The sequence below is a fragment of the Coloeus monedula genome (genome assembly GCF_965178545.1).
Source record: "Coloeus monedula genome assembly, chromosome: 9".
NCBI lineage: Eukaryota > Metazoa > Chordata > Aves > Passeriformes > Corvidae > Coloeus > Coloeus monedula.
The window spans coordinates 12,994,829-13,136,447 of record NC_138789.1 but is presented as its reverse complement, the minus strand read 5'-3'; the positions used below and the strand labels follow the sequence as shown (position 1 = coordinate 13,136,447).

Sequence of the window (141,619 nt, the reverse complement as noted above, 5' to 3'; positions counted from 1 at the left end):
TTAAATTATGTAGTGCCACACTTGAATGTTTAGACTTTGAACATGGGGTGTAAAATCTGGTATTAAACACCTGAGAATACTATTGGGAAATGTTTCCTTTCTTTCTTGGAAACAGTTTACCATCAATGTCAATACTACAAGTGAACTATAAAGAAAATACAATTTTTCTTCACAGACAGTCCTGGAGGAATGGACTTCAGTCCTGTCTTTCAGGTTTTTTTTTTTTAATTTCTGTACTGGCTATAGTTTATTCTTAACCCATAGGAAGCATGCAGTAGTAATTTAGTATTTTTAAATTGTTTAGAAGTTCCAGAGGACTTTGCAGAGGTCTTTTGTTATGTCCTTCAGGAAACAAATATTTTGAAAAACGTTAAGAGTACTCTGAGGCATTTAACTAGATTTCTTGACCATCCCTTGGAAGTGAGAGTAGGGAAAGCAGTCAAAGGAGAGCATGCTAGTCATGGTTATATCTACAGTTTGGGAGAGCAAGGATTACATCTTCGTTCTTGAGTAGCCAAGGAGCTGAGCTAGATCTGCCAGTGCAACAGTGAGGAACTCTGTTTAAAGACTTCTCTAGTTCTAAGGTGTAATGTAGCAGACGTGGCTGTAAATGGACTGCTGGCATGTAACCTGAAAATTTAAACTGCCATTAAATTATAATATTTGGGTCTCTTATTCCACTTTTCTGCAAGTGCATATAAGTACTTTATTTTAATTTTTTTTTCTTCAAAATACATGAATGCAAAGAAAGTACAGCTTTCTGAGCTTGCTTTTTTTCCTGTCCTGGAGAAAAGCAGATCTTTTTCAAAATGGCAACTACTTAAAAGAAGTTACTATGAACTGTACTGTCTTTTTGTTCCACAGATGAGAAGGCATTCCTGCTTTGTTTTTTTGTTCTGTGGAATATTTTTGCCTGGAATCCTTGGTTTTCCACAGACAAATACCTCAATTGATTGCGATTCCCTGTTACCAAACTATGAAGCTGAACCTCAGACATCTGCACCACCATATATTATTGCTGTATCTTTTGATAACTTTGAGCCAGGAAATGAAGTCCAAGGTAAACAATCTGAATGACATAAAATCTTTGTTCGTGTCTTCCAGAATTACCTATCTTCATAAAAATTCCTCCATTTTCCTCTCAGTCTAAATAATTTATTTTTTAACTTCAATCTTGTTCTTGTATATCTGAGATATTATTATTTTTTCTGTTTTATATCTGTATGTACATACTTGTATAACTGAAAATGCATTCTTTCTTTTTTCTTCATTTAATAAATATATATTAACTTTATGATGTAATTTTTGTGACAAAATTAAAATTAAGTGGGACAGCTGGCCAAACTGGACTAATAATTAGTTGCTCTTTAACTTTGTATTTGAGTATTTGAATCAGGCCTCTGCAATACAAAGGGATCCTACTCATTACTTCTTCACATGGTGTCATCTTACAGGAAAATAAAAATTCAAGACGCAGTATGAGACAACTCAAGAGTGAGACATTTTGAGTCATCCTTCTAAGAGCTGCATCCCAGATTTTATCAAATTGCAGGAGGTGGAGCTGTTGTGGCTAAACCACCTTTTTATTTTCCTAATCCCAAATTGCTCTCTGGATGGCACACCTTAACAGCCTTGTTTCTCCACACTATGATGCCATCTCATGGTGCTGTCACACTTCAAGTAACTTGTGAATGCTTCTTTTCCTAGCCATTCATGCTAGAAGAAGAGTGGAAGTGGAAGAGAGTTGTGACCTGTCACATGTCTATTGTTGGATCTCAGTAGCTGAAAAAGAGCATTATTCACTAAGTAGTTACTCCCTGGCTGGGATTCTGTTTTACTTTAACCTAGTAGCATGGATGTACTTCCACAGAGAGTTATGTATAGGGAGAAGAATGGAGAAGCCTTTGAGTCCTGCTGCTGCTGCCATTCTTGGGAAAACATGTGTGAAGAGCTCCTTCAAAGATGGGAGGGCTCTTTAAATATGGATACCTACTTTTAAAATACTACTGACAGAAAAATGATGGATGGATTTAAGTATATGCAGACTGTTCAGCAAGTTAAATGAGATTTATCATGACAAAAATATTGAATCCCAGATGCTACTAACCTTGCCTTTTATGTCCCTTTTTTCCCCTAACCGTGCCTACTTTTAGCACTACTTTTCTCATGCTCCCAATTGTAAGCACCCCATACATGGTCTCAGGGAGCTCAGGTCCCCTTCCACTGAGTATATTGCAGCTTCACTGTGACATGCCGCGTGCTGACTCCTACAACTCATCCCTGCTGCATTTAGTCCTGCATTCAAGGGCTCCATGTCATTGCTTCTGTGACACCTGGGGAAAATTAGTGAATTAGGACTGAAAGTTGATGACATTTGGAAGGCTAATTATGCAGGTGTTTGGAAATGCTAAATTATCGAGGTATGATTGGTCTTTGCCTTCACTTTTGTGTCATTCCCAGTTCATCTACACTTGTTTTTAATGTTGACACATGCCTCTGTGCATAAAAAATTATTCTGATTTTGTTTGCCAAAGTCCCTAATAATGGAATTAGCAAAGAAAAGTTATAATAGATCATAACAAATTTGGTTATGCCTTTTCGAAATTTAATGTCAGTTTTGATACACACAAAGCATGAAACTGCTCTCTTCCATATTTTTCTCAGCTCCTTCAGTAACAAAATTTGAGTAATATTGAGCAGCTTATATTAAGTTTTCATATTTAATGTAGAACATGGAAGCCAAACTGTAGTTTCTCTCTTTGCAGTTACAATACATTAAAAACAAAAGTTTCTGCATTTCAGCCTTACATGAAAGCTAATCTTTTCTTTTAAAACAGAGGTAGAAGGAAATGCAATTCTCTTTCTCCTATAGCAATTTTGACTTTGTAGGCCTAGCTAGACAGAAAATAAATAACCTTTTGGTCAGCAGGGCCACTGCTTATTTAGAGCAGAATTCCTTTTAAAATTGTTAGTAAATCATAAATTTCATGTTACTTTACACAGAAGTGCCTTTCTAAATTTTTTCCTTTACCTTTATTGGTTTTCTCCTTATAATTAAGAAATGCATTTTTAATGATTTTTAGAATTGTACAAGGTTTAAAGGAATTACTGCACATGCAGTCTTCTGCCTTGGAGTGAAGCAAATTACATGGTAAACATTCAGGCAGTTTTAGCTGTATATGAAACTTAAATTTCTCAAAATATCTCTTTTCACAGTAACTCTAGAAGCACTTGGAGATGCTGGGTTTAAAGGATTTAATCTACAAGCTCGAGAAATAGATGGAGATGTTCCTGTTGGTACTTTTAAAATTACAGATCCAAACACGAAAGGCTTGGAATGTCACAACATGACGGTATGTGTGCAGTCTTTGGAATATTTACTGACGTTTGGGTTTCTTTTAAATAATAGAAGTAGGGATCATTCTTTATACAGCAAAGCTATTTCATCAGTAGAGTTTAAAAAACTGGGCTTTCTCAAGAACTACATATATCCTCTATATGTGATATGAACCTAATGTAGAAATTCCCTAGCTCTTTTTAGAACTACATCAGTGTTTCCTGTTGTAGTAGAGAAAGTTCCTGTAATAATACAGGTAAAAGTCACTTTTGCATCTTATATAATTATATGTATTCCTTTTTAATTGCAGAATTCAGCAGTAAGTCATGCCAACTCAGATGTGAAACAGAAAGTTACAACAACATGGATTGCTCCACAGGATGCTAGAGAGCTTCAATTTATGTAAATAGTTGTTTTTCAAATTTTTTTTGCCTTGAAATTTTAATTCTGTGTTGAGATGGACCTGTGTTGCTATTTCTGATATTCTAGTCTTGCCATCATCATGGGTTTTTTCATAGTTCACCATAATTTCCCACTGTGTTCATTAAGTAATATGATTTCCATTTCAAGATAAAAAGACAAACACTGTCCTACAGATCTTAATATATCTAAATATTTCAATTAAGCACAATACTATTAATGGATCTTTGAGTAACCAGTTTTTACACTTTGACTTCTTTAATTAAAACAGCAACAATATGAATGTAACTTGTTCCCTGAAAAGATGAAGTTCAGGCTCTATTCAGTTCAGGCTCTATTCAGTTATATCTTTTTTTTTTATTTTGAACAGTGGCAAAATAGTAATTTGATGTAAATTCTTCTAATATAAATTTTAAAATAAATGTATGACCCATGAACTAAATTTTGGAAACAGGAGAAGACTTATTTAGCCTGCTTTTAATGCTACTTTTTTTGCAGATCTGAAGCTTGTAAAAATTCCACCTACTCTAACAAATGCATGCTTGAAGTATATTGGAAAATATCTAAATATTTGATATCTTGTATTGTTTGAAGTGCATATTTATGGTAGGGGCATCTTTGCCTTGCTTCATTAAATCTTGAAAAATACAAAGAATAGGCAAAAGAATAGGAAACCACAATTGCTTCTACTCGTTAATGCCATGAGAATCAGCTCACCATCATAGATAAAGATTGTCAGTGTGTGTGACAATTCTTATGGACATTTGAGCTGAGACTCCTCACTGGAGTCAGTGCTTCTTCAAAGAGTGCCCACACCTCTTCTGCTTGTTCTCAGCATCTGTTTTAGTTATCTTCAAAATTATGTTGGATAATGATATGTCACTATAAGGAAAAGTATTCTGTGCAACTTGTACTGTATACACTTAAAACCAAAACAGAGTAGATATTCTTGGCTGGGGGCAAAGGGGGAGGAGAGTTTATTAGTATTTTATATTAAAATACTGTTATAGAAAAATAATTATTATTTTGTTTTCTTTCTAGTGCAACTGTGGTTCAAAATCTAGAGAATTTTTGGGTTGGAATTCAAAGCAAAACTCTCACACCTATACGTTCTGTGTCAGTTAATGCGACAGGAAAAAGTAAAAGGAAGGTATGTTTTGAGTCTGTTTGAATGATACTTTAATTACTGTATTAATTTCTATCTTTGGCTTGATATAAGACATATATTTGTTGTCATTTATTCATTAACTAAGATGGCCAAGGTCATTAGATGTTTTCAATAATTGTAATTTAACTGCCTAATCCACTTACTAAAATGATGAAGAAATAAATATGATTTTCCTCCCACAGAAATGAGGACAGTAATAATCTAGTCATCAAAACAATCCATAACTTAAAGCAAAAAAAAAAAAGCAAATTGTTTATAAGGAGAACTGTACTGTACTTCTGATGAACAGTGCTGTTCTCAGCTGCTGCCCTAAGCTCTGGGAACTGTAACTGTGTAGCATACTCTTGAAAGGAGTTGGTAAAATTTTTTCTGCTAAGAATTATGCTTATATGAAACATATTAAACATGATTGGCAGCTTAAGTAAAGAAATTCTCCTCAAATCTATTGTATTGGTCTGTAGCAGCACTGATTTATGTGAACTTGTGATCTAATCAAGAATGAACACCTGCCTTTAATCTCTCACTTCACCAGCTGTATTTCCTGTTTCCTATAATAAGCTGCCCTTTTTTTTTTTTGCAGTAAATAATTTGGAAATGCTTCCTCTTTTTTTTTTTTTTCCCACAGCTTATGATAGAATTAGAATGTAACAAGGTAAGAGCAATTTTTCTTTGATTTCCCAGTTTTCAGTTACCTCACTTTTAGAATTCTCGTCCTACTGTTTCACGCTTGTAGCATGAGGATTATATTATACCATTCAAATTACTGTCCTAGCAATATCACATTTATGCTTTCATTTTTCTATTCAGTTTTGAAGGTACTTTTATTTTGAATTAGTTAACATTAGTTCTCAGATGAGATTGTTAAAATGTGTAATGTGTTGTCAGCAGTGAAACACTTGATTTCTTTGCTGGGACCATCAATGTGAATTCAGTTGATTTCCTGTTTAAAGTAATATTTTTACACCAGTCAATAAACAGTAACTGGAACCTGTACTTTCTTGCAGCGTGGAGGGACTTACTCAACAGGCCGATGCATCATGGTAAATATTCTTTCTCCAAAGATATTGACATGCTGTTAACTGCCCAGGATCTCAAGGCCTAGTCAAAAGTTGCTTCTAGAAATGTCTTTATACCCTTCGTCACTCAATTTAATTTTTTGTTAGTTTATCTTTGTTGACTAAAAATCCAAAACTGTCTAAAGGGTTGTCACACTTGCTACCATTCCCTTCTGTAGATTCTCTCTAGCTAATCTGATGTAGCTTTGTAATAGAAGTTTTCTTTTTTCTGTTTTCTCTTTTTATTCTTACTGTTTTCTTGCTGTTCAAGGTCACTTATTTCAACAGCTCTGAAACCTTGCCTTTTGCAAATCATGATCTAGATATAAAATATAGTTATTTGATTTTTTTCCTCTGAAAACTATCACTTGCAGCTCAGTGAAGAAGCCTCTTTTCCTTCTTTGCTTTTTTACAGCAAATATGCTAATTATTGCATACTCATATCAGTAAAATCTTTCATCTACTTTTTAATGATTGTGATGGTGTAGGTCTCCTCCTCAATGATGTATATCAAGTGTATGAGGTCAGATAAAAAAGGATACAAGCAGCAGAATTATGTTATTTATAACAGCTGGATTGGCACAGTTTTGATTATTTGTCTTGAAAGATCTCTGAAATAATTTTAACAGTATCAGTTTGGTGGAATGAAGTAATAGAAAACTACTTTGTGTGTTCTTTCTCTTCCCACCAAGTAGAACTTTCTTTCCTGAAAATCACTTATATAAAAGTAATTTTTCAGCAAAGTAATAAATACCAATTTGGTTTCTTTACAGGTTGGACCTTCCAGTTCCTCCCAGAACAGCTATTCAGGCAGTCAGGTATGAGCTCTAAATTCCAGCATTTGTATGTTTTCCTTCAGTAACCTTGAATGACTAAAATTCTGTAACTACAGAGTAGTGAGGTGATTTAGTACAGTACGGAAATATCTTCTCTGCTAGTTAACCCAGAAAGGCAGTTATTCATCCAGTAAACAGTATGTTTGTACCTGGGCTAAGTTCAACTACCTCCACTCTGCTGAACTCAACAGCTTGTTCCAATTTAATGTCTATATTGCTTTTAACACCATATTATATATGCAGTTGAAAATTTGGGGATATCACTGTTTAGTTAGCCTTTTAAAACTTCTGGGGTATGTATGTCTGCATTCTCACCACTTTTGCTTCATTAATCACAGCAATGTATACTTGGTTTTTAGTTGATTATGTTCACTACCATTATATGCCTATTTTCTCTTTAACTCTTAAATACTTTCTGGTATGTCTCCAGTTTCTTGAACTGAGCTTCTCAAGGATATATTTCTTACTAATTACTAGTTATATTTATTGGTGAATTATCTGGTAATATTCAATTTATTCAATATTTACTACTTGTAACTGGAATTACCAGATACTAAGAAATACAAATTATTTTGATATATATGCTAAAAACTAGTTTTCTTCCCTTTTTTTCATATATAATACATATTCTTTTCTAAGAGTTGAGTTTCTCATCTTGTCATATAGCTACTTAAAGTTATTAATTTTTTATAAAATATGATCCATTCAGTAAAATTTTGAAAGGTTTCATGACCAGTAACAAAGTTGATGAAAGTTATATGAAGTAAAGATCATTATTAATGTGTCATACTAAATTAGAGTTATTACAGGCCATGACAGTGAACTGGTAACCTCTTTACTTGCTTATCCCTTGCTTGCACATACACATTGCCAGCTGCACAGTTTTTCATGCCATAAACAGCATGACATTGGGTTTTTTCTGTCTTCCCCATCTGAGCTTTTTATATAGAGATAATTGAATTCTGTTTTTATTTCAGGGTGGAGTAGTCTACACAATAAGCAAGAGTGGATGTGTCCCTGTAAGCACTACTTTTACGTTTTCTTTTTTGTCCCCAGCATAACTCTATTTATAGTAACTCCTAGCCTTCAATGGTATTATTTAATAAATGTTCATGTGGGAGTCTCTGTTCCAAATAGAAAATAATGATGAGAAATAACTGGTTTATTTTTTGTCTTAGGGAGGTGCTGCTGGTGCATATGGCCAACAAGCCTGCAGAGATGTAAGCTGGTTATAGATGTTTTTACTGATTGTCTCCTACTCTGCTTCTTAACTCATCTCCTTACTGCAAATTGCACTTGATTCTCTTCTATAGAGCTATTGAAGTCTTCCTAAATATATTCAGGAAAATAGTGTTGGCTTAAGGTATTGTTCTGAGATTAAAACCCAAAATTAAAAGATGCTACCTTGTCAGTTCCTCAAAGCCTAATAATTTATATTTAAGGGTGTATATGTACACATAGGTATACATAAAATCACCTATTATAAACTCTTAATTTGTTACCCTACTAAAATGTCATAATTCTCATTGTGTAATGTTTTTTATCAGTTAAAATAATTGTCTTTGGATTTTGCATATTGAGCAATATTATTTGGGAATTTTTAAAACATTTGCATATTAAGTCTTTGATTAGTAGACAATTTTTTATTGTCAATCTCATTTATTCCATTTGTACTTGAAAACAGGTTAATAATTAGCAAAGTATTGTATAAATAAATATTTGATTTATGTTTTTATTTCAGAGTGCATCCTTATCCGGCAGTGGTCTTACTTATGGCCAGGTAACTGTGTTTTCCAACATGTTTTAGCTCCCTAAGGTATTCAAAAGCTAAGCCTTTGTGCCCAAATTTACCAAACAATAATTAAATTTGTGGAAGGGGATAAAGGCAAACTCTCTTCAAATGTTTTAGTAGTGATCATATCTGGAAATAATTTCAGCAGATGAGTTGAATATTTGGTGTATGTTGCTATATCCATTTTTTTAGAAGTTACTTCTCTTTTTGCCATACATTTACCTAAGCAACAAATGGATTCTGTATTTTTTACAGTCTGTCCCTTCAAGCAGTTCAGATTCCAGTAAGAAGGTAAGCACTCCTTTTCAAAGGGAAAAGAATTCTTACAGTTATAACTTGGCCTGACTCCTGTTATTTCAGTCAAGACTTTTCAAGGTTTTAACCCAGATTGATTAATATGATTTGATTTGGTTTGGTTCTTAGAGATGGGCAGAGCTTCTAATGAGAAAATATTAACACCTAAGCAGAAGATACAGTTACTGCATTTGGCTTATTTTTTTTTTAATTAACTCAATATCAAGGGGCTTTTTAGCATAACACTGAATAAAGACAGAATAAATTGATCTTCTAGTTTGGGGTGGGAAGTTGAAGATCAAAAAGGGCACACAGTACAGGCCAGGGGATATGGTACAAGACATGAAATCCTGCTTCTGCCTCTACAGCTGAGGCATTGTGTAGTTTGGGGCAAATCTTTCATCTTCCTATACTCTTGTGTAAACCATGTGTATATATATATTTATGTGTGTGTGTGTATATATAATTCTTTTCTTGGTAATGTGAATGAATTTTTTTAATAAAAATAATATTTTATAAAAGGGATCTTCCATAGCATTATTATCAGAGTTTGTAAATTTACAGATTTCAGTATTCTTCACTTTTCTAACATATTTAACAATTTAATCTCTGTGGTGAGTAAAGAGATTTTTCTGGTTTCTCTATAGGTCGTGGTTGTTGCCAACAGCAACCCTTTTCCACCTGTGGTAAGCAGTTTTTTCTCTACAATACACATTTTCTCTACAAATAATTTTGACTCAAAAAGGCTTTCAAATATCTACATTTTTAATTTTTCAGAAATATCCCTGGAGAAAATTCTTTGGCAGGCAGGATTTACCCTATGTGTATAGTTATCTTCAGGGAAGGCCTGTTGTAAGATAGGTACAAATCTCATGGTCCTGTGGTTGCTGTTAGTTCTTGCAGAGATAATGGATTAGCTGTAGACACCAGGTCTCTCAAAGTATGCAAACTCTGTGTTCCTGAATAGTTTTGATTTTCTGTTTCTACTGCAATTTTCTTTTGAAAATTCACTTCGATTCTGATTTTTAAATGATTACATTCTACTCTGCTTACTTGGAACTAAAAGTAAGTTTAGCCTTCAGGTGCTTAAAGTGAGTTTTTATAATGTAATATTTTATAGATGTTTAATTTCTAATAGAACATGTTGTTCTAACATGAATAAAGGTTAAGATGCATTTGCTCTATGCCATCCTTTTTATATCATTCTTTCACATTCCACTGTGTATTGCATCTGAAATATAAGGGCCCTTTTTCCCTTCCTCTGCTGCAATATTCTGTTTGGGCAAGCCCTTGTACAAAATAATTAAATATATTTCTGTTTCATTTGCAGCGTCACACCTTCCCTCAGGTACGCTTACTTTTTTCTTGTGATTCCTATAGTATTATTATAGTTGTTATGGGATCAAACCAGTTGTCTCAGGATGGTGTGTGCCACTCTTCTACATTTGTCCCTCATGCCCCAGAATTCAGCAAACAAATGACTGGAAGAGGAAATGGATTTGTATGTGTTGATGTATGTCCAGTGGGAGTGAGACAGGTTGGAGGGATGATGATGTCTTAGCTTCCTTCCCACATTTGGAAAAGCCAAGCTGACTGGTAGTGCAGAAAGGTGGTGCACATAACCTGTGCTCTGCTGCTCTCCACAGAAGATTTAAGAGTAGAAAATTACTTAGACTGCCTCCCCAGACTTTCAGAGTTGAGAATAACCTAGTTGAATGCTGGGTGTTAAGAACTGATGCACAATACGTAACACATATGACCTTTCCCTTTATTCTCACAAACTAAATTGCTCAACTTAGTATTTTCTGTTTAAGTGCATTACTTTTAAACAAGACAATTAAATTATGTTTCTTTGTTTCTGGATTTTTTTTCAGAGTTTGGGAAGCTCTGCTACAAGAATCATAGTACAGGTAGACATTTTTTCGCCATTATACTTGAGTTTTAAATGAAGCTTTGTCTTAATAAACTAATAATTTGTCTCTTAGGGAACATTTGTGGATATGTGGATAGCTTAGAGATATCTTAGATGTCCACGAACTACAGTGGTGGAGTAGGGCATTTCTGTAATTACAGCAAAGGGGATATCTTAGTTGGTTGCTGATTAAAGACCATTGCAGCTGTTTTTGACACTTAAAAAATCTGAAAACCTCTGTGTGCAAATTCCATAGTGCTTTCAAAATTGGCAAAAGTTGACCATCTTGGTCTGCTCAGGAAGGAGGATGGAATTCTAGAACTAAAGCTTGAATGTTAGTCAATATCAAATTAAATATAAATCACAACCTGCACAGTTCCATCTTCATTTAAAGTGTTTGTTTTTTTAATGGAAACACCCAGTTCAGAATTACGTTTTTAAAATCCTACTGTTAATGCTTAGGTGAACTGTATTTGTAATGTTGCTTCTTGATAACCAGGCACTTGGAAAGTTGATTACAATCCAATCTCATTAAGAGCATGCTCATAAAGTATTATGAATATCATCAGGCATATTTTTCTGGGTTCTTTGCAATTTAGCACGTTTAGCATGTATCCCATTCTTAATGGCTAGCCAGTCCACTAGATGCTAGTCCATTAGACTACAACAACAAATTCTCACTTTCATCAAAAGATCAGTAGCAGGTTACCCCAGCTGAAATTAGTCTTTTGGAAATCATCACTTTCAAAATACATAGCATTATTTTCTTCCCTGGCTAGTGATGAATGCTGGCAAAGAAAGGAATCAGATTTCCTCGTTATTTAATTTATGACTTTAAATGTACAGTGTTTTAGTTGCACAGGTTAACTGTTTTCATTGTGTAGATATAAAAATCATTTTATTCCTCTCATAATCCACATACTTCGTGGGAATCAAAATATTTTCTGCAGTGACTTTCCTTAGATTAAATTGTAACTGTGGCTTTTTCAATTTTTGTTTTGTCAAAGACTTTGTCAACAGTTTGTTGTACTTATTCATGAAAAAATATCGGTCATAATATGAAGACAAAGTTTAAAGGCAATGAGTTTAAAGGCAATATGTGTAGTACATTTGAAGGGCAGAATTATTTTAACTCACTTCAAATACCACAATATTACACCAAGATGTATTATACAATTAATTTTCATTAAGAAAATGGTAAGAAGAGATATATATATACTTTTAACACTTTATTTCTGTAGCATCTTTATATACATCTTATAGCACATGGAGATGGCATAAAGTATGAAAAGGTGTAATGAACTCTTTGTGGCTTTCAAACTGTCTAGTAGATAAAGGGACAGAGCTGCTCCTTGAAATGGCTTAGTGCATAAGCAATTTCTCTTAAAATTAAGTAACCTGTTGTTGTTGTTGTTCCTGTGTAGAGTGGACAAAAACAGCAAACCAGCAGTAGTACTTATGTTCAGGTAAGTGAACTTAAAAAGTATTATAAACATTCCTGTAGACTTCACTAAAACAGGGCCATCACAACTTAGAAATAATTTTCTCCATTAAAAAATGGAATTCATAGGTGCAGGTATTTCTATTTCCTTGGCTTTTGTTCATAAAAATACCATCTGATGTTGGTGTTCAACTGTTTTTGTTTGTGATGCTCACAAAAGTATTTCTGTGTGTGATGGGTTGACATGAAATGAGTGTATTCCACTCAGAGCATAAAGGTCATGGCCCTGAGAGGAAGTGATTCTAGGCTCACACTGCACCATCAGCCCCAGACTGATAGATTCAGATCCCTTGCATATTAGACCTCGAATTCCAAAAGTTGTAAAGGGTAGTTGCTTAGCCATATCAAGAATGATGAAAAATCATAATTGTGGAACTATGTGCAATGTCTTCCAGGATTGCTTAAAGCTACTTGTGTGAAAAACAGTGTGTGAATTTAACAAATACTCAAATAATGGTGTCATAGATTATTGCAAACTAAAACTTGAGGATATTCATAGTATGAACTCAAGTATGAAGTGTGAAGCCAGTCTCTAAGTGTTTCTCCTCTTGGGGGTTGGGGTTAGGAAGGATGCAAAAGTCTGTCAATATTCTCTATAGCACTACATGCAACCAGAAAAATGTTTCAAAAGGGTAGGTATGACTTTTAGGGATCAAGGCCACAGGAAGCCCACTGCTCTATATCACAAATATTCAATACGCACAAGGTTGGCATTCATGGCTTCTGATGAGAATAGGACAATGTATTGCAGAGATGTTAGCATACTGCTCTGTCTACTTTGTGCTTTTAGGGAATCCCACATGCAGCTGTTACTTCCATAAACATCATGCTCTTTTAAAAAGCCTCCTTGTCAAGGTGGTAATTATTTTCTCTTTATTTAAAGGGTTCCCAAGGCAGCCAGTCCTATAGTCAGGTGAGACTTTTTGCTGAAATGTATTCAGCTTTTCTGCAGGAGCTTGTAAATGGACTTCAGGGCATGGGCCATTTTTTACCTTCTTGATGTTTCCTAGTAGTCCTTGATTTTGGTTTGTACCACTGAAATACCATGTGAGGGAAGAAAATAACATAGTGCAGAGGAACTTTAGGTGGAAATGGACTTTTCTGCTGCAGCTGTGCTAAGATGGTACAGCTTTGTTTACAAATTACTTCTTGCCTTTCTTACAGGGCTACAGACCTCAAAGTGGCAGTTCCTACAGCCAGGTACGCATCAGTAATTTAGCATTTGAGAATATTTTAGCTGTATTTTAGTCATACAGCATTTGAGAAATGGAGCACTGTGGCACTGTAGAGGCACTGGGCAATCCCTCAGATTTTGAACTTTAATGGACATTTTCTCTGAAACTGTCTATTCTCACACTCAACATTTATGCACGTGCTACTTACTGATCTGGAATGCCAGTGTGTGAAATCATCACACGCAGCATCCTCATGAGTGCCAGGAGATGTCTGGCTCTTCATACTGCCCTGTGTGGCTTTAGGGTGTAGGTGCTGGCTGTTGCTAATGCAGGCTGGCTCCCTTACTGAAAGGGAAGTAACCAAATGGTGTCCTTGTCTTAGGGTGGACCAGGTTTTTCGGGCAGCAGCAGTTCCTATGGCCAGGTAAGCAAACTGGCTGTTCTGCAGAAAGTTCTTTACTGATCTTTCTGTGGCTAACATGACTGGCACACTTTGGAAGTGATGTTTCCCTTGGCATTCTGTGTCTCAATTTGGGCTGTGGCTCCTGCTAAGAATAGGACAACATGCTGCACAGAGGCACAGCTGTTAGCATTCTGCTCTGTGTCTTTTGGCACAGGAAGAATGTTTCAGGGAATCCCACATGCAGCTGTTAGTTCCATAAACATTATGCTCTGTAAAGAAGCCTCCTTGTCAAGGTGGTAATTATTTTCTCTTTATTTAAAGGGCTCCCAAGGCAGCCAGTCCTATGGCCAGGTGAGACTTCGTTGCTGAAATGTGTTGAGCCTTTCTGTTGGAGCCTGTCTTGTAAATGGGCTTTGGGGCATGGGTGGGCTTTTTTCCTTCTTGGTGCTTCTGAGTGGTCCTTGATTTGGTTTGTACCACTAAAACACCATGAGGGAAAAAATAACATAGTAGAGAGGAACCCTTAATGGAAATGTGCTTTTCTCTCTGGCATTCTGTGATTCTGTTTCAGCTGTGCTAGGACTGCACTTACACAGCTCTGTTTACAAGTGACTCCTTGCCTTTCTTACAGGGCTACCAGCCTCAAGGTGGCAGCTCCTATGGACAGGTAAATGTCGGTTGGAATAGAACATTTGAGAAAGTGTAGGTCATTGTCCTGAAAAGTTAGCAGATTTTAAAATAATTTTTTTCAATTCACACTGAATTCTTAACCAATATATCTCTGACTCCATTTCAAATGTTTTGTTGTGAACATGACCATTGTGTTTTTCGTGGATGGATACAGGAATCCTAGATTTTGGCTGCTGTCTTACCTTTTCCATGGGTTTGGAACTTTATAAATTTATGGTAGAAATAGTCTATTTGATGCTGTTCCCATTCCAGTTGATGGTATAATACAAATTTATAGTCAGTTCTTGCTGCCTCCTTTGCTCTCAGCAGAGGAGTAGTGTTGAGGAATAAGGAACATTGGGTCAGGTTCTCAGCTGAATGAAGATTTGGTGTGGCAGCCTGCAACTGATGAATTTTTACCTCCCTTCACAGTTTTTATGTAAATTGAAGCAGCCCTAACATAGCTATGAATTTTGTCAAGATCTCTATGTCAGATAGCAAAGATAGACATGATACTTCAAATACTTTTTGGTAATCCCTATCTTCATAAGTCTCCCAGGCAGCTGTGGCACAGGTCTGCATGTACATGAAACAACTGCACTTTTTGGAGATTATATTGAAGGCAGATTGCAACAGCAAATTATAACCACAGTAACTTTATATTACTGAGAAATTTTTTTAAGTATAGTCATCCTTGGCTAATTCATTTGACCTGCTACTTTGAGTTGCATTGTTTTGTTTCCATTTTATGAACCTATATTTTTTTCTAAGATTCTTTCCTAATTTTTAAAAATTATTTTTCACCCTAATTTTCCCTCAGAGGAAGGCAATTATGCAATTGGGGCCAATGGAAAATACAAATATATGAAATCAATATTCACCTAGTATTCAGCATTAGCCATCTAAGCCCAGTGTCTGAAAAATAAAGGAAAAACAAACATAGTAAGAAATGTTGTGTCCCCTCCTGGAAAACCCTCATAGGATTAGAGTACTGTCTGAGACAGATGTAAAACTACTCTATGATTGTCATTCAATAAACAGTGTGATCACCTATTCCTCCAGAATAGAAAATATCAAAATAACTCTAGTTTAGCCATAGAGTCTGTACATTCTCTGTCTTATTCTGCTTTCTTACCCCACAAAGAGACGTTAGAAAGTCATCTGCTTCACAAATACAGTAACTGTGTATCAATTATTAATTTCATACAGGGCTACCAGCCTCAAGGTGGCAGTTCCTACAGCCAGGTAAGCATCAGTCAGTCATCAGTCAGAATATAGCATTTCAGAAATGGCACTGTAGAGGCACTGGGCAATCCCTCAGATTTTGAACTTTAATGGACATTTTCTCTGAAACTGTCTATTCTCACACTCAACATTTATGCACGTGCTACTTACTGATCTGGAATGCCAGTGTGTGAAATCATCACACGCAGCATCCTCATGAGTGCCAGGAGATGTCTGGCTCTTCATACTGCCCTGTGTGGCTTTAGGGTGTAGGTGCTGGCTGTTGCTAATGCAGGCTGGCTCCCTTACTGAAAGGGAAGTAACCAAATGGTGTCCTTGTCTTAGGGTGGACCAGGTTTTTCGGGCAGCAGCAGTTCCTATGGCCAGGTAAGCAAACTGGCTGTTCTGCAGAAAGTTCTTTACTGACCTTTCTGTGGCTGACATGACTGGCACACTTTGGAAGTGATGTTTCCCTTGGCATTCTGTGTCTCAATTTGGGCTGTGGCTTCTGCTAAGAATAGGACAACATGCTGCACAGAGGCACAGCTGTTAGCATTCTGCTCTGTGTCTTTTGGCACAGGAAGAATGTTTCAGGGAATCCCACATGCAGCTGTTAGTTCCATAAACATTATGCTCTGTAAAGAAGCCTCCTTGTCAAGGTGGTAATTATTTTCTCTTTATTTAAAGGGCTCCCAAGGCAGCCAGTCCTATGGCCAGGTGAGACTTCGTTGCTGAAATGTGTTGAGCCTTTCTGTTGGAGCCTGTCTTGTAAATGGGCTTTGGGGCATGGGTGGGCTTTTTTCCTTCTTGGTGCTTCTGAGTGGTCCTTGATTTGGTTTGTACCACTAAAACACCATGAGGGAAAAAATAACATAGTAGAGAGGAACCCTTAATGGAAATGTGCTTTTCTCTCTGGCATTCTGTGATTCTGTTTCAGCTGTGCTAGGACTGCACTTACACAGCTCTGTTTACAAGTGACTCCTTGCCTTTCTTACAGGGCTACCAGCCTCAAGGTGGCAGCTCCTATGGACAGGTAAGCATCAGTCAGTCACTGGTCATTATACAGCATGTATGTGGTGTTCCCATATATGTATTGAAAATTCTGTTGTTTCTTACTTGAAATAATACAGTAAGTACTCTTTAGAATTAAGTCTCATGAACTTTTTTCATATGGCTCTGGCAATAGGCTCACTGAAGCAGCACTTTCCCCTGTAGAAAGGAGTGCATGCAGGTTTCAGCTTTCTGATGCACTTCAGTATTCAACATACTCAGTACTTTACCAGATAATTCACAGTAGGATGTAGTTGGTCTTCTACCTTGGAAGCAACTTGGCAGTTAAAGCCCTTGAAAATTTATATCTGTGTTTGAAATGGAGAATAGGAATATTTGGATCATGAGCTGCTTTTTTTCTTTCCCAAGCAGGGTGGATCTGCTTCTTATGGTGGCAGCAGTGGTTGTGGACAAGTAAGACTTTTGTCTCCAAACTATTTGAAAACTATACCCAGCTTTCTTTGCAATAGTAGCATGTTTTTAATAATTTATAGTGTTTGTTAGTTTGAAATCTGTTGCTTTCATTGTTACATGGACTTACCTAGCACAGAGGTCAAGAAAGGCTGATATTGTTGGCCCTTATAACCAATATGAAGTGGCTGCTCCCATTTAGAATTACGCATGGAAGACAAACAAGTGATTAATCTGTCTACTTAATAAGTATATAAAATCTTTGCTTGGGAATATTTGGATGTTACTCCATTTATTTTCTATAGAAAATGATAGGAATAGAGAGTGGCTCAAATGGAATAAGAATTAAATCAGTAGTTTTCATCCCGGTTCTATTTCAGCTTGTGTATGTCTGCAATGGTGTAAAGACATTGTCTTTGATTATGAGATCCCAGGTGAAAGGATCATGGGTGAGGCCAATATAAACCTATGTTTAAATAAATATATTGAGGAAAGCAACCAGAATGAAAGATAAGTATAAATACAGACATTTTTAGCAGTACTTAGCAGAAATATTAGGATTGATAGAAGTTAGGCATGAATGAAAATGCATGTGAAAGCATCATAAGGAGCATTACAACAAGGACACAGTTACCAGCAATGACACTGATAAACACTGAATAACGGATTATTTCCACCAAGCTGTGTCATGGGTTGACTTATCAAGAGAAGACCTGTGCTGTAATAATGGGAGGGTGACAGCCAAGGCAGAACTCTTTCTGTGTACTGTTCCTCATCCTGTCATCACAAGATATACCCAAAACGGGTAAATGAATGGCTCTGAGCAGAAGCCTTGCCTAAAATGCATGGTGGGTGAATCTAGCAAGAGATTGATGGTCACATTTAGATAGATGGTTGCCCAACAGTAACAGTTGCTTCCAAAAAATCCCACCAACAGTTCATCTTTGCCAATCAACAGGAACTAGGATGGTACAGAGACATCAATTACCAACCTACCTCTTTCATTGTGGCTCACAAGTAGTCCTTTGATCATCTGTGTGCATGTGTCTTGATTCTTGTATGGAAGTATGAGAGTTGCAGAGGGTAAAGCCACACACTTAAAGGGTTAAATAAAATTTAACTCACCCTCTGTAAAGTTATATGTTGAGTTTTGTTACATTAATTCACACATAAGAAATTTTAAGGAAACTAATTACTTTGCAAGAAAAATGGCATTTACTTTTTTGTTTGTTTGGTTTTTGACAGGGTGTTTCATATGATAGCAATCCCTGCCACCAGGTAAATGGTCTTTCTCCTCTTATTTTAAGATGCATCCACAATTAGTTTCGACACTAATTCAATTAGTCCCAAATTCAGATTCATATTGCACAAATCCATGTAATCTTACAAATTTTGAGATTAGAACTGACTATCTTCCTATACACAGAAGTATCACAGGGGCTTTGGAGTCTTTCTTGCCCCATTTTTCCTAGTGTTATGTCTGTGAAACATCTAAATCACTAGGACATTAAGGCCAGATTCTGGAAAGAAGAAGTCTGCTGCACAGTTCCTTAACTGGCATGACTTAAATCAGGGCTGGAACTCGCCAGTCTCTCTTTTCCTATCAAAAGCCAAAAAATATTTTAGGACTGCCACTTGAGGTTCCTGAAACAAACTGGTTTAACAATTCACTGTTTTTGCAGTGAATTATAGACGGCTACATGTGTATTTGTTACAAATTCAAGTGTTGGAGCTCTACAGACCACTATTTTAAAAGATGTCAACTATGTTTAAAGAAGTCATCCTTGTGATGTTAAAAATTAGGAAGAAAGCAGCAATAGATGATTTCTTTCTTGTTCACAACATTTCTTTTGATTCTTACTGAGTTTTCACTAGAAACAGAAAAATTGGATAGATTCATTGTTTCAATAAATACTGTGTTTTAGCAATATAAATATATACTATATTTATAAATGTGCAAACAACTTAGATGTTGCTTCAATATATAGTTATTATGTGGTACAGTATATACAATGCATTGTATGTAACTTGGAACTTGATAGAATTATATATTAAATAGGTATATATTTTATAATAGCTCTTAATATTTTTAAGAGGACTTATTTCTTTTGAAGAAAGAAGAAAATGCTTAAATTTTGTTCTAAAATCTTCTAGAACATTGAAAGATAATACTTCTCATTTCATTTTTGACTGTTTTGAATGAAGCCTCAGTCCCATTTTAGCAAATGGAAAATTTCCCACTCACTTCAATTGTTCAGGATTTCACTGTTCTTATTATGCACTTTTGGCTTGAATACTTCTACATTTCTTCTGATTTCACTGGAGGGAGTTACATTCCTCTTCTAAAGAGGGCACACTGAAACATACTGAGTGCTTTATTTAAAACCTTCTCCTTGAGGCCACTGTATCTCACAGGTCACAGCTTTCTAAGTAATAATGCTACCAGGGGAATCTGTATAAATTCACTCAATTTATATAAATTACGTTTTCTACAGGAGAAAAAAAGATACATTCTCTAGAGAGTGTTCCAAATGGAACTCATCTGTGCAGTAGACATTACTTAAATGTTTGAGGTTCCTTGATTTATGTCTCATCTAGTATTTACCATTGCATTACTGGCAGTGTGTGCTCATTATGTTAGAAATTATATCTATATTGCATATCTGCCTCTGCTTCTTACTCTTCCTAAGCAAGTATACCAAAAATATTCCATGGCCAAACAGTGAGTGTCTAAAGCATTTTTTGTCTGATTTACAGGGTGGATCACAGGGCGGTCAGGTACGTAACTCTTTATTATCCATTGGTAAAAACTTTTAAAGCAATTCTAATCCACAGTACAGTTTTCTTGCTCATGGGGATATAGAATCTTGCAGAGTCTCTCCGTGTCCAGTTTGTAACTCATTTTCTGCAGGCACACTTTTTATCAGCCCTGAAATTCCACTTATATAAAAGTGGAAGTTACATAGAACTTCCATAGAACTCAGCAACATAGGATAGCTGTATGCACTCAGATGAAATTCAGCTCTCCAGCATTATAACTGTTGCTGTTTTGTTTTCACAGGGTGGTTCATACTCCTCACAAAACTATGGTGGTAGCCAAGTAAGTATTGCCTCCCACTGAGGTTTTATGATGGTTTTAACTTCTGTGATGGCTGATTGCATTATGGTAATGTAAATTCTAATTATTTTGTTGGTGTTTTTTCTTAGCAGAGTGGATCATCATACTCCCAAAGTTACAGTGACAATCAGGTAGGTAGACCTTGATTTTGTCCTGGTAAGAACTTTTATAATATTTGATAATTTGTCCAGATATCTTGAAAATTGTATTTTTTCAAAGGAATCCTAGTCAATTGTTTATTCCAGCTTTACAGCCTCTGAGCCAAATCACAGTTTCTTCTGAAGTAGAGTTTATATTTGTTTGTTTTATAGGATGGATCCTACTCACAAAACTATGGTGGTGGCCAAGTAAGTAATACTCTATTTCACTACTTGCACATCAGTTCATATAAACTTTAGCCTCTGCTCAAAATCAGGTTTTCTATATCCTAATTTTCTCCAATTTTCATTGCGTTTTTTGTTTGTTTTAAAGGGTGGATCATCTTCAGACACCTATTATGAGAATCAGGTAAGTAGTTCTTTCTCCTGGTTACGTATTATTCGTAGTCCCTGCATCATTTTTCTCAAAGATGTAATAAAACATAATAGTTTCTGTGCTTTTCTTGGTTTGGATTTGTTTTGTTGTTTTTTATTTCTTTACTGAAGATTGGAACATTCTCTGTCAGCCACTATGGCAGCTATGTATTTGGCTCCTGTTTGCCTTATAAAGATCGCAATTTAATTTAACTCAGCTTCTCTTTTGCATGAGCGTCTCTTCTGTCTTGTAGAGGACAACATGAAAGTGTATGTTTAGCAATTCATACTTTTGAGGAAATAACTGGTATCTGATGTCCTTCTAGGACTCACAAGACTTCTCAGATGATAGTAATCCCAATGCCTGTGATGATGTGAGTATGCTGTCTCTAATATATTTTCATCTCAATATTTTTCACGTAGATGAGAAAATGTTGCTCTGCTAGATGCAGTCTTTGGAGCAGAATGATCCAGAAAGAATGCTGAGTTTCCACACTAATAGCTGTTTCAGCAACTGCCTCTTCTCTTGCTGCAAATTGTCATACATATGTTTACGGATACACTTAGTGCTTTTAAATGCATTTAACATGATGAAATGAAATATGAATAAAAATACTTCAATGCCTTTCCTGTAACAGATGATTTTCCCCAAAGTCTAAGGTACATTTTGCATTAATTAAAGAAAAAAAACCAAACCTGAAAGAAAATCTTTAGGTATATACAATGAATGCAAGATATTACAGATGTTACACTGCTTTTCATGTTACATTTCTACCAATCTAAGGTTGTTATTAAAATGTTTTTCAGACTAGAATGGTAGAATTTCAAACTAATTTAGACAAGGCTGTGGAGAATGGCAGCAATAAGTGATTTTTGTTATGTCTGTATGCAGTATCGGAAACAATTTTCTGTAAGCTTACTTTATTTAAATAATTCTCAAAAAAGGAAATAATGTATTCTTTTCCAGAATGACACTACCTACAGTGCCAATAATCAGGTAAGTACTTTGTTTGTTTTGTATTATTCGAATGATTAAAGATAGTGTTAGTAACTGAACACTTCTATATTAGACCTGTTGACCTTTAGTATATAATTGCTTTATAATACCCTTCAAAAAGTTAATTATTTCTCTGTATTCAAGGCTGCTGCACAATTATTAAAATGGCACAATACTTCTAAGAATATATACTAATACATTCGATTCATAATATATCCACTTTAACGGGACAGTTATTTGGGAATTAATCACCCATGTACATGAGGCATGTAGCCATCTCAAGCTTTGCTCACTCGTTCAGATTTAAAGCCACTTACATGCTGCTGTTTTAAAGCAACATTTGTTCCCAGTATTACCCAGTATTATTATCTGTGTCAAGACTTTCCATCTGTCCTACAAGCAGAAATGGTGAATTAACATGGATAGGTTGTCACCAAGCAAATATACTGTTGTGTAAATAAATTACTTTTTCTCCTACTTGTTTCTGTTCATAGAGAAGCTTTCCCATCTGTCACAACCTCCTTTTGTTTTACTGCCATCTAGAGTAACCTTCTGTCATCAACTACTTGCCTTTTCAGTTCTCAGCCATTCACTGTTTTCCCTATTTTTCCTCTGCAGTACTTAAGTACTGCACCAAATGTATTCTAGAAAGTACGGAGGCCTTCTGAAAACATCTTTTGTTTTGGCTTGTATTTACCTTGAATGCATTGCACTATGTTCAATTCTAAATGTTCTGAAAAAAGACATCCTTCATCAGCAAGCCCTGTTTAGGAGCATTGTCACTTCCTCCTTTGCTCATGAAAGATGTTAGTATTCCCTTGGTTATCTCTCTATCCAGTCCGTATTGCTGGACTGCTTTGTAAAAGAGTTTGCTTCTAAACTTTCTCACAAAGAAGGATGGGGAATGCTAAAAAAACCCCAACAAAACAACAAGAGAGAATCCTTTTACAGATTGTTCTCTAAACTACAGTGGTTCAGCTGAGAGAGACACCCCTAAGCAGGAACTTCTGTTGAAAGGGATAAAGTGAAAACAGACAAAGAATATGCTTTTTAAGGCTCTTACTGCTAATACAATGAAATATCTGGACATTTTCCTTTTCCAAACATCACCTTGACAAGTAGTAGATTTTTGTTAAAGTATTTCATGTAGATGACTACACCCATAAAGTAATAACAGGCTTGTGGCTTCTTTACAGCGTTCTGGTTGTGCAAAGAAGAAAGTTCTTGTTGCCCGAGTAAGTATCATTTTTTTTCTTGTAGGATTGTAGGCCTGCTTGTAGGATTTTGGTCCAACCTATACCTAATCTGTCTTAATTATACCTAATTTTTCCCTAATTGAGTTTTCACTAGTTGATATTCTCCTAAATAAGGGGAAAGTAAAATAAAATTACTTGGGTATTTGCTCTTTGGGTGAATTTCTTTAAAGAAAGTATATATATGAAAAAAAAGACATGAAAATCATGCTTTGAAGTATAGGACAGCTCAAATTCTTGTTCTTCATTAAGCACATACAGAGTTGGTCCAAGCTAAAGTTAAAATTAAATGAGTATCATACAAACAAAGGACAGCTAAGATTTTAGTTGAAGAAAGATGGAATAATAATGTTTGCTAATTTATTGTGCTCAGCAGCTGTGTAGGAGATACAGATATGTGTATTATATAGTTGCAAGTCAGACTCAGTAGTAGCCTATAAAAATTATGTGCAAATAGCCTTTTATTTTATAATAATGCATTCCTACTCAATGTACACAATAATGAGTCTGCACCTGTTATAAACAAATAATATGGAATGAAAAAAAGATCTGATCATAGAGTTTTCATCTCCTAATAGTAAAAGTTATTGTTTTTTACAGGACACATCACATGTTTTAAGCAGAAGAGCCTATGATATACAGGTAAACCATTCTTGTCACTTCTTCTGAACTTCTGCTGGTAGTGGTAACCTTGCAGCTCCTTGTGTATTACCTACAAAAAAGAAGAAGGATCCAGCGTCTACAAAAGAGAATTAATTCTGTTTAGGGTTAGGTTGTTCTTTCCTAATAGAACTATGTATTTTATTTTATTACCCTTACAGATAAATGTGTCATTTTTTTGTTTCTTCACAGAATGCATCTTCTCCTTCAAATAGCAGCCAGTCTGACATCCAGGTAATAACATAGTGTCAACTGAATGATATCAAGGAGCTTTCTGATAAATTACATTTCATTTTGAAAATTAGGTTCCAGTAATTTTTCTGTGCTGCAGGATACCATTTTGATTTGACAACATTTTCCCTATAAAGTTATAATTTTGCACAGTTGTAAATAGTGATATTGGGCCCAGAATACACAGTTTCTTCTGTTCCTTCACCCCACCAAGCAGGTAAGAATTGCAGGTGTTTCTTTATGTAACATTTTGTAAAATTCATTTGAAAAATACAAACTATACCGTTTCAGATTCTTTTTTTAGAAATATTCATGCTCTAGTGATGGTAATGGCCATACATATAATTGTTTTATTTAGCATTTGGTAAGAAGGCATATGTTGGGGATTACGTATTTCTGTTACAAAAGTACATCCAGCTTTCATATTCTGTAGGATTATGTACTGCTGAAGCAGTGTATATATTAGAGAATTATGAGAAATTTAACTGATCCAGAGTGGGACCTTGTTCTGTTTTTTTAGTATCTTATCTTGTATTGGTACCTATCAGCTTCCCAGGGATCTGAAATCCTGGTACACCCAGCATTATGTAGATTTAACATTAGCATAGTCCTCTGTCTCAGAGAGTTTGACATTTAGTTCAAGGGTACAGATAGATCTCTGAGCTCTGGAAGGTAACTGTTTTCTTAATTAGTTTTCCTAATGCCCATTCCCTGTGATTTGTATCCAGTCATTTAATTATGTTTCCTCCTAATTTATGTTTTCACAGTAATTCAACAGGTTATGCTTGTTGGTGCAGGGAAGTAATAGAGTTTGTGTTAGAGTTTCTCACTACATAGTTTTATACTTTAGATTCTAATAAAATGCTTTAATAAAATAGAATTGTTTTTTTCACAGGGTGGATCATTTATTGCAACCAGTGGATCAAGTAATCAGGTCAGGATTTCTTTTATTTTTAAGTCGTTTTGTTCAGATATCTTCCTGGTAATTAAACTAATTAAATTCAGGAGTCAGTGTTTAAGTAGTTTTATGTAGAAGATTGGTGATGTTATCCATTACTTTGTAAATGAAGTCACCCTATTCACATTAAATTTTTCAGAAGTGGCTCTCTGAAATCACTTTTTAGCACTGTTTCAATATAACGTGTTTTATTGGTGATAGCACAATGGTGATACTCCTGACTACCCTGATACTTCTCTCCTGCTGAGGCATCTGTCATTGAGACATCACACTTAGAGATGCACTATCAGCCTGGCTTCCAAAGCAAACATAAACATACACATCTGTCCTTTCCCCTCATTTGTTCTACGTACAGGAAAGGTCACACCTACTCTGCAGTCTCACAGGCTTTCTTCCCCTAAAAAGTTTTGCATCTGAAATAAGATTTTATTTTAGATTTCCACAAAGCAATATTTGTTTCCTTTTTTTTTTAATTTGTAGGGTGGTTGCATTTGTCCTGATGGAAGCAGTGGTCATAGACAGGTAATTATTTTTCTAAGTTTATACTTCCTTCTATATAATGGAGTATTTTGAATTAATCACCTTGTAAATATGAACATTTGGTTAACTCTAAACATTAATGGTAATTTCCTTAGTATGGGTAGAACTAGACGCAATTAAATGAAAGAATGAGTTCCACTTAACTGCATAATTACCATTTGGCCACTTATTTTCTGTAAGTGTGCTTGGTGATCCAGATGCTCTGTCACTTGACTATTATGACCTAATTATTCATTAGTTTCAAAAAGCAGTCAATATACCTCGTAGTAACCACAGTATTTAGTTGCATCCAGCTTAGTTTCCTTGTCTTTCTCACTGGTACAATAAAATAACTGTGACTAAAAATATCAAAATATGTTGATATTTCAATATGTCAAAATATATTTCAAAATATAATATCTTAAATCAACATTTAAATTGTTCTTTCCCCTAAAGAGAATCGCTGAAATTTCATTTTCAGTTGCACTGGATAACCTTTTCTTTTAGGCAATGCCTCTGTGCCAGGAAAAAGGCCAAGGAATGCGCTTATATGGGCATTATAGGCTAGTTTTACCAGGCTTCTGGCTTTTAAAGTCATCTTGGATTTTAAAGTCACCTGTCTTCTATCAGGATACATATTTCTTAACCTTTTATTGAAGCTGTATTTACATAAACCCATTTGAATGGTGTAGTATTTTTTTAGTTTTCGATTTCGACAAAAAGCATTTTGTGGATTATTCTTTCTATTAAAAAACCCATTCTATTTAAGCAGACTAATTGTATAAAGAAATTACTGCTTTGTGAACTTAACTTCATTAACTTAAAATATAGCAACAGTAATTTTGGTCAGGTACAATACCACCTCTTTCATCTAATTGAGGCTAAGCAGTAATCATGACCTACATGCTTTAAAACATAAACTAGTCTATTAAAATAAATAATACTGAAACTTCATTGAGGAAAAACCTTTTTATTTGTTGCGTGATTGTATAAAAAAAGCCATTTATAAGCAAAAATGTGGAGATCTTTATGCAAGTTTTCATTCTCATAAACATTTTCTTTGCATGATTTAATTGGTGAAAAAAAACCCCTTAGTTTTTAACAACTTGGTTGGGAGAAGAGAGTATATTTAATTGCTATCAACAAAAATTTTCAACATGAAGAAAATAAGATGTCAAAATTGGACACATCAGAAACCAATTCTCAGTGCAAATGTGTCCTCTTTGATACACAAGAGCTTGTTCCAGGTTTGCAATCATATCAGCAGATCAAATTTAGTTTTGATAAACTGTGTAGCAATAGACTTGATCTTTGCCTCCAGCCAACAGTAAAATTCAGTGATCTTTGCAAAGGAATAAACTGAATTTAAAAATGAACTTCATTTTCTCTCCAGGGCCCTCTACACATGGCAGCTACAGTGCTTAGATTAGAATGTAAACAGACTGTCCATGAGAGGTTACATTCTAATAATAATGAAAAAGCAAGCTACAGATAGATGTACATGTACAAATAAACTACTATTTATAAATCTTACATAAAAGAGAGAGTCATCTGCTTCCTAAGGAAGTGGTCACAGCACCAAACCAGACAGGGTTCAAGAAGCATTTTGAAAATACTCTCAGGCACATGGTGTGACTCTTGGGGGCTGGTCCTGTGCAGGGCCAGGAGTTTGACCTGATAATCCTTTTGGGTCCCTTCCAACTCAGATTATTCTGTGATTCTGTGATTCCTTGAAGATTCTTCAGCACAGGAGAAAAATTCTTGCAAAAAGCATTCTTCTAGATTTAAAAGCTGTGAGTTACACAAAAGTCTCTTCAAACCTGAAGAATATTATAAATTAAGAGTCAAAGCTATACATATTTAAACTATCTTGTTTCAAGGGAAAAAATGGTTTTACTCATGTGGATCCCCAAATTCCTCACACTGCAATTGTTCTGCTTTTTCTCCAAGCTTCATTTAAAGGCAAGATCTTAGTCTACAAATAGTCTCAGAGGAAGCAGCCTAACCATAGAATAATACTTTCCCCGTTTTGTATATAAGGGGGAAGTGACAGTAATAGTGAATGTCACGTACTGGTAAATAGTCTTCTCCTTTAAGTGGTAAGCTGAAAAATATGCTCTCCTAAGTACTCTTTACACTTTGGAAGTTCAGTATTCTGGCAATTTTTAAAAAGACCATCAAGGTCATGATCGTTGATAACAACATAGAGTCTGCAAGGTATGACATAGGCTTCTGTAATTAGAAAGAGTAAAATTAAATGTTAGTACTACTTCCAGATGTTTTAACCTGAACAGGAAATAACAGAAGCTGCTAAAGTTTTCCTTATCTCTAACAAAAAGTACCAACCAGCATTCTCTTTTAATGGTTGCTGTAATGTTTTATTTGAAAGAATAGAAATTCCGAATGGACTCATTTATGTAAATGTTTGCAAGAAAATAGCTAGTTTATGTTTTCATTTCAGGGAGCTCCAGGTTCTTCATACAGCACATATTCTGGTAACCAGGTAAACATTCAGTTAAAATGCCCTATTCAGAAGTTCCATCTAAAACCTTCCCTGAAGGAGTAGCCAGATATAAACCAGTAACCCATTCTGTCTTCTGCACAGGGAGGGCCCTTCTTCTATCCTGGAGGATCCTATGGACAGGTAGTTGTTCTTCCTCTCTCACCAGGATAATACAGACTCCCATCCTCCTGGTTCCTTCACCCCCAATATTGTGGGTGCTATGACATAGTGTAATACAGACCCACCCAACTGTTGTCCTCTAGAGCAGAAAACTTAAATTAACCCTGATGTAACCTGGTGGTGAGCAGCTTCACAGGGAACAGTACAGAATGGTCTTTGCAGTTTCTTTGCAGAATTCAAGTTTCAGCAGGCTAAGAAAATTGCTGCCAGATTTCTTTCACTTTAACAATAATGGTCTTGAGTTTTATTTAGGCACCTAAAAATTAGCTTAAAATTGGGAGACAGGCTATAAAGTGAGAACCGGGTATGCAGGTATTTAAACTCTCATCTGCAAGAAAATAACTGGTCTGTGCTTTTCTTTCAGGGTGGCCCAGGTTCGTCCCACAGTTCTTACTCCGGTAATCAGGTAAATTCTGGTCACTGTGCCTGCACAGGAGCAGACTAAGAGTATTTTTTGAGAAAACAATTCAACTACAAACCAGTAAATTTCTATGTTTGCTCTGCAGGGAGGGCCTTCCTTCTATCCTGGTGGATCTTATGGACAGGTAGGTGTTCTTTCTTGTTTGTAGAGATAACAGAGTTCTTTTATCTTCATTTCTATATTCCCCATGTAGTGGCTGTTGTGAAATACAACACCCAAAAGCTGAGTCTATAATAACACCTAAGAATTATATCAGCTGTTTGTACCTTACCACATGAAATCTGTTAGAGAAAAAGACTCACTTATGCTTACAACTTTCATGGAATGATCTTTCATCTAACTAAAAAAAATAGTGATAAAAAGTCCCTTCTTGTTCAACAGTATTGGCCTTGAGTGAGATTCTGATACCTTGGTATTTCCACCACCCGGTTTGCAAGAAAATAGCTAGTTTATGTTTTCATTTCAGGGAGCTCCAGGTTCTTCATACAGCACATATTCTGGTAACCAGGTAAACATTCAGTTAAAATGCCCTATTCAGAAGTTCCATCTAAAACCTTCCCTGAAGGAGTAGCCAGATATAAACCAGTAACCCATTCTGTCTTCTGCACAGGGAGGGCCCTTCTTCTATCCTGGAGGATCCTATGGACAGGTAGTTGTTCTTCCTCTCTCACCAGGATAATACAGACTCCCATCCTCCTGGTTCCTTCACCCCCAATATTGTGGGTGCTATGACATAGTGTAATACAGACCCACCCAACTGTTGTCCTCTAGAGCAGAAAACTTAAATTAACCCTGATGTAACCTGGTGGTGAGCAGCTTCACAGGGAACAGTACAGAATGGTCTTTGCAGTTTCTTTGCAGAATTCAAGTTTCAGCAGGCTAAGAAAATTGCTGCCAGATTTCTTCCACTTTAACAATAATGGTCTTGAGTTTTATTTAGGCACCTAAAAATTAGCTTAAAATTGGGAGACAGGCTATAAAGTGAGAACCGGGTATGCAGGTATTTAAACTCTCATCTGCAAGAAAATAACTGGTCTGTGCTTTTCTTTCAGGGTGGCCCAGGTTCGTCCCACAGTTCTTACTCCGGTAATCAGGTAAATTCTGGTCACTGTGTCTGCACAGGAGCAGACTAAGAGTATTTTTTGAGAAAACAATTCAACTACAAACCAGTAAATTTCTATGTTTGCTCTGCAGGGAGGGCCTTCCTTCTATCCTGGTGGATCTTATGGACAGGTAGGTGTTCTTTCTTGTTTGTAGAGATAACAGAGTTTTTTTATTTTCACTCCTATTGTGTCCTTGAATGATTGAAAACACTTTCTTGGGAGAATCAAATTAATCCGCCTTTTTTATTTTCTGTTCAGGGAGGGTCTTCTGCTTATGATGGCAGCAGTGAATCCTACGGTCAGGTAAATACTCTTTTTTTTCTCTTTGTGTAAATGTTACTGAGGGCCAATACTCTGAGTGAAGTAAATATACAGCTATATCTGTATTTTGGCTCTCACTACATTCTGATGAAAGTGGTCTTTTCTTTGAGGAATAAGTAAATTTGTATATATTTTTAACTAAGTAGCCTGGAAGTTTATAGGGGAGTAAAAGGTGGGATGCATCCAACCTTTACGGCTTATTCTTCTCAACAATGCTAGCTTTGAATTACCTGTAAGATAAAGGTCTCTTCAAAAGTGGGGTTAGAATTTGAGTTAAAAAGTATGTTACATTAGTGTTTTACAGGGACATAACTCTGAGTTGCCTAACCATTCTGATAACTAAGTAAATAATCATATTTTTAAATCTGCCAAAAAGGAGATCCCTACAGTAAGCATCCAAAAAAAAGAGTCTGTTTGCAATATGAAAATAATTTATGTTTTCTGAACAGGGTGGATCTTCCACATACAGTGGTTCTGACGCTTATGGGCAGGTAAATGTTGTCTCCTACATCAAAAGCTTAAGCTTGCTGTATTGGTTCTTATGTGTCCTGGGTTCTATGTTTCAGTTACTTTTAAGTGACCACGACCACAAAAATGCCATTTTAACTTTTGTTTCTCTTTATTTTTGTAGCAACTTAAAATGTTTCCATAATGTAGAGAACATGATGCACTATGTATGCTGTTTTTAACTGTGCCCTGTGACTATTCAATGCTTTAAGTACTTTATTGTTTATGCATTAGCATAACATTTCCTCATTCAAAAGGAAAATATTTTGTACATTTACTTTTACACACCTTACTTAGGCAGAAGCTGTTGAAAGTTTAAAAAATGGGATTTTTGAATATAAGGAATTAAAGCTTTGCAAATTAACTTCATTGGAAAGTTTTTCCTTATAAAAATGCATGTCTGCAAGGAGGGGGCTTTTTCCAGCCTCTTCTGCTTAAGCAACAGATAAAGTTACATATTTTTTCTTTTTTTGCACATTCCCTAGCTTAGGTAAAATTGGAGATTCTAAGCAGTTAGTTAGCTTTATTCTTCTATTTTATATTCTCCACAATTAAGAGCATGTAAGAGTCCTTTTATATAAAAATAAATGGTTTTCATTTTACAGGATTCACTTTCCATGGGAGGCAGTGAAACTGAAGATAGTGTAAGCAGTTCTTCTCAACAATATCAATATCATAATTCTCTACCTTTTAAAGTATCTAGGTGCTTACATGGACCTTTACCTTATCTGGTGTCACATGATAGTGCTATGCATGATAAGGACTTCACAAATTAAAATTGCAGTCACAACAGTTCTGACTTCTAACAATCTAACATTTTTTGAATTGGTTATTAGAAGTAGCAATTACAAAGAAAACTCTTTTTATTTCACAATTTCCATCAAAACTCAATATTAGTATATGACTACTTCCCTCTTTCCATCCCCAATTTGCGCTACACTTACTTTGCTTTGCCAATGCCAGATACGTAAGATTCAAGTTCCTTCATCTATATATTGCATAGGAATGGTCTGTTTTCATATAGTGTGGTGAAAACTGCCTGCTTTTCCTAGGAAGATGCCTTTTCTCCTGACTAAAGTATATTTCCTAATAATTCTGCTGAAGCTGTTTATAAAACTTTACAATTTTAAAGTGTTTTCCAGGGTCCTCGTTAGTAGGAAATTGCTCTGTGCAAATAATTATAAATTCAGCTGTGCACTTTAATCACAAGTATACTGGTTCAATAGCTTCAATGCAGTTTCTATATCAAAATCTTCTTATGGATATTTAAGAAAGCTAAAATATGATACTACAGAGGGCCCAAAAAGCCCTCTGAAAGAAACTAAGATATAACAGTAGATATGCACCATGTCTTGGTCTTAAAAAATCAAGACAGCTTTCCAAATGCTGATGTTTTTCACTGAAACATTCTGGAGGAAATAAAATAGATTGAGATGTGATCTCATTCCTTTATTTCACTATATCAGGATTCAGCTTTCAAAATAAAGAAATGCCATTCTCCAGAAATGAGCAGAGAAAGAACTTGTAGACTGCTTATCCTACAGCCTACATCTTCAACCTTCCCACAAGCAGTACTTTCCTTTGCCTTGCACCCCTGCTTAGAAAGAAAAAGTAGTATTTGCCATGGCAATAACTAGATTCTGATATTTTTTAGGATTCTGCCTTGCCAACTGGTGACGGCCAGAGTGAGCGGGTAAGCCCTCCTTCCTTACGTATTGCCAGGTGCTGGCCCTAGTGCTTGGCAACTGCCAGCACCTAAATTTCATCTTGTGTGGAAACCCTGGGGCAGCTTCCAGTGGGGGACAGAAAGTCCTCAAGCACAGAGGGAATGAGGGTATGGCTAAAGAGTTAAAGTTCTGCTAGAAATCCCAACTGATGCTGAGGTGTGCTCTTGAATCTCAAACTTACATCACAAATGCGATAGCACAATTTGTTCAAGTCCTTGCATTTTTTATATCATTGCTTTACTGCAAAGGGCTTCAATACCATCATTTATCCAGCACTTACTCTAAATGCAACCCTTTGCTTTGTTATGCTGCATGACTTACTTATGAAAGCTTCCTTTTTCCTATTATTTTTACATGGCACATACTGTAATTATTCTAACGACACAGACTGATAAATTATTTTGTTGGAGATATAACTCTTCCAACTCTTGTATCCTAAGGAATATCTTCTACCAAAAGAGCAATTAGTCATGAAGGGGCATGTGCTGTTTTATACAGAAAGACAACAGATTTTTTTTTGTTTTTCTTGAATAATCCATGACAGAAAAATAAGGAATGTGGAGAAGCAAGAAGGAGTGTTTATCTTCCACTCTGATCTTTCCAGTTTTGGGGGTTTGGTTTTTTCATGTAATTTCAATACATTTTTCCAGGATTTTTATTCCCCAGGAGGCAGCCAGTCAGGTGGACATGTAAGCATCTATTTTATTTATTATTTACAGTTCCCTTCCAAAATGGCTGTACTATTTAAAAATTATCCCAATGAGTATATTACACCAAACCATTTATTTCCCAGAATATCATGACATCTGGCATCATGTCTTGTGAAATCAAACTGCAAACTGTTTGAATAAAAAAATTAAAAATTGTGTGTGTACAACAGTCTTGCTCTCCAGAAGCCATTTCAAACAAAAATAAATTGGGTCTTCTTTTTGCAGGGATCATCTTCTCAAAGTGGTAGCTATGCCAGTGGACAGGTAAATACTAAATCTTTATATTTTTGACCTCAAGTACCTGTCATACAAAAGTTTGAGGCCTCATATTGTATTACAGCAATTTTTAATCTGTGAACAAGATTGATTCATTCTTCCTTATATATCTCTATGTAAAAGTCCAAATGCAAGCAGAGTAGTCAAAATACAATTCATGTATTAACTGATGTTTTAACACCAGGAAAAATGAAAGTAATACATATTTGGCATTAATTTATATATTTTAAATATAAGTAAGTGATTTTTATTGTTTTCAGGACTCATCTTCATCTGGAAGCAGCCAGTATGGTGGGCAGGTGGGAATTTTTTTTTCTTTGTTGTTATTGTGAGGCATTTTTGCCCCCAATGTACATATTTCAAGAAAATATTACCAGATTGGTAATACCTAAGTTTCCAGACTACTCTGTGGTTTATTTTATCCTCATTAATCTTTCTATAGATAAAACTGCATTCTCAACCTGATAGATCTTTTGAAACATAGTTAAAAGAGTAAAAGACAATACCTTGTATTTAAATGCACGTGTCAAAGTTTTTAAATGAGAATGTAACATTTATAGGGTTCACCTTCCTCAGGAGGCAGCCAGTATGGTGGACAGGTATGATTTTCTTTTTTCACAGTCTTCAGCTGGGCTAGTGTCAGGCACTCAAATTTATTTCTCTTATCCTTCCTTCACAAGAACTGTTTCCCTTCACCACAGTCCTTTTTGCCCAAAGCCTCAGCAACACATTATTTTCTCTTGCCGTGTCATTTGGACATCCTGCAAGCCAGAGTAGCCAGTAGTAACTGTTTGGCACATGCATCTGAGTTTCTGTAGCTGCTTTGGTGCTAAATAAATTTCATGCATATTGAAAGTGGAAAGTGAGACACTGAATGGTGAACTCCTGGCCATCTCACAGTCAGTTTTATCAAAGTAGAAGTCACCTGTTTTCTGTACCATCTGTAATATGAAACAGTACTGCATGTACTCTAGGTGCTCTGGCCTGTTTAGGAAAAAAAAATTGCTTTCTGTAGTACTACTCAGTATTTTTTACTCATCCTTTTGATGAGTAATGTTTCTAACATCATAAAAATTGTAAGTAAGAAAATTTGAAGACAAAAAAATTAGCAGTATGTTGCCCCTTCAGAACAATAACTGCAGGAATAGTAGCATTGGATGAAATAGACTCAGTTCTAGAAGTTGGGCAGTTAAGAATGTAGTTTTATGGTTTGCATGCCTGGGATGGTAGAAATAATTTGAGTTGTAACTAGAACCCACTTCAGTCCTGTGCCCTTGATATCTTAAATAATTTCTGCATTCTTTACAGGGTGGATGTGATTGTTCTGGGGGAAGTTCTGTAAGTGCTCATTATACATTTTCTTTTACTAAACTATTTAACTGGAAAATTATGTAAGATCCTATTTATTTCCAACTTACTTATTTGAATGTACTCTTAATTTTATATTCATGGTTCCTTTGGTGACTTAGATGTTTCTGATATGGTAGGAGTTTTCTCATTATGCCAAGATTCACTGTTACAGAATTATTGAATCATTTAGGTTGGAAAATGCCTTGAGTCCAACCATTAACTCAGCACTGCCAAGGTCACCACTAAACCATGTCCCTAAGTGCCACATGTACATGTCTTTTAAATACCTCTGGGGGTGGTGACTCAGCCCCTTCCCCAGCAGCCTGTTCAGTGCTTGATAATCCTTTCAGTGAAGAAATTGTTTCTTGAAATCCAATCTAAGCCTCCCTTTGAGCAGCTCAAGGCCTTTTCCTCTTGTTTTATTGCTTGTTACTTGAAAGAGGGACCAACCTCCACCTGGCTACAGCTCCTTTCAGGGAGTTGTAGAGAGCAATAAGGTCCCTCCTGAGCCTCCTTTTGTCCAGGCTAAACAACCCCAGCACCTTCAGCTGCTCCTCACACAGCTTGTACTCCAGACCCTTCACCAGCTCCGTTGCCATTTTTGGACACAATCCCACACCTCAATGTCCTTCTTGTAGTGAGGGGCCCAAAAGCGAACAGAGGATTCAAGGTGGCAGCCTCATCAGTCCCCCCTCAGTATAGGGGGACAATCACTTCCCTACTGCTGCTGGCTGCATTATTTCTTATAAAAGCCAGGAAGCCCCAAAGCTGGCAGTGAGTTGCATTCTCTGAGCAGTGATGTCAGTTACCATACAGTATTTACAGAAATGTGTGCCTCTTCTCAAAAAAAACCCCAAAAGACTGCATTAAATAGCAGAATTGATTGACAAAAGATCTATCATGAAAGGAAGCTAAAATAATACCAAGTCAAATATTTGTATCAAAAATCAATGTTCACCAAATTTAAAACAAAACCAAAAACTGAGTTACTTCTCACTTGTGCTTTTAAGTCCATATGAAATTATTTAAGGACTATGAAACAGGGTAATCCCTGCTTTCTAAGGCAGATCATATGTGGTCAATCAACATGTAGCATGTAAAGGACATTCCTGCACCTTGGGTAATACTATTATATCCTAGGCAATGAGTTATGCGTAGATATAATATGATACTTCATGATTTATGATCTTCTGGGCCAAAAAAAGGGGTTTTTTCTCTCTTGGCAAATTGATAAAAATAAGTGTAAGTGTAATTCATTTCAGGCTGGGATATTCTTCCTTTGAAATGCCATAGAACAGGCATTCTAAGGTTTTGTTTAATTTCTAGTTTATGATCAAAGACAAAGGCTAATTTTCCTTTTCTTTTTTCCTTTCTAGGGTGGATCCTCTTCTTTAGTCAGAAGTGATTCCTCTGCAAATGTAAGCAATGTTCATTAGCTTTTAAGTGTGTCCTCTGTTTGCTTTATCAATTTAGTGGCCAGAGAGGATAAAAAGAGTCAGTGCCTAATAGAAGTCATACACTTGTGAAAATAACCTACTTTAGGTACAATTAAAAATACACACAGGACATTCTTTTTAATTGTAACTAAAAAATACACACATGACATTCATGCAGCGCTCCCAGTTTCTCTTTCCATTTGAAACAGTTTTCATTCAAAGAGAAGCCTTACTATGAAAAATGTTGTCACAAACACAGGTAGATACCAGTATAAATATTTACTTTGGGAGCCAATTCCATTGGCTTCCTTGGAATTATGTAAAAATAGCCCCCAAGAACAATGATTTATGTGATTGTATTCCTCTTAGATCATTTACTGCAAGAAAGTTTAGTATTAGTATTTATGTACTACTATCTTTCGAGAAGTTTTGCTTCAAAATACTTCTTTTAGACCAAAATAACTGGTTGTTTTGGTTTGTTTGGTTTTTTCCTCAGGACTCATCTTCTTCTGGAGGCAGCCAGTACAATAGCCAAGTAAGCACTCATTCCAAAAGGAGAGACAGTTTGCCACTTCTGAAAACAATGGTTATTCATTCAGTCAATTAAGTTCAGTTTTTATATGGGAACTGGGTAAAAAGAGCAAAAGCTCAGGAAATGAAATTCATCACTGGGTTAGATATGGACTAAAAATTACAACAATGGGTTTTTTAGCAAAAACCACCCTTGTTTTGGGAAACTTGCAAAATGAAGCTCACAAAAAAAATACGCATGGGGAAAGAATGAATCAAAACGCATCATTTTTTATTCCTATTTGACCTAATTCCACTATGAAGAAAAACAAATACAATCTCCCCTCTTTAAAGAGACCTCTTATTGTATGAAGTTTCAGTAAATTTTCTTAGTTTGGTTTTCAGAGTCCTGTTAGGTAGCCAATATTTTACTGCTAGCTCTGGCCCAGCATTCAGCTTTCCAAATAAAAAAAAAAGCCACTCTCCAGAAATGAGCAGAGAAAGAACTGGAAAGAATGGCACTTTAACCTTTCCAACATGTCATACAAACAAAGCACTAGGTCTTTGCTGTCCACCCTTGCTAAGGATCTCAGGTATTTTCCCAATTTACCATGCTCAACTTAAATTATAGTTATTAAAGCATTCTGAAAATCCTGCTCACCTGTCTTCACTCTTACCTTGCTCTCATGCTCCTGTTGTCCTGGCAGAATCATGTTTTGCTTTAAGGAAATCCTACTGCAGGTAATTCACTCATCTGGTATTCTTTACAGGATTCATATTCCTCTGGAGCTAGCCAGTATGGAGGACACATAAGCTCTTACTTTTTAATATTTTATATTATATATTTGTTTTATAAATATTTGACTCATATTAAGGACCTCAAGAAATTTGACAGTGGTCTATACTCTGTAATAATATTGTGAACTGAAGAAAGACAAAAGCCACAGAGTTTATTCTGGGATAATTATACACAAACATTCAAATAACAAAATGTAGATGTCTTTGCCACTTCTTTTCAGTAATTAGATATTAAGAAATAACTAGTTATCAATTTTTTTCCAGGAGTCATCTTCTTATGGAGGCAGCCAGTATGGTGGACAAGTAAGCATTAATAGTCCCCATTTTTGTAGTTCATTTATTGTCCACCTGTCTGTCTGTCTTAGCTTTAATTTAATCTAAAATCTTTTCAGTAAATCTTACTCTGTAGTGTTTGGATGCTACTGTGATTAAACAAAACAAGTTCAGATAAAGATCATTATCCAAGACTAAGAAAAAATAGAATGTGAAATATATGGTTGACTCAATTGACTCCTGAAATTTGCAGGACTAGACATCATGCCTCTGAAATATATCAGTACTTAATGAAACTAACCAGAATTTTTAAAGCCTCATTAAATGATTCGATGAGTCTATGAAATAGGTATAAAAAAGTTTCAGTTTCCACTTTTTGTTTATTTTCAGGGTTCACCTTCCTCAGGAGGCAGCCAATATGGTGGACAGGTGAGTATTTTTCCCTTGTATTGTATTTCCTTGCATTCTTCCCTTGCTACTTTATCAAAGAGATTTGGTAGTTCTCTGTGTAAAAGAACATTTTAAGGAGATTGGGGTTTGGTTTGGAGGTTTCTGTCCATTTTTTATCTAATTTGTTGCTTAGTATATAATGGTTATAAATGTATGTGATACCAAGCCACAGAAGAGTTTTTAAGATGGAATTTCTCATGCATCATGGTAAATGCAGATGAGTTTCACCCATTTTGGCACAGTCTGGTTTGGTACACTCACAGTTCTGCAGTGAAAGAAACTGGCTACTCCTTCCTATGGAACATGGTTTAAAGGGGTACTATGACATGGATATAGAGGTCATTTGATTCTTTTTTGCTCAGGGGTCACCTTCTTCAGGAGGCAGCCAGTATGGAGGACAGGTGAGAATCTCTTCCTGTGTAGTTCTTATTCTAACATACAGTTTCTACATCAAAAATCGCTTCTTCTATATTGACTGAAAAAAATATTCTGTGAAAACTCGGTTCATCTGATAATAGATAGGTATCTAAAGGGGTATGATCTGAAGCAATACAAACACTATGGAGATCTGCTGCTTCTGTTGTATTAAATGCAGTTCTGATCTTGTTCGACCCTCCAACCTGCCCTGCTGTTGTCAAGGTTTCTTAGCTCTAAGAGTAAGGAGTGGCTGGAAGCAGATTTATCCCTTCTCTACCTCATTTCCATCAGCAAAATGCAGAATCAGAGTTGGTGTCTGAGAAGCAGTATGGTTTCTAATTGGAAGAGGGGAGAGGGTGAGGAGTGCTAAGAGGAGTTCCATGCCCCTGTGAAGTGAAAGATGAGGGATAGGGTTCCCAGTGCTGCCTAGAGGTATAGCCTCTAGTATGGAGTGACACATAAAGCAATAGGCTGAGTGTTTATCTTCCTGTAATTTGTCATTGTGCAAAAGAGGCAAAAATAGTGTTTCTTTAAAAAGCTCTCTAAGAAGCTTTCTGATTTGAGAAATAATTGGCACCTTTGCTTCAGGATCCATCTTTACCAGGTGGCAGCCATTATGGAGGACAGGTGAGAATTGTTTTTCTGTTTATGAGTTGTTTTTTCCATTGTTCACTGGTTGGGGGGGGAGGTTTGTGAAAAACAGAATATTTTTTGAAGGGGTGTCTTACACCAAAACAGTGTTTAGGCAGAATAGATCTGACTTTCTGCTGTGTCAGCCCACTCACATAAGCAAAACACACAAGGCTGCTGTAAAGTAGGGCAGCAGCACTACTCACACCTGCCTGAAGCTGACTTTGATTCAAACATCATTGTTCTGTTTAAACTGCAGCCACTGTAAAGGCCTGTGGATTTCAGTGTTGTTATAAAGTAAATGTTCATGTCCCTGGGGCACTTAAATCCATGGAAGACAAATGAAAGTGTGTTTTTCTGTGGCAGGTCATAAGTTAAAGAATGTGCAACAAATATAAATGGTTTCTCATTTCTTTAGGGTATAGCTTCTTCAGGAAGCAGCCAGTACAGTGGACAGGTAAAACTTCTACTTTCATGGTATTTGCAGTTTGGGTACACAGTTCATCAGGAAAACAGACCCATATTTTTTGCAAAAAAGGAACATTGTAAGATAGAATGGCTTTAAGCCAGACTGACTGAGGATTGCTGAGTAGGAGTCTGTCTGGTATTTCAGATCATGTTAAGAGCAAATGATACAGGGGTCTGTGGCATGGAAATGTTTCTTCAACGTATCATGGTTTAAGAAAGCCAATTTTTTGTGCAATGTTTAAATGCAAGCAATTTGAAAGACTGACAACGACAGAGAACAAGTGAAAAGGCTACCCAGAAACACAGAAGTAATTAAGTTACTAATCTTTTCCAGGGCTTTTCTTCAGGAGTCAGACAATCTGGTGGACAGGTAAGCTTTTTTCCTCTCTACTGTTCAGTTCTGCTAGTGTCATATACTTACAAATTGCTTTGTGTAACTTTCCTTCACAAGAACTGTTTCCCATCACACATTTCATTCAGATTGAATGTGGAAAGTGAGACACCAAATAGTGAGCCCCTGGCCACCTCTCCCTAAGCTTTATCAGAGTAGAAGTTACCTAATAGGCCTCCACTGGAAGTCATCTAAAGAGCACTGTATGCATTCATAGAATCATAGAGTTTGCTGAATTGGAAGGGATCCATCAGGATCCTGTCCAGCTCCTGGCTCTATGCAGGACACCCAAGAATGACACCATGTGTCTGAGAGCATTGTCCAAATGCTTCTTGAATTCTGACAGGCTTGGTGCTGTGACCACTTCCTTGGCAAAATTCTAGGTGCTCTGATCTCCTCAAGGGAAGAAAAAAAAAATCTGTATTACTATTCAGAATTTTTTACTCACCCTTTTGGTGAGTAGGTTTTTACTGTAAATTTTAAATGAGAAATTAGAAGATTCTATTTAAAAACTTGATCAGTAAGTGCACAGCTAGCCTAAAAGGGCAGCGAAGGGAGAAAGAACCTTTTTAAGTGGAGCTTGATAAGTTTATGAGCAGTGCTTTATAGTCCATTTTCTTACAGTAGCAGAATGTGAGTTGTAACTAATTCAGAGGCCTATTCCAATCATAGATCCAGGAAAGTAAGTTTGGTTGTGTTTTGTACAGGGTGGGTGTGTGTGCCCCGGTGGAGGTTCAGTAAGTATTCTTTGTCTTTATATATTTCTCATAGTATGTACACATACTGGAAAATTCCCAAGGAACTCCATTTCTTGAAGTAATTCTGTCTGTGAAGTTCTGTGTATGATGAAAGCTTTTTCCACATTATGCTAAAATAAGCAATTTTGAATCTGCTAAAGACAAAAATATTAAATGACTTGCAACCATAGTATTGTATTCAAAACTAGCTACTCAGTTTGTAAGACAGGCCTGGGACTTTTTTAAGAATCTGTTTCCCAAATATCTCATAGCAGACCTGTTGGGTTTTGGACTTTGCTGTTATGATAGTTATTAACAGTATGATTAAACTAGTGAAACTTAGATCTAAAATCTTGGCTCCAAATGCTTTCAGAATGGAGCAGAGCAACACATTTGGAAAAGTTAAAGCTATTTCCATTTTTCTGTCTAATTAGTATATTTCCTATTTCTTTGTAAATTCCTGAAAAAAAAACAAAAAACCCCAAACATACAAAATCCCCCCACTGTTTTGCTGAGATCAAGTTAATTTACCTCCAAAGGAGGGTTCAGTTACCTGTTTTTTCAGTACAGTCAAAATTGCTTGGATGACTACTTCTCTTTCTTGGTCTGTGTAATCAAGCAAAATGACATGCCCAAGTAATACAACTCATGGAATACATGCCAATTCTGAGACTCAAAAGTGCTGAAAACAACATATAAATTAGAATTTATATAAATAGAAATTATAATAATAATAATTTATATATACATTATATATACACACATATATATTACTTTACATACAAGTCAAGATGAATCAGAATAGTAATCAGTGTGAATGACTTGATCATTGCCATAGGTCAATATGTTCTCTTGGTTTTCCTCTTGTGATATTGAAGTTAATACAGAGTAAACATTGCTGTTTCTGTTGAATACAGGGCTCTTTCACAGGAACCAATTACCATGGTGGACAGGTAGGCAGTTTGTCTCTAACATTTACACACATTAGTTCCTCAGGAATAAACATGGCTCAGGTGTCATATTTGCCCAGAAGCCATTAAATATTGCGTTCAGTTTAGTCACAGAGATAGGTACAATAATTCCAGGAGTGCATGGAGCTTTTATTCAATCACTCTAGTCATTTCAGTTATATTCTTCTACATACAAGAGCCAAAATTTTACTCTGTAATTATAGAAGCTTTCTTACTTACTATCAGTCTCCTCAGTATGATTTATATGAGGTCCAGGATTTTTTTTTTTTTTTTTTTTTTGCCATTTAAAATTTTTGATGCTATTAAAAAAAGTATTTATCAAAATTTTGCATTCTTTTTACAGGGCTCATATTCTGGAAGCAATCAGTATGGCGGACAGGCAAGCTACTTTTCTTTGTTTTCAAGATCTTTCTACTTGCAATTTATTAAATGAAAAATATCATGCAGTGCAATTACTGACAGTTTTTTAGAGTCGTTTGCCTCTTAATAAATATTTGAAAACAGGGACTGTTGCTCGGTAGCTGAAATGGAGTAGCACAAACAAATTTCCATTTAAAGAAATTCCATAGATCATAATTCTAGTTGTTTTATGTCAGAATGCCTCTTATCTCAAGTGATTATTTTAATTAACCCTTTTTATGTTTACATGAAATACTTGGAAAATTTGAGACAAAATATAGCAGTAGATACTGCTTTAAAAATATAAATTCTGGTGTGTTGCAGGCAATAATACTACTTTCTTCTTCAGCTTCAACTCAAGTCTTCCTGTTAAGCATGTGCCATATGCAGACTGTTTGCCACTGATTCAGAAATGTTACTAGTGCAAATAGCTGACAGATGAAATGGATGACTAATTCATAAGATGGAGCTTATTTTTCATTAGTATTACTGTGTTTGCAATGTCTCACTCTACCATACTAAAACAAATAATTTCTCTTTACTCCACTGGCAAGCATTGGAGTTCAGTATCACTCTATTAAAAAGATCTTATAAAAAAAAATCTTATGTAGAACAGAGAGGATTTTTAACAGCTGCAAATCAATTTTTTTCCCAAATTATCTCTTTGGTAATAATAACAATGTTTTTACAATAATACACGATGCTCTCTGAACATGTCTGACATACCAAAAAATCACAAATAAAGTCGATTATTTTTTTCTCTTTAACAGAGCTATATGTAAGACTCTTGTGATCCATTTATTTATGTAACAGAACAGTCTTAGCAGGTGTTTTGTGCCTGTTTGTCCAGTTTACTACTTTCAGCTGTTGAGGAACTTAGAGGCATTAAGTCAGAAGTCTTTCACTACATCTTTTTAGATTAATATACTTTCCAGATTATTACTGAGATCTCATGTCAAGAGTCCTGTGATGTTCCATTCTGCCCAGAAAAAAAAAATAACTGCTGTTTATTTTCTGTAATTTTTTTAATAGGGATTTTATCCCTCAGGAAGCAGCCAGTATGGTGGGCAGGTGAGTATATTCTCTTTCCATCCCATCACTCCTAACTCTTCCCTAACATACCTTCTCGATCAGGTCAGTTAGTTGATGCTGAAAGATGCACTAATTTGGCCCTTTTAATAAGTTTAAACAGTGGAGGTTATACAGATCGGAGTCGTTTCAGTAAGGTGAATAAAAAATTTGGTTAAAATTACTCTATAGTAGAGTTACTGCTCTGTGTAAAACATTCCTCTGAACATACTGTAGTTGCCAGGCTCTATTTCATAACACTGCTTTCTTGATTCAAATTGCCATTGTTGTGGTGTGTAGTACAGAGTGTAAATTTTAGGTACCTCATTTACTTTTTTCTGTTCAAAGAACACCCAAATAAGCTTGTCCTAAGTACTGCAGAAATTGTCTCAAGACAGTGATAGAAGATCTTTCATTCAGTTAATACAAGTTTGATTGTCTTCTCACAGGGAGGCAGACCTTCTGGAGGCCGACCACATGGTAAACCAGTAAGTACAAACCAATCAAATTTACCTTTCTTTTTTCTTATACGCCCGTTAAAAAACCTATATCTAGTTAGTTATGGACTAGACAGTTTTCTGAGAATTACTTTAATATGCAAAGAGTGTCACATGATTTACTTCTCTGGGATAGTCTCAACAAATGCAAACGCAATATTTATTTTCATACAGTTCATGGCTTTGAGACAGCACTTTACTATGTAGCTGAACTTCTAGTAATCACAGAATGAGACCACTGGATTTTTATTTGTCTATGTCTGTGTGTGTGTGTGTGTGTAAGGAACTTCTGAACAGCTATTTCTATTCAAATTCAAAATAATCATACACTTCGTGCTCAGAGCTCAGTTTTTCATTGATTTTGGATGCATTGGTCTTAAGTGTTTCTGTCTTGCTTTGAAGAAAACACTTCATTTTCAAGGGAAATAATAGTTGCCATTTAACTATGCATATTTTCAACTTCTACCATTTCAGACTACTACTTTTACTATGTAATTTGGACCTTGCTCTTGTCATTCAATGGCAGGAGATACAAATATTTTAGCTTATCTCTTATAGAAAAGAAGATGTACTTTTTATTAAAAAGTGGCTATAAATGTTACATTTTCTAATACATGAATCCTAAAGGTGAGACATTTTCTGTACCTATTTGATGGCATTTCTTAAAGACTTAATGCTTGTAACATTTCCTGTTGGCAATGCCATTCAAGTAAGCAGAGCCACTTCACCAGAATACTGAATAAGATGCTTTCAGAACATCTAATTATTCTGTATCCACTTTTATTTTCAACTACCTTTCTTATTAGAGTTTTCTTTAAGTAGGAGCTGTAGAGTAAAGGACTCTTAACATTTGCCTTTTTTTGTTGGTGGTGCCCTTTTTTTCCCAAATGTAACCATAGACTGATACCAGATGAATTATTGTTTAATTGGATCTTGTTATTTTTTCCATTCCATATATTAAACACAACTACAAAGCAGTTCTTTCCTCTTGGGAATTTTGTATTAAATTGTCAAATACAACATTTGAAAGAATACTCAGAAAGATATTAAATATTTGTATTTCAGATAAGGTTTGGCCTGGGATTTTTGGATGACTGGATACAAAACAGTGTTCATTCTTCTGTGGTCTTTTATTCCAGATAGCAAGAATATTTAAGCACAAATAGACTTAGAGTCAAAACCAGGTATTTTTTTCCAGGGTTCCTCTTCCTCAGGAGGCAGTCATCAAGGAAAGCCAGTAAGGATATTTTTCTTTCAGTATTCTGCAACCAAGTTAGAAATGAGGATATTGGGTTTTAAGATAGGTAACAATAATGAAGGTGAAATTTAAAATTATGTTACAATGGTAAATGTCTGAGAAAAATCACCAATAAAAATTGGTATATTTTGTTCAAACTTGAACCTTAGGATGAGGCAGCATTTATTCCTCCCACAGCACAGTTTTGATATACTCTGTTACTTACTCATAGGAACATGCTTGGGTCATTCTAATAAGAATGATGCATTTAAATATCGGGGCAATTGATTCAGTTTCCAACTCTGTAGTTCAGACAAGACAAATTGCTTTGACCCATTACTCTGAAACTGTTCATACAATAAAAAGGACACAGCTGTGCTTACTTGAGACATGCAATTAAAGTAGGGGGAGAAAGTGCAGTGAAAATGGTAAAATCAAAATCACTACCAGACCCACTAATAACCAGGGCATTTTCAAGCTGCTCTGTGCTCTTTGGACACTGTTCACTGCAGTCTTGTATGACAAAATTAAATAGTTCATAATTATTTCACAGGGTGGCGCTGGCTCAGGAAGCACTTACTCTGGGAAACCGGTAAGAATACTTTCATCACAGCACTTTCATCTTTTTTGCTTAGTAAACAAAGAACCTGGGTGGTGGAAAGAGCAATTTTGGGACGAATTGGTCTAAAGAGAACATTCTGTATTAATATTAGTTCAACTTTCCTCTTAAACAACTTAAAATCATGCTGTGGGTTAAGCTATTAAAATATTGATCATAGGAAAAAAACTGTGTTCAAAACCATTGGCTGGGAACACCTCTATAAATGTATTTGTTTGTTTGTTTTCAGCAATCACCTTACTCAGGCGGCAGTCAAGTGGTAAGAACTTTTCCTCTTCGTAGTTTCTACTGTTTTCTTCCTATACATGTCACAGAACACTGAAATCTGTCACATTTCCTACATATGAATAAATATTTGAGAACACGTGTGCAAAATAATAAATGAAATAGTCTTAACAAAAATGAAGAGAAGTGGGACCACATAGGTGCTTTATACTTTTGACCCTGATTATCACTGAAAGACACCTGTTGATATAAATGTGGCACGTGATCTTTTCACATCAGAAGTGTCTACATAATAGAAGGGGCTAATAGAAAAAGATTTTTCTGAAAATTTCTACGCTTTTATAATAGTGAAAAAGAGAACTAATTAGGAATGGGTTTATCAAATGTCTCTTTTTTTTTTTACAGAGCTCTGCTGGGAAGCACTCCACTCCTCAACTCCTGATGTTATTCAGTGTCTTGAGTGCCTTTGCTCTCTCTGCTGCTGTGTCAAAATGGTCTATATGAACTTCTGAAGGGTTACTTGACATCCTAAACACGGATTATATTCCGTATTATTAGATTACTGAATGTAAGAAAAAAATACCCTTAAGCCAAATTGGCAGATGCTACTTGGCTGTTATGTTGCATGTCTAGCTGGTATGTCATGCCTCTCATTAGTTTACCTCTGGTTTTAGTCATTAGTAGATATCATTAGCTGTGTCAGTGTTTTAGGCATCATTTTAAGAGAGCATATTGTACCCTACCTATATGATTTCTTTTTATCCAATAGTGAATGCAATGAACACCTACCTGAAATGATTGGTGTGACAAATGAATACTTAAAAAATATTTGGTTATTAACCAAAGCAGACAAGGTGTAATAAATTGTTATACATGCAAACTGAGCACCGTGCCTCGTAATCATCGCATAAAACAAGGCTAATGTAAGCATCTAATAAGCAGTTCTCCATGGGACAGAAGAAAAGATGCTGAAGTAGTATCAGAGTATTGGTTTTAGTCTTCTGTAATCAAATGCAAATTCAAAATGGAGATTGTAAAGAAAAAAAACCAAAACAAAAAAGAAAAACAAAAAAAACCCCACCCCCCCAAAAAACCAACAACAACGAAAAAAAAAAACAAAAACCAAACCAAAACAAAAAAATAAAAACCAAACACAAAAAAAAAAAAAAAAAAAAAAAAGCAAAAAACCAAAAAAACTCCACAGAACGGAAATTTTTTTGGGTTAATTAAAGTTTAATTATTAGAAAAGTGAAACAGCTCAGAGCAAAGACACGATGAACTCCATTTAAACCAACTGCACATACCTGGAATTCTGTAGAGAAGCATATGAGGCAAATGTACCCCAGCTTAGGCTGATAAACTAAAATCTGCTGAAAAATAAAGCCTTTTTCTTTAGAAGGAGTAGAAAATTAAATTAATAAAACTCGTAACTTCTTGACTCCTTTTTTCAAGTATTTAGTCTAACGCGTTATACCTCATATATCTGAAAGTTTAATTTCATGAGTGCTGCATACATCTGCAAGCAGGTACATCAGTGTGGTCGCTGAAATACCACAGCCCATTTTTGAGTTCAGGTTTCCAGACCTTGCAGTAAACTCTTTCAGAGCTCTCAGAGCCACCTTCTGTTTGGTGTTAACAAAGCGCATTCACCTAAAGCATACTTCTAATGAATGTCTTACTGAACGTGTGCCTGCTCTTACAGTTACCATTATCAGTAGTGTGCTTTTCTGTCACGGTTTACAATTGTAATTCGTGGGAGAGGTTTCCATTCAAGTTCTGCTACCAACTTCTGCGGGGACAGGATTTCACCCTGTTTTTATGTACAGCACTACCCTTTGCCAACCATCGGTAAATCAACGTGTAATTGAAGCATAAAATTATGCCTATATACGATCTTCAAAATTTGGTGAACAATTTGTTTCTTCGGACAACACAGTAATGTTCTATTGGAGAGGTCCGTACCTTAATTAGAACCAGCCCTGCCATTCTCTAATAAATTGTCATGGGTTTCATACAAAACGCTCGTGTCAGTGGCTGCCGAAGTTGCCCGTTCACGGTTTGGGCGGAAGGCGGCCCGGGCCGCTCTCGGCGCGGAAGGGGTTGCAGGCTCCGGGAGCCGCCCGCGCCCCGCGCCGCTGCCCCTCATGCGGCGGCCCCGCCGAGCCCTGCCCGGGGCCCGGCCCGGGGCCCGCCCGGCCGCTGCCGGCTCTCGCTGCAGCCGCGGCCCTGGGAACGGAGCGGGCGGGGCTCGGCTGCAGCCGGAGCCTTTGCGGGACGGGACCGCGGCTCCCGGAAGCACCGGGAGCCGGAGCGAGCCGAGCAGGGCCGGCGGTGAGGGGCGAGCGGGGCCGCCGGGCGGGCGCGCAGGTGGGAGCAGAGCCCGGCCGGGGCCGCCCCGCGGGGAGCGGTGCGGGGCTGTGCGTGAGGGGGGAGCCTGAGGGAGGCCTGTGGCGGGGGAGACGCTTGGGGCTGGTGGGTGGGGCGGGAAGCGGGTCTGTGGGAGCTGGCTGGGGAGGGGAAAGGGTGGGATTGAAGAATCACCGGGAGAAATGTCTGGAAATGGAGCGGTTTAGGGAAGAGGCAGGAGAAGGTGAAGTTAAAGTTGTTGTGGGGAAGCGGCTGCGTGTGAAGTTGGGAAGGGGCACGGATCTGGCCAGAGCTGTGTCAGTGCTGCTGAGGTTGTGACTCCCTTGCTGGTGCTCTGCTGAGAAGATGCTCACTATGCGTGATGAGGTGCTCATGTAAAGTTCACGGAAATGCTCATTTTACAAGTATTTGCATGGTATCACAATTTTATACCAAGTTTTTGAAATGAGAAACCCTCTAGCAGTACAGTAGTTATGGATTAAGCAGAAACTCAGAGAATATAGAGATTAAAAATGTAATAATGCATATTATGGAATAAACTGAAAGGTAAAAGATAGTTATCAGAAAGCATACCAAGTTGTTTCATTTTATTAAATCCTATATACTATGTTTTAAGCCAGAGTGAGGAAGACTTGGATTCAGATAAAATATTTTAAAGGAATGACTGGGTGGAGAAGACTGACACAGCTTTTGGGAACAGACGGGTGTGTTATGTGGAACATAAAGAACATATGCAACAAACCTTTCTAAAACTGAGTGAGCACCACAGTGGGAAGTGTTATTTTTCATGGTGGCCTCTACACAGGAGGACTGGGATCTAAGACAACCTTTGCTTTTCAGAGAATGTATGTGCAGAATGACAGAGTGGGTCTTAGAATTAACATTAGGTGATGGACTGCTTTTCCTGAAATCTGTGGGATTGCCTCTCTCCATAGGCATTACACTTGACTTAACAGTGTGCACACTGAGTTGAGCTAAAGGCTGCAGGGTGAGTTTGAGGGAGGTGATAGTTGTGGAGAAAGTGATTTATTATAACCTCTCCCTCTGGATACTGTAGTTCATGATTCCCTTGCACATTGTTAGGCATTGTGAGAAGAACTTGTGATTGAAATTCACAGTTCTGGGAGATAAAGATCCATTGGTTTGGGATGTATGATGTTCTGGTTGGTAGGAGTAACGTGTAGCAAAAATACTGGTTTGGGGAAAGACTGGTTCTAGTAAGTATAAATTTGCTTTCTTTAGAGCAATGTATTGTTAGGAGTAACTCTGCCTTTAACAATCCTACAGGCTGCCTACACAGCCTAATTCCTTATTCTGGTTATGCTACTGTTTGCAATAACAAGAAAAAGGCAGAGATCATCTGAGCCAGGTACCTGTGGAATTCAAGTCACACATCCCCTCAAAACAGTTCAGAAGTTGGCAGTGTTAAGGGAGGACAACACATACTTACCTTTGGGACAGGCTTGCTAGACACAGTTATTCCTCCCATATTGTTCTTGATTTGCTTGCTAGCTGGGCTTATTCTTCAGTGGTTACTTCAGTTCATACCATATTCATGCTGCTTGTGCAGGCTCTGTGTTTTTGCTGGAGCTCAGGAGGCTGCACAGCTGGATCACGTCAATGGAGGATGTCTCTAGAGGGGAGGAGAGATTCTTAACATCTGTACTTCTTAGGATCTGGCATGATAATGTCAGACAGTTAAGAATTCAGGATTTTGCCACTGGATTTCTGAACCTTGTCTTATATTTATATCCCTTCAGTGCTGTACAGCTGTCTAATTTTATTTGTAATTAAAGTGCCTACAGGTTGATTTTCACTATAGGATCTACTTTGTGTTACTCTACTCCAAGTAGGCCACCTTGACTGAGGTGTTTGACACACTGTATTGCCTTAAGCACCCGGACTTGGTTTGTAATTCATAAATAGCTTAAGTGTAAGCTGTAGCTGAACCCCAGCTGGACTCAATGTTCAGTCTTTCAGCACCTTAAATCAAGCTCCTTCATTGACTTGATACATCTGCAGGAGCTGCATTCCAGCAGTCCTTTGGTTCGTGGCCTTGCAGTCCTGTGTGCTTGAGGAGGGGTGGTTATTTGAATTAAAACTGAGAACTGAATGGCTCCTTGCTCCCAGAGTCTGAATGTGGCTGCTGGGATCTATCTATACTGTGATCTATACAATGAGTACAGTGTATGTACTGTGTGAAAATGAGAGGCTGTTCAGGAAGCTTGTATCAAATTTCTGCGCTGGCAGGCAGAGTTTGGCTTAATGACTGTTATGTCAACATAAAACTATTGCACTACTGGGCAGAGTTGAAGTCTTCCTCTTATAAGAAATGCTGGTGTTAGCATTTAGCTCAATGAGGGCCTGAATTTCCTGAATGCTGAATATTTATACTTGGTGTGTGATTTGTATAATATTCATCAAACCAAATTTTCATCAGTCAAAAAATATGATGTCTGGATTCTTAGGTTTGGTGTAAAGGATAAAGGTGGTGGGCTTAAAGAACATTTAGCCACAAATTTCACACTTTAAGATTCACAATGCTTTACTCTTCCTGCCTGATACATAGATTAGAATGGTACTTTTTTTTCAACAAATGAAAGAAAGAAACAAACAGAAAACCTTTGGGAGCTCATGAAAACACTCATCCAAGTTCCCTTTCTGCTCAGTTTTCTGTCAACATATAAGAAAACTTTACCTGAGTCCCAAGCAATTTATGACATTCTCTGAAATTAGACTTTAGTTAATAGTTAATATGTAATTGCATTCCCTTTGTTAGACTTGGCAGTGATGGAATTTCCTGGTTGAGTGATATATGGCTGGTGAATCACTGATACAGCCTCCACTATCTTTGGCAGAAGCCAAGGTTTTGGAGCAATCATTGGTTGATCTTTAATGGTTACCATTTAATGTGTAACTGCTCTGTACTTAAGTGCACTTGCCAGTTTTGAAAACCATCTTCATGATTTTAAAATGGCCAAGAGTTGTGGCTTAACCCCAGCTGGCAACTAAGCACCACACAGCCACTTGCTCACTCCCCCCTGGTGGGATGGGAGAGACAATCAGACCGGTAAAAGTGGAAAACTTGTGAGTTGAGACATAGACAGTTTAGTAGGTAAAGCAAAAGCTGCACATGCAAGCAAAGCAAGCCAAAGAATTCTTTTACCACATTCCATGGGCAGGCAGGTATTCAGCCATCTCCAGGAAAGCAGGGCTCCATCACGTGGAACAGTGGACAGGGGAAGACAAACAGCATCACTCTGAGCCTCCCCTCCTTCCTTCTTCTTCTCCCAGCTTTATGTACTGAGCATGACTCTGTATGGTCTGGGGTATCCCTGTGGTCTCCTGGCTGTGCTCCTCCCAGCTTCTTGTGCATTCCCAGCCTCCTCACTGGTGGGGTAGAAAAGGCAGAAAAGAGTAAGTCCTGCTCAGCAATAATGAAAACATCCCTGTGCTATCGACACTTTTCAGCACAAATCCCAAACACAGCTCCCTATCAGCTACTGTGAAGAAAATGAACTCTACCCCAGCCAAAACCAGTACATGAGATATGGTTATGCCTAGGGAGCAAGATGACGTTGCAGGAGCAAGGTCCACCAGTGATCTTCTGCGTTCTACTTGATATCTTTGTCTTTAAAATATTACTTGAATGCAGTTATATTTTTAATTCATTTCACCAGTTAAGATTTTTTTTATGTAAATGGAGAAATTGGAAATACTGCCTGAAGGAAACCTTCATGTGAAAAAAATCTTTGTTCCTCAGTTTCTGCTAGAAGAGTAAGGAAAAAGCTTTGTTAGAGGATTTGCTTTTAACCACACTTCTGAAGAAGTGTACAAACTCTAAGAGAAACACAGTTTTGGTTTTTTTCATAGTGTCCTTAGTGCACTTTATAATGTCTCCAGCAAGAAAAATGAGTAAGAAACTGGAAACCAAAAGAAAGAACAAGGTAAGTTTTAAAATGATGATGTGATTTGCAGTGATTTAGTTGAAAAGTGCCATGTATTTGGGGAGGAATGTCTGCAACTGTAGATAGCTTAAGGGAGGGAACAAAAAAGAAACCTGTTTACAGTATGAGGAAAATGGAAAACATAGTGACATTTTAAAGTGATAAATGCAAGGTTTAAGATTATTAGAAATATTTAGGACGTGCCTTATTAAAATTACAGTGACATGACAGATTACATCTTGTGGTGGTGAGAGGAGAAAGAAATGTATTGTTAAATATAGCAGTCCAAATATAGCAGTTAAATTATTTGTATGTATGTAAAATCTACTTCAGGCCCCAGTTCAGCAGCACTTAACTAGATTTCGAGAGGTCTGTGCGCCCTCTGCACCATGTGGGATATTTGTCATAAAATCATAGAATGGTTTGGGTTGGAAGGGACCTTAAAGATCATCTGTTTCCAACCCCCTGCCGTGGTCAGGGACACCTTCCACTAGACCACATTGCTCAAAACCTGTCCAACCTGTCCTTGAACACTTACAGTGACAGACTTTCTCCAGTTCTCTGGGCAGCCTGTTCCTGATTTACCCCAGCCCACATTCAGGCCCTTGCACTTGGCCTTGTTGAACATTATGAGGTTCCTTCCTTCCATTTGTTTCTATACTTAAAATATTTGTTGTATTAGATACTACTTCTGGTAAATACAAATCTATATTCACTCCAAAAAGAAAGAGTATTTATGGAATAGAACTTTCCTCTGAGGAAAGTCATTGTGTTGCAGAAAATGACATGTTACTTGTGTGTTACCCAGCACAGGGAAGAGGGAAATGCATGTAGAAAGTATGAAAAGCATTGAAAGAAGCCTTGTAAAAATAGGTTCTTCAAGTTCTGTGAGTTAGCTCTTACTTCACCTTCCAATTGTGCTTTTTCCTTTGTTGACGGCTTACTATATTTGTATAGGTGTAGCATCAGCACTAGGTTCATCTTTCACTGGAGAAATCTGAGAGCACCATCCTGTTTCTGTAATCTGTTATCCTGATTCCCAAGCAAATGCCCAGGAAGTCTGTATCTGTACCACTGGGATGACACAGTGTACTTTACTTTCCACAAGGCAGACTCAGTCTATTTTCCAGCAGATCCCATATAGAGAATTTGGTGTAGTGGCACAGAAAATTTAAACTTTGCCTTTGGCAGTTTTGAGAGGCTGGTTGTCTACTTCTGTGTTGGGCTTTACATTTTGACTAATACACAAATGCCTTTTATTTGGTTAAGCAATGTTAAACTGAATAGTCATAAAATGGAATAAGAGCTAAGAAAAAGAACTCCTGTAACTTGGCTTTTTTACTCTAAAAGACTGTCAGCAGTGGAAACATTTCACAGCTAGGCTGGAAGGAATTTAATTCATATCATGACATCATTGTGAAGATTTGGAGCATGATAGTTGTTACTTTTTTTCTTTTTTTAAATTAAACTCTACTTGTGACAGAGTATGGAGGAGTAAAGAAATAGTTTCCAGTAGAGGTTATTTTTGTCAAATCTCTTGGTGAATTTAACCTGCATTTTTGTTACGAGACTTGCTGGAATTTATTGTTAGTTTTTCTTTTTTTGGTCTGTCATTTACCTCAGATAGTGTCAAGTGCTTGGAGTTTTTCTTGCAAGTTTTCTCTGATACTCCCTGTAATTCTGTCAGATTTTGAGTCCTTCTACAAACTCAAGACTCTGCCTTAATTTTGTACAGAAGTTTGTAATGGTAGATACTTAGCAGCTGAAAAAACTCAGAAGTTTATACCATCAGATCTTTAAAAGACAAAATCTTAAGGTTAAGAAAAGTCCTGTAAACTTACTGCTCTGTAGTAAACCCTGATTAATATCAATGAGTTTTGGTGTGTTGTTCATTAAGTCAAATAGATTATGGCCTAATTTCCTCTGCAAACACTAGCATTTACCAGCATTTTAGGAGGGAAAGCGTAGGGACAAAATAAAATGCAAACTATTAAATTTTAGCCTGGGTTGGAGGTATTACAAAGGGAGACGAAAATCTGCAAGTCAGAAAGGTATTCATTTTTGAATTAATATTATGAGATGGAAATATGTGATTTTCCACTTTAAAAAATGTGCTTCCTTTGAAGAGTTATTTTTCAGACTTTGCACAGTATGGCACTTTGAGCTGAAAGTATTACTTCCTGTATAGACTGCTTTGCTTTGGTTTGTGTTCTGGAAACCTTTCCAGGATCCTTCTCCTTTTTACTTTCAAGGAGAACAGCTCTTCACATAGACTCCACCTGTATTTCACCCACCTGTGTGTACTGAATTCAAATTTTACGGGGCTGCGAATCCCATCTTGGCTTCCTGCGTGCTGGCTCCTGTATAGGGCTGCCTTCCATGTGGCTGCAGGGTGTGTCCATTGCTTACTGAAGAAATGACGCAGAAGCGGCTGACTTTTTTTTTTAACATAAACTAACAGAAGAAAAGAGTAATGAGCCTAGTCCCTGAGATAGGTTATTCAGTATTATAGTCAGGGAAGTGCAGGTCCTTAGTGCACCCCACTGTAAGATACAGTTCAAAAGACAGAGTTCATGTGTCCACCCACCTTCCAGTCTTTGAATTAGCAAACCTAAATCTGAATTTTCAAACAGATGCATCCTTCAGAGTACCAAGTAGTGCATCCAAAGCCCAGTAAGAAATCTATATTGTAACTCTGTACAGGAAATGCATTGGGAACGTCAGTGTCTTTATTGGTTTAAGACAATCCAAGGGTGGGCTGTTACTGAAGACAACTGTTCATTTGTTCTGTGGCTGCACAGGCTGTTGCTGTGAGGGTAGCAGGAGCTCATGACTACAAGTGAGTGCTTACACCTCTGGTAGTCACCTGTAAATCTAAAGCTGATGTGAAACTGCAGTTGAAGACAGCCCCAACTGTTTGAAGTTCACTACTTTGCTCCTTTTCTGGATTGTCCGTCCCCAGTTTGCACAGAGGCCCATGGGCTGATAAGCAGCTCTTTCAAAAGAAGGAGAAGGGACCAGGAGAGCTGATTAAATGTTCTGTGTGCTTAAGAGAGAGTATTTATATTGTTGGCATATGTATGTTTCAGGACTCTAGTTCCTGCTCTGTGAACCAGTTTGTAAGTCCAGCATAAAACTTCATGCACTTTCTGTCTACCAGCCTGTCTTGTTGACCAGTGACAGGACAACTTTTAACAAACACCCTTATTTCAGCCATCACGCTGGATACTTAGATTCCATTTTGTGTGAACTTTTGAAACTTCAAAACTGCATTAGTGACTACAGTAAGGAAATATTTCCTGCTACTGCTGCCTTTTTGAGATACACTGTCTGAGGAGGGTTCCCTTTTTTTTCATGACTACTGAGGAAGACAAGACAGAAGTTCAAGATAATTACGTGGTTTGTGTTCTTTATGGCTTTCCTGATGGGCTTATCAAAGTGTTGTGCTTTTTGGTTTAGTTTCATGCTGATTGCTTTGGTACTTGCTCATGAACAGCACACTAGTGATTTACTTTTAAAATTACATTTTAAGCTGCTTCATAAATAGGTGCTTTTATTTTAGCAAAAAAATTAATGTGAACTTTGTCACTTCACAGGCAGACAAAATGCAAAAGTTTGGGTCTGAGTCAGGAGGGATATGTGTGTTCCCGTTATCTATATTTTGTTCAGAAGCATTTTGAAAACTGAAAACCAAAAAGTTTAAAAACTTATTTATCTGTATGTGTGCTTTTATGAAATTCAGTGTTTTTCATCTTAATATATTGCTCTTTATTTCCAGTTTTTAAGGTCTCAATTCTAAAAAATTAGGTAGATGGAAAAGGTGAAAGAAATTGTTTGTTCAGGCAGGCTCACACAAATGTCACTTTTCTCCAGTATCATAGACAAGCCTTTTAGTGAAATTCAATTCTTATACTTCTCTCAGTGTTGTTTTTTTTTTTTTCCTTTACCTTTTTGTCCCTCTGTCTTCTTTGTGTTGCTGGCATTTCTCCAGAAAGCATTGTCTCTGAACATGCATGTCCCTTCTTTGTCCCTTTGCAGGAACTGTTCTTTTTCTCTTCCTTGTTCTCAGATGTAGCAAATTTATTCTTCAAAGTTGTTCTTCAACTAACAGATCATCTCAGTTTTGTTGTTGGGGATGCATAATTCCACATTAATTAATTAATTAATTAACATCCTCGTGTAATGGATTGTTCCACCAGAACCAGTAAAAAACATCAAGTCTTCAGTATTGTCTGCAGCTTTCTTCTCCTTCATACTTTGTATTTCTGTGTGATTCATGTTGCTCAGTGCAGTTGCTTCAGAAGTTACATGAGATTGTAGTTCATACAAAAGTATCTCCTATTAAGATTCCTTAATGGAACCCGTGTGTGTTTCTTCCTCAGTTTCTGCATCCTGGCATCCTTTTCTTCCTTATTTGCCAGTATGCTTTTACAAATATTTTTACAATGGCATGATTTTTGAGATAAACAGTTTTATTGTGTAGGATACAAGTGTGTACTTCGTATCTTCGTGGCTGTTGGTAATTCACACCTATTTGCAGGTTACTTCAATGTCTTTTAAGTGTCAGTGTCATATAGATAATAATTTGACTTTGAATACTTGACTGGGGAAAAACTATAAATGCTTAGAGACAAGATAAAGGCAAGTCAGAAATACTTGAAGAGTGCAGCTCTCCAAATGTCTACAAAAACAGCAGTAAAATGCATCTTGAGCTAGAGAAATGCAGTCTGCAAGAAACAGCTTCAGTTCAAGCTACGAATATTTAGAGGTACCAGCACATCCTTGAGCAGTGTGAACAGAGCTGGATAGTTAATGAGTCGGAAGTTGTGTGCCTGCAGGTGTAAAACACAGGGACAGCTCTGCCATATGCACCCAGTGAGTGTCTAGACTTCTGAAATTGAGAACCATGTGCATTGTCTTGGCTTGTTACTGTTTTTCTTTTGCTTGTAAACATAGTTGTAAACTCTTAGTTATTGATTTAACTTCAGCATTATAAAAAGTGGCTCTTTTTCTGAATGAGTGGGCAGTGAAGGGAGCAGAAGGTAATCTTTTAGAGCAAGCATTAGTTTGTGTGTATAGAAGTTCTTTATATGAAGGATAGCAAAAATTATGTGATATTCTCAGTAGCAGCAAGCTTTTTTCAAATTTCCTTGTCATATATTTTGCTTGCAAAATGAAAATTACTGTCTCTATTAGTCTTCTGCGATAAGTTAATCCTTTAAATTGATGACAAATTGTAAAGAAAACTGCATCAACTTGGTGGAAGTTCCTAGTAGAGAGGAGGATGGTACAGCTTTACTAACATAAGGTTTGTGGTAGTCAGTGCAGTCTGAGTAAGCAGTTGCAGTCACCTAGTCATCTATAGTCAATGAATTTTTTTTGAGCAGGATAATTAGCAGGATAAGCAGCAGCCTCCCCTGCAGCCCCTCCATACCATGTCTTCCTCTCCAACTCAGCTTTCCCACAACTCCCCCTTCATTGCCAGGCATGCCTCTCATTCTTATTTAAAGCAGCCCAACCCTCACCGTCTTTTGCTGGGACGGTGCTGCCTGGCAAGGCAGAGACTGCAACCTGACAAACTTGCGAGAGGTGGAAGAGTGGGAAAAACTCTTCAGTCTGGGAACAGCTCCTTGCAGCAGGAGTACTGGGCATTGTGCTGTACCACAGCAGAAAACACCTTCAGCTTGAAAATACCTTGTGAGCCTTCACCTACATAAAGAAATCTGTGATTCCCAATATCTGCAATATTACCTTTGGGTTCGTTTCTGTTTTTCTGTTTCAGAAAGAAAAAAGTCAAGAAATGTCTGCTAATTTAAAGTACCTTTCCTTGGGCATCCTGGTTTTTCAGACCACCAGTTTAGTGTTGACCATGCGCTATTCTCGGACACTGAAAGAAGAAGGACCTCGTTACTTATCCTCTACTGCAGTAGTTATTGCTGAACTTCTGAAGATTTTGGCCTGTGTTCTATTAGTCTACAAAGACAGCAGTATGTGTCAAATTTTGCACCAAGTAATTTTCCTAATCAATATGCTGTATTGTAGTGGCAACTGCAAAGCAGCCATGTGAGTACAGGCATACAACAAAGCATTTCCCTTCTCCTTGTGTAAGAAACAGTCTTGGAAAGACAATAATTATGCTGTATATTTACTTAAGAGAATTTGGATACTGAGGAGTGCAAGAATAAATTTTATGCTAACATCTCAAATTTTGCATTTGCTCAGGCATTTTAAGAAATCCATATGTAGAAGTAGCTAAAAACTAAAAGCTTTAAGTGTGTCCAAAGCATGAATGATAATAGAAACCTGTGATAAACAGTAGATGCAGAACGGAAGAAGCAATTTCATTGTTACAGGAAGAATCATAGTTCTCAGCTAAAAAAAAGAAAACTGTATTCACATTTACGCCAGTTCTTATTCTGTACATTTTAAACTGAATTTATCTGGTTTCTATTTGATTTTCAACAGCTTAAAAATGTCATTGTCTATGCATAAATATTGATGACTGTAGGATTCTACATATGGACTTTTAGGTGGTACTCTTTGATATATTATCTTAAGTTATTGATATGGTTTCAATAAGTTTATCTCAAATTATTTTGAATAATTGTTTTCATTCTGATACTTCAGGCTGTAAGAAGATACTTGCAGCCATTTTTCCTTACATATACAAAACGTTAAAGTCAAACATAGTATTTTCAGGTCTTGGCATAGCTAGCGATAGCTATAAAAAGGGGCAACAGTTTAAGAACAGAATATTGCTGTTTCTCTTTCATTCCCCACTCTTTCCTTTTAGTGAATATCTATTTCTTTTACTGTTTCTTTGGGTAGAATGCAATTTACGGACTCTGAACAGAGTGCTACATGACGAGATCCTTAACAAACCCATGGAAACTCTTAAACTTGCTATTCCTTCAGGAATTTACACTCTTCAGAACAACTTGCTGTATGTAGCATTGTCAAACCTAGATGCAGCCACATACCAGGTATTGCATATTTGGAACTCTCTGTAAGTTTCAAAAAACCCCCATGAATTATGGGGTAGTAGTAGTAACTGTTTCTGGTTCTTCTAGGTTACGTATCAACTGAAAATTCTCACCACAGCATTGTTTTCTGTGTCCATGTTGAGCAAGAAACTGGGTGTATACCAGTGGCTGTCACTGGTAATATTGATGACAGGAGTGGCATTTGTGCAGGTAAATATTAGCAGGTGATTTGTGGGGTTTTAATGTTTATTCAAGAAACACAGATTTCTATACTGATTATTCAGCTTTCTGATTCTACCAGCTGTACATGAGCACCAGAGTATAGTCAGGAGCTACCAATCACAACTGGCCAGGTCTGGAGGACACCAGAAATGGTTCAAAAGCAGAAGATAACACCTCTTTTGCAACCCAGTGCTCTACTGTAGAATGTGAAAGGGCCTCTGGAGCAACCTGCAAGTAATAATGATAGCACTGTTTATTAGCACATTTCTTCAGACATTAGGAATTCACAGATCTTCCTTGCCAGTACAGGCTGTGTTCACTTTGTCATATGGTTTCAGCATGGCACATTTACTTTGGACTATTTCAAAAAGCAAAATTGGCCTCAGTTCTAAATAGTGCAAATACCAGAGTTTGTAGTTCTTAGAGGGCAGGATCATGGGATAAGAGACTATTCTAAGAATTTTTAGCAGATTTTAGTATATCCTAGAAATTTTTATTTTAAAACTTAAGGATTTGGGAAAAGATACGGTGATTAAATTCAGTAATGAAAAATGAGAACAAAACACTCAGACAGTATTTAACAGACTCCTCAGAAAGTTTTTGTCTGTGGCATTGCATTTTATTCAGATAGCATTAGACACATTGCCAGATTTAACTAGTCTGCACAATCACCAAAGAGGGGCACATGAAAAAGACAATTCATCCCATCTTAAAGACAGCTGGTGTAAGTAGTTTTCTAACTGTGCTTATATTTGTAAGGTAACCAACTGTTGGGTGGCACAAGTTGGTGGCAGATAATGACCATGATAAGTCACACTGTGATTCAGAAACAGTTCTTGCTTATAAAATGTAAATCCTGCACCTTTTCAAGTTGATGAGTATTGTCCCAGTTCAGGCACAATTTTACTTCTTACAAATATGTAGAAAGAAAAATTGTAGCTTTGCAGTCCTTTAAAAGTATTTGTGGTCCAAAATACAAAGCTTTACAGGCATGTGATTGTCTGTATTTAGTAATTGTTACTGTTGGTAGAAAACAAGTTTGCGTTTTACAGATGCTCATGACTTGATTTCATCAGTGAATTTTGTGTAACTGTTTTTACATCCAGTGGCCTTCAGACTCTCAAGCAACACCTGCTAAGGAGCATTCAGCAGGATCACAGTTTGTAGGCCTGATTGCAGTTCTCATAGCGTGCTTTTCTAGTGGATTTGCTGGGGTTTATTTTGAGAAAATTTTAAAGGAAACTAAGCAGTCTGTGTGGATCAGAAACATTCAGCTAGGTAAGTTTAATTTTAGTCATCTGTTAGAGATATTGCATTCTGAAGCATTACGATAATTGTGCAAAATGAATGTATAAATTTTAAAAAAATCAGCATTTTAGTATGCTGCATGTATGTTATTTTAAAACTGAAAGTTAAACTCTGCTAGATGGAATTATAGCATTTACTTTCTGATTTCAATCTAGTTCTTGATTTACTTTGTTAATAGAGTATCTGTACATTTGTACAGAATCTGTCAATTGAAATTTTTTTACTATTTTTTAGAGAATATAGGAATATTAAAACAAAATATGTTTCCAAGTCAATGTTTTGAGATGTTTTAAAATTAATGTATTTTTTCTCTTGTGCCTGCTTTTCTATTAAAAGTGCCAAGCCATAAAATCTGCTTTGTTTGGGAATAAAGTTGAGGTGATTAATTACTGTTATTTCAATACAAAGGTCAGTTTCTTTCAGTTGTGTGCATAATCACTGGGGAGAGGCATATGCAAAAGACCAGTTCATCTTAACTATTTAAATATGTGTACCTACTGTGCACTTATCAGTAAGAGAATATCTTCTATTCCCAAAGCAGTCTTGGATCTTCCAGACCCTAGATACTAAAGGTAACATAATTGATCTGTGTTCCTGAGTGAGTTTTCCCTCACTTCAAAGCACTCTTGTCCAGTTTAGAGGGTTGGAAATGTGACATCAACAATATTGTTTTGTTCCTTTTCTGCAACAGGAACAAAGCTTATTGTTGTCTTCGTTTCTCTAATGGAATCCCTCTAGTCTTCACCTGTAGGCAATAATTATTTATGACATATTTGAATGGATGTGTTGAGCAGAATTTGACCTTCCCAGCACCTTAGACCAGACTAGTGATCAAATCCAGTGTGAAGTTAAGTCATGAGATGACTTAGTGGATCAGAGCTGTGTACTGAGTCTGGTAGAATGTAGTGCAGTACTGCAAGAACAGGAGATGGTGTGGGTTCTTTAGTAATTAGATAGTTGGTCAGTAAGCCATACTTTTTTCCTTTCTTTTCCTCCTACTGTGTTTTAATTATAAATGGTTTCAGTTAAAAATGCAGAACTTAATTTTGAATATAACATTTTTACGTTACCATAATATTTTGAAACTGCGTATAGCGAAAGGAATCTAAACCTCTCCTTACTATCTGCTTGTGTGTATTCAAACTAAGTTTTCCTGAACAGGGTGTAGGAAATACATCAGGAAGCGTTATGTTAGGGAATTTTGGGGGGCAGAGAAGGGTTGCTAGCTGGGGCTTGGTCCAGGATTTAAGGTAAGATGTGGTGTTTTGGGTGGAGCTGCAATATAAAATCCATTACCAAGGAAAGCTGCTGCTGATGATGATTATTATTATTACTATCAGTTTCCATGCTAAAAGTGCTTTCATGGGCAGCAGATATCTGAAATAATTTCCAATAAGAATCCATAATTGCTGAAGAATCGATGATCTCTTCTAAAACATCGTTGAGATTTTTCTACAGTACACAGGTGTACACGTAGTTTGGTAGTTGGCCTGGTCATACATTGAATGTTCCAGTAATTTCTTTGTGAAACAATGAGATCAGAGCAGGCTGTGTCTAAACACACTCTTCAAGGTTATGAATAGCTAGAACAGTGATACATGAAGACATAAATGTCTGATTGTAGTGAGAATCAGATCACCTGTGTTTTGTATTTACTTTTTTAGTGAGCTTGATCTGCCTCAAGAGGAAGTTCAGTAGAATGTTTATTATTGAGGTTGTTTTCTGTTCAAAAATAATGTTGTCATATGTCATGAAGATTTTAGAAACTATTTCAATACATAAATACATTAAACAATATATATTAAATACATACAAAAATAAATAAAACATGAAATCACTTTTTCAAAAATACATTGGTGTGTTCTTTCTGCAAGTGCAAGGTAGTTGCCCACTTCAGACATTGTATTATTCAGGAGCAAGTCATTCATAAGCAAGAGCTTTGAAATAGAGCTTTTCTTAAAACACAAACCAAAAACCCTTATGTCCAACCAGGTTTTCATTTTCATATCCATAGAGAGTTATTAAAACTATAGAAAATAATGGGAAAAGAAATTGTTTAAAATTCCGTTTTTAATGCATACCAATATCATAATAAGGATGTATGAATAGTCGATTTTATTTCTTTATTTTAGCAGATCAATTGGAAAATACAAGTAAATGGTTTAATCTGAATTATCTACATTTTTAATTCTGCCTACAAGAAGCATTATTTCTTATCAAGCAGAAGGTGTTATTTTGTTCAAAACAATGCTGCCTTTTTCAGATGCTAAGAAATGTGATGAAAATCAGCTTTTCACAGAGAAGGAACAGAAAAAAGTGTTCCCCCTTTCCTGCTCAGGACTAGAGGAGACATCAGTCACAGAGTAGCTGCTTACATTATGCCATGTTTGAAGGATTGAGAAAACTTTCCCATTTGATAGAAGAACACTACTTGCCAAATTAAAAGCTCCATAGTCTTATCCCAATTTCAGCTTTTGACATTAAGTCTCTACTAGTAAACATTCATTGTGTTTGAGACTGGCTCAGGAGAATCCCACTTCCAAGATCCTTGTCTGAATTGGCAAACTGCTAATTGCTGCTCCTGCTGTGCCAGGGACCTTCTCCTCCACTGAGTGTTTTCCTGGTTTTCTCTCCAGGTTATAAGGTTACTTCAGCCTTCAGTCATGACTAGTTTCAGGAAAACTGAAATTACATTTAAGTGAATTTTGCTATATGCCATAAACAAAAATCACTCAATGCCAGTAGAAAATAATAGAAGATAAGTATATAAAGATATCTTCATGGAAACAATCAAAACTCATTGTATGTGTGGAGAATAGCTTTTAAAAGAGAACAGGACTGATTGCATTTGGATGTGATGGTATTGCAAGTGACAGTCCAATTTTAAAATCAGAAATACATGAGCAGCCTTTAAGGATGAGGAATCCATTTGCATGTTTTTCACCTGAAGTTTTTAATCAATCTTGTACTTTCAGGATTTTTTGGTAGCATATTTGGACTGATGGGTGTTTACATTTATGATGGAGAACAACTGTCAAAGAATGGATTTTTTCAAGGATACAATAAACTTACGTGGGTGGTGGTTGTTCTACAGGTGAGATACCTTGTGTTGCATGTTTCTATGAAGGTACTCAGGGATTTACTCTTCTATAAATAACGGGGGAAACTAATGGGTGTCAGTGAAGTTATTGAGAATTCTATAGTCAAAAGTCTGATATATCATTTTTAGCATAAACCTCTCAGTGAAAAGCTGGAAAATATATAACAGGTATATGATTAAGTATTGTGCATTATTAAATAAGCATTATTTATTTTGTAATGTTTAAAGGTATCTCTCTATATGGTCTTCCTCCTGTGGCTAAAAATGTTCAGTACAAGCATTTCCACTCATTTAATGGTGGTGATACAATCAACAATTTCTTTGATGGGGAAAGAACTACTCGTCCAATATTTATTTTCAACAGTGCAAATCCATAATATAAAATAAATTTATTGCTCTTCAACACAGACAATAGCTTCTCCTAAAGTAGGTGCATGGTGTTAAAATAGATGCTCTCAGTCAAATTATCTGTTTATGAATCCAAACCTCACTATTTTTCCAGGCACTTGGAGGGCTGGTGATTGCTGCTGTTATAAAATATGCAGACAACATTTTAAAGGGATTTGCAACTTCTCTCTCTATTATACTGTCAACACTGATCTCCTATTTCTGGCTGCAAGATTTTGTCCCTACAAGGTAAGAATTACTTACCAAGTATACTAAAAAAAAATAGTTGAAAACTTATTGCTTACCAGATATAACTGCGAAAATAAATAAAAAACCCAATCCCGTCCAAGCCACACTTTCAGAATGTTTAGGTACAACTTGCACATCAAGGTTTAGCCTCATCCGGTAGCTATCAGTGAGTTTTTCAAGCGGGCGAGCGTCCCGCTCCCTGCGGGCTGCTGCCGGTGCCCGGTGCCGCTGTTCCGCCCGGTGCGCCCCCTGCGGCCCCGGGTGGGCACTGCACCCCCGCCGCTGCTCCGTGTCCCGGGACAAGGGGCTGGCACGGGGACATCGCCTCTCTGCTGCCCTTCACCGACCGCACCGCACGCTCCAACACAGGTCACTGCAGTCACGGCACTCACGGAAGTGCCGCTGCAGCACTGAGTTGCCCAAGGGCACCCAGAAGCCCAAAGGCAGAGCTATTTCTAAAGGCAACACCATATTCAGTAGTGAGAACAGCCAAGAAAGAAAGAAGAGTGCTTGCTCCATTCTTCTAGGCCCTGTACAGTGTCCTGATGTTTTGGGGATGAGCTCTGTGTACCACAGGTTTTGTACATGGGTAGGTTCAGAACACTGCTTGTCTTGCCAGTGCTGTTCTTCTATGGAGTATAGAATTAATAATCCCACTTCCAGATGTAGGAGTAGGATTTTGCTTGTGACTGACCAACACTCCTTGCATGTTACATGTACTCATAGCATACAAATATTTTGAATAATATTTACGACTTTTGTATCTGGTACAAAGAAACATCTTTTTATCTAAAAGTATATATTTGCAATACTGTGGTCCCTTCTATTCCTGCCTATTCTGTGATTCTGTATTATCAGGGCTTTACTTAAACATTCAAAAAAGGAAATGGAGTAGCTATCTAGGCTTAAGAAGTGGAAGACATTGAGCTTAAATTATAAGTAGACTATATTTGTCCCATTAAAACAAATGTCGAAAGTGGTTTAAGAATTTCTGTGTGCTCAAATGGAAAATTAATAAGTAACTTAACAGCTTCTGCAAACATGTTGAAAATTAAATAGAGCCAAGTAGCAGCATGTAGAACTTGAAGACATCCAATTTAATAAAAATTGCTTAACTTGAGTTAATCAAACTTAATCTTTAGTACCTTGCTTATGCTAACAATGTATTTGAACTGAAACAGTATAATTGTTTCTGTTACATCAACATTTTTGATTAGGGTAATAGATGTAAAGTACTTAAATGCTTGAATGGGTTGCAAGGGGCCGTGTCCCAAAATAGGCTAAATGTATCCTCTGAAGGATGTGTCATATGCCACAGTTTTTTACTGTTTGGTTCAGAAGATGAAATTGTTGATGTTGTCATGTCTATGAGAAGATTCGTTTCTAAAATGTGTACTGATTGTCTGCTGGCTTTGGTTATTTTGTATCAGACTTGTAACTATCAAAACAACTTGAAAGGCCAAAATGCCACAATAGAAAAGATGCCCTTATTGTGTTTTCATGAGACAAATCTTTCTGTATCTGCCAAAAATTAGATTATACTGACTTGCAAACTGGGTCTTAGGCAGCAGTAATTTGTTTTGACTAAGCTTAGGACTTCAGAGCAAACACAGCTCCAACAACATGATGTATGTAATTTGTTAAAAACCGGTAGTTAACCACAATAGCTGCTTTTCTTCAGCTCCTGCTTCCATTTTGCCCACATCTTTAGGTAAAAAATTAAGGAAAGAAGGATTGATCTGATGCTCTTGACAGTTGTTCCGTGAAAATATAGTTTTAATTTTCAGAATATGTTAATATAATGATACATTAATTTGTAGTTACTTATTTCAACAACTTTCTGCATCCCTCTAAAAATAAAAATGTACAAATTATTGTGTTCTTTATACATTGGACAAATATAATTTATCTTCCTGTTTTCCTCATGGAAGAATATCCTTTCTTTTGATTGTATTGCATAAATAAATTTGCATCAACTAAAACAAACTTTTTTTTTTCATCCCTATTCTATCCAGTGTCTTTTTCTTCGGAGCCATCCTTGTAATAGCAGCTACTTTCCTATATGGTTATGATCCCAAACCTGCAGGAAATCCCATTAAGGCATAGCAGACTTCCTCATCAACCTGCTTCTCGAGATCATGCACTGGGGGCCTTGCTAGCACTGGCATGTGGAAGTGTCACTGTGCATTGCAAGGGAAGGATGACTGCCCTGAATGTATTGAAGAAGTGCTGATGAGAAGTTCTGAACAGCCAGAGGGGCTACAGGTGGAGGATGATGCTGTCTGTAACTGATGGGGGGGAAATGTCAGGGGAATGCCCAGTGCAACTTGCTAATAAAAACATGAAAGGAACCAAAAGTTTCCAAGAAACTACAATTGGGAATGTTTACAGCTTTGACTGAGATTGCATCAAAATAATTACTGTATTGACTGCTGCAGAAATATGTCCTATGCACTCTTTGAAAGAGCACACGACAACATTGTCAGATTGTATGTTTTTGGGATTTGATTCTATTTAATCTTAGTAAATATGTTTTTAACTGTTTGTCTATTTACGTGAAACGAGCTGAATGTCATAGTTCTAAAGTGATGGTTCTAATTAGGTACTTCTTATTAAAACTGTGAAAATTGAAATATGATTGAAAGACACTTTCACAATATCAAATATTTTTATATATTTAGAAGGCAGATTTAATAACAGAAATCTGTTATTAAATGATAATACTATAATGCTGTTGCTTATATAAAACTATTGTAAGAATGTTAACATTCTCACCGAAGTACAAAGAGAGGAATACTGCAGCCTTCATCAGCCTGTAGTGTTGTAGCAGATGGAATAACTCTGGGAACACCAGTGGGAGGTTACCATGCTAACCTGGGAGTAAGAGTAGGGTTCTGATGGGTGCTTGTTCAGATGTAATGTTCATTCTTGTTATTTTACTGATTATAAATCATCTTTTTGGTAGAACCTTAAAAGTAGTTTTTGTGCTTTAAATAGCCTCTGGAGATTCTTTTAAACCACAATTAAAAAAAAACAAAGAGCCCATAGTAAGCATTTTAAAGGCATTATCATTGTCTGTAACAGCTCCATCTGGAGATACTATGGTATGGCATCTGTATACTGTACTGTACTTTATTACAGAGGTGTTTTTTAAACAAGTGTTGTTTACTCATGAACTCTTCAAGGCTTTTTCTGTATATTTCTATGTAATGGCTTAATTAGAGTTTTGATGGGGTTTTTTTAATTATTATTTTGTTCTGGGAGTCCTTGAGCCAACAGACCAAAATGGGTTCTCTGGAGCTATTCAGTCTAGTAGTGGAATTACTTTAGTAGGAAACATAATTAAAAAGCAATTAATTGTGCAATAGATAAATATAAAAGCATGCTGTTGTTCTGTTTCAAACAAAGAAAAAACTTCAAAAAGAAACCTTGCTGCAATTAAATCAATTAGACTGTTATGAACACTTCACTTGAAGTATTTGCATATAGTCAGAAACACTAAAAAATCTGGAACAAATAAACAAAAAAAAACTGTCTTAAAAATCGTTGATTTTCAGGAGACTGTTCACAATGGATGTTAATGTTGGGTGACTTCGTGTGACACCCGTGATGGTGCATTTATACAAAAACATATCAGGAGTCCCTTACCAGTAGAATGGCAAGTGGTAAAAATGTCTTTCCCTTTTTCCCCACCACTACTCCCTTCATGTTCTTTTTCCTATCTGTCTTGTGCTAAAGAAAACGTGTAAGAGAAGGGTGTTTTAAAATGTTTACCAAAGTACCTCATCTGATAGACGAGGAGATTCTGTAAGAGTGCTCTGAGATTTCTTAATGAAGTGTTGTAAACACGAAAGGAAGAATTCCAGTTGTATCAGTCAAGTAAAAATAGTGTTTTCCTTCTGTTGGCAATTACATGTTTTATCAATGTTTTGTTTGTTTATCTTATCAGAGGAAGACATTAAAGAAATATCAGAGCTATGCCTAGGGCTTGCTAAGCTTTGTGAACTGTGAATCTGTCCCGGCACGTTGTAATTGTAGGAGCTTTGCTACTTGGTGGTCAAAACTATCTAAATGGGCATTCTGTGTTAATATTGACTCTTTTACCTGTAACATTCAATGTGGCACAATCTTTGAAAAGTCACATTTAGCCATTTGCCCCCTGTGTGCAGCATGAGGTAAGATGTGTGTGTAGGGCAGCGGCTCGCAGCAGTGCTGAGTGCAGAATGGGAGCCACTCAGCTCTGAAATGAGGCGGGAAGTGTTGCTAATAATCTCTCAGTTGGAGTTTGGCCTACACAATAATGCTTTTGATTTCATGAATCACAGCAGTGGAAGTGTTCAGGTGATATAACTGGTTACTTTCCTAAAAAAAAAGTGTCCAAAAAACGTAAGGGTTGAGAACACTTTAAAGCCAGTTGTACAGGAAGGGACCAAATAGACCAAATAATCACCATGTGGCTGGAGCTCTGTGACATGTAGCCTGGTTTTAATATTTCAGGTGCACCTGTCAATATTTGTCAGTAAGGATGTTTAAAGGAAAGACCAGGAATATGTGCTCTTTGCATTGGAATAGGATGCCATGCAGCTTTGGAATGCTGTCTGCTGTAGTAAGGAACAGTAACTCCTGTCTGTAAATCTGTGACTTCCATGCTTTCATTTGACAGTCCAGTTATGTTTTCCAGCAAGATAGATCTCTTCAAAGACTTGTTGCTGAAAAGGAAAAGTGAATTTGAATTTTTAGCTGTGTTTCCTTAGCCTTTGGCAGGCTGAGGAAAGGCTCTTGTCTGAGGTGTTACTCTGGCCAAGGAGAGATAGCACGTGTTTTGTGAGAACAGAACGGATTCGAGGAGGGCTTACTGATTTCTTTAATCTTTGCAATCGGAGAGCATATGCACATTTTCTCACTGAGATGCTTTTACATTTGGATTTTTTTTTTTTTTTGAGTAGTTTTAAGTCTATAACTCATTAACTAACCAAAGAAGAATAGCTAGCACAGAGCTTTGGGAAGTAGTGGATAATGTGCTTTGAGTTTGCCCTAAAAGCAAACTCTGTAGGAGTCTAAATTCCCAAAAATAAACTTGCCTTTCTGAACTACTTTTCTGACTTTTAGGCAGGCAATGGTTTTGTTAGTTTAGTTGTATATTTAGGAGGCTAACCTATACTTAGCAGAATTTTATTTAAATATTTATGAAGTTACAGAAGTTATAGCTAGGTATTTATTTGCAACAGCTTGAATTATGTGATTTTTTTTTTCTAGACTTACATATTGGGTGTACTAGTATTTATTGAATATTTGGGTATTTGGTAGTTTTATTTGAGAATCTCTGGGCTACATGATAAATGGTCAAATAATGATAAGACTATCTTCAAAGCAAAATAAATCAGTTTAGTGGTGAAAAACCTTGAGTCTAATAAAGTAAGATAAACTTTTCTTTCCACAGTGTATTTCTAAGCAATCCACAAGTGCCCAATAATGTATTTTCTCAAAGAATTCAGATAATTGTATAGTTTTATTCAACTTTATTGTTTTAGACGAACTTTAAGAAAACCTCCCTTTTTATTTGTGTCAGTAGAGGGTAGATTAATGTTCTCGATTCAACTTCTCCAGTATAACACCTTTAGTTTTTTACTGCAATGTTTTAGTAACTTGTCTTTTTTTTTTCCCCAAAAAGACAAAACAATCTCATTTTGTTTGTGTTTCGTGTGCATATAGGCCTCTCACAGACTTTCAGTAGTACGTAATTGTTTTGTGTTTCTGACTTATTTTTATGGCTGTAATTCAAAATATTGTAATAGATTTTGTTGAATTTTTAAAAAATTTATTACTGACATGTTGCATTTCTTCTGGTTTTTGTTGTCAGCAACTTTCATATTTTAATGTATTTCCTAATCAGCCCTGCGTGTTCTGTTGTATTTAAGCGATCATCATTTTCCAAATTTGAATTTGTTTCTCATTTTCCTCCTGGTGACAATGTTTCTTGCTGGATATTGTGTTGAGGAGGATTATTCATTCCTTTCATATCTGAAATCTATGTTTTGTGAGAAAGAGTTATTTAAAAAATGGGTTTTTGTGTATTAGAAAGGTAATATTTATCTATAATATGATAGTATACCATATATGTGTAATGTGTCATTATGTAAGGTGGTGTATTACTATGAGAAACTCCAAGTAGTGTTTCCTTGCCTTAGTTTTAATTGTTCTTTTCATTTTTAATGCTGATTATTTTCCAGAGGAAGAAAGTCCTGCTCTTTCCAGGTAAGCTCATGGTATGGTTTTAGGTATCTAGAATTAAGACATTTTACTAAAGAAAAATGCAGGTCAAAATGCAGCAAAATACATGGAATTGATTAAATTATATCTTCTGCTTCAGTTACTGTCCAAAGTTCTGTTCAGTTGAATTTTTAACTTTTCTAAGTATTTCTCAGCTGAATTTATAACTCTTCCTAGAAGAAAAAAGAATCTGTCCTGACTTGCCATTCAGTGCTTGTTCTTGTTCTTGAATGTCTGCTGCACATTTGCATCCAAGAGTAGACATGGAACATTAACTCATCTTCAACCTTCTGGCGTCATTCTGACTGTAATTAGCTATATTCATTTCATTAGTGATTTATAGCTCAGTAAGAATTGCTTATATGTTAAGCATAGTTTGCATTTGCTGCCATGAGTATAATTCTTTTAGGTTTTTTAAACTTTGTCCTTATTGTCAATAGATGCGCCCAAATATAAATCATTTATTCAAACATTGTAGCAAACTTTTTAAGGTAGTCTTAGGTTTTTATACCTTGATGTTGATATTTGTGTGTGATTACACTGAATACAGTTTTAATATATGGTGCTTCCAGGCAGTTTGGAAAAGGTTATTTTTTTTTGGTATATATAACACTGCTGAACACTGAATGCATCTTACATGACTTAACACAGTCCTTTTTTAAATCCACATTGGGGTAAAATACTGTATTTTTTTTCTTCTGTATGTGTAGATAATGTCACTGTAGTAATAAACGGATTAAAATTAAGCACTGTCTTTATTAAGAATGTGATAAAAAAACTGTTTGAGAGCTTTGTTAAAAGGAGAGGGTTGCCTTATGCATATTTCGGCAGAAATTAAACGATGTTTTAACTAACAGTTATTATTATTTCACTATATAATTTTAACATAGTTTCCTATAAACTCTAGAAGGCTGTTGTAAGATGTTTGTTAATGGTATCTTTTAACATACATCTTACTGAATTTTGCCAGCAATTTAATTTTGACTGAGACATGCTTCTTTTTGACCTCTGTGTCATGACCTCTTGTGAATCACGTTCAAGAGCAGTGTTCTTGTGACACTCTCTGCTCTTCTGGTCTGAAACCCCAGATGTGCCCTGAACCGGGGGTGGTAGGGAGCACCTGGGTATCAATATGGAGTTATAGCATGGGGTGTGGTTGTAAAACACTAACACTGTAAGGAGCTATGTATAGCTATAATTTACAGTGTATCAAAGACCTTAACAGAATTCACAAGCAATTGCTATGTATGATGGAGGACATGTTTCTCTGCCCTTTCTGGAGATACCTATAATAAAACTGGGTCATTTCACAGCAGTTTTCAGGGCACTTAATTTCTGTCAGTTCCTTTTGTCAATTTTGCCCTGTTCTTAATGCTCATATGCAACATGATTTAAACTGAAAATTTTATGCCATTAGGTAACAATTATTCACCATCTAAACAAAGGAGCATAGCTGGTTCTGCAGGGGACAGTGTTCTTCAAGTTTGGTGTAAAAGCACTCTGGGAGGAATCTTATCTGAAACCAGTGAAGCCATCATCTGCCTATGCCTTGGAATCCCCCTAGGGAGATAAGTATTCTGTGCTTTTTCATCCCTCTTCCAAAATGATGGTAATGTCTTCTACAGTTAGCAAGTAGTAGTATGCATTTTCATAGTATAGAGGGTTGAGCACTGCAGGTGTTTAGATGTAACAGACAATTCTTGTTTCGTTTCTTCAGGAGTTTGTGTTAAATAACGTTAAATATTAAAATTAATGTTATGTTAATATATAAGTTAAATAATGTTAGAGCAGATTATGTCAGAACTTGTGTAGGTAAGTGGAGTTTGATTTTTGAAAACATAGCTGGCTGAAATTCATGACAGCAAAAGCAAGTTTATTTTACATTCTCATTGTTTGAATCCTCTGCATGAGGAAACTTGATGCTTAAATGCATTTATTTTGAGATAATGACATCAATAACAGGTGTTGGTCTTATATGAAGGTGTGGATAGAAAACTGTCTTCTCAGCCTAGTTACCAAATGACTTTGCTTGCATTGTGTAGTTGTGTTGACTTCTTTTACATGAGTCCCTTACATGTCACATACGTGTCTGTGTGACTTTCTCACCAAAATCTAACAGCACTCTGAGGAACAGACTTGAAACTATGTCAACATTTGAAGACCCCTCTCCTTTTCAAGTAGAAGTGGGACAGAATTGTCAAATACTTCATGTGACACCCTAATACTTGTAACATATGCCTGATAATAGCAAACATCCTGGACCCGCTAGACGCACTCTTGTTTCGTGAGCTAGAGTCTGCTTGTGGTTGTCTCACTGTGACATTGGCGTGAGTAGGGTTGTGCCTCAGCAAGTTCTAAATTCCTTAAAAAGTGCATTATGATAAGAGGTACTTGATCTTAAGGCTAAGGGTTTAACTTAAGCCCACACTATCTGAAGTGGTGAGTGATTGGCAGCCCTTTGGTAACAAGGTGGGGGCTGCAGTGCCAGTCTGTACCTTAGGGATGAGGTTCCACTGTTGGTAGGGGCAGGGAAGCTGTTCATTTGCAGCTGAGGTTTTGGGGGAAACAGGGATGTTGCAGGAGCTGGGGAAGATGGAGATAAGCAGCAAGAGGGCTGAAAGGTGGAGGACTAATAACATAAAGGCTAATATGTGGATACGGCCATGGAGACTTGTGTCTGTATCGTGAATGTAATAGTACAGGATGGACAGTTGTTGCTCTTTAGCGATGCCAGACATCAGCAGTGGATGAATTTATAAGCCACAAAAAACCTAATAATGCCAGCACATGATTCTAAAAGATTTTCTTCATTAATTGGCATGCTGCCCCGGGGAAGCTGATCCCTGTTATCTTGTTACATGCGGGAGTTGTGGTAAATCAGAACCTGGGATGACCTGCCCGTTTGAAGGTGTCGGAGCTTTCATAAACCAAGTTTAAAACTTGACAGTAAGAAAGTAGAATGTCTGTCTCTGGATCTTTAGGGTGGATTATATCTGTGTTTGTGTACTCTGGCTCTGGGAACGTCAGGTATATCCCGTACGAACTGCCGTCCTTTGCTCCTTTTTTCCGCGGCGCCTCAGCAGTTCCGGGAAGGAGGAAGCGGGGCTGGTTGTTTCGATTCGGGTGGGAGGGACGGGTGATGTTTGGGAGGGCGGATAAGAACCTGAGGCTCTCGCGGGACCTCCCGAGGGGCCGCGCTCGCGTGCTTTAGCCCGCGGTGTTGTCGGGCTCGGGGTGAGCGGCGGAGGCTGGGCGGGGGCCGGCCGTGGCAGCGGCGCCTGCCGCCCCTGTTCCTAAAGGCGCCGCCGCTTTCCCCTCGCCAGCCCGCACTTCCCGACGCGGACGGGGCGGGGCGCTCGGCGCACGTGAGCGCGCGCGGCCAATGGCGCGATCGCGTGATGCGCAGCGCCGAATGCGCGCGCGGTGGGGCTGCCCAAGATGGCGGCGGGCGCGTGAGGGGTGGCGGCGGCCGCGCCGGAGGGACGGAGGGAGCCGAGGCCCGAAGGGAGCCGGGAGCGGCCGCTGGTGCCGTCGCTGGTGCCGCCCCCCGGGGTGCGATGGTAAAATGACCCAGGCGGGGAAGAAGAAGAAGCGCGCCGTGAACCGCAGCATCATGCTGGCCAAGAAGATCATCATTAAGGACGGCGGGACGGTGAGGCCGGGGGCGCGGGGCGGCCCGGGCGACGGCTGGCGGCGGGGGGGGGGCCCGGAGGGCCCCGACCTCCGCGGCGGTGCGGGGCCGGCCCCGGGTGGGTAGGGCCCGGTCCGGCCGGGTCGGTGGGCCCGCGGGCCTCGGGCGGCCTCGCCTGTGTCGGTCGCGGTGCCTTTACGGCCGCCGCAGCCCCGATGGCCGCGCTCGGCAGCCCGGGCCGGTGTCCGCCGGGCGGCTGCCCGAGGAACACCTGTGAGCGTGTCAGGCTGCTTCGCTCCGCCCGCAAACGCAGTTTGCTCCTCGCGTCGGCCGGGTTTTGGGGCGCAGGAGCGAGAGCGGCCTCGGGCGCTGGGCCTGGGGCACGGCGGGTCGTTACGGCCGCCCGAGGTGAGCGGAGCCTGTCCGAGCCTGCCCTCGCCGAGCGTGGCTCCCGTGAGCGAGGGCACGCAGGGCCGGGGCCGTGCGGGCGGGGCCGCGGAACGCGGCTCGGGTGCGGGGCTGCAGCGACCGCTGTGCCCGTGGTCAGACAGAACGGGCCCGCGAGGGGGACAGACGCCAGCGCCTGAGCAGTCCCGCAAATGGCTCCCGGAAGAAAGGTTTTTGCAGTTCTTCCCACTATTTTGCTTCCTCTTAAATACATAAATTTGAAAAATAAAGGAAGTTAAGTGTTTGGGCTGCTGGAGCTTGGATTTGGTTTGGGTGGTTTTTTGGTTGTTTTTTTTTACATTGATGAGTGCCATTACTTGCAGTGTATCGTTGCCCCTGGATTTTTTTCCACTGTGTAACACTCTGTAGCTTCGATGTGCCCTGTTCTAAATACAGTGCCATTATTTCAAATAACGAGACATCTTGACAGACTAAATTGCTGATGGCCCTTCAGTTTGTCGTTTTGGAACAATAATGGAGAAGAGACAGGTGTTAGCGTCTCATTACTTGTTCATCGAAGTGGCCAACTGGCTGGATTACTTAAGTGCTAGGAAGCAAAATGAATTTTGGTGATGGTTGTTGGTGTTTTCTAGGATGTGTTCTTGCTCTTTGTAAAGATAGAAATATATGAGATTACCTTGTACATATGTTAAATGCAAGTGTTTTAGATTGAGTAGTACAAGCAGAGTAAATGTTACTCAGGGGACACGGTGCTTCATAATTTCTCTCTGGAGTATCATTGATTAAGATACAGTGTGTTTCCAAGTGTCCCTAACTTCTCAACTTTAACTTTCTTCTGCCAAGAGAGGAGAAATATATTATTGTGCTACATCATTCGGTGCCTCCCACCAGTTTCAAAAGCTGAATGCAAACGCCCATTCTGTATTAATTTAATTTACACTGGAAAACAGTGGAAAAATGGGCCATAAACATTAGCTGAAGGTATGTAGATTGTTGTTAGGCTACAAAAAGTTCAGCTTGTGATACTTTCTGCCTTTAAATAAATGGGAATTTGTTTGTGTTAAATACATTTTTTAAGTTATGAAGTCTGATACAGCAGAGTGTTCTTTATAACAACAGCAGAAACTTCATGCATAGAATTTTGTTTAATATTTGCTGAAATGTTAAGTTAGTCTTCAGTGCTCAGCATCCTCAGCTGCTTTGTTCATTACCCAGCGTGGTGTGTGACATTCTGGGAAACAGGTACCTGAAAATGGCCCCTGTGTCTTAAATGTCTCCCACTGGCAAATCAGTAATTAATCAAGCATCTTCATGTGCACTTTCCAGCCTGATTGGTTTATTTTGGAATTGTTTGACATCAGAGAAAATTGTGTGAGCCAGAAAGAATGTACAGATGGCTAATGAGGCAGTGGTACAGGCAGAAAGAGTTTCTGATGGGAAACAAAAAAAAAACAAAACAAAAAAAAAAAAAAAAAAAAAAAAAACAAACAAAACAAAAAAAAAACACCAAAAAACCAAGCACCAAAAAAGCAAAAAGGAAAACCCACCCATTGTTTCTGCAAAGGCTCTCCTGCCACTTCAGTTTCTGCTGGGTCTCCTTGACAAGGCAGTGGGTGGTGCAGGAGCTTGGGTTGGTGCATGGTGGTATTTTTGTGTTTTTCTATTTGCAGCTTTAGTAGCTGTATCACAGAAAAAATATGTAATGGTGTGTTGTACTCAAGTGTGTGTTGTCAGATTTCACCAAAGGAGACGCAGTAACACCAGTGAAGTGATTTCATAGAATCACAAATGGTTTGGGTTGGAAAGGACCTTAAAGATCATCTATTTCCACCCCCCTGCCATGGGCAGGGACACCTTCCATTGACCAGGTTGCTCAAAATCCCATCTAGCCTGGCACTGAACACTTCCAGGGGTAGGGCAGCCACAACTTCTATTTCAACACTTTTTTTTCCCCCAATAATTTTAATTTTTCCGTCCTTTATGTATTCATCTTACATAAGATAATGCATTTTTGAAGCAGTCATGAAACGAATTAGAGATTAAGGCTTCATTTGGTGCTTTTTCCTTTCCAGCAGAGAAGCAACAGCTGTGGTCTTACATAGAATGCCTTTGTTGCTTTGATAGTTATTCTGTTGTTGTCAGATGTGTGTTCTTAGGCTTGTCTGGCATGTACACTTTTTATCACTGTCATGACTGAGAGTACAAAGTGTTTGATTAAAAGACATCTTCTCTATAACCAGAGGAAAAGGCATTGTTGGAGCCCTATTTGTGCTGCAGGTTTAGCCAGGCAGAAATATGCTCTGGCTACTCGTAGCAGGAGGGTTGCTGTTATTCTGGTTGGAACATCTCAGTTCCACCTTGTTCTCACAAGGCCCCTGTGTCTTTTCTCTCCAGGGCTAGGGCCTTCTGATTCAGTTGCACTTAGGCCATTGCATTACACTGTGTTAGCCCCTTTGGAAAGCACAGGGGGCAGGTTTGTAGAGTAGGGCAGGGCTGAACACCCAGCACCTGCACTGAACCTGTTGGGTTGGGAGGGTGCATCAGACTGGTACTGAAACCTTGTAGACTGAATGCTTATAATGTGTCTTAATACACTGCAGTGTAACTGCTTATTCATCTCCTTCCCTTTCACCTCAGAAGCATCCTTGTTACTTGATAGTTTCCCAGCACCTTTAAAAATGGCTATAGAGATGATGATCTAAATGTGACTAAATTACTTCTTTTTTTTGTCGATAAGAACAAATAATCTGTGATAAGTACCTGTGATAAGTGAGCACTAGCAACAAGAAAGCAGGGAAGTTGAACCCTAGTGATCTAAATGTCACTTCTGTTCGTTTTTGCCAGTGTGTTGGAAAGCTCTGTTGTGTTGCTTACAGCTGGATGGGCAGAGGGCAGCACTCACCCACCCGAGGCCTCTAAAGTCAGCAGCAGTTCTCCCGTGCAGAGCAGCCGCTGCTTTCGTTCTGCTGTTTCGCTTTGTGCAGGTGGTCTCGGAGCTGCCCGGAGCTGGATGAGGGCAGCATGGGCACAGATGGCCTTTGCCTTCGTTCGTGTTTGCTGTGAATGGAGGTGCTCTTGACTCCCATGCTGGAAGGGGTGGGATGGTTTGTGACACCTCCCTCACTGTCTGTCATGCCTCGAGGGGCCATGTGCCAGCAATGTGACAGGAATCTGGGGGCTATCAGAATGCACCTGATTTTATGAGACTGAGTCAAACAGCTGACATTGATACTTACAGCTTGTGCAGAGCTGGATAAATTTTTAACCGAAAGCTAAAATAAGGATTCTGGGTGGAAAGGGAAAAGAATTGTGGGAAGAGATGATAATTATAGCCACTCTGTACCTACAAAGACTGTTAATTTACCTCCTTAGGCTGAAAATATAGCAGAAATATCTGTATGGTATGTCTGTATTTACTGAAGAGAGCTTGGGAAAGAAAAACAGCAGTGCTGAGGTACTTCTGTAATTCACCTCTTACAGACTGATATGGTTACTTTTGAAAATTATTATTTTTTTCTAGCGATAGGGGTGAGTAGGCAGTGAGGTTTTCTGTATTTATTTCCTACATTTGTTCAATAAGCTCTTTTTTTCTATGTTGGAAATACTGGAATCTGGAAAGAAAAGTTAGGTGTGGCTTGCATAAATCTCCTAATAAAGACTCCAGTATTACCTAACTGCAGCTTAAAATTGTGTTGTATTTGAGGCTGGAAGGCACCTCCAACATCATTAATCCAACTACCCCAGTGTCTTACCCCAGACAGGGTCAGCTGGAGCAGTTTGGGCTATGTCCACTGGGGTTTGGAAGATGGAAACTGTTTCAGAGGGGGTTGCTTTTTTGAGGTACAAGTATAATTTGTTGTATTTCACTATGAGCCTCCAGTCCTGTCACTGACACTTCTGAGAAGAGTCTGGCTGTTGTCTTTGCTCTTCCATTAGCTACTTACACACATTGATAAAATCCCTCTGAGCCTCCTTGGGAAGTAGCTGAGGTCCGTAGCCTGTGTATGTGTGCTCAGTGTGAATGTGGGGTCTGATCACATCAGGGCCGCTCTGTTAGTAACTCACCTTTGCACAAAGCAGGCAAAGTAGATGTTAAGGCAGCACTTCTAAGTTGAAAGAATGCATGTAAGATTTCTGAGGAGTTATTCATACTGCTTTCATATGAAAATAATTAGTGAGCCCTATCCTTAATTTGCAAATGTTGAACTATGGTATGTTGTTTGACAGCATTTACAGAGTCTACGAGATGAGCAGGTTGTCCCACCCATGCTCTTTTTGTTCTCTTCAAAAGCTACCTCTGCTTCTACTGAATCACTGAACAATTTCAAGTTCCCTTTGTCAAACCTTTTATCTGCATCTCTTCCTGCATTTGAAGCACACTGTAACCGATAGGCCTGCGCTCAGTATTTGGGAAGTGATCAGTGCTGTTCCTGAGATTTGCTTCTGGTGCTCATTATTTTAGTTTCTTTCCTGGTTTAGAGCCATGTTTTGTATGTGGCTATGGTGCCTTTTAGTAACAGAAGAGCTGTTTGATAGACCAGGTAGTGAGACTTGGGGATAGCTGAGTGTGACCACTGCCGTGTTTTGAAACCATGGAATTTTGGGTCCATGCGGCTCTGCGTAGACTTAAGCATTTTTTCAAGGAAAACAAATTAATTCTCTGAAGAAGAGTCTGTTTTCCCTGTAGCATCCTTGTTTCCCAGATTGGCAGTGTAAGAGATTTATTTTTTGAGATGGCAGTGAAGGATTCTGCAGAGTAAGAGTAGGACACTTCAGGACAGTAGCATCAAAGGATTACTTGGTAACTCTGTACCAGTTAGCTTGGGTAACTATTCCCAAGTTTTGAGTCCTGTTTCATTATTAATCCTTCTGTTTATAGTGTTCAGATGCATTTCTCATGACTGATAGATGATCAGATGTTTTAATCACCTGTCTTTTCTCCTGTTTCAGCCTCAAGGAATAGGTTCACCTAGTGTCTACCATGCTGTTATTGTGATCTTCTTGGAGTTTTTTGCTTGGGGACTCCTGACAGCTCCCACTCTAGTGGTAGGTAATCCTCAGGAGCTTTTTCTCACTCTATGGGAGGTGGGACAATTACTGCAAAGGCACTCAGCATCTTCTGAATTACATGAAATGAAAATTACATATGACTGAGCTGCTCTGTTGTGCAAGTGGAAAAAAAAGTTCTGTAATTTTGGATGATATCAAAAATTTCAATTATTTCATTATAGCAGTGTAATGGTTGTAGCACAGCTGTTTACATGCAAGTCTGCTAACACTCAAGCTTACATGTAAATAATTTCTGATTGAAACCAGTAAGGTGGTAATGAAATTATCTTTCCTTTCAAGATGCCATAAAACATTGGCACATTACAAATGTAAGGGCAAAAATACACTTGAAATTTAGTAACATTATGCAAGTGTGTGTGTAGGTAGGGAGGTCTTTGCTGACCTGGCTGTGTTTTAAGCAGAAGCTTCAGAGCACAGACTGTGTTACACCAGTCAAAGCATCCCTGTGATTTGAGACAGTCATATCAATGTGTTTGTACCCAAGTACTTTCTCATGTAGTCAGTTGCTTTTAATTTGGATTTAATTTGTGAGTGATACATGCTGACAAATTAAAAGGAGTTAAGGCTAAAAAATCTCCCAAGTCAACTCCACTTAAAATGCAGTGTTGGTGCTGCTCTGAAAGCTGATGTTACCCATGAACAGTCTCTTGAGTATGAACTGCACATTGTCACTGAAAGAAATCCCTGTCATCTAAACACAAATCAGACTGAGGCAGCTCCATTTCTGGCTTCTGCTCACCAAACTGAGAGCCACTTCAGGATGGTGATGTCCCTTCTCTCTCTCTCCCCAGTCCCCGACAGATGACACAGTAACATGTGGAGAGTCTGGTCTGAGATAATGTTCTAGGTTCTCTGTGGTTTATTTACATTTCAGGCACTGAAATCTCAAAATGCCTTCCTTGCAAATGAAAGATTAATCACATTGTTTGTAGTTTGCTTTTTTCCTTCTTTTTTTTTCTCTGTAATCTATGAAAATAAAAAAACTACTGTGCATCATAAAGTTGGATGTGTCATGAGCAATATTTGTAGTTGATATTGTGTAAATGACAGTATTCATATTTCTTCTCCAGGTTTTGCATGAAACCTTCCCAAAACATACATTTCTAATGAATGGTCTAATTCAAGGAGTAAAGGTAAGTTGACAGAAGTTAATCACAAGTACAATTTAAAGTGAATGGTGGGAGGAATATAGAAATAACTGCCAGCTGAGAGAAACAGTCACGAGGTTTTTCAATATGGCTTTCATAGTATAAATAAAATGGGAATAAATTACTGCTGAAAAGGCAAGTGTGTATCTTTTTACTTTCAACAAGGTATTGCTTGGCCTGTATCTACTGATTGGGTTCAGCAAATAAAAAGGTAGTTGATTAATCCCAAATGATGCATATGGTGTTAAAAGTGGATAATTTTTTACTTGGAGCTTGTTGCCCCAGTAGGGTATTTTCCATTACTTAGATTCATGTGAATTTTAAGAAGACAATAACACACAGTTCATGAAACTGCTAGTATGACTGGATCATCTGCATTTTGAATTTTGTGTAGTTCTGAGGTAACAGACCTCAAATTTTATTTAACCAGACATGGGAGAGAAGATGAGTGATGGCTGGTCACATTGCTTTTGGTGCATTGCACTGTAGCCCTTGACTTGAGTCATACCAGTGCTCTTGGACTGTGCTCTGGTCAGCTATCACGAGTCTGACCACTTAGTTCTAACTTCAAATGTTTTGTTTCACCTAGGGCTTATTGTCGTTTCTCAGTGCCCCACTCATAGGTGCCCTGTCTGACGTGTGGGGACGAAAGTCCTTCTTGCTGCTAACAGTATTTTTCACCTGTGCACCAATACCACTAATGAAGATCAGCCCATGGTTAGTAAATTGTTTCACACCAGATTGGCTGTTGCTTTTCAAGGTTGCTGTCTAATGCTTATGTGTGTAGCATTGTTGATAAAATGCTGTTTGTGCTCGATGGAAGGTTGAGGCTTTTGTATTACTTCTGTGCAAAGCTGGGGGAACAATAAACCTGAAGCAGCTGCTATGAGGCCAAAGGCCTTGGTCAGAATTTCAATAGCTGCTGATTTTGATCTGTGCGCTGTAAGCCCTATGTCCTGCTCCAGCACATCTGCCAAAGCTGGAAAACAGTCCAGTGGACTGTGCAGGCATGGATTGTGGCCACAGTTCTCACTCAGATACCAGCCAGCAACACTGAAAGCAAAACCTTACCTAATGCGGGTGCGTGAAATAACCATTTGTAACCTACAAGTTGCAGAAGTTTTACACTTTGTTTCTCAAATTCTAAAATCGACCGGCTTTGATGTTGTGTGCACCGTATCGACCTGTTAACTGGCTGGAACCTTGCCCAGGTATGGCAGGAGTCAGAGGCCTGGGCTCGCTCCCTGACCCCTGTGCTGTCCCTGAGGGTGGAGCAGCAGTGGCACAGCCTGCACTGACACAGGCCAGTGCCAGCTGCTCAGGTCAGCCTTTTCCGTTTTCCCTCTGGTCACACAGGCTGCTCATCTCTCTTCAGAAGGAGCTTGTTTCTAAGTGTTTATTAAGTTTCAAATGCCAAGTGCTAGTGTCTATAGCATAAAGATATGGCAGATGTTGAGGCCTTTCAATGACCAGGTTCTCAGAATACTGAAGTTCCTAATTTGCTTTGGGTCATAGACCAGTTGAATTTATTAGCTGAACACCTCGTTTCCTGGTAGTACTTAATCACAGCAGCTTTTTGTAGACGTTACAAAATCAGGCTGTTTGTACTTGGTGCACGTAGAAGTTACACAGTTCTATCAAGACACGTTCACATCAGCTTTATCCAGGATTATCTCAATAAATTGTCAGGATAAGTTGGACAAGGTGATTTATTGTTCAACTGCACTTGGATTGAATAGACTTTTTGGTTCTATTTAGCTGTTCTAATTTTTTTTATCGTGTTCTTAGGTGGTACTTTGCTGTAATCTCCGTGTCTGGAGTTTTTGCAGTGACATTTTCTGTAGTTTTTGCATATGTAGCAGACATAACCCAAGAACATGAGAGAAGCATGGCCTATGGTTTGGTATGTATTATTTGGGCTCTTTTCCTGTGGTATTCAGTACTAAGCCCTTCAGTTTGTAATGCTTTTCAAAGCTGCTCCTACGGCAAGTTGGTTTTAATTTGGAGTCAGGTTTTTCTGTTTAATTGTTCCTGTCATCCAGTCTTGTATCTCTTGAATATTCTGCTTCTAAATGAAACAAAACATGATGGTATTAAAAGCTATCTTGAGTGTCTGTCTTAACAGCTCTTATCAGTCTTAATGATGTAATTTGAGGAGCTTTAGTTATTCCTCCTTTGTTGTCCACAGTGGTACTACTCTGTCATCTTTTCAAAAATCTCACCTGTTGTGTTGGAACTGCCACGGTGTGGTACTTGACTGCACCTGCCTGTGTTTCCAGTCACCGTGCTGTGCTGCAGTTCAGAACAAACTTAGCTGAGTTACTTGTCTAAGTTCTTACAACTCACCTCTGTTTCTCCATTATCTCCCAATAACGTGCCAGGTCCCAGGAGCCTTCACAGCCTCATGTTATTATGGATTACCAGAATTATTTTTTGTGTTTAAGTTACAGAATCCATTACCATTCAGCAGGAAGAGCTGAAAGCAATGGATATAGAACTAAATAGTCTCTTTGTGCCTGTACACATCAGGGATTGAGATATGTTGAGAAAGTTCCTTCAGTTTTTAAGTTAACATCTTTCACAAGGCCAGTTGGTCAGCTGAGAGCTACTGAGTTGGATTAACCAGCATATTACATTTAATATACCCTTTATACCTGTGATTTTTTTTTTTAACAGACATTGCCTATTTCACTAAAATGGAGATTAAATACAGCTCATTGCTTCCCAGAGGTATTACTAGAGTCTATAGTTAATTAAACTTATGTCAATACATGCAAGAGTGCTGTGAGCCTTACATTGCTGTCCAGTTATCAGAAAAAGAAAGTTTTTCTTGAAAAATTGTGATTGTCTTAAATACACAGGTGCTACCACATAGGCATAGGAAAAAGGTTACTTTTAATTACTATGTGATTAAAATGGTTAGGCTTCTGAAAAGGAGGAAATGTGGGTAGTAACACTGCTGACTTGTCTCACTGAAAATCTTACCAGCTGTTACCTATTTCAGGTTTCGGCAACTTTTGCAGCAAGTTTAGTCACCAGCCCTGCTATCGGTGCCTACCTTGGCCGAGCGTACGGAGACAGCCTGGTGGTGGTGCTGGCTACAGCAATCGCCCTGCTGGACATTTGTTTTATCCTCGTTGCTGTACCGGAATCGCTGCCAGAGAAGATGAGGCCAGCATCCTGGGGAGCACCCATTTCGTGGGAACAGGCTGACCCCTTTGCAGTAAGCTACTAAAATAGGGAATATTTTGTTACTTGTAGATACTGAGTTTGGAGACAGGGAAGAGACTGAATTTACAATAGTTCAGGCTTGAAAAACAAAGCCTGCAATTTCTTCAAGCTTGACCTTGGTTCACTGGTGATACTTTTGCCAACAATCTCGCTAAACATAAAGGGAATGCTTTGGTGGTGTCACGTAACAATTTCATTGACAGGCTTTTCAGAGCCCAGCTAGGAATGCTTTTTGGAAATGAAGGTGGAATATTTTTTAAGTCTTTTTTTCTTGCCGTAGTCCCTGAAGAAAGTCGGCCAGGACTCCATTGTGCTGCTAATCTGCATAACAGTCTTTCTTTCCTACCTCCCAGAGGCAGGCCAATATTCCAGCTTCTTCCTATACCTCAGACAGGTAATGTAACATTTTGGTATGAATTTGAACAAAAGTAGATTTACGGGATTAAAGAAAGTTTTCAGTAATACTGAACTAGTATGGAAAATACAGATGACTCATATAATTTAGAAGCTCCCACAAACTGGTTTAAGTCCCCCTGTTGTTCTGTTTTTCTCTTTTAGACAGACAGAGAGGAGAGGGGAGTGATGAATGAGTTACAAAACAGTTTCTTGTATTTAGTAATTATTTGCATTATTCTTGGACTATTCTTGAGGTTAAGTATGTTGAACTGGCTTTATTTTTGAGGGAACAATTTAATTGTTTTCTATTTATGCCCCTCTATTTTCATTTACTTGTTTGATGTAATGAGAAAAAAGATGAGCTGAATAATACTGGTCTTCTGCATTGTGTGTTCCCTCACTGGGGTTTGTGACATCATGACATATGGTTTATGGTTAATAATCAAATTGCCTTTTTTTAAATGTAGATAATGGGATTTTCATCTGAAAGTGTTGCAGCATTTATAGCAGTCCTTGGGATTCTTTCCATTATTGCACAGGTGAGTTACTGCTGTGTGTGTTACTGACTTGGCAAGCTGAAAAGAAGGAAGCACTGTGGAGAATGGAGAACACTGTGGTTCCATAAATGTGATTCTGCTTTTCTGTGTCTGTTTTTTATTAAATCTCTAAAAATTGGTTAAGACTCTAAGTTAGATGAAAACACTTGACAACAAGGGTTTGGTTCATTAAGGGAAAACGAAATCCTTTGTGTATCAAAGAAGGGGTGATGGTTTGGTCATATTACTTGCTAAACGACTGGATTTTTTTGGTAGAGGCAAATACTGCTTTTGAAGAACACTACTTAAGAATTAGTTTATTGCATGTATTTGACATTAAGTATAAAATGTTTTCAGGTTTTTTGTTGTTTTTTAATTCATTAACTCATCAACTTATCTGTGTTTAATATTTAGAATAAGATGTTCTTTTTCTGACACTTTACTTTTCCCTTCTCTGTTAGACAATAGTGTTGAGTTTACTGATGCGGTCCATTGGAAATAAGAACACCATCCTGCTGGGCCTGGGGTTCCAAATACTGCAGCTGGCGTGGTATGGCTTTGGATCAGAGCCATGGTACGCACATTTCTCTTGGGCCTGGCTGGTGGGGCCTTGGTTTGCATGTATCCCTTCTGCATAGGGTGTGAGTGCAGGATAGCCAGTGGAGCATCCCTGTGCTCCCAGGGCAGAGCTGCAGCCCCAGAGCAGTCACTGCAGTTTGTGTTTTGCAGGATGATGTGGGCAGCCGGCGCTGTGGCCGCCATGTCCAGCATTACTTTCCCAGCTGTCAGCGCCCTGGTCTCACGAACCGCTGATGCGGACCAGCAGGGTAGGTTTGCTCCTGGTTCTTGGAATTCTAGTCAAGGAATACTGTGCAGGCACACTGGGCTCTGGGCTTAGTGCTGTCAGCCAGGCTGAGTCTTGGCAGGGCAGCCCAGGTGCTTAGGGCACCACATGTTAAATCCAGGTTCCTTGGAAGTTGCATTGTGTGTGTACCATGTACTTCTGGTGCAGAGGGAAGACTTTCAACAAGGCCCTGTAGTAGCAAAATACTCAGCAAACTCGGTGCACTGTTCCTCGCTGTTGCCCACAATGCTCTCTCTCCCGTGTGAGACCATGACAGCATCCTTCTCCTGGCCTCTGAACTAGCTCAGCGTGGCAGGCACTGCCCTCTGCTAGAGGCAGATAGAAAAACCACTCGAGTATATGATAATGACTGGCTCTTTGCACCCCTTGTTTACTGCTACCCAGAGTGCAGCACCATTTAGAGCTTTCCTGCCTGCATCAGTTTTTAGGTGAAGTCAACAGAAATAGTTAATTATCTATGTATAGCTACAGCTAGGTAAGAACATGTATTTCACTTTTCCCAGGTGTTGTTCAGGGGATGATTACAGGAATTCGAGGACTCTGTAATGGTTTGGGACCAGCACTTTATGGTTTTATATTCTATATATTTCACGTTGAATTGAATGAACTGCCCATGCCCGAATCACCATCAGGAGGTAGTGTGGTTGCACAATACCATTTACAACAGGTACGTTTCTTCTGTACTTACTGCTTCCAAAAGTTGTTAGGAAGGGCTCCTGTGCCCATCAGTTCGATGCTGTGTTACATTTTGTTACACTGACTGCAAATGAAGGGTGTAGCAAGAGGTTTCTAAGTCCTTCAGGGAGGGTTATTTAAGTACAGTTAATTACATGCACTGGTTTAGTTTAATTTTCAAATAGCTACAGCTGACAGTCATAGACAACTGTGACCCTTGTGAGGAGACTACCTTGAGGGAAGGATGGACAGTTCCCAATGGTGTATGGGTTTTTTTGTTGTCCTTTTACCAAGCACTCAGGTTTTTTTAATTAAGCTTTTGGGGAAACTCAGCAGGAAGAACTTGCACTAGATAAGGAAGTTGGCAAGCATTAATAAAAACCCTTGTCCTAAATCTTAGGATGTAAAGTTCCTTCTCATTCCTTCTAAAAGCCTGCACTGTATTCACTAGTGTGTCAGGCAGCAGCTCTTCCCACTCTTGAAAATGGGTAATTAGCAATTGTAGGCTGTTAATGTGTGTCTAAAGGCTCCATTAACACTTCATGGTGTCACTCTTGTTGTTTTCAGAATTCCATAATTCCTGGACCCCCGTTCTTATTTGGAGCGTGCTCTGTGCTGTTGGCATTACTTGTTGCCTTGTTTATTCCTGAACACACAAACCTAAATGTAAGATCCAGCAACTGGAAGAAACACTGTGGCAGTCATGGTCATCCCCACAGCCCACAAGCTCCTGGTGAAGCTAAAGAACCTTTACTGCAAGATACAAATGTATGACAAAAATCCCAGGAAGACTGTTTGGACTCTTCTTTCATCAGCAGTTTGGGATACACATTCCAACTCCACCAAAATGTAATTTCTTAAGGTAATCTTAAGAAACATCTCTGCATGAAATCTGTAGGAATTGAAACAGGAACTTTCTCCAAAGATGTTGCCATTGAACTAAAAACTAACTTGCTTTTATAAACAAACTGTTACATACTTGTCTCTTGCCATGAAATACTGTTACTGCTAAACTTTACATTCTAGTTCAGAGACAAACAATAGTCAAGGCATGAGCATGTGTCCTTCTGTTTCCTTACGGTGGTGAGCTTTAATTCTAGTCATGCTACGTCTCAATGAGACAGACTGGCATCCATGTGGACCCATTCGTTTTAATGTTGTAAAATCTTGGGTCAGATGATTCAAAGCCTTAATGTAAATGTACTTAAGTAGGGAGGTGAATTGGTATCATTTCTTTTAATAGTCACATGGCAGGTTTTTTTTAAGTTTGTACTAATATAAAAATCACACAAGCACGCTTGCTGAACAGTAAAAGTTATTTTTATGTAAGTGCATTTACTCTTTCTATTTTTGAATAAACGGTCGTATCAAACACTTGTTGAAATATGAAGTGGGTGTTTTGGGCCTGCAGATTTTAATACCGGCTCCAAACCTCTGCTTTCCTCTGTACCGTTTATGAAACCACTCTATTTCTGATGTTTGTGTAATCATAAAGGACCTCAAAACTTGAATACACAGACTGAACTCTACAAGCTGATAGCCTTGAATCTGTCCGTGTGCTATATAGTGGCCTTTGAGGACTGTCACAATAACCCTTTTGCATTACAGAGCTAAAGTTTTAGTCCTAAATTTTCAGGACCCTTAGTACAGAAGAGAGCTTTATACAATAACTGATGTGAATTTCTCTAAAAGTGTATATTTTTGTGTCCAGTTGTATTATTTAAGTGTTCCTTTGTATAAATTTGTGTATAAAGTATTGTATAGGTTTAAAATGTTTTCATCTTGTGGTTATTGCTTAATGCTTTTTTACCTTTGAACATTCACCATGGTTGACCAAGAGCAGGAAAAAAAATGTAAATATACTGTTAATAAAGTTGAATATTTTAATGAATTTTTAAATAATTGTGAATGTCTCTTCAAAGCTTCAGTGACATTCAGTAGTTGCATGTGTTATACTTCAGCAGGTGTGAAAAGTCAGCTGGAGTAGAGGTCCAGCACGGAGCTTTATGTGTTAGCTAAAGCAGCCCTGTGCACAGTGGAAGGCTCTCTGCTGTCCAGCAGCACGGGGTCCCTGCAGCTGGCTCCTTGGTTCCTGGGGCTTCCACTGGAACAGGATGGCCACAGATCCAGGCTCCAAGGAAGGAGTCTGTTCCACACAGCCGGCCTGGCTGGGGCTGCCCAGGCCCACAGCACCTGTGGTTCACTTTTGATTTAAGAGGCCTGGGAGATGCTGCCACACTCCTTTAATCACCACAGCTTCAGTCACTGACACCTGAGGACAGCTGGAGAGGAGCTGCAGGGCTGGGCCTGGGGCACTGCACTGCCTGGGGAACAATAAGCAACAAGGAAAACTGCAGAGAAAGGTAAACAAAATACAGCTGTTCTGGTGGTTACCTCAGCTGGGAATTGCAGTACAGTGGAGAGGGTGGTTTAGTACTCCTGAAACATTAGCTAATCAGAGCTTTTGATAAAAACCATTTATTATTTCCATTGCAACACACATGACAAAACCCGACACTACACATTAACACAGTGCTAATTTATAAACAAACTTACACATTTCACACAGCAAAACAAATCACTGAACAATCCTCTGGGTGCACTTGAGTAACTAAAGTAAAAGGAATGAAATACCTTTAACAAAAATAAGGAATAGTTATTGTAAGGGTATTTGCCTGGCAGAAGTCTGTGCATGCTCGTTCTGCAGGGGACACCAAGTGAAAGATGGCACAGAACAGGTTGTTACATGATTCTAGCATTTGAACCCACACAGCAGAACAAGCTGAATACATGTAAGAGAATCTTAAATTTCTTTGTAGTCTTACAGTTGTAAAGTATGACATATAAAAATAAAGGAACTTTAAAATGTTGATACTTGGCAACAGTTAACTATTCAGCTACTTCACCTTTTAATGTTTTAACGTGGTGGCCTGTGCTGAGCAATTCACAGAAAAGTTAGGGGAACCCACAGTGAGAATTTTAAGTTTTAATTTTATACCTTCAGTGAAATAATTTAGCATTTTTAGTATGAGATCTGTAAGTCTATATGCACTTCAAATAAGCTGGTTCCAAAATTAAGCAAGTTTTTAAAACCGAACTGTAAGGGGAAGGTTAGTGAGGCAGTCATGCCAACATATGAGCTTGACCATTACAGAAAAGGACAGCACAGCACAGTTTTCTTGTGCTTTCCCTCTGCCTCATCCTTTCTCTGAAAGGAGTCAAGAAATAGAAATTCAGGTAAGTGTTCTCACTCAGGGAATGTATATTTCACCTGTTATAAAAAAATCAGAGAACTTAGGTGGGTTTTTAGGAGGATTTACAGGGTCAGCAATATACTAAGGAAATTCTGCACAGCCCTGGTGACAGCAGTGTTGTTCCCACTAAAGCTCCTTAAAGCTTTATCTTCCTGTCCTTAGGCTCAAGCACTGAAACATCATCCAAGTCAGTCAAGCTCCCTTCCTCAAAGAAAACTGGCTCATAAAATTGTGTCAGTTCACACTCTATTGCAGGACATTCAAAAATCCCCCCCCAACAGTTAAAAGAGGACTCTTACTGTAAGAACCCTGTTTATGATCCAGGAAAATAGGCCGAGGCTGGTGTTCCAGCAGCTTTTGGTGACGGCTGGGCTTTGGTTGGCAAGTAGGGTCTCAGGTACTCTGCAGAACAGCACAGGACACTGCATTGAACCATGGCTGTTACTGCCCTGCAAGTACATTTCAAATAGGGCCTTGCTCTGTTGTTTCGTACTTACCCGAGTTAAGTGTGTTTTGACTAAGCCCTCGTAAAGGAATGCTGTCATCTTTTCTCTTGAAATACTTGGATTCCAGACCCAGCTGATCACCACTAGAAACAGAAAGGCCAATTACAATTTAAAGCAAATGCAGTTTATTATCAGTGCATTACAATGAGGGCAGCTACAGACTTGCTCACGAAAACCTTCAGTAAGAAGTGTGACTATGTTTCTATGACCTTTACCATTTAAAGTTGAACTATAACTGAGTACATTAAGAACAGCCTAGAAGTATTTTTTTCAGTGAGCCAGCACTAGCTGGCTTAGATCTGCCAGCAGGAGCAACGCTGAACTGTTGTTCTTTGGGGCCCACTCCTGAAAAGCACAGCTCTTCCTCTGGTTTCAACAGACCACCACAAAATTCATTAGCATGGTAACGAAGAAAGGCAGACCACAGAACTAGGCTTGGTACTAGAACCATTTTACTGGGTTCCAAACACACCAAAATGACAAAGGGCTTTATAAATATAATAATAAAAATACTAAATTGCAGTAGATGACACTCACTTCTCCTTATTCGCTGGGTGACCGGCTGCAGGCACTGTGTGAGCATCCGAACATCGACTCAATTTCAAAAGCTGTGAGTTCAACTGAACCTGCAGGTGACAAAGAGCTGCAGGTTAAGAGTTACTCCAGATCTGAGAGTCCCCTCCCCCAACAGCATTCCCAGAGAAAAATTCCCAGGGATTTGTGTTTCTACACCTCACTGGCCCTGCTGTGCAGCAAAGCCTGCAAGAACAAGCAGCCTAAAGACAAGCATTAGCTGTAACATAGAATATACAGAATAACAGTCATAATATTCATGGCAAGGAGCCTAGGAGTAAAAGTACAGTAAATATTTATGTACTTTGAGAAATAGTCAAAATGTTGTGCTTTGATAGTTTGTATTGTCACATTCTTAACCAAACAAAAGAGTCAAAGTGCCTGCCTTTGGTACTGGACATTGGGAATTCCCATTTTTGTTGTGTGTTGGTTCCAGAAAGTTCTGGAAGGCATAGAAAGGAGAAATGGGATGACTGATTCCTGAGCTGTGAAAGGATGGTCGGTCAGGCTGTAAAAGAAATAAAAACACATCCATAAAGGAGAAACACAATTCTTCAAGTAATTGTAGAGATTAAAAATTCCACAATTAACAACTAACTGCCATTACAAAGCCAACACTTATGTGAGTCTTCCTGATGGAAAGAAAACATCACTTTTCCAAGTTTTGTACATTTAAGGAAAATATAACTTTGAAAAGGTTAGATGAGGTGAGCACTCAGCTAGTAAAAAGCTGCACACATTGATTAAAGTATTAAATGTATCCATCTACAAATCAAGAGACCTGTTTGTATGAGCATGCCCTTCCACTACGAACAAGCAGCTCATCAGTTCCTGTTGCTGCTTTGTGACAGCAGAGATTTGTACAACACAGGGTGAGAACCAGCAAGTTACATTATTCAACAATGATTGCAGGCAGTGTTCTGAAAGTCCCTGACTTTCCTGTTTCTGAAAATCACTAGTAAGAGTATTCAAATAGTACACTTTGAGTTTTAACCTTTACAAAGAGAATTAGTAAGTTAACCTCTCAACACAAAAATGCCTTTTTTTTTTTTTTTCCCTTCACACTGCACTTCATCTTTTCCAAGATAATTCTGTATTGCTTTGTATATTTTATGTAAATGAGAGCTTAGAAGATTCTCACCTACAAGGCCCAGGACAAGAACCACCCAGCAGGGTATTACATTGTTGAAAAACAAACGAACAACCCCAAACCACACCCACCCAAAACCGTAGGCCCAGAAGAAGATGAAAGCACTTTTTTTTCCCCTCCTTTAAGGCCCTGCATTGTAGCAACTCATGACCACCCACCAGCCTGGTATTTACAGCTCTACCTTACCATGCTGTGAGGTGAAACAGCAGCCCTCCCACCACCATGGGCACTGGCAGAGGGGTCCAGCTTCTTTGCAATCTGAACTTCACTCAGCTGTTTGTTCAACCAGGTGATAACTGCAGAGAGGAAGAAAAAGCTCAAGTCCATTTGCTACCTCTTACAAGCTGTTTGAAATGGCCAGTAGCCCTTCCTCACAAAAAGTGATAACTCACTGGGTGTTTTTCCTCTCTAGTCCCATGCAAAGCCATTTGTTGAAGCTTCCTCCCCATGTCCAGGCCTCTGAGCACCCACCCCACCCCACAGCCCCAAGGGAAGGCTTCCCGGCATGCAGCTCTTGGCTATTGCATGCCCTCAACAGCCAGAGGCTTGTTTTCCATACACAACAATAATTGCAGGTCTTCACAAAAACCCCAAAAGCTGCTTCCATCCATTTCAGTAGCAGTGAGATCACTGGGTCATTTTTACAGAGGGAGATATCAAACTGCATAAACCTACCATTTTCATTGGTTTTCAGTAACTGCTTGCTTTCTTCGAGTTTTTGTATTGTACTTTCTAGCTGTTCTTGTAGCTTGCAAACCTGTAATGCCCAGAATAATTGTAACACCATCAGGAGTTATACTACTAGTGTTATACTAACTATAAACAACAACAAAAAAAGCACTTATGAAGTTGTACTAAAATTAAAAAAGTTTGAACTTAGTTTTTCACAAAAGCAATATGGTAATTCTTTTAAAGGAAGGCCTACTTCTAGCTGGGATTTCGACAAGGTGACAGCCAGAATCCTTCCTGACCTTTATTTTTCTATGATTAAATAGCACAAGGACTCTAAACAGGACAATGTCCTTAATGGAAGAAAAAGGTTCACTCTGTTCCTGTTCTTTTTCCCTTCAGCAATTTCCACATGAACGTGCCTTCTATAGGGTGCTGACTCATCCATTACATTGCTTTGTTCCCTTAAAACAATTTTAGTTTTCTTCCATACAAATGGAAGGCCTTTACAAATCAGGTTAACATTAAAAAACCTGGAAGTTGATTACACATTTAAATAAACATGTTAACTAAGCAAAAGAGTATATTCTATTGCATGGGAAGATTTAAGACCTTATTGCTCTAACTAAGTTAAACCCCACAAAACCCAACCAAGTCCATACAACAGCATTTCCAGCACAGGTTAACCCATCAATACCTCCTGCTCTTTCATCTGAAGGGATTGTCCCATCTCCTGTGACTCCCTCTGCTCTTTTTGAAGTTTCTCTTCTTTTTCTGCCAATAGTTTTTCTTGTTGAATTGTTACTGTATTTTTCAATTTTAATTTACTCATTAGAGTTTTCAAATCTCCTTGTAATTTCTTGATAATTTCATTAGCCTATTAAAAAAAAACCCAAACCATATATTACAAAAATAAACACCTAAGAAGAAGGGAGATGTTGCACAAGGGAATTGTCATGTTCAAACAAACCTTAAGGAGTTCAGCTGACAGCGACTTAATTGTTGTCTCTAGTTTTTCAATATGCCTTTGCTTTTCCTCTGTACTCTCTTCCAGTATCACCTTGAACAGAATGTTACACAATAAAGCTGTGATAGACATTGCTTATGATTTCAAGTAGAATGTTCATTAATTCTTTGAGAACTATCCTTACAAGAAAGCAGTCAGTATTTTTCAGTCAAATTTTATAGGATCATTAATCCTTTTTTTCTTACTAGAAATACCATTAACTGTAACTCCAGTACCACAATATTAAATCTGAACTATACTTTTGATGCCACAATTTAGAATCTTAACTACATTTGAAAGCTGACTTGCTGTATTCATAAAAACTGGTCAGCAGCTACTCTGTGGAAACCACAATTAAGAAGGTTCTACCAAGTTTAAAGAAAATTAATGAAGAAACCTTTTGCTCTTGTGTTGCATCCAAGACTTCTTTTGTTCTGGTGACAAGCTGATCTTTGTCTTTGATCTCCTGTTCCAGGACAGCAACTCGTGTCTGCAGCTGATTAATGAGTTTCTCTTTTTCATGACATTCAGCATCCAGAGTTGTGTTCTCCCGGCGCAGGGACAGCACCTCCTGCTTTGCTCTTTGGCATTCCTAATGTTGGGAAGGAATTGAATTTTATTTTTCAAGAAAACCTGTAATTTTAATTTAAAAAGACATATTTAAATAGTAAGCATAATATGGAATGCAGAAGAGATTAATAAACTTAATATGCTATATTTCCTATGCAAGCTTACTACTGTTAGAGCATGGTAATGCTCTAACAGTAGGAAGCTTGATTTTGGGTGTTGGGAAGCCATACATCTTCTAATCCAGAAAGCTTTGCTTTCAGTTCTCTGACTGTGGAGTCTCCTTTGTATCTCCTCTCTGTCAGGTCCTTATTGATGACCTCGAGTTCTGAGAGTCTGGTCTGCAACTGCTGAATACTTTTCTGATGCAAATTTTCCAACTCCTTTTTCTGTTGTTCGTGCTGTTGTTGGTACTGAGTTTGTGCCTGTGAGAAGCAAAGAAATGAAGCAGTTATTCAATGAATCTGACCATTCCCATACAAGAATCCTGTTTATTCTTTCCAACCACTGTACCTGGAGAGCTCTTTCCTTTTCACTTGTCAGCTCCTGTGAGTGTTTGTTGCTCAGAGCTGTAGTGTAGGACGTCCATTCATTTTTCAGTTTGTCAAGTTCACGGCTCTTCTCTGACAAGTTCTGTTCAAGTTTGAGAAAGCACAGAGTTTAAAAATGTATGCATTTCAGTCAATACTGAAGGATTCTTTACTGTTTCTTACTAAGAGGACATGGAACTATTAAAAAAAGTCTAAATTTCAGCACCAGATGCTGAAATATGTTAATTTTGTAACCAGAAAAAGTAAGGCACTGAGAAGCTGAAGAGCATTTTTCTTAACGCTGTGAATAAAATAATTCTAATTTTTAATTGCATTTTTTTTCCCAACCACTATTTAAGAGTGAAAAAACAGCCTGCTGATGGTGCCTACCCTTGTAACAGAGAGACCCTATTAGGGGAAAAAAGAAATAAAAGTTCTTAAGCAGCATCTTTTCCTCTTTTTGGTTTGTAATTCTGCATTTCAATTCAGCAAATGCATTCCAGTGACTCAAACTGAAGCTGCAGACATGAGGCAAACAAATATTCCATTCCAAAAATAATTCATAGCAGTTTTAATGGAATTGTTCTGTTTCATTATAGTCAAAAAAGTCACCTTGATAATTGTAGAATCTGACCTAAATCATTCTCTTGAAATACAAAAGTGATTACTATGCTGACTGCAAAAATCAAAAAGAAGTTGAGTAATTAAAGTCCAAGACTTCCAATTTATTTACCTTTGTTTCACAATTTTTCCAAATAAAATGATTTTCCATGGAATATATTAAGTATATTTATCATTTATCTTCACATGACCATATATTTAGTATTCAATCTGTGTGTGCATACACAGACAGATCTCTGCACAAAATAAAGTAGAATTTTGCTTGAGTAGTGTGAGAACTCAATTTAACTCTTCAGCTGCAGGCTTTACTCACTCTCTATAAAAGCTACAGTAGACTGTTCTTGTCTTTTCATGCACTCTCACATCCATTATCTTGGCTAGGTAGTGGCTAACCAACCAGCCTACAAAAAGGGACATTTTCCACAAATCAAAAAAGCACAACACACAAAAGTTAAAAATTTATGTTACCTGTTGAGTGTAGCTCAGTTGCCTGGTAAGATCCTCTTCAGTTTTTTTAAGCTTTTCTTCCAACATCATTTTATCCTCCTACGTACAAATTGGCACCAAGTCAAATCCTTAGCTCCCAAAATACAATTAGTATTTAGCTTTCATTTAACCAGCACAGCCTGCCTAAGCACCCAAATACCCACTGTATTTGTGAAGAGATCACCTTATTAAATAAGTGTCATATTGAATAAGACATAATTAGTAAATTTAAAAGACAGGGCAATAGCCCACAATGTAAAAACTCCAAATTAAATTCTTACCAAATTTCTACAAGGAAATAGTATCTTATCATGAAAAATTGTTTACAAAGAAGTTACCTAAACAACAAAACAACTGAAATACTGTAAGTCTATATTAATAATAAAATATATTAATAATGTATTAGTGATAATAATTATTATTATATTAATAATAAAATGGCTTATTAGGTGCCTAGAAACATGACAGCACAGTAGGAGAAACAAATCCCAGGTTATGAAACTCATAGCAGTCAAACTATGAGACCTTTAATTTCTTGTGAAATCAAACCTAGCATGCTGTGAAAACGCATCAACATTCCAATTTTAATTTCCTATTTATAGCCATTACTCCTTTGCAGTCCATCAAGCCTCACAATTACCAGCAGACCACGCTTTCCTACAGCCAAGTGCAGAATAAAGACTGAGAGGTTGCAGTAAGTCACCCGTGCAGCTGCTCTGGCCATCAGCACAGGCTGTGAGCAGGGGAGCTGCAGCAGCCAGAGCACTCAGCAGCTGCACACTGCGAGCACTGCGTGTCAAACACCTCAGCTGCTGCCACTCCAAATGCCTCCTGAATGCACTGCTTTCAGTGCCAGGGTCACAGTCACCATTTAGATCTTACAACATGCACCCAAGTAGCTGCATGCAATGACATATTTGGGCTAAAAGGAAAAATAAATCAGTGCATACAACTTGGTACATTCTTCTGAATTACTGAGAATGAAGAAAATGCTTAAGTACATACAGCATCAAGGTTTAGTTGCAGTTAATGATAAACTTTCATTTTACCTTAAGGCATTTCAAACAGTTGGCTAAAAACTTCTTTATTTCCGCATCAGTTCCTGGCAGGAATTTTAGAGAGAGATGGGTAAGGTGTTTGAAGGGGTTGGTCTCCACTACATTTAAAGAGACAGGTGTATGATCTAGCGCAGGTGCTGAAGAAACTAACTGCAGCAAAAACCTAGGCAAAAACCAAGACAATCAAATGTTTAGCATATTTTTTTCTCACACTACCTGTAGATCCTAAGCTATTTCCCAATAAAATATATTTTTGCATGTAAAAGGCTGTCCAGTTTTTGCTCAAGAAAGAATTCTCCTCCCAAGACTCTGGTTTTGCCAGTTACATCCACCAACTTATATCCAGGTCAGGGGCAGGTCAGATTATCCTTGTTCTACTGACTCTTCTCAGACCGAGTGACTGACAAGCACTTTAAGAACTCAATAGGTACACACAGTGTAACATGGCACACACTTGTGACTTACCTTGGGATATCTTTGTTCTGCTCCTGAATGCATTGCTGAAGCAGATCTATAAATTTTTGCGGGAAAGCAGAGAAGTCTACCAAGAGACCTTGTTGGGACTTCAAACTATATAAACAGACAGAAAACAGAATGTTAATAATACAGAGAACTGTAATTTATTTCCTATAAAATATTTTGTTTACACTAGTAGAAAGAACCAGTTCTGATCATGTCATTAAAGTTTACTAGCATGTTATTTTCAATCAGAAGTGTGTCTACATATCACAAAATCACCAAGTGGTCAGGCTGGAAGAGACCATGATGGGTCAGCTAGTCCAACCTCCCTGCTTGAGCAGGGTCATCCTAGAGCACATCTTGGTTAATAATTCCCAGAGGATACTTCTGATCACAAGAGTTCTTGCTCATGGGCTGCACTAATTAAAAACCAGAAGTTGCTGTGGTGTAACAAATGTGCCCTTTGAGTAGGCATCATCCTCACAGCACAGCCTGGAGCAGTTATGGCACAGGGAGCAAGCACAGAACAAGGAGGGGAGACTCAGCCATCACCTCTATCACCTACTCACTCATTCCTCTGCCCCCCCTTCTCCATAGACAAAGCAAACTCACAGACAAACATCCAGCAGTGCATGCACAAAGCTGTGCCTCTACAACAAAACACTTCTGCATGTCTTTCTTGCAAAACACTATTTTGCTTCTGCCTTTTGATCCACACACTGATCACACCTCCCTTTTTAAAACCACCAAAGCCACTCCCTCCCAAAAAAACCCCAAACAAACCCACGCCAAAAAAACCCACACCAAAACAAAGCAAAAAATGAAATAAATAAATACCCAAAGAAAGCAGAAAACTGAACTGTTCATCTGTTCATGCCTGAAATCCAAATTCAATGATTTGCTCAAATTCTGAGCAAGTAAATGAGACCCAACAGTACAATCATGCAAGAAACCCCTAAGACACAGGCTCAGGTCTGTGAATCCATGTTCATGCAAACACACTTACCTCTCATAATTATTTCCCTGAACTAGTTCACACACACACAACAGTCTGTAAGAAGCAATTAGGATAAACAGAAGATACCAGCAGTGATATGAACTGTGGTACAGTGGCACTGTGTCCCTGCATGGGATCCCAACGTTCCACTGTGTAATCTGAGCTGGTCACCCTCCGGAACCTGGCTGTTCCACCGGCTGGTCAGAGAACGATACTGACCAAACCCCACAACTGAAAAATGCCAAAACCTGAATTCTAACATAGACCACTCTAAGCTAAAAATACTCCCTTGTTCTTCTTTGCCATTTAGAAATGCTTCACAGAGAAAATACTGTAATTTCACTTACCTTTGAAAATCTTCCTCAGATATGACAAGGTTATAAAGGAAAAAAGGATCAGTATCATCAGTCAATCGAACAGCTAAGTCCTGAAAAGATGTACATTTAAATATGATTAAAATACTATAAGCTACCCAGGAGTCTTTAAATATTTTAAACCAGCACTGCAAACGGTATTGAATGTTTTTGCTGTTTAACCAAAAACACAATAGAATTGTGGCAACTAATTCAGAATGTTTAAAACATTGCCATTTAATACAACTTCAGATACTACAGTGGGAAAGCAAGGAAAACCTTCATGCAGTACATTAGACCCAAGCAGCTGCTCCCTGTAACAGGGCTCACCCCTGTGGGAAGGATATTCCCTAGCAGAAGTACAAAAGTAAGGAGAAACATGTCAGCTGTTCCAACATAATGAAGTGTGACCACAGCACATGTACATACACACAACTGCAACTTGTTTCAGTAATTCAGGTGCCAGTAACACCAACAAAACTCTCAGCTGGAGACACATAAGCAAACTCAGGGATTTATACACACAGACAGTTCAAGTTAAAACTAATGCCACCCCAAGCCAGCTGGGGTGGATTGATGGGTGGGATAAGAATGCCTGCTAGGTCTAATGTCCCATCAAGTAGTGGAAGTTCTCTCTTAGACTGATCACTCCCTGCTGTACTCAACTGCATTTCCAGGCTCCCCCTGACACAGGCTGCAGCTCAGTACACACTTCTAACTGAACTGCTCCTGCACAGTGGGAAGTAATATTAGCACTGCCACCAGCAGCAGAACCTTACCAAAAGCTGCTGTACTGCTTTACAAACAAAGCTTTACTTAGCAACACTATAACCAACCCATGACCAACCTTAACATCGTGCCAGGGGAAAGAACAGTTTGGTGACAAGTCAGACATGCAACAGAAGAGATTAAAAAATCTCCAGTAGTGGTCTCATTGCTATTTTCCCTGAGAAAGACTTTTTTCCTTACTCCCAGTTTCATACCTTGAACTAAAGGTACTCTTAATCTCTAACTCATGTTCCTCTGAGCGTCTCCAAACACTTTTAATACGCAAGTTTGCTAAGACCCATCAACAGCCAAACTAAAATAGAGGACTAAAAAGGCTGGGGGGGGGAGGCAGAGGTGGAAAAATGCAATACCAAACCAACTAAGTTACTCAAAAAATTACATAAAAAATAAAGTGAAATGGGAAACACTAAAATCCCATTTTGCTTTCCTTTTTCTACTTATCCGTTTATACAATGAAATTCAGGTAATACCTAATGAACGACACAGATATGATTAATTTACAAACCTTTTTATGAACAGGATTAGAAATTGACAGTAGTTCAATATTCACTCGAACATTTAATCTCCTGTGTACAAAAAGATGAAACTCAGTAATAAAGCAAGAAAACATTCCCCAAATAACATGTGTTCACAGCTGCATTACAGCAATCAATGGCATTTTAAAAATAAAAATTTAGGCAGAAACATTATGAAAGTTCGCACAGATGACTACAACTAAGATATAAGTTTCAGTCATTGCAGCTCCTCAGTCAGAGCTGGATTTTTGCTGCTTGCTTGTTATCCACCAGGCTTTAAATAGCAAGGCAGAAGTTTCGAAACTTTGTCCAGAACTAGAACTTTTGGAAAAGCCCGTTGAAATTTATTAATTTCAAAGTTCTGATAATCATTTATACAGAGCTACCTTGTCTTCAATGACTTCTTGTCGACTACAAAGTCACTTGTAATACAACACACACCACGGACATCAGCCTTTCCGCGGCTTCTCACACAGGTGAGTCAGGCACACACTGTCTCATGCAGACAGGACCCATAGTGCCGAAATGCATGCTATTTTGAAGAGACACTTCACATACAGAACGTCTGGCTTCCCCAGACACGGGTGGCTCAAACCCGCGGGTCGCTGGGCCGCAGGGCGCTGAGGAGGCCGCGGTGCGCCGGGGGGAGGCGGAACGGCCCGCGGGCAACGCTGCGGCCAGGGCGACGCCAAACACCGCGCTGGGCCCGGCAGCCGCCCAGCCCTCGAGTGGCCTCGGCCCCGGGCACAGCGGCGCTTCTGCCGAGCCACTGCGAGTTCGCTCCGCTGCAGGCGCCCCGCCGGCCCCGCTCCCTTGGCGAGGCACCCACGGCGACCGCCCGGCCCTCGCCGGCTGCCCCGGGCCTCGCCAGACCCGGTCCCTCCCTCACCGGAGGATGCCCGCAGCAACCCCAAAGCGCAGGTACCGCAGAGCTCTGCCCGGCAGCGCTCAGAGCACAGGGCAGGCAGGAGAAAAGCGCCTGTGGCTCGCAGCCCCTCTGAGGAGCGCAAAGAGGCTCCTGCACGGCCGGCCCGCACTCACCGCTCCTCGCAGCCGCAGCCCCGCACTCGCACCGACACCGCCCGGTCGAAGATGCGCTCCGCCGCCATCTTGCTCCCGCCCGCGGGGAGGGGCCGCAACATGGCGGCGCGGGGGCCGTCAGGAGCGGCAATGGCGGCGCCGCAGCCGCAGCCGGGGCGCTGCGCTTACTTCGTGCTGAGGAAGAGGCGCTTCTGCAGGATGATTCCCGCGCCCGGCAGGCGCTTCTGCGGAGAGCACAGCCACGAGGAGGTGCAGGGACCCTTCTCCGGCCGGGAGGGCGGGCGGGCTCGGGGTCCGCCTCGCTCTGGCGCACGGGGGGGAGAGGCAGCGCCTGTGCCTTCCCTTGAGCCTTCGTGTGCCGGGCACTCGCTTCAACCCAGCAGTAGCGCTGCCCTTGCATTAGGGGTTTATTCTTTTAGGATCCAGTCGAGTATTAGGTTGTCGTCTCAGTTTCTCTGTTCCGGTTAACCCACCTATTCTGAATAGGTGTTTTATGAAGCTGATGCCCATCAACAGCTTTTTTGAAACAGGACGCTGAATGCATGCTGAAGTGTTTTCTGTAACTTTTCTAACTAGGAACAAAATGACAGAAAAAGAATTCCGTGCCCTCTTGATCCAAAACAGTGAGTATATGTGAATGCTTTTCCCATGCTTTGTCAGTATTCCCATGATACTTACTTTTCTCTCCATTTGGCTTTTAGCACCGTATATGAAGATCAACTACAAAAGCATTTAAAAAAATGTAACTCAAGAGAGAAGCCAAGGCCCGTAAGTGCACTGTAATTTCAGCACTTCCTCTCGGATTTTAGACCTTAAACATTACAGCCCTGCAGAGGATTTCTGTGCTGACAGCAGCTGTGAGCTGCAGGGCAGCCTTTCTACCAAAGCACTACTGTAAGGCAGGACGGAAGCTCGATAAGTACTTGCTGAAATGCAACTTACATTCCAGTCCCCTCATATTCTCTGCCCCTTCTCATTGTAATTTGGTACAGTTTTTCAGTTCTTAGTTACAAATGAAAACATTTAATTCATTTTTCTCAGAAACACACCCAGGGAACAGGCTCTCACAATGCCATTCATTTCAGAGGCTGGGTAAGAGGTTGTCCTGGGAAAGTAAAACCAACAGGGAGGCTCCAGGTATTCCAGCCAACTGCCCGCTCCGGTCAGGCTGGCAGTGAGACATAGAAACCTTGGCTGACAGCTGCTGAGTGAACAGGACGTGTTTAAACAGCTCTTGCAAGAAAGCAGAGGATGGTTTCTTTATTGCCTGCCTTTCTGCCTAAGTAGTAATACCTGGGAAACCTTGGTAATACCTAAGGTGTATTACCTTAGTAGTAATACCTGCATCTTTAGTAACACCTGGGACACCTTAAAATGGTCTCTGGAATCTGTCTAGTAAGCACTGACTGCATAACTCTTATTAACATGTTCAATCTTGTAAAACTGTGTCAGAAGAGTAATTTCTGGCTGGGATTCAGGATCAGACTATAGGAAGAAAAATTACTTGGAAAATCTTACTTCAGTGGATTCCTATTGCTACATACCTTCTTATGAACACTGAAGAATTTAGCTATTTGCTTCCTGGTAATTAACTGAATCAAATTTATTTTCTTTTGATTTTTTTAAAGGTCTACTTTGTTCAAGATATTAATGCTGGTTTAAAAGATGTTGCAGAAATACCAGAAAAACAAGTGAGTACATTATTTGGTTTTAAGTTCAGTCCTTACATGTTGCAATTTGCCATATGACTATAAAGATACAGAAAAATTGAATGGTCTCGTATTTATTGGTGTCACTTCCTTTTTCCTTGAAAAGGTTCCTCTATCTTCTCTCTCTATCGAAGAGCTGCAGAACTTAATTATCAAGTTGAAAAAAGCAAGTAATGGTGAGCTTAGTACTAAATACTAAAAATAAGAGGTTTTAATTGAATGGATTAAATATTTCATTGTTATTTTTGTTGTTAGATACCTGTAAAAATATGAGACCGGTGGCATAAAACACATCTGAAATAATGATCAGGCAGACTTCCAGTAGCTAAATTTTACTACAGAAAGTAAAATAGATTGAAAGAATGATGAAACACCAATCCTGTGTTCCCTTCCTTTTGTTTTTCTTTTTTTTCACACTCTGATATCACTACAGATAACAATACAGCTCTGTTATAAACACGATAATAGATTTATGCTCCCAACAGACTGTTTTGTTAGTGCTACAAATTGAGTTCATATCACAGTTGTAATGTGTGTTACAAACTAGGAACTCTTGGAAACTGGAAAGCTATACCTAAAAGTTTTGCATTTGCCTACAGGCCTGGAACTTCATCTTAAGGAACAAATACTGTCCCACCAGGCTTTACAAGAAGCCTTAAATGACCCAAAGAATGGGGAATCTGCTTTCAAACACCTGAAACAACAGGTTTGGTCTGATTTACTCATAACTATAGAGGAGTTTGAATGTGAAATTGTGCTGCTGCAAATTTGAGTGACTGGGTGCATTGTGCCCATTGCTTCCTGCAGAGGAAATCTGATATGATAAAACAGAACACACATCCTCTGTACACACATCATCTTTTCCCTAATCTCTTACTGAAAGGAAGGCTTTAAAAAGTCTTCTGCAGTTTGTTGAAGGAATAATTTTTCTGTAAGGCATTACAATACACAGTGTAAATACTTGCTTGGTTCACAAATAATCTTTTGATGTTTGTAGGCTTCTATTTTAGGTAACATGGAAAAATTGCATTTACTTGGTCCAGGAAGGTGTTTTGTTGAGTTTGGAGCTGGGCGAGGAAAGCTGTCTCATTGGGTTGATGTTGCCTTACAGAATGTTGAAAGTGTTCAGTTTTTGCTTGTGGAAAGGGCAACCACAAGATTCAAGGTAAGAGGATATTGTCTCATTAGTAAAGTATAGTTTTTAAACCATTGCCATTGAAGCTGTTAGTATTTATTTTTTGTCCTCAATAAATTTAAATTTTACAAGTTATATGTTCCATACTTCACCAATAGCAAATTTATTAGAAAAAAATCCTGGTGTTTAATGTCGGAAAGTCACTTGACTTGATAGGGAAAAAGTCTGACATTAACACCTGGAGAAAAATTATAATTATTTGTGGCCACTCCTACTTAATGATCTTGTCCTGTTTAAATAGGTGGATGGAAAACATAAAAGGAGAGATTCTATATTTGAGAGACTTCAAGTAGACATTCAGCACTTATGTTTAAGTAAGTTCCTTCTTGGCCTTTGATATTCTGAAATAGAGGCTTATTTTTAAATTTCAGATACTGGGGTTCCAATCAGTTTGTATGTAGCACACTTAAATATACTTGGTTTTGAAGATTATTCTCAGTGGTTGCTTGGACATGTTGATGCTGTGTGTATACACATATATACACACAGGCATGTGTAAATATACATAGATGCATACATATATATTAAATGGAGTTTTAAAGTTTTCTGCTTTGTATACACTCATGGGACATCATTACAGATGAGAAGTAGCAAAACAAATACATTTTAAAAGTTTTTTAGCACTTGCAGGAATAAACATGTTTGCATTGTTTGTTCTATGTGTAGAATTAAGCAAGGCATACACCATCAGTGACACAGATTTTGTGGAGGCACCTGTCAGCAGGAGATGCATCAATGTCATATTTACCTTTCATAGGCCGTGTAGAAAGGCTGAAGTGGTTAAATATGCTTCCCAGCCTCAGCATCCTATTCTTTTAATTTGTCTTAACAAAAGACTCTTTCCTTTGAATAGCTTATAACTGAATGTACCAATCATTTTTAGTAGTGTACCATGTACATGAAAAACATATGTACCATGTATTTTTAGTAGTGGCAAACATTTATTTCTAAGTGCGCTGAAATTGTATTTTTAAAAAAACCCCATACGGGTGCTGGGGTAATTGTGGATTGGATGGGGGTTTTGTTGGTTGTTTTTTTTTTTTCCCCTCCAGATAAGGTACCTATTTTGGAGAAGAAAAAACTACCAGTGGTAGGAATTGGGAAGCATTTGTGTGGTGCTGCAACAGGTATGAATTACAGATGTAGGAACTACAGAAAGTCAGGATACTAAACCTTACGCTCTGGACTGATCTTCCAAACTGTCCTTTTAAGCTGTTCTTGCCCTCTAACCCTTTGTTGGTGAATACAGTAATTAAATTCTAAATATCTGTCAACTCCAGTGGAATAGTAAAAGGATAATAGATGTAAGGATACTTTAGGCAGAAGTGAAGCTTTTTTTGGCTTTAATAGATTAGAACGGAGAATAGTGTGTGGTGGCATGGGTCATGCATTTGAGAGTACTTTTTTTAGCACAGTTGCCTCTTCTTTGAAATATTTTTCTTTCTAAATTTTTATTGGCTGTCTGAATAGGTATCCCAAACACAAACAGGATTGTGTTTCTGTCCTGAAAACTTTAAACAAATACAGTTTTTTTAATGTTATATGGTTACTACATAGAGAAAGACATAAATATGACACCTTTAGAGGTACTGTGACAAAGATGACACAGTTAAGCATTTAAGAAGTACATGTGCATATTAAATAGATGGTGTCCTAGATATCAAACTTCTAGAGCAAATACTTGTGTGTTTTACAGGGAGGATATTCTCCTACAGTATGCCAATTTTTTAACCAAACTATTTTAAATTCACTTGTGCAGAACAAATATTCAGAGGATAAGCCCTTAGAAGCTCCAAAAGGTCTCATAATATTAATTTAGCATTTAGGGTTTTAATGTTTTCAAAGCATGTTTGTAATTTTTATTTATCATTGAACTTGGTTTTTGGCTTAATTTGTGATCTATAATTTTATTTTTCTTTGTGGGAAGCATTCCCACATTCCCAACCATGATACAGCCTGTATAAATAATGGCATGGTGTTTATGGATATTTTTTGGTGGGGGGGGATGTAATTGTTCATTCCCAGATCTTGCTTTGAGATGCTTGGTTGAAAGTTACACCACTTGCTGTGATGGCGGAGATGAAGAGCCTGCACCAAAACGCTCCAGGGCTGCTCAGACAGAGGTGGCTCCTCAGAGCTCTGCTGGTAATGAAAGCACCACAGAAGACCATAAGCCTGTAGCTGGAATTGTTATTGCTCTGTGTTGCCATCACAAGTGTGACTGGACACATTATGTAGGCAGAGAGTTCTTTAAATCAGTAGGACTGGGACCAGTAGAATTTCATTATTTTCAGAGAATGAGTAGTTGGGCCACTTGTGGCATGCGAGAAACCACAAGCAAAGCTTCTACAAGTGAAGACAGTGAAGATCAAACTGATGACACAGAAGAACATGAGCAAACACTCAGCAGGACAGAAAGTGGTTCAGATACTTTACAAGGGTATGTATTTTTTTTTCCTAGCAAATGGACTCTAGCAGAAAAGCTGTGTCTAGTGGCACATTAAATTGTTTTGGGTCCTCAAATGGACGCATTTTGCAGAAACATTTAATTACTAAACTTATGGAAATACTTTAAAAATACAATTTTCATGAACATACATTTTAAAATATTTCAACAGTCATGCTTTCCTGACTGAAATGAACTTAGAGTGATTTCAGTAGTTTTTCTAAGCTTAACTAGTAATGTTAATTAACAAAACTATTTCCTGACAGCTGTTCATTCTTTCCTTCCTTTCTCTGAAACTAGGATACTGAGTGCTGAGGAACGAAAGGAGATCGGCTGCCTCTGTAAACGGCTGATTGATCATGGCCGGATTGAGTATTTACAACAACAAGGATACAAGGCTGCACTACAGTATTACACAGAGTCTGCTGTGTCCTTGGAGAATGTGCTGTTGACAGCTGTCCCAAGTCCTTCTTTGATACCAGAGACAACTATATGACAGAAAATAGATTTGGAATTGGCAGGGGAAAAAACAAACCCTATGAAACTCATCTGGACTTTTTTAAAAAGCTAATTCATTTCTTACAAAAAAACCCTTTTGTCATCTTTCCTGTACCCCGGAAAAGGTCTTATATTTTTCAGTTTCACTGGGAATTACAAATATGCAAACCAGTTCACATCAGTGGAAATATAAAATCCCTAAGAATATTTGAAACCTGTTGTAGCCTCTTCGCTGTGAAGAATTGTACTTGATATTTTCTTTCATTCACAGTTACATTCTTTATTCATTTGGATTCATGACAGGAGGAGAACCAGAAGAACTTTCCAGATTTCCTGAAAGACAATAGGTTAAACTAAGAGAAGTTAACATACTTTATTTTCACTTTGAAGTTCAGAATAGCTTTGTATTTCCTCTTAAAATATTTAAGTAGACCTAAGTACTTTTATCAGCCTGTGCTGCTAAGGAATCTAGTCAAGAAGAAAACTTATGTCTAAAGTGTAATCGTGGTATAATTTTGTAATGAAATATAGATAAGAAAAAAGTTGGCTTAGTGTTCTAAATCAAGAGCATTTCAATCATTTTTTTAAGCATTCACAAAACACAGAATGAAGATCACAGAGAACATTTTATATCTGCAGTGAAGTGCTCTCTGCAAAAAACAGCTGAAACCTGAACATCTGTTCCAAAGTGCTTATTTGGGTCTCTTAACTGCAACATTTAAGCTGTTACTTTGGAAACTATGAATAGCAAATACTTGTCATGTTTTAGAAGTGGGATGAAAGTGGGGGGGTATTTTGTTTAAGTGACTTTGTGTCAGGGAAAGCAAGCTGTGACAAACACCTGTTTATCAGGTATTGATAGTTCATTGCTAAAAGACATATGTTGGGAAAATAGGCATTTCTCCCTTAATCCTCCTCTGGAAGTACCATCTGAACAACATCCAAAAATAGGAAAAGTTGAGCTTCATGAATTAAAGGGTGCTAGAAGACCTTCACTATGTAAACTGATTATTTCGCAAATACAAAAGACAGTCATCAGCTTCTAGTTATTCATGGTATAGATAACTCAGGCACATTTATTCCAATGCTCCATGGTTCCAGTATGTTCCTATGCTGTTTGTGGTGAAGACCTACTGTGCCAACTCCTGTTAGAAGTGCCCCTGCCCTCAGTAAAAGCCTGTTTACAGATTTTTTTGAAAAAGCTACTCATTTATTAAGAGGATTATTCATGTTTCATTTCTATATATATCCTAGATTTTATTTATCCAGTTTATTCCTCTCTTCCTCACTGTATTGTGGAGAGATCAGAATTAATAAAAAACCTTGCCTGTTTTCTTGAGTGACTCCTGAATATACATGTGCATGAAGTCAATGCCAAACATTTCCTGTTGCTCCTCCTCATCTGTGTTCTCACATGGAGGGAGTGTTACCTCTAGCTCCAGTGGGTTGTCTCTGAAGTTGACAAATCTAGGAATTCACCAGGAAAGGTTACTCTTGCAGTAAGTTTTGTCCAGAGAAAATAACTCTTTTGAAACTGAATTAAGATTTCTCAAGCACTATTTTAAGCAAAATGAAATTAAACTTTTGTTATACTAAACTCACTACTCTATCAATAGTATTAAATAAACTAAGAAGATGCTATCTAACAGTAGCTGATTGTGGTGACAAAAAACATTGTGGTCCTCATAATTTTCCATCAGTTTTTGACCCCACTGTCAGGTGTATTGAGCTTTCACAAGCAGGTGAGTGGATGAGAACAGTGCAAATGCCTCCTCCAGCAGGAGCCAGTCCTGTCTCTCTTTATTCTTGGTCCATCCTTGGGCCTATGCTTGTATGTATTTAGTTAAGGAGGTGCTTCCAAAAGAGCTGAGAACAGGAACTGTCTTACTGGTTAGGCATGATTTATGCAGACTAGCATTGTTTCTCTAAAATGGCCAACATCCAGCAATCCAAATGAAAATGCAAACAACAGGAAAGTTTCTGTCATGGTATACTGAGGAGTAGTTCAAATTCTACCAATTAAGAATTTACATTATTTTTTATTTTTCATATCAAGTACAGGACATGTCCCTAAACCTAATCTTTTTTTTTTTAAATTCTGAATGCTTGATTTCTCAATGTCAAAATTCTACTTTTTTTGTCACTTTTACGCCTGCCACGTATCTTTCTGCAAGCTTTTGCCTTTAGAGAGTGATATAAAAGGGCAATTATAGGGGGAGGGCTATGAAATGAGAAAATGTGTTTTAGTTTACTTTTTCATGTGAGAGTGTAGCTATCATAATTTACTTCTTATTACTAAGTCTCACTACACTTGCTTGACTAAATCCTTAATTGTTGTTAATCTGTGTAATTATGCTGATTTATTGTGTCCATCTCTACAACTGTGGTAGTGTCTTTTCCTCTCCCTTAGTATCACTATGATACACAACTCAAGAGAGGCTTTGAAAAGTATTTTCTAGTATTTTCATTTGTATTTCTATTGCTTTTTCTTACCTCAGATTTGTCATGTCCTTCATACAAGCTGGAATATCTTTAAGTTTGTTGTTGCTAAGAACAAGAGTACTAAGATTTTTCATATTACCAATGGTTTCTGGCAAAGAGTTTATTTCATTCCTTTGGAGCCATAAAGTGTGGAGGTTCTCCATTCTGAAAAATAGGTATTTGTGCAATAAATCAAGATTTAGAAAATAGATCATATCAGTTATTACCATAAAATAATTAATTTTTCAGTCACATAAAGGACTCATAATGCAGCAATTATCAAAGGAAGCCCCATATCCAAGATAATCACCTAATCTCTGTTCAAAAATATCATTGACAGTAAATATTTAACCTTATAGTTGATACTGAATTTATTGTTAATTGAATGGATTATTTCAGCTCATCCAAAACATCACACTAGGGCTGATAAAATCTTGAGTGAGGTTAACATAAAAATTACCTATTGAAGTAGTATTTATTAATTAGAATTTCAATGCAGTGGAATTGTGACCAAGATGAGCTTTGAGCTTTATTTACCTGTCAATTGCATCAGGGAGCTCCTGGAGTTTGTTTCCCCCCATATCTAACCATTCCAGATTTGGCATGTTGAGAAGAGCTGAAGGGATGGTAGTAAACTGATTCATGCACAGATCTATGTGTGAAAGCTTCTTTAAATCACTGAGCTGAAAAGAAGGGGAGATTTAATCCAACTTTGTGTAGCTGTTGCAACAGTACAGCAGTGCTCTAATAATGTTGAGAAACATTAAAACACATTCTGAAGCCAGTAAACACAGAAGGGTTTTGAGTTACAATAGCTGATAGTACCTAACAATATGGTACCTTGTAAGTTTTGCCTGGAGGGTAGGTAGGTTTGGAACTTTACCTCCCACCCAGTAGTGAGTGCCCTAACTGCTGAATACAATGCAGCTATGCCCCAAGCCTCAAGAAAAAGAATTTTAAAAACAGCACTGTCCTTAGTATTTCATACTCCATGCAATATGCCATTTTCGTTAGTCAAATATTTAGATTTTTATGTATCAAATTGCATGGACTGTATTTTAGAGTGAATCTTGACACCTTCCATGCTGTGAAGTCTACTACTCTGGCAAGACATTCTAAAAATGCAGTGTAGTGTCACAGCACCTAAGTGCTTTGGTGAATCGTGCCTTCACGTGCTTTTGCGATGTTCAAGTGATGTTTTATGGCAGATCTGGTCCAACTGTTTAAACACTGAATGCCACTCAAGTGCACATAACCAGAGCTTCACAGTGTTCACATTGCTGCAGTCTCCATAGGACAGAACTACGGATTTTCTACATTACCCCATGCAACCTGTATCCACATAGATTTTGTGAATTCTGGATTTTGGCTAATAGTGTATATTTCCATTTGAAGATTCTGTGTTGAATTGCTGTTTGAACTCACTCAATTTTGCAAGGCACTGACTGCTGTCAACTATTGCCACAACTGGCTTTTTAAATAAATTAAAACAAGCAAATATGGTTACATACTTGTCATCTCTATCTAAGAGACTAATAGTTACAGATGCAGGTCTCTCACATTTAGGTGAGTTCAAATTAAAGTTCCATAGTAGGCGAGTAGTTGTCTTTAGTCGCCCATAATTGTTTTCAGCATTTGAGAACAACACTTGTTCAACTCTGCACAGACAACTGTATAAATCACACAACCCCTTTTCAGAGCTGGCTGTTCTGGTAAACATGCTTACAGTTGTGTCCCAGCATATGGTACCAATTTATACTCTCAAAAGGGAACTTCTCTGTGCTAAGGCATCAGACTCTTAGTGGGGTAAATCAGTGAAGATAACCAGCCTAAACAAATTGATACGGACTGTATCACTGCCCTCCCAGCACTGCCAAGTCATTTATCTGGCCAAAATAAGGACTGGCTCCTTCAGCTACTCAGGTATGTGCTTCTCATGTGGCTTCAATTTGACCAGTCATAGAAAGATTGTTCACATCAGTGTTTCTGGGTAGTACTGTGCAATCACAGTATCACAGCAAATCTGAAATCAGAAGTGCAATGTGCAATGATAATTGGCTTTGTATAAATTCAAAATATGCATTAAACAAAACTAAACAGTCTGTCAAAACCTGAGGAGGAAGATCACAGATACTTCTGTTGACAGCCAGTTCCAGTCTTTCCAGACTGATGCAGTTACTTATTTCCTTAGGAACAGATTTTATTCTGTTGTAGCTGAGAAGCAGCTCTTGGAGATTGGTCAGCTGGCCTGTAGAGAGCACAAATGAAAAATGTACATGTTTATTCTATTTGAGGCACATTACTTGTTTTGTCTTATCCTTTTACTGTTATATAAATGCTCTGTGTTCTCACAAAACAAAACAAAACAAAAATCACCAAACTGCAAAGAGCAGCACTTCAGGACTCTTTAGTACAGAACTGAACTGTAGTTGAGTGCTTCAAGGAAAAACCCAAATCCAAAAAATTATGACTAGGCTACTCATGCTGTGGATTCAGAACATGAAGTCTGTTTTTCAATATCATTTTGCTAGCTGCATTATGATGTCTAGTCCCTGCTGTGCAAACAGGCTCTTCTTCTGTCATGGGGAGCTTTCACAGAGAAATGTCTCTTCCATCCAGCCCCATCTTTAGTTTAAAGGGAATCTATGGTTTGGAGATCTCTATCTCACTGTCCCATTTAAATAATCTGTTTTCTTACTACCCAGTAGGATTATGAGACCAGCAAAGGGCACAAAAATGGCACATTTGTGCAAGACCAATTTTCTTAGAAAAGCAGCTTAAAATAAAAGAAAGCACAGCTCACCAATTTCTTTAGGTACACTTTCAATTGAATTCCGGGATAGATCCAGAACAACAAGACTGTGAAATCTTCCAATAAACTGAGGAATTTTCTGCAAACTAGTTCTGTGAAGCTGCCATTCCTGGAGATGGATTAGTTTCAATAAGCATGAAGGTAATGTCTACAACAAGAAATATGAACCGGAAGAAATTCAACTTAGTATGCAGGAAGAATACAGGCTGAGGCAGAAGTTTTGCTTGAAACACTAACAGTCTGTCCTTCTTCTTAAGCTATACTGTAACGTGTGGGTTACAAAATGAATCCTGGGAACTGTTTTCTAATATATGCTAAAAATAGCAAGCATAATTGATATGATTTTAATATCATACATATTAGGAAATGGTTTATATTTTATAAAGGTTTACATCAATATATTAGGAAAATGTTCTTCCTCCAGCGGGTGGGTTGGGCACTGGAACAGGCTCCCCAGGGAAGTGGTCACAGCCCCAACCCTGACAGAGTTCAGGAAATGTTTGACAATGCTCTCAGGCACAGGGTGTGACTCTTGGAGATGGTGCTGTGCTGGGCCAAGAGTTGAACTCTGTGAACTCAGCATGTTCCATGATTCCATGATCCTGAAGTGAACACGAATGTGGGTTGTCATTCTGATCACAGATTTAACCTGCCTACTTTTGGCTTCCAGGATTTAAATACCTGCACTTCTGTCATTGACAAGTTTCAGGCTTATTTTTGTTTCTTTCTTTCTTTTTTTAAAAAAATTCAATATAACTCAAGATGAAACTGCTCTAAATGGATTTTTGCACATAAAGGGAGATCTAAATTCTATTCCTGTTCTGTCAATAAAAACAGTGAGCAGCTGAGAGCAGAAGAGCTGAGAGATAATAAAACTACAGTATCTGTATGCAAAGAGTTCTGAACAAGGACCACTGGCCTGCAGACCAGCAGAGTTTGGCTGGGTCTGGCTGTCATGTTCTCACTGGCCTCAACACAGACTAATTCTCATCACTTTCTAGGAGCTTGACTGTGTGTTTCTGCATGGCTCAGAGCACTGGTGACCTTCATCCTGCCAGAATTAACAGCAGATTACCTCTGTGCATGAGAAACAACAATAACAGTGTTCTGGGGACCTACAGGCTCATTTTCACTCTTAGATAGAGAAAATAAACAATAAGAAATATTTTCATGCACCCAAATACGAAGGGGGGTTTTCACCTTGATACATTTCAGTAGTTCTGGTGTGTGAATGTTAAATGAGAATTTACATAATAAAAATCATAATTTGCAGTGTAAATAATTTCTAATTCAGAAAAGCCTTTTGGGCTTTGTTTTTACAGAGTAATGCTTAATATTCAGGACTAAAAAACACCCAGCTTGCTTTTACACTCACAACAGTGTGTCCCAATTCACTGTTAGCAAAGCACAGTGAGCAGTTAATAGAACAAAAATAGTACCACTGTAAGTGTAAAGTTGTAAATAGTAGTTTTCTAATGCATCAGTCATTCCTATCAACACTACCTTCCATTCTTCTTCCTCTATCCTTAAAATTGCTCTTCCACCTTCATTAATAACTTTTTCTTTGAGCTTTGCTAAAGCAGCTCTCTCCTCCCAGACAAGCAGTAGCCTACAAGGGAAAGAAGATCTGCCAGTGGTGCCACAATGAATACAGCGAATAAATACTATCCTATTTTCTGGAAATAAAAGAGACAATTGCCTTACTGTCAAATAACACTAATTATATCTGGATGTTAATATACTATCAGTTGGAGAGAAGACAAAACACTTAATGTTCAGCTTATAGGAATTCTATTTACAGTTCTTCAAATTTACATTCAGGAGGAGGACATAATTCACTTTCAACATGTTGCAGGAGGGACACAGAATATAAAGTCATGTGGAATTAAGTTCCAAACCACATTTTGAAGCAGTCTCCTAAAATGAAAGCCTTCCATTCCACCATATATAAGTGCAACAAAATAAGGTCAATCAGCTTCTTTTAGCTTGATTTCCAAAGGGAACTTAAGCAAGAATTCCAACAACAAAGCAATTATCTTTCTTTCTGCTTGTGTTCTCCAGTAACTTTTGAATTTGTTGTTCTATTTCAAACACATCTGATTAATTAGGAGTTCCAAAAATAGAATGCTAAATTTCTTCAAATTTCATAAAATTGCTGGCAATTTTTTGACCAAGCAACCCTACTAATAACTGTTAATAACTCAATGGAGAAGAAAGCATAACAAATCTTCACTGGTTAGAATATCTACACAGCAGAGGATTTTAGTATCTGACTTCAGGGCATTTAGTCTATATACTAATATTTTTATCATAGACACTAGATAAATTCTAATCACTGGGAATCCTGCAGGAGTAACAACTAAAGAATCAGAGTCTGGATGAGTTTGAAGAAACCAATTACAGTCTTCTGAAATGTAACATATGGTCTAGATTTTCACATACTTAAAGATCTACAATTCACCTACCTTCCTGCAGACCTCTGCCTGAATTCCTTTTCTTTCTGTAATTCTTCATTTATCTTGTGTATTCTCACTTCCCAGAGTGTCTTCACAGCAGTGAATGTTCCCAGGCAAACTGCAGTTTCAGCCATGATCCTTTACATGTTCAGATTCAGTTGCAGGAATCTGACTGAATTTCAGGCTCAATGCACCACCTCATGTATCAGTTACCAGATGGGGACAGTGATGTGAAAACTAAAATACTGCAATACCCACTTCATTATGTTATTAAATTAGTTAATGTAAAGAACTGATAGGATTTTATTGACTGCTTTCTCTTTATAAAAATAGATAATTGCACCTAGATAAATTTTATTATAATAAGAAATGGTATTTTTTGCAGTCTCTGCATTCTTATCAGTGAACAACTGCTTCTCTCAGTTCCTTCCAATGGTAGGCTATGCATTGACCTTAATAATTATTAAATGCAGATTTGAGTACTCATTCCCATTCCAGGAAGAAATTAAGCTGTTACCTGCAATCTAAGGCAGTTAAATTCTGATAGCTGCATTCTGGCACCTACCTGATATAAATACTTGCAGCTACAGGAGTTTTGCACTTTATAAGAACTGAACTGTTCTTGGAAATTAATTAGTATACTTTATTTGCATTCATTTTCTTCATAGCTTAACTCATTACATTGTATTTTATAGTTAGTAATGCATTACCTTTAGGAAAAGGCTTTTAAATTCTTCTGATTTCTCTTTGAATGTTTGTGTAGCCCTACTGGGTGTCAGAACTCACATTTAAAATTAAATTCAGTCTAAACTTTTAAAGTTATCTATCCTTTAGTGAGATAATTAATACATATTGTCCTGAAGAGCAGCAAAATAGGATACTCACTCATCCTAATCAGTGCATACCTCTAAAAATCATTGTTATTTTCATTACTGGAGCCAAGACACTGATACTCAGATAAGCTTGCAGGGCTAAACTTCATGCCAGAGGCAGTGTACTCTGAACACTGATGATGGGAATGTTCCCTTTCTAACTTTTTACTGATACTTGTAGGGGCAAGTAAGAAAAATATCTTATATATGCTTCAAACTAAAAAAGTAAGGATAATTTTCTTCCCAACAAGCAGGTAGGTGACAACAAAAGAGGAATTTCATGTCTTTTCATACATATATTTCCCTACAATAATTGCTGCAGGTCTGTCTTTTCGAACCAATCTTTTCTTTTATATTTTTTCTGTTATAATTCTGTATGGCCTGGATAAGCCACAATTGCTTAGTGACCATTTTTGTGTTCAAACTGTCAGTCATTCTATTTTATGTTTACTACATCTTTTGCTAACATACTTATTTGTAAAGCCTGATTATACTGAAATCAAGTTAAAATCTGTAAGCAAATAATATGTAAAATGTCAGGATTCCTTCCTGTTGCAAAAACAGCATAAAAACCAAATTATAGATCTTGAATAAAGAAGAATGTGGTCTAATACATTAATATTTATTATTCTTAGCTGTTCTCTGTTTGTTAGGGAAAAATGGCAGGATTTGAGAAGTGACACAAATGGCAACCCCAGCGTGGCACAGTGCAGTCTGGCCTTTGGGTTCCTACAGAGGAATTGGATTTTTTTCCTGTAAAGAGAGGACTGTATCCTCTTTCCCTCCCCCACATAAATGTGATCATATTTACTAATTTGAAGGATTAACTTCTCTTTCAATGGTCATCAGAGTAACTACCCTTGCCCATCCCCATCCCAATATGCAACAGTAATGCTATGTTTGCATGAGGTTTTTTTGCTCCAGTTAGTGGTTACTATTCAAACTGCATGATTTTTTCAAGGTTAAATTTCTACTGAGATCAAGTGATTAACTAATCTATAATTTCTTGTTGCTTAGAGACATTTTTTGAACTACAAGCCTTTTTATGTAGAAAACTAGAAATATTTTTACACAAATTGTGCAGAAAAGAGACATTTGTTAATAGTTGTACTACTAAACCCAGTGTCATACTATACAGTCAAACCAATATTTATTTCCAGTAAAGCTTACTCTGGGCAACTCTCTTTTGCTGTGGAAAATGTACTATTCAACAAGTACTGCCTTAGAACCATGAAATACCAAAGGGCCTAAGTATATGACTATTTTCAGGAGTATTTCACGATATAACATGACTACCATCAAAAAATTCTTGTTCTTAGATCTTATTATTTGTCAGGAAAATAAAACCATAATAATCATGCCATCACAGCCAACAATTCAGAAGTGAATTCCCAAACGTGGCTGTAAAACAGCTGCAAATTCACTCCCAAGTAATCAGATCTCCCAAAAACTTCACCTCCAAGCATCAGAAAGAGTTTAACAACAACTTACCTCAATTATTTGGTGTGTTCAAGGATTTTCTGTGATTCATTGCTTTCTGGACAAGAGCAGAGATAAATTATGAATCTTGTCTGTATTACCAAACCCATTTAAAACCTTCACTCAGACTCCAATGCAATGTCAGTCTAGCTCTAATTTTAACCTATGCTGAGAATAGAAAGCATCACATGAGGCACTTTTGCAACCCCCCCAAGCATTTACCACTGTTAAAGTCTTCCCAGTTTGCAGAGTGTGACTGGGCTCCCCTAAACTAGACTCCCTTTAACAGAAGTTTAAAAATTGTGAACAAGTAGAACAAAGGAGTACTTGTTATACTACACAATGAGTTTGCTTTGAATTAAAAATTATAATTAAAAATAAAAAAGGTTAGTATTGAGTTAAAAACAGCTGCTTTCTTTAGTAATGCTTCTCTGCAAGGTAACTGAGCTTCAAAGTGCTATTAAACAGCAACATCGACTAAATAAACTAGAAAAAGTATTACATCAGTAAGTATTTCACTCATTACTTTTGCCCATGCTGAAGAATTCTCTTGCTGAAGAATTTAGTGCAAATTATCAAAGTCCAGACAGAAAAATAATCTTTATTGGGATGTGCAGAGGGGTTATTACTCACCCCTTTTCATGCTTCCTCATGAAACATATTTAACATCCTATTTCTTCAAATAGCCCTTGGAGAAGATAAAAGGAGAACAAGTCTGTCAGAATCTTTTTCTTCAATCAAATGGAAAGAGAAACAACAATAATCACAGGTGACTATTTAAGGCAGAAGCCATAAAACTGGATAGTTCTAACCAACTGCACTGGAGTATAAAATGTGAAGAAGATGAAATTTTATAAGTAACATCAATTTGGTTATAACTCTACCACACAGAACTTTATAACAAAAAAAACCCTGACCCTCTCCAGTCCATCACAAACTAAACACACGAACACCAATACCTACTTAAAAAGACACTAAGTACTTAAGCTTTCAATCCACTCCTTGTGTAAGTAAAATTATTCTGTCTTAAATATCTCAAAGTAATTTTATTGCTTTCTTTCATACACTTATATTTCCTCAATTTATTTTCTCAATGGTCATCAGATTAAAAAATATCCTAAGCCTTTATCCTAAGCCCTTACCACAACAACATACTTGTAGGAAAGTAGATATTCGGCTGTGTTCTTTTGGTAGCCTTGAGCACAGTATGCTCTTTAAAGCTAGAAGAAAGAGTTTGAGTCACCTGTACAGGATTGCCTGCATAAAATTCACAAATAAAAACAATATTACTACAATTCTTTGTGGCTTTATATTTTTTATTAGGAATAAATAAATCTGATAAAAATGAAATAGGTGATAAGCATGATATATTAGTCAAACTTTCCAAGAAATGACCTTTATATAAAAGACCCTTATACCACAATAGAAATATTAATAGCACCTTACATGGATGCTCCACACTCCCCCTCCTACATTACCAGCTTTCCTCTTACTCAGTCTCAGCATCATGGATAGCAGGGATTCCACCTCTGGCAGCCTGTCTCAAATCTTCACAGCTAAATGCAATAGACAACTTTGGTCTACAATTTTGGAGAATGCTCCTGTTTTTGATACATCTAAAAAAAGGAGAAAATGTCCATTTTGTGTATTACAAGTTCATTTTTAAGGCTATGTAACTGTCTTTTCTTGTGTCTGTGTGAAACTTATGTGTCTAGAAGGTATTTACATCCAACAGTTTTCTTCATATCTCCCATTAAATCACCAGTGCAATCCTCGTGATCTGTTAAGTTACCTTAAAGCCACATAACAGTTTCCTGTTCTAAAGGCATTAACTTGAACCTATTCATTATGTGCCTAGTATCTGAGTTTAAGAAGTCCTTATCTCACACAGTATTTTTAAGGTCCATTCTTTGTTGAATCTGATAAATCTGTCAAATTCTAGTATCTGAATATCGATAACACAATGCAAGCTTGTAGATCACGATCAGCTTACTGTCAGGCTTACCTAATGACAAAATAATAAAACAAGATCCTTCTTTTTTTATTTTGTTTTCTCTTTCTTGTTTGGTTTTAACAGACAGATGCTTTCTATAAGAAATAAAAATAACTGGAAAGCATTAAGGACTGAAACTACTTTCAGCCTGTAAAAATACAGGATATTCTAGAGAGTATTAAGGCCTTGATAGTTATCAATCAGTGTTGTCAGTAAGCATTTGAATAAATATGGCCTCTTCATTTATAGCTTGATAAAGAGTACCTGTGCAAGTATTTGCCAGGAAAAAGTGGACTAGCAAAAGATTTAAGAGGTTTACTCAATTAAACAACAAAAAGCTCTCTGAACATCTTATAGCAGAAGCATTAAAGGCATTTTATTTGTACATGATTTTTGCATAATCCCTTTTGGGAATTCAGATATTATTTGTTAAAATAAATTTACGTGTCCAAAATGGAAGAATTATGAGTATTCCCCTCCAGAATTCCCCTTCAGATTATAAATACTGAAGGTGTAGAGCAGTGGCACTCAGTCACACCAGCCTGACAATCATTCTTACTATAAAAGGCAAAATAAAGACATTCCACCACCATATTCAGAAGCTGTGACCTATTTAGTTTGACAGTTTGCTGTAGAAGAAATTACAGCAATACTAATTAAAAGAAGTAACAACTAACTGAGACTGATATCAGCTGTTGAGAACTTTTAACCACATAACATTACTATATAATGCACGTAGCAAAGGGCACATGTTAGCAGAGACAGCTTTTCTAGCTATTCAGTCTAATCCACAGTTTAAAGGAATATTCTAGCCATGATTTCCTTTATTTAAGGTCCAGCAGCATCGAAGCAGGGTTCTCCAAGTAAGATTTCCACAAGTTAGAAAACCGGGCCATTGTAGCTCCATCAATGATGCGATGATCAGCTGACCAACTCACATTCATTATTTGTGCTTTAAATACTTCACCTTTCCCATTAAACCGAGGAAGAACCTAAAAATCAGAGGAAGGACAAAACCAGAAATAATAGATACTTCCATTAGCAAATCTGTATTTTTTTTGTTCTTGTTAATTTGTTGATCTAAATTTAAACATTTTGCTGAATTAGACAGACAGCAGTAGCACCACACTAAAACCCAAGACCTTTCCATTACTGTTTGTGCTGTAGATTAGAATATATTGCAAGCCTGCATAATAAACAGTCATAGCCCTTTTCCACCACAATGGAAAAATACTGAAATAGTAACAGCCTTTCCTGACTCAAAAGTTTCCTCCTGAATAGTTTATTGCACTGTTAGTTCTCAACATGTCTGTTTCTTTAAAGCATCTCTAAAAAAACGCTCAGAGGAAGCACATAGAAGAAGTCATTTCAGTTAACACTAATTTCATTTCCAGCATTGACCTCAAATGTCTATATTAAAGAATTAAAGCCTGAAATTCAGAAAATACAAAACTGCCTTCACATTCAAAATTCTGTATGGATTCAGCTATCTGGCTCATGAAATTAAACTTCATTTTCGGAATACTTCTTAAGTTTTTTCCCTAATGATAGCAAAATTGCTATTGCCATGCTGGTAAACTTGTAAAACTGTATTTAGATTGTTTCTTAGTAACTAGCAGGCTAAACACAGACGTGAGTGAAATATAACAGGATTCTAGAAAATAAATATAAAACTTTGGCATAAGAGACTTCTAATTAAACATTTAAACATCTAAAAACACCACAAACTTTTCAACCATGAGTTATGCAGTTTCTCTGCAACAAAGAGAGACTCCATGTTCCATTTTCATGACCTTAGCTAACATTTACATCACTGAGATAAAGTTAATGTACCTGTATCTTTCCCAGTGCTCCAATAGCTACTTCAGGAGGTAGTATCACTGGTTTGGCATAAGTGCCACCAATCTAGAAAAGGAAAAGGTGGAGATATTATTTAACAGTTGTTTTTAAAGCAGATTGCCTTTTGAATTATTTGCTACACGTTTTGTTCTCTGCATATTAAACTTCAGTAAAGTTTGCATTTCAGAAGCAGATTTCAGATGTAGCTCTCATTTTTCCTGTACTTACTGTGCCGATATTTGAAAGGGTGAATGTTCCCCCAGTGAGGTCACTTGTTCCCAGTTGGCCTGCAGAGCCCAAGGACTGTAGGCGATTCAATTCCACAGCAATGTCAAACACACTGCAGACTTGAACATTTTTCACGTTTGGGACAATTAAACCTTGCTCTGTGTCCATTGCAACTCCAATGTTGTGTGAAGCCTGCAACAAGTGTCATTAACCAGATATTAATATAAACTGTCAACACAAAACATATCTTACATAAAAAGACACTTAAATGACATTTTTCTTATTTATCTTTTTAACCTGAAAGTGCTGTATTTAGTAAGCAACTCCTGCATACAACTCTGAGGAGAGAAAATGATGTAGTTTTTTTAATATTAGCCTCACATCTGCAAACTGTAAATTGATGCTAACAGTTTCACCTTCAGAGAATACAAAGTCCTGGAATCAATTTCACACTGAAAACATCACACTTTAGGATGATCATATGTGTAACAAAACATGCATAGCCGATTTTAAAGAACACTAAAATTACAAAAAAAAGAAACTGAGTTGCTTTTCATTTGTTGGAAGGAATATAAGGATTCTAAGAGCTATTTATAAAACAGCACAAAAAGAGTTTGTACTGCAAGGAGCAAGTACACATAACTTAAGAAAACAGATATTTGCTGCCCAGAAGTATCAATCCAGCAGCTTGTATGAAAATGATGTAACTTTTATCAAGACTGTACTTTAATATATAAGGGTTGAGTGTTGGAATAGTAGAACCACTGTGCTATTACTTAAAAATTGTTGTATTAGATTTGAAATGTTCTCATTTTAAAAGCTTGGCCTATATTCAGGCGAAAAATAGGAAATCAACATATCAGTATGCATTTTTGAGGCAAGTCTGAATAACAAAATGACTCTTATCTAACAAACTGAAACTATCTACTGAAACAAGACCAATAATAAATCAAATCTAGATCTCAAAATCTGAGCACACGAATTATTTTCCTGCACAACACCATAATTTTGGTTCTTATAATTAGCTCAGGCTTCTGAAAAGCCCCTGTTAGACATTACTGTACACTTTCTGCTCACAAAGTTTATCCATAGTTTACAAACCTTATATGTGACATTTTGACAGTTCTCATCCAAAGAAGCATTAAGAATGGGATACTGCAACAATCCCAGAGAGGCTGCCTGGTTAAATACAACAAAAGGAAACGAAATAAGAGGTTTATATTTTATAACCAGAGAGCTCCATGGGAAAGAAGTAATGGTAGGAGAAAATTTAGATTAATAACAATACGGAACGAGTGTTTAGGTAGCACTCTGAGTGCAACAGCATTATGAGAAATTTCAGACTAAGCTGCGCATTCACTGCACAGCTTAGGCAGCGCATCAGCCTTCAGCGAGGCCAGCAGCTGGAAATGGAACCATGGCAACTAAATGAGTGCAACTGCCTGCTCTTCTGAACAATAGAAGGGACAACAGTGAGAGATCTAAGGGATTCATTAGCAATACAAAGATTATAAAAATAACATCAACAACAAAGGTGATGCATTTCATATGAGGTTCATTTTAAAGGAGCTCAAAAAATATAGACAATTTCAAAAATTTGTTTTGTGCGATGCAAACACCTAGTGATGCTTACCTCCATATTAAATGATGCTGAAGGCACTCTACCCTTTCCCATTAATATTTTTAAAAATTTCAGTGATATTGCATAACCCTAGCTGCAATTCCAACTGTAAATTGATAAGTGGCTCAATAAACAAAAAACAAGTTTAAAGTTTTCTTGTGATCTGCCATAACTCAGATGATAGAGAGGTGCTCCAAACTTACAACAATCATTGAACAGATTTTGGCAAAACCTGTGTAAGTACTCCCTGCAGGGCTCTGCTGCACGCCTCACCTTTATGAAGAAAGGCATAAAGGAAAGCTTAACTCCACGGAGTTCAGCTAGAGGTTTCAACTCTTCTCGCAGCTGAACAAGTTGAGTCAAATCAATCTCATCACAATAACCAAAGTGGGGAATCTTCAGGGCTGCACTCATAGTCTTTACCATGGCCTTCTGAAAACCTGGAAAATATTCATTGTCTTCTTAAACCAACAAAAGGAGCTTCTGTGAAGTTATGGTGAAATTTCATCTGTTTCCATTAAACAAATTACACAGCTTACAAAAACCAAACTAAAGCCAAACCAGAACCAGAAAAGAACAGGGTAAACAGCACTTATTGAGTTATTCAGCTCACAGAACTCAATTTTGATGACTAACATTTCAGACTATATTACTACATCTCTCTCCTATGTATGCATGAATGTGAAATCATAATATGATAATCTGCATTTCTCTTTCCAGCCTCTCCCAATAAACATTGCTTGAAAGGCAAGCAAAAAACCTTTATCTTCCCCTTTTAATGTGATTTTTTGTTACCTTAGTGTCTTTTATGGCACTGTTCTCCTGAACAAGTGTGAATACTGTTCACATAATAGTGCAGTATGCTATTATCAAGCACTGATAAACCCTTAAATTCGCTGCACTTTGCCATTATCATTGCATAATGATCCCTACCATGACAAATCCATGTTTCAGAATTCCTACCTGTTTCAGCATACATTTGAAGAATGACCAAACGCAATTTGCAGCCCAACTCCTTCCAACCAAAACATCAACAAATATTTCATAAAATAATTTCAGTGGAGATGCTTCTTATAGAGAATGTTTTCCTAAACGCTCACTTGCATAACACTAACATGAAACACTCCCATCAAAAAGAATCAGCTTTTCACAGAGCAACATTTACTGGTAGCCTACTGTGACCATGGTCTCAAGACTGTATTTCATGATTTACCTGTTACAGGTTCAGTTTTATCTTTTCCTGAAAATGCAATGGGTCTGGAAACAGGTACAGGGATTTTCCGTGCTTTGTCCTTTGGAGCAGCTGGCACAGTCTCTGTTTTTCGCAGAGGTGGGACAATTTCAGCCTTCGGTGATGGAGGCAGAATAGCTCCTGTTTGTTTGGCCAAATAGTTGAGTATATCTTCTTTAAGGATTCTGTTATCTTTCCCTGTCCCAACAACTTCACTCAATTTAATCTGAAAAGTACATAACAAGCTGTGACACTTTAGTTTCACAGCACTATAAAAATATCTTATATTGTGAGCTAAGGTTAAAATTGCTCCCATTTCTGATCCAACATATCCGCAGTTTTCTTTCCCTTTCTATAATTTACTAGATATTCAACATTGTTCAAATCATCCAAAAGTCCCATTAGCCCCACTATGTTTGATTGCATACTTCAAGGAGGAACTGAGAATACTATTAACCTCTTAATTACCTCACAGGATCAATAGTGAAGTATTCATTTGAGTTAATTCTCTCCTAAAAATGCATCATAAGCTTTCAAAACCAATGGAATATTCATAGGGAAAAAAAGGCATTAGAAAAGCATGTAAAACATCACTTAGTATATCCTCTGCTCTAATACAAATCTAAAAAACAAAACAAGGTTGTTTTGGTTTCTTTTTCCCCTCCTTCTTTCTCTGTAGAGATTCTCAGGAATCTCCTCTGACAGTTTCTTATTTTTATTCTAGAAAGGTCTTCTCAATCTTCAGCCTAAAGCTTCCTAGCTGTGTTTTAAGCCCAGTAATTCTTTTTCTATCCACCGTAATCATCAGAAAGCACAATCCTCTTAATTTTTACAACAGTTTTCATACATGTAAAATGTATTTGAAAACAAGTGTTTCATCTAGATCAGTGTTCTTCTAGACAGTCAAACTGCCATATAAAAGCTGGGTAAAATGCAGCAGGACCTTATTCAGCAAACCTACATTGTTCTCCATGGCCAGGCGACGAACTGCAGGGGTTGCTAATGTTTTGTGACCTTTTATCTCTTGGTGAGTGTGCTCTTCATGAGACATAGGAGGTGTTTCAACAACATCTTCTTCTGGAGCAACACCTGCAAACAAAAAAAAAAAAACTAACTTTACTACATTATAAGCATTTGTTAAATTCCCACCTCAACCATTCTGTGATTCTGTGACAGCTGAAGTTTTTACTATTTACTTTGAGTTAATATGGACAGGAACACAGTTTGTTAAAGGCTGCTGCTTAAGCTAAATATGCTATAGGAAATGTCTAGGAGATTTTAAACTCTAATAAAATATTGCAACTTTCTCTATTTAAATTCCTTGAGTTTATAAAGGGAAAAAAATATTTTAAGATTTTCAGGAGGAAAAAGTAAGCTTCTCTGTCACTGATTGTTTTATGACAACAAACATAAAATATGCAAGAAAAAAAAATGGCTTACAGTACCTTTTGAAGCATCAATTTCAATGTCCACTAGTGGTTTTCCAACAAAAGCAATATCATCTATGCTGTAATGGAGTTTTCTAATGATGCCATCGTAACGACTGGTGATAGTAACAGAGGCTTTATCGCTCTGTACCTCACAGATGCTGTCAAACTGAGACACACTGTCACCCTCCTTTATGTACCTAGGAGGCAACACACAGCCTACTGTGAAACACAGTCAGTGTAAAAATCTGTTCTGTGTATTCCTTTGCTAAGTTCAGTAATATACATCCCCACAACATGGAAATGCATTCCAGATGAGAAGACAAATTCTACATACTGGATGTGTCGGCTATATGCATTTTGCCGGACTGCTGCAGAACCCTTTGTTGGGTGAAATGACACAATGATTATGAATATCATTATACACATACTACATCTACTTTAGTAAAGCAGAGTTTTCCTGTCAGATTATAAAGCATCTAAAAATAAGAATGAGCCCAGCTTAATCTGAATGCAAAGAAGTTCTTAGTTTCAAATTGTCAGAAGTACACGATCAGTTTCAGGAAAGAGATGGATAGTGGGGAACACTGTCTTCCATGCAAAGAGAGGTATTTGTGCAAAGAACAAGGCCTTTCAGCACTGCCTTCATTCACTGTGCACATTGATTTTGTTTAATCCATTAATCACTGGCTTTCTACAAACAATTTAAAAATTCAAATCTTTTACTAAAAGCAATAGAGAAGGGTTATAGGATAAAATTATGTGGACTCTCCAGACTAATCATTGGTTTCTAAAGCTCAGTCTAAGTAAACATAATGAAAGACAGGTCTCCTGAACTTAAAAAACATTAATCACTGAAGGAAAATCCTATATACAGGTGCATCCCCTTCCTTCCACTTTTTCCACTCACAAATATACCAGATTGCAAATGAACAAAATGTGAAGCTCCATATGTACAAGGTTTTAAAATGTGGAAAATGAAACCAGAACAACTTCACTAGTAACCCAGGAAATGTTCTCAGATAATGAATTGATAATATAACTAAAGCTGCTAAACTACCTGCTGATTTCTTAGTGGATTTCCAGGAAAGCAGAGCTTACCATTCTTTTACAGTCACCTCTGTAATTCCTTCCCCAATGTCAGAAAGCTTAAACTGAACAATTTGGCCACATGAAACTTGAAACAGAGAATAAGAAAATACAGCATGTTTAACATTAAATACAAGATATCAGGCAGAAAAATCTGAATTCATCAGAAATAGTCTACACACCAGCCATATGCAAACCTCTAACATAACACTCATAAAATAGCAAATTAAAATGAATTATTTTATTATGAAAAGGATTACCAGCAGATGTTCTGAATAATCGCTGTTGATGACTAAACTTGAGGGCAGATTTGTCAAACACGCACACATATTTTGATTTTATAAAGCGAATGCTGCTGCACGATCTAATGCGATGAGTGCAAACCTGGGGAGAAAAGTCTCAAGGGTTAATACAATGGACTGAGGATGCAGAGCTCATTTAACATTCCTGATGTAACATCAATATTGAAATGGTTTCATTCTAGTCTATATAAGAGAAGTTCTTACCGAAACACAATGATGCTGAATACATTCTTGAATATACAATAACCTTTACATTAGCAAAAGCTTTGCAGTTCTTTAACTTCTTTCACTAACACAACACATGGGGAGATCAAAGTCACAGTGACATAACTGATTAAAAAAAATCATGACAGGATTTGGTGAGTGATTCACTGCTATTGTTTCTCTCAGGAATTAGCTTAATCAGGACAGGCACACAAAAAGCACACATACTATCAAGTACATCAGCCATCTGAAATATTCCTATCCAGGATGAATGCTGGAAGGTTTTCCTAGACTGCAGGGAAAACCAGCATCTTTTTCTTCATCAGCTCTAATTCCTATCAGAGGTTGATCAGAAGTACTAATCAGAAAGGAAATTCACACCAGAGGGCACAGAGAGTTGCCCTTTCATTTTTGTTCCTATATAGGAGGCAATCATTTCCAAGTAAACATCATTCCAAATCAGCTTCAAAGATATTTTGTAAGAACTGGGCATGAGATGGTTTCCTTTTATGGTTACAATTATATTTATCCAGAAATCAATTTAAAACAGTCTACAGAATTTTCTGAAAGATTCTTCAGACAAAACTTTATGCTTTAAAGCATCATGTAATCAGTCATGATTGTGAACAAAAGCAAAGCTGGTAGCGCTTGCATTGACATAAACAGGTATTTTATTAATCTCAACACAAGTTAGTTTAGACCTGTTCTTGTCTAGTAAAATTTATTAATGTAATTCTGGTGTTATATTGTATTAAAAGTGCTGTAAAAGTTATAAAAATAACAGTTTCTCTGTAGATACTATCTCTAACTTATTCAGAGATACAAAAAAAATTCAGGTGCTACAATGTACCTCAAGTAGCTCAAAACTGTAAAATTTAGAAATTATCTTCTTAGAGGAGCCAGAAAACAGCACACCTGCATGGGAAAGTTCATTTTAACTTCTTGTTTAAAAAATCCTTTCAGTGACTACAGAGCATATGAAACTTCCTGTTTCCCCCCCCACACCCCAAACTGTTCAACTATTTGCTACCACATTTCACTCTTTAAAAAGTACATTATTCAGCAGGCCATACAATTCTGAACTGACAATGTACTCATTTTCTGTATTATTTAACCTAGTACTGCAAGTTATATTCCATATCACCTTTCTTTAAGGAACAAACATTTATACAACACAATCCATCATAACGGACACATCAAAGTTGTATCATATGAGTTATCTTTCAGTTGCCTGCTACTAAGATCATACCTACTGATTTAAAATGAGTATTTTTCTACTTCCTATAACAAGCAAACACAAAATCTTTCCATTGGTCCTCCAAACAACTTTCCATATTCAACAATCAGGTAACATGGCAATTTTAAGCTATGAAAAGTCATATTTTAGGAATACATTTAAAGTTCTCCTTAAATTACAAAACTGGTATATAACATACCTCTTCACAATCCTATTTTCTCCTATTTTTAATTCCGCTTTCTTCCCACTTGAAGGGTACATGTTTACATAAAAATGTTACTGAAAAAATTGTTCAACTAGACCTTTTTGTCACAAACTTGCAAAAACCCTCTTGTCTCTTTATATGACGCTAAATGAAAAACATTCAGTATTTACCTGTGAAGATGATCACAAGGAGCACATCAAATCTCTGAACTATTTCTAAATGTGAAGTTTCACAATGATTTCCATGTGTTTTTAACCTTTGGTTACCAATGCAGGTAGTGAATTAGTAATGTCACTGCCAAAAAAAGAGACTGGTGTTGTTACAGAAGAGTTACCATGCTGTTTCATATTATATCTGTAGGAATAATTCAAAACTACAGCAGTTTTAAAAACGGAATCTTTCTGGTTTTCAGTTTTGCACATTCTCTACCAAAAAGTTGGTGTGCTAGCATGTTAAGAGTAATAATACAGTACACAATCTCTTCACAGAACAGTGTTCCTTACTAACAAGGAAAAAATGAAAATCCACTAAAAAGAGACTGTGCTTACAATTTCAGCATTTAATCACCACAATACTGGTGTAATGCCAAATAAGGAAATAAAAACGGTACCTAAAAGACAAAATTAGCTCTAATATCCATAGCATACCCATCTACATATTCCCATGTCTGGAAAGATCTATCAATAAACCCCAAACATAACTGCTGGTACTGAGCTTGTTAATGTCACTACTATTACACTATACAGCAATTTAAAGGCAATAATGACACAGCAAGGTAACACCTTTCCTGTGCAAGTCTTCGATGTGCAGAGTGACACTGGCAAAAAGAAACTGAGGGCCCACTCAGTCTCTTGCTGGGACTGAGGCCACACCAGCCTGGCTGACAGAGCTGTGGTTTGACCCGAGACAACAGCGGAGCTGAGTGCACTCTGGGGGAGAACTGCCTTGCTCCTCAGGTTCAGCTTCGGTTGTTTCCTCAAAAACAAGCCAACTCTGGTTTTCTAAGTTACCACTGATCCTGAAAATGTATGCTGGCCTCAGAACAAAATATTTTTAAGCAGCCTGCAGAGAACTGATTACCTGATTGAGTAACACTAAATTTCCAAGTCAAATTGAACAGTACATGCTCACAGGCAATGACTTTGCATTAAAGGATACTGCCCTGCTGAACTCTCTTGACTTCTGTCCCATTGAGTCATTTTAATGAGCATTGCATCTGTTTTTGCATACATATTCTATATTTCCAGGTATATAGTTACCTATATACTAGAGCAACACTCCTCGTAACATGTTTTAGTCCGATGTCATCCCTTATCTAAAAACCTAGCACACGTCCCAGTGTCCTGGTAACTGCCATTTCCCTACCACTTAACACAAAGGCCCCCTGGCTCAGACTGAAAATGTGCTTGCAAGAAACATGCACTATAAACCAGCCAATTATATAGTTCAGCATGTACTTAAGATAAGATGGATAAGATGAGCATTCTCATCAGAACCTCCCTCTGGATTTAAGAGTAGATGGTTAGAAATAAAACTAAAAAGAAAGCGTTATTTTCAGTGCTCCTAATTAGTAAGATTATTAATAAATACTTATAAATTACTAGCTTAAAACTAGATTACAAAAGTATCATTTAAAAATTCCTCATCATCATGCTTTAAAATTACAATATGAATTATTAAGAGGAAAAAAATAATAGAAACTGGAACCGATCCTTAATTTTGTTTCTAAGTTTCAAAAGTTATTTCTTCTCTGACATCCCACAAAATAGGGGTGATATAATTGGAAACCTACACTCTTCATAACAGCAAAAAGACTGTAATACAAGAAGACAGAAGGAAGCATGAACTAAATCTACGTTCATGAGATTGTAAGTATCCTAAAAGGCAACCAAGTAGATTCACTTCTTATGGTAAGGTATCTCAACTGCTTTTTAAGTATCAAGGCGCCTGGGATTCAAAGAAATCCATTTCCCTTTTTTGTACGTGTAGCCACACCGTCTCCGTGCAGATGCGGTATGCAAAGGGAGGAGAAGCGGTGATGGCACAGCAACGTATAGGCAAAGCAATAATGGGATGACTTAGAAATTACAGAAGAGGAGGATGTCACTGGCTTATTACAAAAAGGCACACGTTTCTTTCACAGAGAGCATGGGCAAGGGCAGGGCACTCCGGGGGCTGCGCGGGGCGGAGGGTGTCAGTTCTGGGGCTCCCTGTGCAGCGCGGGGCGGGCGGTCCCAGGCACCGCCGGGGACTCGGTCACCCGCTCGGAGCACGGGGAGCGCACAGCGGGGAGGGGAGCTGAGGCGCCGCCCGCCCCCGGGCACTGCCGAGGCGGCAGGTCCGCGAGCGCGTCGTGTTTGCAGAGGCGCGGTGCTCGCTGTCTGCCCGCCGGACGGCAGCAACAGGACACGGGGATGCCGCGCGTTATCCCTCCCCGCCCCGGCTGGCCGGGAGCGCCGCCGCCCCCCGCGGGGCCCCCGCTCCCCTTACCAGGCGCCCCGCGGCTCGGCAGCTGCTCCTCAGCGCGGTCACGGCCGCCATCTTACCCGGGCAGAGCGGCCCCGCACACACCCCCGGCACAGCCAACCGGCGGCGGCCGCGCCGGCACAGCCAACCGCGAGCGGGCGGGGGCCGCGGGCCGGGCGGCGCTCGGGGCCCGCACACGCCCACGGGAGGGACCGCGAGAGCGTCCCCCTGTGCGGGGGCTCCCGGAGCAGAGCCGCTGGTGGCGGTGCAGGGCGTGAGGCTTCCCCGAGCCGCACTAGCGGGAGGGGCAGCGCGAAGGGCCCGGCCATTCCCGATACACGTGTAATGAAGTCCCGAGCGCGCCTGCCAGACCAACACGCCCGTGTCTGTGGTTCTACCTGAAAGGAGGTTGTAGCCAGGTGAGGGTCGACCTGGTCTCCCAGGTGACAAGCGACAGGACATAGTCTTAAGAGGCGCCAGGGGAGGTTTACTTTGAACATTAGTAGGAAGAATCTCTTCACAGAAACGATGATTAGACATTGGAACGGGCTGCCCAGGGAGGTGGTGGAGTTACCAACCCTGGAGGTGTTTAAGGAAAAGACTGGACGTGGTACTTAGTGCCATGGTCTGATTGGCATTGTGGTATTCGCTCAGGAGTCTTTTACAACCTAATTCATTCTGTGATTCTGAGGAAAACTCGCTTTTAACGGGGAAGGGCAGCAATCCGGCCGCTCTGCCCCGGCGGCAGCGCTGCACCCATGGCTTTGACCTCCTAAGTGCCTCTGTTGTCCGGTCCCCGTGCTCCGCGCACCGTGCAGAACAGGGGAAAGGCATTGCCTCCTGCAGAACGCCGGGACGCGCCCCGTACCGCCCCGCTGCCTGGCCGCCGGGGCCCGGCGGCTGCTCCTCCCTGCGGCGGAGCCGCCCCGGCGGGGAGGTGCCTCTGCTCTGCGCCTGCCCGGCACCGCCGCCGCCCCCAGCCCCGGCACCCGAGCATCCCGGGCGTGCCTGCATCGTCAAGCACGCTTTGACCTGGGGCTGCTTCGCCGAGGGCTCGCCGTGTTTAGGGCCCCGCTGGGATCCCATCGACGCGGCCTCTGTGAGAGACACCGCTCCCCGCCAGCCATGGACGGGGACATGGTGGAGATAGATGGCGGGATCATGGAGGGGGTGAGAGGCAGCGGGCCGCGGCTTACCTGGCCCCGGGCAGCGGTAAGGGCTGGCCGGGTGGGCGGGAAGTGCCGTAGCGCCTGACGAGCGCCGTTTCTCCGTGCAGGGCGGGCAGATCCTGCGGGTGTCCACGGCGCTGAGCTGCCTGCTGGGGCTGCCGCTGCGGGTGCGCCGCATCCGCGCAGGGCGGAGCCAGCCCGGCCTCAGGTGAGACCCTCCCCGGGCGGTCCCGGGCCGCTCAGCCGGTCACTTACGGCCTGTGGCGCCCTCCCGGGCCGGGACACGGCCGCGCAAGGCCTCGGCTGCTCTCGTCTGAAACCGCTGTGTTTCCATTGCTTTAAAAGAGCCTTTTTACCAGAAATCCCGTCTGTGGCTCACAAGGAATGAGTGGGAACGCTGGGGCATGAACCGGGCTGGGTTCCTTCGCCAGTGCCTTCAGCGGCTCCCCCCTCGGGCTGCAGCTGGGGCAGGTGAGGGCCCGGCCGCCGCCTCGAAAATGGTTCCGAAGATGCTAAGAAGAACACGGTTTGAAACACGAAATACAGTCATGTAATGCCTGAGCAAAACATAGCTTACCGAGCGTACAGCGTTAAGAACAGCTAGTGCATATCCTAGTGTTGCTACAGTTAGTGTATTTCCAGTGTTAAGAAGAGCTGGTGTATTTCCTATTTAAATTACCCTAACTAATGGAAACAAGCACAAGGCAGGTACATAAAAAACCTGTTAAGTCTCTTGTAGCGCTGCAACCGATTCTGGCTCAGCCAGTATTGCCATCATTATCCCCCTGCATTTCTGTCCACACATTTATCACATTAGGACGAGCAACTGCTCCTGCATCTCATCTATCTGTCTGGACCCATTCTAGTGGAAAAGATACCAGAATCCTGCATATTCCAGAATGGCCAGAATGCTGCTCCTTTGGCTCCTGTCAACTCAGGAGAAGTACTGTAGCAACCAGAGTGAATTTCTGATCCTTGTCTGATCGAAATTTGCAATTGTAGTTTTTCTTAGTTGGTGTTTACTGGTTCTTTTAATGTAGCATGAGCATGTAGTCTACCTGCACGTATCTTTAACTTTGTACTGTCATTCTAAGACCTCAGCATCTGTCTGGATTGGAGATTGTTCGAGATCTGTGTGATGGGAAGCTGAATGGTGGAGAAATTGGCTCAACAGAAATAACCTTCACTCCTGGGAAGATCAAAGGTGGAACCCACATAGCAGATACAAAAACAGCAGGGTATGTCTTTGTACACAGCTTCTGATAACTTTAAAATTATCACAATAGATGGGGGAGTCAGAGGGGTAAGAACATTTATGCTTTGGTAATGACCCAGGATATGTGCTGCCTGAGCCAGATTTATGTGACCAAAGAACCTGTAGTATAGGCAGGATATGCATGAACTACATGCAAAGTTTAAAAGTGTGATTGATATAAAAGCTGAACACTTGGTCCATGTTATGCAAAAAGCAGCTGCCCATGTATTTAAAACTTTAGGTGTTATTTTCTCACATTAGTATGTTACATATTGGACCAAATGCATTAAATTAGGTAAATATCTCACATCCATGAGGTCTGAAATCATCACCATATAATAAGGTAAATTTTGTCATTTTACTTACACTCATAGTGGCACAGTGTGTTATACTTTTGGAACTGGCAACATATTTCATCCACGATCCTTTCTATCTGTTTCTTCCATATTTCTGTGTTGGGCCCTTTGTTCTTGGAATCTGTTGCAAAATTGACCAAGTGGGTTGAGCTGTGGAAGGCTGGTGTTGTTTGGAACAGCTGTTTGGAAGCATAAGCCAGAGCAGGCATAAGTTAAAATTTTCTTTAAATTAAGAAATATTTTTCTGAGCTGCAGTAGTATAAACAACTAAGTTGGTGCCTTTTACTTAGCACAAAAGAGCTTGGGTAAGGAACAATGCAGTAGAATTAATAATCAAGCACAAGAAAAAAAGAGACACACTATGGTTCACAAATATTTGGGAGTTACTTAAGAAAACAAACCCATGTTTATCTTCAGTTCTGTGATGATTACTGTTTTTACAATTCAAAATTATGTTTGAAACCCCTATGAGATAACTGTTTTATTTTGCCAAACAAACTTTCACTTTTGCAAAACTTATTTTGGAAGTTTTTTATCTCTGTGATATGTGGAGAGATTCAGTGATAGAGGAATCTTGTATTTAAAAGCATATTCTCTATGCCCCTGAACTCTCTTGGCGCTGACCAGCTTCTAAGCAATTTTGTAGCTTTTTGAATTATTTTGTTATTGAATAAGTATTAAAATGTTACTGCTGCCTAAGCCTTTTCTGCTACCTAAACCCACAGTTTTCATGGTGCCATCAGTATACTAAGTAAGATACATAAAACTTTTATTTCAAACAGAACTATTAAAGATGTAATTATTGTGAAATGAAAACATTCGTATTTAGGCTTGCTAAGGACATGAAGTTTTAAATTAGTGTTTTTTAAGACTAATAAGTTTATAGATAATTTTAAAAATAAAATACAGAATTAAACACTCTGGAAAGTCATTTGCCTTTGTTATATAATGATTCTATGGAATTCTATGGATTGTGAGTGTATGACATTTGAGTATCTTGTAATTGCTTTTAGGAGTGTGTGTCTACTGATGCAGGTAGCAATGCCCTGTGTGCTGTTTGCTGCTTCCCCATCAGAGCTCCGTTTAAAAGGTGGGACTAATGCGGAGATGGCTCCTCAGATAGACTACACAGTCATGGTAGGGAGAAATTCCTTCGCCTTAGTGCATCTTCCATGAATATGTGTGCAACGTAACTGCTGTTCTCTGTTGCTCTTACTGCAAGTCTATTTGTGATTATGGAATTAGGCATGGGAATATAACACTATTAGTGTACTGGGTGTAGAGAGCAACCAATGTTTCATGGAATTTCCTGAAACAGCAAATAGTCTCTTTGGTTTTAATTACTACAGAAAATTTCACTTAAAATGTATTCTTTATTCTAGAAGTGCTGTGAATTACTCTTCTGTTTTCCGTAAGAAAATCCTTTTACACAAAGTGACATTGATAATGAAATATGAGGAATGTCAAATAAGCTATATGGATGAGACTGGCTACTGGTTTTTTTAATAATGTAACTGAAATTTTTGTGTTGATTCTTTTTTTAAATAAGATTGCATTAAAGAGTGGGAGATTATCAATGCAAAATAAATTCACTCTGTGTTTTTATATGTGTTTATTTTTCAGGTTTTCAAGCCAATAGTTGAAAAGTTCAATTTCACATTTAATTGTGATATAAAAAGGAGGTGAGTTGTGGAGATGTGCAGCAGAGCTGGGCCTTACTGAACCTATGTGTGAGCTCAGGGGCACACACAAGGTGCTCTCAATCAAACTGAGGGATGAAATTATAATACATGAACTAATCTGCATTAGCTGCCCCTGTGTGTACTGTCACCATATGATGAATGGGATGTGATTCCTTCCTGTCTTATTTTTTCCATGCTGAGTCTACAGCTGCTGTGTAATGTTTCCCGTTGGCTCCCCTGAGAGGAGCACATGCTGAACAGGCAGTGCATTACTGAGCTTTTTTTTGAGGTGCCTGGTAGGTTAGTGTTAGGAAGTTAATAAGATGTGCATTACAAAGGATTACTGTTAGAGAACCTAATTCCATTATAAGGGTTTCTAAGGCACACATCAAGAAAATTTGTGTGTATGGTAACCGGGAACATAAAAATGTATAGTGAAATATACAAAGAGTCTTCTGGCCCTTTTCTTAGTTTCCTTGTGATCATTGCATTTAGTTATATCCGATTACTGTTTCTAAAAAGGGGCTACTATCCTCAAGGAGGTGGTGAAGTTGTGGTCCAGATGTCTCCAGTCAAAGAGCTGAGCCCAATAAACTTAACAGAACGTGGCACAGTGACAAAGATATATGGAAGGGCATTTGTTGCTGGAGCACTGCCTATCAAAGTAAGTGCTGATAACGGCTCTGATAGTATCCAACTTTGTATGCTATATAAAATTGCATGTAATCTGCTTAACATTCCTCTGCTCCCCTGTTTTCTGCACTCTTACACAAGATAAGCAATCTTATTAAATGGTTTCAATTGTTCAGGCTGTAGAATATTCTATTGGACATACCTAAAATTCATTCATTGCACAGCAGTGTAAAGCTAAAACAGGAAATGAGAATAGTATCCTCATGATCCTTCATAGGACTATTCAAAAGTCTTTAGCATATATTGAGGGGTATCTCCTATCTGATTTATGTATTGTTCATGGGAATTATTTTAAATCTGAAATTAGGGCCCTTGTTCATAGATTGTGGACACTGTTAATAGGTGGAGGCCAGATTACAACAAGTTTTTCAACCACTGCTAAGGGTATTAGAACAGGTTAAGGGTGGGTATAGCCAAAAATAAAAAGGAGAGAAATTTTCTCCTTTATATCTCCTTTGTATTCTTTCTGTCCTGAGTGGTGGGATCTTCTTAGGGTTCCTTCTCACAGACAGGCTAGGAATTAGTAGAGGAAGGAAGAAGAGAAACTTAGTTACTTTTTGAAGAGCTGTGGATTGCTCATTTTGGTCTTAAAATCTCCAAACCTATGAATATAGCTATGATTAGATCACAGGAATAGGATAAGCTTCATATGTCCCCACTTGCCTGTCATTTAAAATTGTTATTTTATGTATTCGCTCTTACTGAGTGTATTCTGTACATAACAATTGTGGGGTGGGGTTTTTGCAGTTGGTTTTGGGGTGAGTATTTTTTAGACTCTAATGTTTTGGGATAAGACTAAAATCAAATCTTTTTATCTATAAATGAAGAAAACTTCTTGAATTTCTATTGAGACTGAAGTTTCTACATACATTTCTATAACTGTAATTTGTACAGCATTTAATGTTACCTTAATTTTGTAGAAAAACTGTCAGAAAAAAATCATGTTCAGTTCTTGCTTGTAGGGGTTTTATAAAAATTCTTTGTTTTTCTAGTTAATAAAGTAGCCCCTTTATTTGGGGATTAACTGTAATAATTAGAATTATGAGGAAAAAGTATTGCTATAGTTACATAACTTAATTACTGGGTTTATGTCTTGTCTTGTTAGCTGGCAAAAGACATGTCAGCAGCAGCAGTGAGATGCATCAGAAGAGAAATCAGAGATCTTTACATTAACATTCACCCTGTCAGAGAACCTGATGATCAAGCCGTTGGGACTGGAAGTGGAATAATGTAAGATGACTCCAAGCTTTCTATTGATCACTCTAATCTTGCTGATTGATTAGCTAGATCTTGATTACATTTCTGATAAATAAACTGTAATATGAGTGATTTTGTTCTTATTTTTTTTTCTTTTTTGCGTAGCATTGTTGCAGAGACCTCAACAGGTTGTTTGTTAGCTGGATCATCACTTGGCAAGAGAGGTAAGAATTCCATTAATTCTTTGAGACTTAACTGAATATACCAGTAACAAATAAGAATCTGAGATATCATCTGTTTAGAGATCTGATGCTTTGAATGTTGCATTTTTAAATGTATGTTGTTTGGTAATAAAGGACAGCAGAAGTGAGCAGATTTAAAGCATAGTAAATGGAAATTTATAAAAATTACAAAACTGTTAACTTTACCTTTTATCAGAATGGAATGTTAAGGATCACTGGAGAATCACTGGAAATATTTGTGAACTTTAAGAACATAGACTTTGTGTTTTACATGGGAAGTTTTTGCTCAAGAGTGAATCTTGATTAAAATGAATAGAAGTGATCTTTGTTTTAAATTATTTGAATCAAATGTTTTTCTGACTAAATGAGGCTACTTTCTTTCCACTGCTTAGGAAGTATGAACTGTATATGAGCGTAAGATGGGAAGGGGTTTTTTTTTAGCAGACATTTGAGGCAAGAGCATGAAAATAAGGTTTAAAAAGTTGATAATTTCATGGGGTTTTTTTTCTTTTGTATTTTTAAAACTTTAAATAGTAATTTTCAGCTTTCTAATTTCTCTGTTAGGAAAGAATTCTGACAAGGTTGGCATTGAAGCAGCTGAGAGGCTGCTTCAGAATCTTAAACATGGTGGAACTGTGGATGATTCTCTGCAAGACCAAGTAAGGTTCATACATTTGTTTACATGAAGTTGAGGTAGCAAGAATATGACTGCTTTACTTGTAAACAATATAGATCTGAACAGGGAAGGAACAAGATGTTAGAAGTCTCAGAGATGTGTAGTCACAACATCACAAGGATTAGCAAATCACATACAGTTCTTATGAACCACAAGTGCTGTTGGCTTTGCACAACACCCTCAAATTTTTCCCTTTTTCTAACCCTCAGTAAGAACAGAAAAAGAGGCAGGAATTTGTTTCTATTTGGCATTCCCTGTAGTACAGTGATAATAGCTCCCTGCTTACATATATAGTATGATACTAAGGAAAGGTATTAGAGGCTATCTAGGATGTGCTCCTGATTATCTTGGTCACCTAACTGCATTTGAGAATGAAGGCCCTCCACTGCCTTATCTTAGCCTGATAAGGATCTTGGGCTGGTTTTGTTAGAATGATGTTACCTCTTAGCTGTAAAAACCTGGGCTCACGTTGGTATTGTGTAGTATAGTCAGTATTTAGGTGTTGGACTCATCCTACTTTTTTCAAAGCATGCAAGTACAGTTGGTGGGAGCAAGCCACAGCCAGAGTTGCTGTGTATGGGAACTGTACAGAGTTACATCACACCTTACAATATTCTTGTCATGGTGATGTTTGTAAGTCAAATCAGAGGTTTCTAGGTGTCTGTCTGGTGAATATGTGATCAGGAAGTGTTAGAATTAAAGTACCTCTTCCCAAGTTTCTCTCCATATAGGTAATCTACTAATCTGGAGTCTGACGTGACTTTGGGGAATTTTGAGGCAATACAGTGAGGGAGAGCAAAGTTAAATGTAGTGACAGGAATTCAGTAACAAGAATTCAGTAGTAGGAATTCAGGGGCAGTCTCCACTGTGGAAAAGTAGCTCTTCTGTAACAGGCATTACAGTAGTAATCTCCAAACTTCTGGAGCTTGGGTCACTCTTCAAACTCAGCTTCATGAACTTTTATGAAACTTGGAAAACCAAATTTTTATATCTACAGACATTTTGCATGTTTTGGTTGGGTTGTTTTTAATCAGTAAATTCGTAGAATGTGAAGAATGGCTTCATAATTACCTTTCCCTCCCTTTCAGCTGATCATTTTTATGGCACTAGCAAAGGGAGTGTCTAGAGTGAAAAGTGGACCAATTACACTTCATACTCAAACAGCTATACACTTTGCAGAGCAGCTAACAAAGGTGAGTCCAAAATTTCAGGAAGTTTTACCTATCAGTTGTTTTCCTGTAACCTGGCAATGTACAGTTCATCAGGCAGTGAGCTGAACTTGATCATGGAGGACAAGCATTGATAAAACAATTGCTATAGTATTAACTGGTAGTTTTCCTGTAGAAATTGAGCATACTCCGGAGTTAAAAGCTTTTAGAATGATTAGATAATTTTACCACTTTTATTTAAATTTTTTTTGAATTAAATCTGTCAAAGCTGTAATATACATAAACACATGGCAATACAATTATTGGACATCAGATATTGAATATTTAAACTGCTGTGTGTGATAACTTAGTCAGTGATACATTTCTAATCCTCTTTTAGGCCAAATTTACTGTGACAAAGTCAGAAGAGGAAGATCCCAGTAATGATACCTACATCATTGAGTGCCAAGGCATGGGGATGATAAACCCAAACTTATAGGGTTAAAAACAAAAAAGGCAGCAAGCTGCCAAACACTCAACATACCTCAGTGATGTATTGCACTACACTTCAATGGATGTATAATCTGCCTGAAGAGGAGGAGCCTTCTGTCACATCAGAGTGATTTAACTTGAAGGTTGATGCCAGGATTTCCCTTGGTATGGTGAGAACCTGTCATGTGAAAAATGAAAACTTTTTTTTTTTTTTTACTATTAGCAGCAAAATGAGTAGCAACGGGACAGCAAATAGAATATGTTGTAGGTATGCAAGACCTTCAGTTAGAAGCTTTGAAAACTCAGCTTTATCTAAGTAGAAAATAACTATTTCAGTTCAGTATTTCTTTCCCTTTTAAAAAAATAAAAGTTTTATTCTCTGGAAACCTTTATGTTCTGAGATACATGGAATGAAATGCACCATCAAATCTGTACTGCTGTTCTTCCTTAGCCATTTGGTTAAATAATAAAGCAGTATCACCCTATAAGAGGCTGGTATTTATATGTGCTGTTATCTCAGCAGGTTGTGCTTGAGAAAGGTGGATACAAAATAACTTTACAGCAGCATAGTTTCTTGTTCTCCTTAGGGAGAGAAGACTCAATGCGTAAGATGATCTTTTATATCTTCTTTTTTCATCTATTTTAAAAAGCCTTCTCAGGCAAGCTAAATCCATGTACCACATTACAGCCCAGACACGAAGTAGTAAACTCATGATACAATTTTATTTTCTAGCTACAGTTGTCCCTGTCACTTAGCATACTGACTGAGGCTACATTTTCACTGAGGTGGTGGTTTGTTCTTTTTAAAGGGACTACTTAATTTCAGCTGAGATTAGGGTGCTTTATAGACACAGATATCTAAGTGTATGGACATGGAACACTGTAAATACACACAGTTTGTATAGGCATATGAAATCAAGGTGTGTTATCCCCCATCTGGGGATTAAGTAAAGACCTTCTACCAGGCTGGCCTTGATCATGCTACAAAAACTTCTTCTGAAGTAGAAGGAAAGTAAGAGGAGAAATAGGGCACATATTGTCTTCCATATGAAGACCTGAATCACAGAGTTGGAATCACTTAACCAAAACTGTATAAATGCACACTGGGAGCTTGAATTGATTTCCAAGTTTTCCAGCCCATCCTGCAGCCATAGCTCTGAGACCATTTTTCCTCAATTGTGACTTTTGAACCTAACTGCTGAAGACGTAACTTGAGGTATTGTTTGCTGTACTAATTAAGTTAATTGCATTACCGTGCATTTCTAATAACAAGAAAGACCTTTGCTAATATCTAAAAAATGTTCACCAACCATCTACTTAACAATATCTTTCTTCTTAGGGTTTTTTCCTTAGTGGAAAGGAAAGGAATGCTATTAATTTCCAGCTAATTATTTTTCTCTAGTACTGGGACTAGTCTGAAGGGGGCAATAGACACCCATTGAAGTATGTTTGGGACACAGACACTCAACATCCTTTGAAGACCCCCTCTCTGAGTTGCTGTCATTGCTGTGCTGCTAATGATTTTCAGTGTTTCCTTTTTGAAGAATTCTGAATGTATTTAAAAAAAAAAAACTTGAAAGAAAATCCCAGAGAAGTTGCTGTCTGTGCTTAAGAAAACAAGCTCTTATTAACCACATTTGAATGGATCTTTACCTGTTTCCAGTATTCAGAAAATTAATATATTTGACTTGGTTTTCAAATGTGCAGATTTTGTTACCAATGAAAGTTAAAAGTCACAAAATAAAACAAAATTCAGACGAACAAAAAAATTCCATTGAAAAACTGAAGTGCAATTTTTGTCTTCCAGACGTAGAAAAGCATGTAAATGCTCAG

At 38.1% G+C, this 141,619-nt stretch overlaps 8 protein-coding genes across 20 annotated transcripts in view; 5 read left to right on the top strand and 3 right to left on the bottom strand.

Annotated features, from left to right (window-relative positions):
* LOC309576059 (uncharacterized protein) overlaps positions 1-46,257 on the top strand; it is a gene marked incomplete at its 5' end in the record, with an annotated part of 48,106 nt that extends 1,849 nt beyond the window's left edge. The window contains 44 exons of the mRNA XM_082287022.1: positions 937-1,060; positions 3,217-3,353; positions 3,648-3,739; positions 4,799-4,907; positions 5,551-5,577; positions 6,754-6,798; positions 8,558-8,596; positions 9,550-9,588; positions 10,233-10,415; positions 12,239-12,280; positions 13,480-13,515; positions 14,525-14,595; positions 15,772-15,807; positions 16,724-16,819; positions 17,209-17,250; positions 18,493-18,525; positions 20,005-20,025; positions 20,309-20,347; positions 20,458-20,496; positions 20,677-20,712; positions 20,837-20,872; positions 28,543-28,584; positions 28,685-28,723; positions 29,652-29,685; positions 29,794-29,832; positions 29,961-30,005; positions 30,473-30,514; positions 31,136-31,174; positions 32,185-32,223; positions 33,193-33,231; positions 33,504-33,542; positions 33,804-33,842; positions 34,552-34,581; positions 35,970-36,011; positions 36,526-36,564; positions 37,602-37,640; positions 38,001-38,039; positions 38,423-38,461; positions 39,910-39,945; positions 43,106-43,144; positions 43,591-43,629; positions 45,429-45,467; positions 45,724-45,753; positions 46,125-46,257. Of these exons, the coding sequence (XP_082143148.1) occupies positions 937-1,060; positions 3,217-3,353; positions 3,648-3,739; positions 4,799-4,907; positions 5,551-5,577; positions 6,754-6,798; positions 8,558-8,596; positions 9,550-9,588; positions 10,233-10,415; positions 12,239-12,280; positions 13,480-13,515; positions 14,525-14,595; positions 15,772-15,807; positions 16,724-16,819; positions 17,209-17,250; positions 18,493-18,525; positions 20,005-20,025; positions 20,309-20,347; positions 20,458-20,496; positions 20,677-20,712; positions 20,837-20,872; positions 28,543-28,584; positions 28,685-28,723; positions 29,652-29,685; positions 29,794-29,832; positions 29,961-30,005; positions 30,473-30,514; positions 31,136-31,174; positions 32,185-32,223; positions 33,193-33,231; positions 33,504-33,542; positions 33,804-33,842; positions 34,552-34,581; positions 35,970-36,011; positions 36,526-36,564; positions 37,602-37,640; positions 38,001-38,039; positions 38,423-38,461; positions 39,910-39,945; positions 43,106-43,144; positions 43,591-43,629; positions 45,429-45,467; positions 45,724-45,753; positions 46,125-46,223 (2,268 nt within the window). The 3' untranslated portion in view covers positions 46,224-46,257. The remainder of the gene's footprint in view (positions 1-936; positions 1,061-3,216; positions 3,354-3,647; positions 3,740-4,798; positions 4,908-5,550; positions 5,578-6,753; positions 6,799-8,557; positions 8,597-9,549; positions 9,589-10,232; positions 10,416-12,238; positions 12,281-13,479; positions 13,516-14,524; positions 14,596-15,771; positions 15,808-16,723; positions 16,820-17,208; positions 17,251-18,492; positions 18,526-20,004; positions 20,026-20,308; positions 20,348-20,457; positions 20,497-20,676; positions 20,713-20,836; positions 20,873-28,542; positions 28,585-28,684; positions 28,724-29,651; positions 29,686-29,793; positions 29,833-29,960; positions 30,006-30,472; positions 30,515-31,135; positions 31,175-32,184; positions 32,224-33,192; positions 33,232-33,503; positions 33,543-33,803; positions 33,843-34,551; positions 34,582-35,969; positions 36,012-36,525; positions 36,565-37,601; positions 37,641-38,000; positions 38,040-38,422; positions 38,462-39,909; positions 39,946-43,105; positions 43,145-43,590; positions 43,630-45,428; positions 45,468-45,723; positions 45,754-46,124) is intronic.
* A 1,772-nt stretch (positions 46,258-48,029) lies between these two features.
* SLC35A3 (solute carrier family 35 member A3) lies at positions 48,030-66,751 on the top strand. The gene is made up of 8 exons (XM_082287179.1): positions 48,030-48,086; positions 57,816-58,020; positions 58,862-59,016; positions 59,104-59,226; positions 60,345-60,516; positions 63,522-63,640; positions 64,149-64,282; positions 66,298-66,751. The coding sequence occupies exons 2-8, from the start codon at positions 57,834-57,836 to the stop codon at positions 66,386-66,388; spliced, it is 981 nt and encodes a 326-aa protein (XP_082143305.1). The 5' UTR covers positions 48,030-48,086; positions 57,816-57,833; the 3' UTR covers positions 66,389-66,751.
* Positions 66,752-73,989: 7,238 nt separating this feature from the next.
* On the top strand, positions 73,990-88,351 carry MFSD14A (major facilitator superfamily domain containing 14A). Its single transcript, XM_082286693.1, has 12 exons — positions 73,990-74,204; positions 79,542-79,637; positions 80,732-80,794; positions 81,399-81,526; positions 82,598-82,712; positions 83,814-84,032; positions 84,321-84,434; positions 84,904-84,975; positions 85,434-85,546; positions 85,702-85,799; positions 86,341-86,504; positions 87,080-88,351. Exons 1-12 carry the CDS (start codon positions 74,118-74,120, stop codon positions 87,284-87,286), a joined length of 1,476 nt encoding a protein of 491 aa, XP_082142819.1. The 5' UTR covers positions 73,990-74,117; the 3' UTR covers positions 87,287-88,351.
* A 6-nt stretch (positions 88,352-88,357) lies between these two features.
* On the bottom strand, positions 88,358-101,187 carry SASS6 (SAS-6 centriolar assembly protein; the record flags this gene model as incomplete). 4 transcript variants are annotated; one of them, XM_082286686.1, is made up of 18 exons in its annotated part: positions 88,358-88,836; positions 90,066-90,168; positions 90,264-90,355; positions 90,810-90,898; positions 91,231-91,353; positions 92,182-92,291; positions 92,671-92,752; positions 93,362-93,541; positions 93,635-93,724; positions 94,068-94,262; positions 94,471-94,662; positions 94,751-94,870; positions 95,857-95,934; positions 96,924-97,095; positions 97,398-97,502; positions 98,736-98,815; positions 100,036-100,096; positions 101,087-101,187. In XM_082286686.1, 17 exons carry the CDS (start codon positions 101,185-101,187, stop codon positions 90,080-90,082), a joined length of 1,959 nt encoding a protein of 652 aa, XP_082142812.1. In that variant the 3' UTR covers positions 88,358-88,836; positions 90,066-90,079. The 4 variants fall into 4 exon arrangements, with proteins under 4 accessions (XP_082142812.1, XP_082142814.1, XP_082142811.1 ...); XM_082286685.1 differs by lacking the exon at positions 88,358-88,836 and having other exon boundaries at positions 88,846-90,168; XM_082286687.1 differs by lacking the exon at positions 88,358-88,836 and having other exon boundaries at positions 90,079-90,188.
* On the top strand, positions 101,120-106,932 carry TRMT13 (tRNA methyltransferase 13 homolog; the record flags this gene model as incomplete). 2 transcript variants are annotated; one of them, XM_082286692.1, is made up of 11 exons in its annotated part: positions 101,120-101,335; positions 101,663-101,709; positions 101,788-101,854; positions 102,715-102,777; positions 102,902-102,971; positions 103,395-103,501; positions 103,907-103,960; positions 104,232-104,304; positions 105,043-105,117; positions 106,016-106,430; positions 106,737-106,932. In XM_082286692.1, the coding sequence occupies exons 1-11, from the start codon at positions 101,138-101,140 to the stop codon at positions 106,930-106,932; spliced, it is 1,365 nt and encodes a 454-aa protein (XP_082142818.1). In that variant the 5' UTR covers positions 101,120-101,137. The 2 variants fall into 2 exon arrangements, with proteins under 2 accessions (XP_082142818.1, XP_082142817.1); XM_082286691.1 differs by having other exon boundaries at positions 103,793-103,960.
* A 197-nt stretch (positions 106,933-107,129) lies between these two features.
* LRRC39 (leucine rich repeat containing 39) lies at positions 107,130-117,185 on the bottom strand. 3 transcript variants are annotated; one of them, XM_082286694.1, is made up of 9 exons: positions 117,047-117,185; positions 114,693-114,880; positions 113,731-113,836; positions 112,219-112,375; positions 111,527-111,663; positions 109,953-110,098; positions 109,428-109,580; positions 108,262-108,401; positions 107,135-107,267 (listed from the first exon to the last, which is right to left on the bottom strand). In XM_082286694.1, the coding sequence occupies exons 2-9, from the start codon at positions 114,815-114,817 to the stop codon at positions 107,215-107,217; spliced, it is 1,017 nt and encodes a 338-aa protein (XP_082142820.1). In that variant the 5' UTR covers positions 114,818-114,880; positions 117,047-117,185; the 3' UTR covers positions 107,135-107,214. The 3 variants fall into 3 exon arrangements, with proteins under 3 accessions (XP_082142822.1, XP_082142820.1, XP_082142821.1); XM_082286695.1 differs by having other exon boundaries at positions 114,693-114,821; positions 117,047-117,157; XM_082286696.1 differs by lacking the exon at positions 108,262-108,401 and having other exon boundaries at positions 107,130-107,267.
* DBT (dihydrolipoamide branched chain transacylase E2) lies at positions 112,250-130,960 on the bottom strand. Of its 7 annotated transcripts, none has more exons than XR_014226620.1 (15): positions 130,901-130,960; positions 126,723-126,846; positions 126,475-126,550; positions 125,392-125,573; positions 124,908-125,035; positions 123,929-124,172; positions 122,989-123,155; positions 122,196-122,273; positions 121,095-121,286; positions 120,861-120,932; positions 118,513-120,019; positions 118,190-118,291; positions 117,668-117,722; positions 117,047-117,092; positions 112,250-112,375 (listed from the first exon to the last, which is right to left on the bottom strand). XR_014226620.1 is itself a non-coding variant. In XM_082286690.1 (11 exons), the coding sequence occupies exons 1-11, from the start codon at positions 130,949-130,951 to the stop codon at positions 119,852-119,854; spliced, it is 1,482 nt and encodes a 493-aa protein (XP_082142816.1). In that variant the 5' UTR covers positions 130,952-130,960; the 3' UTR covers positions 118,343-119,851. The 7 variants fall into 7 exon arrangements, 1 of the variants encoding a protein (XP_082142816.1); XR_014226621.1 differs by having other exon boundaries at positions 118,528-120,019; XR_014226623.1 differs by lacking the exon at positions 112,250-112,375 and adding an exon at positions 113,731-113,836 and having other exon boundaries at positions 118,528-120,019.
* A 910-nt stretch (positions 130,961-131,870) lies between these two features.
* Positions 131,871-139,793, top strand: RTCA (RNA 3'-terminal phosphate cyclase; the record flags this gene model as incomplete). Its single annotated transcript, XM_082286944.1, has 11 exons — positions 131,871-132,046; positions 132,153-132,253; positions 133,140-133,283; positions 134,670-134,793; positions 135,280-135,338; positions 135,861-136,002; positions 137,137-137,261; positions 137,394-137,452; positions 138,035-138,129; positions 139,235-139,339; positions 139,695-139,793. Exons 1-11 carry the CDS (start codon positions 132,002-132,004, stop codon positions 139,791-139,793), a joined length of 1,098 nt encoding a protein of 365 aa, XP_082143070.1. The 5' UTR covers positions 131,871-132,001.
* Positions 139,794-141,619: the final 1,826 nt, after the last annotated feature.

Excerpts from the sequence above, each read along its gene's own strand:
- DBT (XM_082286690.1), bottom strand. The coding sequence starts at position 130,951 with ATGGCGGCCGTGACCGCGCTGAGGAGCAGCTGCCGAGCCGCGGGGCGC. Across the intron at positions 126,551-126,722 it reads ATTATTCAGAACATCTGCTG|TTTCATGTGGCCAAATTGTT; the intron begins GTAATCCTTTTC and ends CTCTGTTTCAAG. Across the intron at positions 120,020-120,860 it reads GAGCACTGGGAAAGATACAG|GTTCTTCCTCGGTTTAATGG; the intron begins GTACATTAACTT and ends TCTGATTTTTAG.
- MFSD14A (XM_082286693.1), top strand. The coding sequence starts at position 74,118 with ATGACCCAGGCGGGGAAGAAGAAGAAGCGCGCCGTGAACCGCAGCATC. Across the intron at positions 84,976-85,433 it reads TTCTTTCCATTATTGCACAG|ACAATAGTGTTGAGTTTACT; the intron begins GTGAGTTACTGC and ends CTTCTCTGTTAG. Across the intron at positions 85,800-86,340 it reads CGCTGATGCGGACCAGCAGG|GTGTTGTTCAGGGGATGATT; the intron begins GTAGGTTTGCTC and ends CACTTTTCCCAG.
- SLC35A3 (XM_082287179.1), top strand. The coding sequence starts at position 57,834 with ATGTCTGCTAATTTAAAGTACCTTTCCTTGGGCATCCTGGTTTTTCAG. Across the intron at positions 59,017-59,103 it reads TAGATGCAGCCACATACCAG|GTTACGTATCAACTGAAAAT; the intron begins GTATTGCATATT and ends TGGTTCTTCTAG. Across the intron at positions 63,641-64,148 it reads GGGTGGTGGTTGTTCTACAG|GCACTTGGAGGGCTGGTGAT; the intron begins GTGAGATACCTT and ends CTATTTTTCCAG.
- LRRC39 (XM_082286694.1), bottom strand. The coding sequence starts at position 114,817 with ATGGCTGAAACTGCAGTTTGCCTGGGAACATTCACTGCTGTGAAGACA. Across the intron at positions 112,376-113,730 it reads TAGAGGAAGAAGAATGGAAG|ACATTACCTTCATGCTTATT; the intron begins GTAGTGTTGATA and ends TTCTTGTTGTAG. Across the intron at positions 111,664-112,218 it reads AAGTGTACCTAAAGAAATTG|GCCAGCTGACCAATCTCCAA; the intron begins GTGAGCTGTGCT and ends TGCTCTCTACAG.